Source organism: Gorilla gorilla, chromosome 9, assembly GCF_029281585.2.
Source record: "Gorilla gorilla gorilla isolate KB3781 chromosome 9, NHGRI_mGorGor1-v2.1_pri, whole genome shotgun sequence".
NCBI classification, from domain to species: domain Eukaryota; kingdom Metazoa; phylum Chordata; class Mammalia; order Primates; family Hominidae; genus Gorilla; species Gorilla gorilla.
In genome coordinates this window covers 6,777,151-6,899,046 of record NC_073233.2, presented here as the reverse complement: position 1 = coordinate 6,899,046, position 121,896 = coordinate 6,777,151, and the positions used below count along the sequence as shown (strand labels likewise).

At 57.8% G+C, this 121,896-nt stretch overlaps 4 protein-coding genes and 1 long non-coding RNA gene across 16 annotated transcripts; 2 read left to right on the top strand and 3 right to left on the bottom strand.

Annotated features, from left to right (window-relative positions):
- Positions 1-5,219: 5,219 nt before the first annotated feature.
- Positions 5,220-28,215, top strand: ANO9 (anoctamin 9). Of its 3 annotated transcripts, none has more exons than XM_055355699.2 (23): positions 5,220-5,451; positions 13,139-13,213; positions 13,300-13,422; positions 13,761-13,906; positions 15,147-15,196; positions 15,288-15,346; positions 15,427-15,500; positions 16,231-16,365; positions 16,455-16,551; positions 16,837-16,897; positions 17,003-17,085; positions 17,666-17,770; positions 17,853-18,017; positions 18,098-18,134; positions 18,293-18,404; positions 24,934-24,991; positions 25,090-25,187; positions 25,272-25,414; positions 25,518-25,670; positions 26,405-26,552; positions 27,145-27,246; positions 27,321-27,414; positions 27,545-28,215. In XM_055355699.2, exons 1-23 carry the CDS (start codon positions 5,284-5,286, stop codon positions 27,761-27,763), a joined length of 2,505 nt encoding a protein of 834 aa, XP_055211674.2. In that variant the 5' UTR covers positions 5,220-5,283; the 3' UTR covers positions 27,764-28,215. The 3 variants fall into 3 exon arrangements, with proteins under 3 accessions (XP_055211674.2, XP_055211672.2, XP_055211675.2); XM_055355697.2 differs by having other exon boundaries at positions 15,141-15,196; XM_055355700.2 differs by lacking the exon at positions 16,231-16,365 and having other exon boundaries at positions 15,141-15,196.
- Positions 7,509-11,533, bottom strand: LOC129525425 (uncharacterized). Its single transcript, XR_010135420.1, has 4 exons — positions 11,209-11,533; positions 10,733-10,846; positions 8,675-8,831; positions 7,509-7,862 (listed from the first exon to the last, which is right to left on the bottom strand). It is a non-coding gene; the product is annotated as an uncharacterized lncRNA (long non-coding RNA).
- Positions 28,216-28,620: 405 nt separating the features above from the next.
- On the top strand, positions 28,621-38,970 carry SIGIRR (single Ig and TIR domain containing). 4 transcript variants are annotated; one of them, XM_055355704.2, is made up of 10 exons: positions 28,621-28,791; positions 34,661-34,820; positions 35,795-35,993; positions 36,482-36,615; positions 36,731-36,871; positions 37,120-37,263; positions 37,524-37,626; positions 37,695-37,845; positions 38,150-38,339; positions 38,627-38,970. In XM_055355704.2, exons 2-10 carry the CDS (start codon positions 34,814-34,816, stop codon positions 38,788-38,790), a joined length of 1,233 nt encoding a protein of 410 aa, XP_055211679.2. In that variant the 5' UTR covers positions 28,621-28,791; positions 34,661-34,813; the 3' UTR covers positions 38,791-38,970. The 4 variants fall into 4 exon arrangements, with proteins under 4 accessions (XP_055211679.2, XP_055211678.2, XP_063566908.1 ...); XM_055355703.2 differs by having other exon boundaries at positions 28,718-28,822; XM_063710838.1 differs by lacking the exon at positions 28,621-28,791 and adding an exon at positions 28,851-29,353.
- An 805-nt stretch (positions 38,971-39,775) lies between these two features.
- On the bottom strand, positions 39,776-50,771 carry PKP3 (plakophilin 3). Of its 4 annotated transcripts, XM_055355693.2 has the most exons (14): positions 50,275-50,771; positions 48,440-48,635; positions 46,277-46,356; positions 45,530-46,161; positions 45,313-45,436; positions 43,932-44,136; positions 42,953-43,127; positions 42,642-42,759; positions 42,400-42,570; positions 41,411-41,596; positions 40,904-41,057; positions 40,540-40,732; positions 40,361-40,448; positions 39,776-40,150 (listed from the first exon to the last, which is right to left on the bottom strand). In XM_055355693.2, exons 1-14 carry the CDS (start codon positions 50,614-50,616, stop codon positions 40,115-40,117), a joined length of 2,700 nt encoding a protein of 899 aa, XP_055211668.2. In that variant the 5' UTR covers positions 50,617-50,771; the 3' UTR covers positions 39,776-40,114. The 4 variants fall into 4 exon arrangements, with proteins under 4 accessions (XP_055211668.2, XP_055211669.1, XP_055211670.1 ...); XM_055355694.2 differs by lacking the exon at positions 50,275-50,771 and having other exon boundaries at positions 48,440-49,542; XM_055355695.2 differs by lacking the exons at positions 48,440-48,635; positions 50,275-50,771 and adding an exon at positions 46,625-46,778.
- Positions 50,772-59,603: 8,832 nt separating this feature from the next.
- On the bottom strand, positions 59,604-71,987 carry B4GALNT4 (beta-1,4-N-acetyl-galactosaminyltransferase 4). Of its 4 annotated transcripts, none has more exons than XM_055355690.2 (20): positions 71,500-71,984; positions 69,300-69,403; positions 68,758-68,850; positions 68,566-68,661; positions 68,397-68,487; positions 68,222-68,322; positions 67,998-68,065; positions 67,686-67,764; positions 66,358-66,424; positions 66,112-66,246; positions 65,929-66,038; positions 65,705-65,805; positions 65,528-65,628; positions 64,552-65,458; positions 62,178-62,461; positions 61,857-62,010; positions 61,674-61,746; positions 61,431-61,584; positions 60,920-61,046; positions 59,604-60,042 (listed from the first exon to the last, which is right to left on the bottom strand). In XM_055355690.2, the coding sequence occupies exons 1-20, from the start codon at positions 71,648-71,650 to the stop codon at positions 59,919-59,921; spliced, it is 3,120 nt and encodes a 1,039-aa protein (XP_055211665.1). In that variant the 5' UTR covers positions 71,651-71,984; the 3' UTR covers positions 59,604-59,918. The 4 variants fall into 4 exon arrangements, 3 of the variants coding, with proteins under 3 accessions (XP_055211665.1, XP_055211666.1, XP_055211667.1); XM_055355692.2 differs by lacking the exon at positions 59,604-60,042 and adding an exon at positions 60,099-60,787 and having other exon boundaries at positions 71,500-71,985; XM_055355691.2 differs by lacking the exon at positions 68,566-68,661.
- Between the last annotated feature and the right edge of the window lie 49,909 nt (positions 71,988-121,896).

Sequence of the window (121,896 nt, the reverse complement as noted above, 5' to 3'; positions counted from 1 at the left end):
TGAGATCGCGCCACTGCACTCCAGCCTGGGTGACAGAGCAAGACTCCGTCTCAAAAAAAACAAAAGAAACAAACAAACAAAAAAAACTGAGGCAGAGAAAGGTTGGTGACAGCTATGCCCAGCTCTTTCCAGACCCCAGAGCCTCTACCCTGAACCCCTGCACTGTACAGGGAGCTCTCCACCTGCAGTTTTGCACCTGGTGTCTCATATCTGAGTCTCACATTACCCTGTCCCTGTCTTCACCCCAGCTGCAGAAGTGCACACCCCTCCCCACCCAGGCATGCGTGGACTGGCAGAGTCCATTGCAGGACGTGGGCCTGAGGGGCAGGGGTGAGGCCGGAGGTTTGTGGCTCAGGGAGCACCGTGGCTGGTGAGGAGGCAGTGGAGCAGCTTGGAGGACTTGGTTCTTTGAGGCCCCAGAGCAGCAGAACTGGGGGTCCCCCACCTGGGGAAGGGTGCACGGGACAGAAGCCTTCCTCAGCTGCAGAGATGCCTGCCAGAAGCCTCAGGGCGCTGGAACTTTTAAGAAAATGGTCAATTCCGGCCTTACCCAGGGACAGAGCTGGCCAGAGTCACATTTATGGTGGTAAATAGTGAATGTTGGCGAAATGCTTTCTAAAAATGCCCTTGCAAGGAAGGGAGAGGAAGCCTAGGAATTTGTAAAGTAACAAATGCCTGTTGTAATATTTCCCCTGGTGCGGTAAATCCGTAAAGGTGAGTGGATTACAGAAAAACTCACCGTGCCACACGCACACCTGTGTCCGGGAGTTCTCTCTGGCTTGTTGGAGGGAGCGTGGACAGCAGGACTGCTTCCCAAGTCAAGATGGTTAAGGCCTGGAGGTGTTGGGGAGGCAGCAAGGAGACAGAGTTGTCCCTGCAATGAGGACGGGAGGGGTTTGGGTCCCCACCCCGATGCCACCCTGGTGTGGCAGGCAAGGACGGCTTCAGGTGGACCTCAAGGGCAGAGGCCCAGCTGGGAGAGGGTCTCCCCTGCAGGGGCTTCAGGCTGGGGGTCGCCTGCCAAGCACTGTCAGCCAAGAGAGGCTGGAGCCAGCAGGGTGCCTGAGACCAGCCCAGAGAGAGTACAGGGGCAGGTTCTCAGAGGCACCGACTCCAGCTGACCCAGAGGGGCTGCCTCTGAGCAGTGCCTGGACGAGTCTGCTCGTCCAGACACTGTGTCTGTGTCTGTGGCCGCGCCCAGGAGGCTGTGGGGTGGGGGAGGACAGGTCTCTGAGGGGCCCAGGGCAAAGGTAATGACAATTGGTGCTCACACCTGCCTGTGGGATTTCACCTGGGCACTCCCTAGCTCTCGCTGGCTTTGTCACCCAGACCTCTCCACGGGTGGCTGCCATATCCCACAGTTAAAAGGAGGCTGCAGGGACGGAGGAGCTGCCTCTGCTGCACGTTGGGCCTCAGGAGGAGGCGGTCTGGTGGACGGGGTCTTCTGAAGTGGGAGGAGGAAAGACAGAGGAACAGGGTCCAGGGTCCACAGAGGAAGAGCAGGAGGCCCACGGGGAACCTCGACCAAAGTTCTCTGCCAAGGCAGGGCAGGGCCACCTGCCAGGACGTCCAGGCCAAACTCTTGCCTCTTCAGGAGCTGCATTCAAACCCGGAAGCCAAGAGTCAGGCTGAGTCTGGGGGAAATAAAGTTTATAATAATAGACTTGAATGTGGAAAAATAAAGCAAATTTAATAACACAGTTTATTAAAGTGTGATGTGTTTGTGTTAGAAAATTTGAAAACAAACATAATGAAGAAAAGCATAATACACCATCCTTAATTCACATTGTTAAGCAAATGTAAGTATCAAATATCAGTCTACTCTTCCCATATTTTAATGCCCCTTAGCTACGTTTACATAGACATTTTATACATGTTTGTGACAGGAGCATCAAACCACCATGGCACATGTTTACCTGTGTAACAAACCTGCACGTTTTGCACACGTATCCTGGAACTTAAAGTAAAAGAACATTAAAAAAAAAAAATTAATCTCCGCCAAGTGCAGTGGCTCATGCCTGTTATCCCAGCGCTTTGGGAGGCCGAGGCGGGCGGATCACCTGAGGCCAGGAGTTCAAGACTAGCCTGACCAACATGGTGAAACCCCGTCTCTACAAAAAATACCAAATTAGCCGGGCGTGGTGGTGCATGCCTGTAATCCCAGCTACTTGGGAGGCTGAGGCAGGAGAATCACTCGAACCCAGGAGGCGGAGGTTGCGGTGAGCCGAGATCCTGCCACTGCACTCCAGCCTGAGCAACAGAGCAAGACTCCGTCTCAAAAAATAAAAATAAAAAGAATAATAAATAAATAAATCTCTTTTAATCTAGAAAAAATTTTTATACGTTTGTAGTCTGTTTTTTTACTTAACAGTATAACATAAGCATTTTCCTATGTTCTCAAAAACTCTTTGAAAGTATAACTTCTAATGTCTGCTTAATCAGCATATAAATATGAATACCATGTTTTCGCTGATATTTTCCTATTGTTGAACATTGGTGGTTTACAATTTTTGCTGCAAATGACATATATACATATTTTCATTATTTTGCATTTTTTTAGAACAGTTTACAAAAAGTTAGATTAATGAACCAAAGTCTAAACAATTTTAAGGCTCTTAATACGTATTATAGCTGAATTGCTTTCTGAAAGGGCTGTACTGGTTTTCTGTCCAGATAGGACTGGGTGGGGTCCCCCTCCCTCTCCACCCTTCACTGAACGTAAGGGAACTTCCACGCTGGGTGAGGCCAGCGGCCAATGCAGCCGCCTCGCTGAGCTCTCTCCCCTGAGGCTGGACATGCTGGCTTTGCAGCCAGGACTCTGGAAGTGACTGAGGATTCCTCTGGTGACGCCCACGGAAGGTGTGGGGGGAGGAACAGTGTTTCTGCAACGCAACTGGGAATGCTGAAAAAGTCATCGAAAGAGAGCACAGCAGCTGTGTGGACACTTGAAGTGGCGCCTGAGTAACTCACATGACCTGCTAGCAGATTGTTTTAACACACTGACAACGTGGAGATTGTTTTATTTTATTATTTATTTATTTATTTATTTTGAGACGGAGTTTCACTCTGTCACCCAGGCTGGAGTGCAGTGGCACGATCTTGGCTCACTGCAACCTCCACCCTCCGGGTTCAAATGATTCTCCTTCCTCAGCCTCCTGAGTAGCTGGGATTACAGGCGCCTGCCACCATGCCCGGCTAATTTTTTGTATTTTTAGTAGAAATGGGGTTTCACCATCTTGGCCAGGCTGGTCTTGAACTCCTGACCTCGTGATCCACCCACCTCTGCCTCCCAAAGCTCTGGGATTACAGGCGTGAGCCACTGCACCCAGCCGAAGATTGTTTAACACCGTGAAAACATGAGCACAGAGACCCCTGAGCGGGCTGAGCTGGGGACTGGGGAGCGACACCCGTCACGGACAGTGCAGGGGCTGGGAACATGGATCTTGCGTGTGAGTTCCTCCCATACTCAACAAGCCTTGCACATTCTGTTTCTGAACTAGATCTAACTTGGCAGCTGTGACCCCCTGGTGAGACTGCCGGATGTTCCCTCTCCCGCTTACCCTGCTTTCTTCCATGGGAAAAGAGCTCACATGCCCCAGGCTTCCTTGCCATAGAGTGTGGTCACGTGACTAACCATGTGAAGGGTGAGGTTCCCTCCTTCACCCTTTCCTCTTCCCACTGGCTGGAACGTGGATGTGATGACTGGAGCCTGAGCAGTCATTTTGGACCAGGTGCTGGGACCATGTATTTAAGGTGGCAGAGCAACAAGCTGAAGGCATTCTGGGTCTCTGATGACTATAGTTCGGCCATACTAGTCCAGGACTAGCCAACTCCAGATTTTTGTTTTGTTTTGTTTTAAAGACAGAGTCTTACTCTGTCACCCAGGCTGGAGTGCAGTGGTGTGATCTCGGCTCACTGCAACCTCTGCCTCCCAAGTTCAAGCGATTCTCCTGCCTCAGCCTCCCAAGTAGCTGGGATTACAGGCGCGCACCACCATACCTGGCTAATTTTTGTATTTTTAGTAGAGACGGGGTCTCACCATGTTGGGCAGGCTGGTCTCAAACTCCTGACCTCAGGTGATCCACCCGCCTCGGCCTGCCAAAGTGCTGGGATTACAGGCATGAGCCACTGCGCCTGGCCAACTCCAGATTTCACTTATAGGAGAAATCACAGCTTGTTTAAGCCACCACCATTTTGCACACAGATCTGAATGTGTTCCATTTGGATTTGCCCCATCTGAGCTCACACGTCCTCGGCCACCACTTCACTCGCTTGTCTTTGCCAAAGTGGCAAAGCTGTGGTCTCTGCTGCCGTCCCAGCCTGCCAGGAGGTCCCCCAAGGAGAAACATGGGTGGGACCATGTTACCCCTGGGGGAAACCAGAGCCGACTGTCAGCCCTGGGCCTGGACCACAGCAGAGGGCTGCTGGGCTTGCCGGGGGGTGCTCTGGCCCCAGCGGGCCTGGTGCCGTTCCGTGTGACAGCGTCTGCCTGCGGAGCTCTGGCCCTGCCTCCCCAGCTTTGCAGCAGCTTTCAGAAGCGGACTCCTCGCCACACACGGGGCAGATAATGTATGCCAGCCCACGGCCTGGGCCCCCACTCCCCACAGCCCTTCCCTCCTCAGGGCACTCCACTGGACGGTCACTCTCAGGACACCCAGAGCCTGCCCAGCTGCCGCCCTCAGCCCGGGCTGCACAGAACGTGCTCAGGGACTGGGGATGCGGGGTGGAGGGCTCCTCCTCCGTTGTCTACACAGCCTGGGGCCAGCCACCTGTCCCCAGGACTCCAAGGATTCCCCAGTGGGGCCCAGAAAGCAGGGGCTTGGGTGGGAGCAGACAGTTTCTTTGGGAGTCTGTCTCGTCCTCAGTCCCCCTTGCCCCAGTTTCTCCTCTAAGGGAATCAGCACTGGACCTGTGGGGTTGGGGGGGGCGGTGGCCCGGGGTGGGGGGCGGTGGCCCGGGGTGGGGGAGGCCGTGGCCCGGGGTTGGGGGGGCCGTGGCCCGGGGTGGGGCGTGGCCCGGGGTGGGATGCTTTTGGAGGGAACATGGGGATGTGTGAGCGGGGGTGAGAGAGGCAAGGCAAGTGGGGGTGTTGGTGCCGGCTCTGTCAGGGGCTCTGTGCCATCCCGGTTCCCCCTAGGACCAGGTGTCATGAGACCCATCTCACAGTGGAAACCCCCTTCCCGGGAACTCCAGCCTAGGAATTCCCCTCTGGCCCCTGACCCGCCATCTGGGCTCCAGGAAGGTGTCCCAGGCTCCGGGGGCTGGGGTACTCTCCTGGCCTGGATGCTGGCTCCTCCCCGACTACACCCAGGCGCGGCAGCTGCAGGACGCTGGAGGAGGAGGAGGGAGGGGCGAGCCCCACGCGGAAGTCAGGTAGGAGCACCCGCCGCTGGCAGCCACTCTCCTGGCCGCCAAACCCCAGCCGGAACTCCGGCCACAGCCAGCATGCAGGTGAGTCCTGCGCTCAAAAGGGTCCACACCTTCAAGGCTCCCAGCCACGCCCACACCCGGGCCACCCGGCCCAGCCCCCCGCCAGCCCCACCTGGAAGGCGCCTGTGTGTGTGTGTCGGGGGGGGGGGTCCCTGCAGGCTGCCAGGTCAGGTGAGGGTGACCGCCCGGCTCAGCTAAGCTGCCTCCTGGACCCCTGGGACACGCTGGGGGTTGGAAGTGCTGGAGGAGGGTGGAGTTCCTCCCTCCAGCCCGGGATTCTGAGGACACCAGGGCTGGGCTCTTAGCAAGTGTGTGGGACCAGGAACCTTTACCAGAGTCCCGAATAAGAGATGGAGAGGGCCTGCCCACCGAGGCGGGGGCTGCTGCTGAGGACCCCAGACCTGGCAGCTTTGCCTTGCAGCTGGCCCCTAAGGGGGAGCGGGCTGTGGGCTCCAGGCAGGCTGCCCCGGGGTTGGGAGCTGCAGAGTGGCCGGCGGGCTGTGGGCTCTCTGCTCCCCAAGGACCCCGCCCAGCACAGGTTGGGGCCGACTGCTGCTGCTGGATTCCGATTCTGGGGGAGGAGTGCAGGTGAACACGCAGAAAGACATCCTTTCTCCCCTCTGCCAGTGAAGAGGTCACCTGGGGCCAGGGCCAACACCTGGGCAGGTCAGCACCTGGTAGGCCCAGGGAGGAGGCAGTGGTGAGGTGTGGAGTGAAACCAGCCTCCCTCTCGGCCTGCCAGGGCCTCCACGTGTGGGCTGCGCCGGCAGCCTCTTGCTCCATCTCCGCCCAGGGCTCTCCTCGGCCCTCCACATCCAGGTCTGACACCCTGGCTGCTCAGCCCAGCACCTGATGCCCCTTAGCCTGAGCTCAGGGTCCCCTCTGCCAGCCCCTTCCTCCCATGCTGGGGGTAGAGGAGAGACTTGGGGCTGGCCAGGGGTTGGGTTGGGAGAAGCAGCACCTGGTTTGTCGGAAGTGAGAGCATCAGTCCTTCAAAAAAGACAGTTGCAGCCGGGCCTGGTGGCACGTGCCTGCGGTCCCGGCTACTCCGGAAGCTGAGGCAAGAGGATTGCTTGAACCCGGGCGTCGTGGCATGCACCTGCAGTCTCAGCTACTCGGGAGGCTGAGGCAGGAGGATTGCTTGATCCTGGTCCTGGTGGCAGACGCCTGTGGTCCCAGCTACTCGGGAGGCTGAGGCAGGAGGATTGCTCAAACCCGGGCATGGTGGCATGAGCCTGCGGTCCCAGCTACTTCGGAGGCTGAGGCAGGAGGGTTGCTCGAGCCTGGGAGTTCTGGGCTGTAGTGTGTTAGGCTGACTGGCTGTCCGCACATCAATATGGTGACCTTCCAGGAGGAGCAGGGGACCACCAAGTTGCCTAAGGAGGGGTGAACCGGTCCAGGTCGGAAACGGAGCAGGTCAAAACTCCTGTGGTGATCAAAAAGGACAGTTGCAGACGTGGGGAGGACTTGGTAGTCCCAGCTCCAGGCTGGATCTGGGCGTGCCTTTCCTCTGCTCTAACCCCTTCCGTGGCTCCCCACTGCCCCCTGCTGAAGTCCAAGCTCTCCAGTTGGCCAAAAAGCCTAGCAGCCTCCCCTGATTGGCCTCTGCCAACCTCCAGCCTCCCCTTCTGGCAGCTCCCTTCTTGCCCTTTATGCTTCTGCAAAGCTGAAGTGCCAAGGACTGAGTCCCTGGACTCAGTTTCCATAGGTGCTGAGTGCTGAGTCACCAGGAGTAGTAGCTACCAAGTCCTCCTTGGAGGTGCTGAGTGCTGAGTCCCTGGGAGGTGCTGACTGCTGAGTCCCAGACACCAACTGCACCCTGATTCTCAGGGCGTGCCCACACATGTTCTTTCTCCCAGGAATGCTGCCCCCATTTTCTCACCTTTTGCCAACCTCTCGCCCTACAATGCCAAGCTCCATGCCTCCTCACCTGCCAAGTAGGCCCCTGCCCCTGAGTCCACGAACGCCACGCACTGCCTGGGAGGGCTGCACGCAGGTCGCTCCATCAGTGTCTGGGGATGGACGGGCACATGGATGGGTGAACTGACAGATGACAGACTGGACAGCTGGAGGGAGGGAGGGAGGGGGGGCAGACGACTGGCTTCAGGGGCTCCGAGGAGCAGAGCCAGCTGGGGAGGGTTTGCTCAGAGGATGCGTGGGCTGGGCAGAGGCGAGGCGCTGCGGCTCACAAGGTGGGCCTCTCCGTGCTCGGGACTGCGGTGGGGCAGAAGGGGACCCTCCGTGGATGACGAAACTGTAAAGTTCTCAAGGGCCAGATCCCAGAGGGCGCAGGGCACCGGCCAAGAGGCTTGACGTGACCTCAGGAGGAGATGAGGCCCAAACACCTTCCCATGCACAGCTGGGGGGATGTGCGTCGTGGGACCCCCTGGCCAGGCCTCTCAGGAGCAGGGTGGGGTCGTATCCATGCACACCTGGGGGGATGTGCGTCGTGGGACCCCCTGGCCAGGCCTGCTCCTTCTCATGCACAGCTGGGGGGATGTGCGTCGTGGGAACCCCTGGCCAGGCCTCTCAGGAGTGGGGTGGGGTCATATCTGCACAGCCACCTCCTCTGCCTGCCCCCAACCTGGAGGCTGGACTGGGAAGAGGACGGATGGGCAGGACCCCCAGCTCTGTCCTCACACTCCAGCCCTCGGGAGGGAGGGTCTCCTGTGGGCTACAGTGTCTCCAGAAGCTTCCTCACTGGGAACCAGGGGCTTGCCCGCTGGACGCTGGCCTATGCCCACAATGGGGGTGCCAGGAGCCCCCCACAAACTCCCTGGGGCCCTGGATTACTGGGTGTGTCACCTGTGAGGGCTGTGGGACAGGAAGGATGGGGGAGAACAGTGTGTGGTTCTGTCCACCTTCTTCCTGTGTCTGCACGTCACTGAGGTGACTCTGGGGGCCGGGGTGAGGACACCCTGTCGTACAGACGAGGAAACTGAGGCCTGGGGTGTTTTGGTGGCGTCAGAGCTAGGGCCTGGCCGGCTGTCCACCCAGAGCCGGCCTCCCTCTCTGGGTTTGCAGATGGCAAGGCTGGCTGAAGCTTCAGAGGCCCTGAGACTGAGTGTGTAGGGACAACCCCTGTCCCTACCCTGGGAGCTGGAAGCCTGTGGGCCCATACATAGCTTCCCGGAGGTGGGGCCCATGGACTGGGGACATGGGGGTCCCAGACATCTCACTGTGGATAAACTGAACAGTCTGCATGGCTGGAAGTGGAGGTGACTTCAGGTGGTCCAGCCCCCACCTGTGAAGACCCCGAGGGCGGTGCGGAGAAGCCAGGCTCCCGTGGTCCGTAAACACTGGCCCTGGAGACGGATGGACAGATGGATGGCCCGGTCCTGTAGGCTGGTGGCTGTGGCCCCGGGGATGGGCCGGTGGGTGTGGCTCCGGTAACACTGGCCCTGGAGACGGATGGACAGATGGACGGCCCAGTCCTGGAGGCTGGTGGGCCCAGTGTTCTGCAGCAGAGTCTTGGAGCCTGAGGCCTGTCTGGCTGTGTGTGTCGGGGGGGCTACACCTGCCTGGCTGTGTGTGTCGGGGGTTGGCTACACCTGTCTGGCTGTGTGTGTCAGGGGGGCTACACCTGTCTGGCTGTGTGTGTCGCGGGGGCTACACCTGCCTGGCTGTGTGTGTTGGGGGGTGGCTACACCTGTCTGGCTGTGTGTGTCAGGGGGGCTACACCTGTCTGGCTGTGTGTGTCGGGGGGGACTCCACCTGTCTGGCTGTGTGTGTCAGGGGGGCTACACCTGTCTGGCTGTGTGTGTCGGGGGGGCTACACCTGCCTGGCTGTGTGTGTCGGGGGGGCTACACCTGTCTGACTGTGTGTGTCGGGGGGGACTCCACCTGTCTGGCTGTGTGTGTCGGGGGGGCTACACCTGTCTGGCTGTGTCGGGGGGGACTCCACCTGTCTGGCTGTGTGTGTCGGGGGGGCTACACCTGTCTGGCTGTGTGTGTCAGGGGGGACTCCACCTGTCTGGCTGTGTGTGTCGGGGGGGCTATACCTGTCTGGCTGTGTGTGTCGGGGGGGGACTCCACCTGTCTGGCTGTGTGTGTCGGGGGGGACTCCACCTGTCTGGTTGTGTGTGTCGGGGGGGGGCTACACCTGCCTGGCTGTGTGTGTCGGGGGGGCTACACCTGTCTGGCTGTGTGTGTCGGGGGGGACTCCACCTGTCTGGCTGTGTGTGTCGGCGGGGGCTACACCTGGCAGCCCTAGTGCTTCTGCCTTGTCCAAGGGAGCAGCTAAGGGCAGCCAGGGGCTGGCACGCCCCAGGTGTGCATGTAGCTCTGCCCTGGGGGGAGGGCTTCCTGTCAGCCCACGTCAGTGATGGGGGCTTTGCACCCCATTCCCCAGGGGAGGCTGATCCTGCTGTTTGCAGAGGCGTGGGGTCATCACCCCAGTGCTGCACGGTGTCTTTGGTGGGGAGGGGGTTTCTGTGCCTCATTTCTGGGGTGAAGGATGGCTTCCCACCCCCATCTTTGAGAATGTTCCCCAGGGACAGTCCCCTCTCCCAGGCTTCTCCAAAAGTCCTGCCTGGTCTGGGGTCCCTGCCTCGTCCCTTCCTTCTCAGGGGTCTGGGCTTATCCTGCCAGCTTTCAACTTTCGGCCCAGGCTGATGTGAGGGGTTCTCTAATTTCAGCCTCTGCCAGAGGAGCTGGGGTTCTGGGCAGAGGAGGGACCCTCATCCTGGGTCTGATGCCAGGCATGTGAGGGGCCATTCCCCCATGAATCCCTCCAACACAACACTTCCCGGCCCCTATGGAGGCAAGCTGCAGAGCTGGAGCCGTGATGCCCACGTCCCCCAGACCACCAGTCCCCCCCAGGGAGGCTGCCCTCTGCGCTGAGACAGAGGTGCCTCTCCCGCCTGGGCAGGTGCCACGCCCCTTCCTGCATATCCGTCGGAGGATGAAGGTTTCTCCTCTAACCCAGGACGGGGGAGAAGTTTCAGTGTGGCATGCCACGCCTGAGTGCAGGTATCTGTCCGTGGGCTGTCGGGAAGGCCAAGGAGGGAGTCAGGGGAAGGGTTGATTGAGGCAGGAAGAACTGCTGGTCTAGGACGGGGCAGAAGGGCCAGGTGAGCCCCGTGGGCCAACTAGGGCAAGAACATCCCCCCCCAGGGAGGCTGCAGTGTGGCACTGCGTGCTGAGATGGTGTCTACCTGAGCCCATCTCCCTGTGACCGGGGCGTCGGATGCCTTAGTGCAGTGCTCCCCAGCCTTTTCAGCACCAGGGACTGGTTTCGCAGAAGACAATTTTTCCACAGCTGTGGGTGTGGTGGGATGGTTTTGGGATGAAATTGTCTCACCTCAGATCATCAGACATTAGATTCTCATAAGGAGCAGCCGAGATCCCTGCATGCGCAGTGCACAATGGGGTTCTTCCTCCTGAGGATCTAACGCCGCCGCTGATCTGACGGGACCTGGAGCCCAGGCGGGAACACTCACCCCCCGCTCACCCCCCCGCTCACCTCCCCGCTCACCCCCCCGCTCACCTCCCCGCTCACCCCCCCGCTCACCCCCCCGCTCACCCCCCCGCTCACCTCCCCACTCACCTCCCCGCTCACCCCCCCGCTCACCCCCCGCTCACCCCCCCGCTCACCCCCCGCTCACCCCCTCACCCCCTGCTCACCTCCTGCTTACCCCCGCTCACCCCCTTCTCACCCCCAGCTCACTCCCCGCTCACCCCCTGCTCACCCCCTGCTCACCCCCAGCTCACTCCCCGCTCACCCCCTGCTCACCCCCTGCTCACCTCCTGCTCACCCCCTGCTCACTCCCTGCTCACCCCTGCTCTGTGGCCCGGTTCCTAACTGGCCAAGGACTGGTACTAGCTGTGGACCAATCCCCTGCCTGAGAGCCTTCCGTTCTGTGGTTGGTTGGATGCATTTCCTGGCTTCTGTGGTTGAGACGGTAGAGAGAATAGGGAGATCTGTCCCAGAACCCGTAGCTCCTGGTGTGTGTGTGCGGGGTGAGGGCTGGAGGCCAGACCTGGACTAGGGTTGCAGACTTAGCAAAATAAAATAAGAAACAGGGCCGGGCGCGGTGGCTCACGCCTGTAATCCCAGCACTTTGGGAGGCCGAGGCGGGTGGATCACCTGAGGTCGGGAGTTCGAGACCAGCCTGCCCAACATGGAGAAACCCTGTCTCTACTAAAAATACAAAATCAGCTGGGTGTGGTGGCGTGTGTCTGTTAATCCCAGCTACTCAGGAGGCTGAGGCAGGAGAATCGCTTGAACCCGGGAGACGGAGGTTACAGTGAGCCGAGATTGTACCACTGCACTCCAGCCTGGGCATCACGAGGAAAACTCTGTCTCAAAAAAAAAAAAAAAAAGGAAAGAAAAGAAAAAAAAAGAAACAGACACCCAGTCAAGCTGAATGTCACAATGTCACATAAACAACATTTTTGGTGTAGGCATGTCCCATGCAATCACTGGGTATCTATGCTGTACTATGCTATACTAGACTAGACTAGACCATACTAGACCACACTAGACTAGGCTATACTAGATTATACCATATTATGCTATGCTATGCTATACTATGCTATCCTATGCTATACTAGACTAGACTAGACTAGACCATACTATACCATACTACCCTATGCTATGCTATGCTATGCTATGCTATCCTATGCTATACTAGACCAGACTAGACTATACCATACTATACCATACTACGCTATGCTATGCTATGCTATCCTATACTACACTACACTACACTACAATACTATATCCTTCCGTTGTTTATCTGGAAATCAGGTGTGACTGGGTGGCCTCTATTTTACCTGGCAGCCCTCAAGGGCCAACTGGCTCAAGCAGTCAAGTGAGACTTTCTGGAGGAGGCAGGTCTTGAGCTTGGCGAGGATGCGGCTGGCAGAGGGGAGGGACTCAGGTGCAGGGACCAGGTGTGACGCAGCCAGAGACAGCTTGGAGACTGCCTCAGTAATTAACAAATATCAGGGGATGCTCTGAGGCCCTGCAAATTCCCCTCCTCCGGAAGGTTCTGGCCCCAGACACTCGTGTCCCTGTGTCTGCTGGGATGGGCCTGCGGCCGTCACCCTGCAGGAGCCCCGTGCACTGTGCCCGCGGGCACTCACCTCGCCTGCTGCAGGACCCTCCCTGTGGGGGGGCGGCATGGTGCATGGTGTCCGTCTGCCCAGCCCCCAGGGACCTGATGTGAAATGGGGCCGCTGCGAGTGCCCTCGTCTGCACCTCCAGGGGTGGACGGGCTAGGCCAGGGGCTGGGAGCGTTCAGTTTTAAACACAGTCCAACAGGTTTCCAAACCCGTGCTCTGATACGCGCAGCACTGGGAGTGTGCAGGGGCGCCTGTGGCTTCTCCCGTGCATTGGTCTCCTGGTCCTCTGACCTGCGTTTCCTTGGGGGTTCTGGAGTTCCCGTCGCTTCCCCTGTCGGCTGCTCAGCGTGCTCCTCTTCCTCGCGATCCCGTCGGCCTCTGTGGGCTGCGTCTTCCCTTTTGCATTTGTAGGAGCCCCTCACGCGCTTCTGTTTCCACAGTCCTTTGTCGGTTGTTTGTAGCAGGCCCTGGCCCTCTGGCCTGTCACCCGCCTACAGCCATCTCCTCGGGACTCTTTGCTGTTCTCCTTGTGGGGAGGGACGGTGTGTGACCACGTGGTCCGCTGCAGGGACCCGCCAATGAGGGGCATCTCGCCCCCAATCACATCCTCCTATCCCTTTCTCTGCCCCCAAACCCCCAGGGCGAAGAGAGCCTCCGGATCCTGGTGGAGCCCGAAGGGGACAGCTTCCCGCTGATGGAGATCAGCACCTGTGAGGTGGGTGTCCGGGGGCCCCTCCCGGGCCCCGCCTGGCCCTGCCCTGCCCCTTCACCTGCGCCTGGCCCCATGCCTCCTCCCTGCAGGCCGAGGCTTCCGAGCAGTGGGACTATGTCCTCGTGGCCCAACGTCACACCCAGAGAGACCCCCGGCAGGCGCGGCAGCAACAGTTCCTGGAGGAGCTCAGGAGAAAGGGCTTCCACATTAAGGTGGGCGGGTGCCCAGCGAGGGGCAGGGCCGTAGGGCGGGGGCTGGTGCCCAGCGAGGGGCAGGGCCGTGGGGCTGGGGATGGTGCCCAGCGAGGGGCAGGACCGTGGGGCCGGGGCGGGTGCCCAGCGAGGGGCAGGGCTGTGGGGCCGGTCATGGCGGCACAGAGGGCCAGGCTTGGAGGCTCTCTCCTGGGCTGGAGGATTGGGGAGAAGCAGGGGTGTGAGGAGCAAGGCAGCTCCATGGCTCTGGGCCACAGCTGCAGATGAAGGGAGGGTTCTGAGGTGGAATAGAGGGGGGAGGGTTCTGAGGTGGGATAGAGGGTCCCATGTGCCCCCAGGTGATCCGGGACCAGAAACAGGTCTTCTTTGGGATCCGTGCTGACAACAGTGTCTTTGGCCTGTACCGCACTCTCCTCCTGGAGCCTGAGGGGCCTGCCCCCCACGCCGAGCTGGCCGCGCCTACCACCATCCCGGTCACCACGAGGTGAGAGGCTGCACCCAGAGCCGTGGCCAGGAGAACCCCTTGCCACCCATGTGTTTGGTCCAGACCGGGCAGGAGACAGTGCCAGGCTCTGGGCGTTGCCAAGGCAGGACAGCCGCGTGGTCTCAGGGCAGGGGCCACAGGTGTGAGACCCACTGGCTGTGTGAGCCTCAGCTTCCCCGTCCCAATAAAGGATCATGGTGGTTCTCAACCCTCAGAGCGTTCTGAGGGCTCCGTGTGGCTGCCTGCGTTCCTGGGGACACAGTCACAGCCAGCCTTAGGGGTTGGGCAGGATTTGCAGAGGCCCAGAGGCCCCTCCTGGACCAAGGCCAGTGTCTCTTGAAGACCCCTCCTCTCCAGGTCCGATGCCCCTTCCTGGACACCGTCCCTGGCCTCCCAGGCACAGACCCAGAGGCCCGGCACGGACACCCTCCTCACTCCCTAAGGCCCTGCTTCTCCCCAATCCTCCAGCCCAGGAGGGAGCCTCCAAGCCTGGCCCTCCATGCCCCCGTGACCTGCCCAGCCCCAGCCTGGCCCCGCAGGGCTCAGCCAGGGCCTGCTCGGTGGACCGGCCAAGGACACTCCTGGCATTGGTTACGAGGCAGTGGAGGGCACCCGTGAAGAGAGCTATGGGTCTCGGGGAGTCGCGAGGCGGCCTCAAAGGAGGGGAGGTGGCTTGAGGGGGCCGACGGGAGCAGGCTTGGGGGGCGCGTACCTGCGACGTGCCCTGGTAGGCACAGGGGGAGGCTCGGAGCCCGGCTCTGCCGTCGGAAGCTTGGCTGTGCTGCTTCGTGGCTGTGTGGCCTTGGGACGTTCCCTTTCCTGAGCCCCAGTCTCTGCACAGTGGAACAGAACAGCTCCCAGGGTATAAGGAGGGTGTGTGCGGATGCAGGCTGGGGTGTGCTCTGGGCACACGGGGCCCGCAGGTGGGAGGTGTGGTTGCAGGTGCAGGCTGTGGTCTGGGCTTCTGGGAGGGATGGGCTGGGAGGAGAGGGAGCCCCCAGCCCAGCCTCATCCTGGACGCCGTGGGGCAGGCCAGGCCCCGGGAGCACTTTAAGGAGGGTGCGGGCTGGGCTCCCGGGTGAGTTGTGGATTCTGGGCTCTGGTCAGGGCTGGCAGGCTGGGGGCTCTGCCAGGACAGGGAGGGGCCTGGGCCTGGCCAGACCAGAGGGCAGGTTGAGACCTGGAGGCAGGGTCCACTGTGGTCACACGGGGCCACCCTGCTCTGGCTCTTGAGTCTCAGAATCCGAATCGTGAACTTCGTTGTCATGAACAACAAGACCTCGGCTGGTGGTAAGGGCTGGGGTGGGGCACCGACAGGGGCGCTGCGGGCAGGGTTCTCCCAGCACCTCACCCCCCCGACTCATGAACCCCTGTGACCCAGAGACCTTCGAGGACCTGATGAAGGACGGGGTCTTCGAGGCCAGGTTCCCCCTGCACAAGGTGAGGGGTGGGCCGGCCTGGAGAGGGCCCTGGGGTGGGACCCTGGGATGGGGGCTCTCACTCTCTGTCACCCGAGCCAGGGGGAGGGACACCTGAAGAAGACGTGGGCGCGGTGGAGACACATGTTCCGGGAGCAGCCAGTTGACGAAATCAGGTAACGCTGCCCAAAGAGAGCACAGGAACCCCGCGGACGGCCCCGCCTCCTGCGGACGCCCCCACACCCCCGCGGACATCCACACACACCACCCGGAAGCCGCCACCTCCTGTAAACGCTCCCACACACCACCCAGAAGATGCTCCCACACTGCCTACACCCTCACAGATGCCCCCACGCCCACAGATGTGCTTCCCATTCAGACTCACTGATGCCACCAAAAGAGAGACCCCCCTCCCCCACCCGTCCCTCCCCTGCTGCCTCTCCCACCCCGTCCCTCCCCTGTCCCTCCCCTGCCGCCCCCTCCCACGCCCGTCCCTCCCCTGTCCCTCCCCCACCACCCCCTCCCACCCCTTTCCCTCCCCCACCACCCCCTCCCACCCTGTCCCTCCCCCGTCCCTCCCTGGCAGCCCCCTCCCACCCTGTCCCTCCCCCACTGCCCCCTCCCTCCCCATCCCTCCCCCGCCTCGCCCTCCCACCCCCATCCCTCCCCTGTCCCTCTCCTGTCCCTCCCCCGCTGCCCCCTCCCACCCCATCCCTCCCCCATCCCTCTCCCATCCCTCCCCTGCTGCCCCTTCCCACCCCCGTCCCTCCATCATCCCTCCCCCGCCACCCCTTCCCACCCCGTCCCTCCCCCATCCCTCCCCTGCTGCCCCCTCCCACCCCCATCCCTTTCCCATCCCTCCCCCACCGCCCCCTGACAGCTGGCCTTGACCCCTGCTGCCTGCAGGAACTACTTTGGGGAAAAGGTGGCCCTGTACTTTGTCTGGCTGGGCTGGTACACCTACATGCTGGTGCCGGCCGCCCTGACGGGCCTCTTAGTCTTTCTGAGCGGATTCTCGCTGTTTGAGGCCAGCCAGATCAGGTGGGCCGCAGCAGGGGCTGGGCATGGGGGGCCGGGGTGGGCCCTGCTGCCTGGAGGAGCCGACCCCAGCCTCATCCCTGCCCCTTCAGCAAGGAGATCTGTGAGGCCCACGACATCCTCATGTGTCCCCTCGGCGACCACAGCCGCAGGTACCAGCGGCTCTCAGAAACCTGCACTTTTGCCAAGGTTTGTCGCCTCCGGGTCCACCCCAGGGCCTGCGGAAGATGGGAACGGTGCACCCACCCGAAGAGGGGGAGGTCAAGGCCTGGAGCCCTGCAGAGCTGCTCAGCTTTCCCCACAGGGCTGACGGGGAGGCCCAGCCCCAGCCTACCCGCCCATTTCCTCAGCCCACCTGCCCCTCTCCCCGGCCCACCTGCCCCCTTCCCCGGCTCTCCTGCCTCCCTCCCTGGCTCACCTGCCCCCCTCCCCAGCTCACCCACCTCCTCTCCGGCCCACCCATCACCCCCCCAGCTCACCCACCTCTTTGACAATGATGGCACGGTGGTGTTCGCCATCTTCATGGCTCTCTGGGGTGAGTTGCTGCGGGACGCCTCTGTGGGGCCAGGGGAAGTGCCAGCCCAAGCTCCGAGGTCCACCTGGCGTAGTGCAGTGATGCCCCTCCTTGCCCCCGCCGCAGCCACAGTGTTCCTGGAGATCTGGAAGCGGCAGCGCGCCCGCGTGGTCCTGCACTGGGACCTGTACGTGTGGGATGAGGAACAGGTGAGGTGGAGCTGGCAGCGCAGCTGAGGCCGACCCGAGCAGGGGCTGTTGGCGCCCGATGCCCTGCACGGCCCACATATGCCTGCCGCGTCTGAGGCGTGTGTCCCGAGTCTGTCTCCCCACATGTGGGGCGTGTGTCCTGGTCTGTCCACCCGTGAGGCGTGTCCCATGTCTGTCTCCCCACGTGTGGGGTGCGTGTCCCGTGTCTGTCCACCCGTGACGCGTGTCCCTGCATCTGTCTCCCCACGTGTGGGGTGAGTGTCCCCTGTCTGTCCACCCGTGAGGCGTGTCCCTGCGTCTGTCTCCCCACGTGTGGGGTGAGTGTCCCGTGTCTGTCCACCCGTGAGGCGTGTCCCTGCGTCTGTCTCCCCGCATGTGGGGTGTGTGTCCCGTGTCTGTCCACCCGTGAGGCGTGTCCCTGCGTCTGTCTCCCCGCGTGTGGGGTGTGTGTCCCGTGTCTGTCCACCCGTGAGGCGTGTCCCTGTGTGTCTCCCCACGTGTGGGGTGCGTGTCCCGTGTCTGTCTCCCCACGTGTGGGGTGAGTGTCCCTTGTCTGAGGCTTGCCCGGTGCTCTCCCCAGGAGGAAATGGCACTTCAGCTCATTAACTGCCCCGACTACAAGCTCCGGCCATACCAGCACTCCTACCTACGCAGCACCGTCATCCTCGTCCTGACCCTGCTCATGGTAAGCAGGGGACACCGCGGTGGGGCTGGAGACCCGGGCTGCATGCCCTCCCTGGCCCCTGCCCACCACAGCTGTCCCGCAGATCTGCCTCATGATCGGCATGGCCCACATCCTGGTGGTCTACCGCGTCCTGGCCTCCGCGCTCTTCAGCAGCTCGGCCGTGCCCTTCCTGGAGGAGCAGGTGACCACGGCCGTGGTGGTGACCGGGGCTCTGGTGCACTATGTGACCATCGTCATCATGACCAAGGTGGGGCCGGGAGCAGGGCAGGCCCGAGCTGGGGGGTTCACCGGAGCCCCAGTGAGCCCATTCGGTGCCCTCCTCTGCAGATCAACAGGCGCGTGGCCCTGAAGCTCTGTGACTTCGGTGAGAGGACTACCCCAGACCCTCTTGGGGGGCCCGGCGGGAGGACTCAGGGCTGGGGCCTTGGGGCTGTGGTCAGAGAGCAGGGGAGGGGACCCTTCCTGCTGCCCCAGGGCCTCTCCTGTGAGCAGGGAGAGAGGTGAGGGCCGGTCCCATTCCAGAGATGCCCAGGACCTTCTCGGAGCGAGAGAGCAGGTTCACCATCCGCTTCTTCACGCTGCAGTTCTTCACCCATTTCTCGTCTCTCATCTACATCGCCTTCATCCTGGGCAGGTAGGGCCGGCGCCAGGCTCCCTCCAACCCAACTCATGAGGGCTTGTTCCACTGCCTTTAAAGTGGCAATGTCCATTCTTTTAATTTTAAAAGTAATTTCTGCTGAGAGCAAGTGGAAATCCAATCTAGAGACACGTGAGCAAAGCCTGCAGTGAGCCCAGCTCCTGAATCCCGGGCCCCGAGGTAGCATCAAGACAGTCTGGTGGCCTCCCAGGCTTTTTCATGCATTTGCAGGCACATGACAGCACTGGCAGAAATGGCTTTGTCCTGGGAATAACTGCACCTGCTCTTTATGCTGAAAATGCACTTGGTGTCTTCCTGGGTCTGCCTGCCCACACATCCTCGTACACATGTATATATGAGAGAGAGAGAGAGAGACAGGGTCTTGCTGTCGCCAGGCTGGTGTCCAGTGGCACAATGTTGGCTCACTGCAGTCTTGACCTCCTGGGTCTCCTGAGTAGCTGGGATTACAGGCGTGCACCACCACACCCAGCTAATTTTAATATTTTTTGTAGAAATGGGGTCTCACCGTGTTACCCAGGCTGGTCTCGAATTCCTGGGCTCGAGCGATCCTCCCGCCTCAGTTTCCCAAAGTGTTAGGATTTCAGGCGTGAGCCACTGCACCTGGCCAAAAAAAGGTGCATATCGATTGATGGAACCAGAAAGACTCATTTCACTAATTAGGAAGGCGAGGTGAGAGGGATGCTGGCTGCAGCTTTACTTTTTTTTTTTTTTTTTTTAGATGGAGTCTCGCTCTGTCGCCCAGGCTGGAGTGCAGTGGCATGATCTTGGCTCACTACAACCTCTGCTTCCTGGGTTCAAGCAATTCTCCTGCCTCAGCCTCCTGAGTGGCTGGGACCACAGGTGCGCACCACCACACCCAGCTAATTTTTGTATTTTTTGTAGAGACAGGGTTTCACCATGTTGGCCAGGCTGGTCTCGAGCTCCTGACCTCAGGTGATCCACCCACCTTGGCCTCCCTAAGTGCTGGGATGACAGGTGTGAGCCACCACGCCTGGCCCTGTAGATGCTGGTTCTTGACCCCCATCCGTCTTGGGAAAGGCGTGCACCATGGCTTGCTGTGGGCCACGTCTCTCCTGGTGGGACCTCTCACTCTGGAAGTTCCTGGGGGTGAACCCTGGTCTCCTGTCTGGAGGCAGAAGGACGCTGTCTATGTGCTGGGAGGCCAGCTGGGGTTGGGGAGGTCAGTGTGGGGCCTCAGTGTCAATCGGTCCAACCCTGTGTGCTGAGTCCCTGGTTGTTCAAACCCCTAGTGAGCTTCTAGTCCTCCTGAGGGGGTTTTGTGGTCAGGTAGGAGGCCCAGGGACCTTCCAGCTGGGCCTGCATTCCCCTAATCAGTGCCCCCAAGCCACCAGGGGTACCCAAGTCCTGAGGCTTCCTGGGGATCCTGGCAGGGCTGGGTTGCTTCCTGAGTGTCTCCCCCGAAAGCCTGATGTCTTGAGTGGACTGCAGGCCTCTCCAATTCCCTTCCACCTATAAGGTGATGCCTGGTAGTGGGTGTCAGCAGCCTGTCATTTTATTTTTATTTACTTACTTTTAGAGACAGTGTCTTGATCCATTGCCCCAGACTGGAGTACAGTGGTACAATCACAGCTCACTACAGCCTCAAACTCCTGGTTCCAGCAATCCTCCTGCCTCAGCCTCCTGAATAGCTGGGACTACAGGCATGTGCCAGCATGCCTGGCTAATTTTTTCTATTTTTTGTAGAGATGGGGTTTTGTCATGTTGCTCAGGCTGGTCTCGAACTCCTGGGCTCAAGCAATCCTCCTGCCTCGGCTTCCCAACGTGCTACGGGATGACAGGTGTGAGCTACCACGCCTGCAGTCTCAAGCAATCCTCCTGCCTTGGCGTCCCCATGTGCTGGGATGACAGGTGTGACTCACCACGCCTGCAGTCGCCATTTTAATTGTGACTTGGGAGTTTGCATTTACATTAACATAGATCCTGCTAAAGAGACCTCCAGAAAGGCTGTGTCAGTGACAAAGCTACCCACAGTGTGTGAAACCACACGTTCCATCTTGAGCTGACGGGCAAAGTCTTTTCATTTTTTAAAAGTGCCTTTAAAAAACTACTGGTGAGGGGCCGGGCAAGGTGGCTCACGCCTGAAATCTCAGCACTTTGGGAGGCCGAGGCGGGAGGATCACGAGGTCAAGAGATCAAGAGTATCCTGGCTAACACGGTGAAACCCCATCTCTACTAAAAAAAAATACAAAAAATTAGCCAGGCGTGGTGGCGGCCGCCTGTAGTCCCAACTACTGGGGAGGCTGAGGCAGGAGAATGGTGTGAACCCGGGAGGCAGAGCCTGCAGTGAGCCGAGATCGCGCCACTGCACTCCAGCCTGGGCAACAGAGCGAGACTCCGTCTCAAAAAAAAAAAACAAAAAACAAAAAACAAAAAACTATTGGTGAAGTCTAGCATCTTTCCAGATATTTACTGATCATTGTATTTTTTCCCTATGAATTGACTGTTCATATTATCTGAGCATTTTTGTTAGGTTATCGTAGCATGAAGGCCAGGCTTCTTTCTTGCTTGCTTTTTTTTTTTAACTGTCAGTTTCTTAAAATCATGGTATGTTTTACTTTGCATCATATTTATAACATTTATTGTACAGCTCTTTGTTTTTCCTGGAGTTTCTTTATCTTTTGTTGTTTTTGATTTTGTCTGCCTTCCAATCCATCTCCTGGGGTTTCTACTTGCCTCTTTTTCTTGAATGTCTTTATCAATTGTATCCAGCCTCTCTGTGGTACATCGTGTATTGCACGGAGTCCGTTTTCTTCCAGAGATCTTCCTTGGGAGCCTTTTCCTCCCGCGCGTCCCGTCTCTCCGCGCCGCCTTTTTCTCCCGCGCGTCCCGTCTCCGCGCCGCCTTTTCCTCCCGCGCGTCCCGTGTCCGCGCCGCCTTTTCCTCCCGCGCGTCCCGTGTCCATGTCTCCTCCTTGTAACATCTGGAGAGATTTCCTTCACTTTGTGCCTTTTTCTCCATCGATTGATTTCTTTGTTTTACGTTTAACAATTAAAGTCTTAATTTCTAAGAGTGTTTTGTTTCCTCTTTATTTTTTATTCACAGCATCCCTTCCGTGTTTTTATGTTCTTGAGGATTTCAATTAGGTTTTCCTTCTCCCTAAGTTCTCATCTGTTCCCTAATTATCTCTCGTTTCCTAAAGCGTCCATTTTTGTTTTTTAATCGTTATTCTCCTCTTACTCCTCTTGTGAGTAAATCTCTGTGGTTATTCATTCGTATTAAAGACCAAGGAACTGAATTGATTTTTCCTGATGGATGAGATGGGTCTGTATAATAGTAGCTACATCCATGGCCCACTCACACATTCTATCATTAACTGATTTAATCTGAACAGTAGCCCTATAGGGCAGAGCTTCTCTCATTGCCATTTTACAGAATAGATGACTGAGGACCAGAGAGGTTAAGAAACTATCTCCAGGACACACAGCCAGTGGGTGGCGGAACAGATAAAAACCACAAAGTCTGGCTCTAGAGCTTAGTTCTGTGCCTCTTTGCATGGGGAGGTCTCTCGGAAAACAGCGTGAAAAATCTACCTGGTTTCCCGTGTTACACTAGAGCAAATTTTCTTTTTGACAGTGTATTCCTTTATGGTTCTGTTTTTTCATGCCACTCCTCAAGATTACTAAATATGTTCAACTGTGGGCCAGGTGCAGTGGCTCACGCCTGAAATCCCAGCACTTTGGGAGGCTGAGGCAGGCAGATCACCTGAGGTCAGGAGTTCAAGACTAGACTGGCCAACATGAAGAAACCCCGTCTCTACTAAAAATACAAACATTAGCCAGGAGTGGTGGTGTGAGCCTGTAGTCCCAGCTACTCGGGAGGCTGAGGCACAAGAATCACTTGAACCCAGGAGGCAGAGGTTGCAGTGAACTGAAATCGCACCATTGGGCTCCAGCCTGGGTGACAGAGTGAGGCTCCATCTCAAATGTGTGTGTGTGTGTGTGTGTGTGTGTGTGTGTTCAACTGTGATTTCCTTTAGATGTTTATGATTTCAAAATATTAAACATTTGGCTGAGTGCAGTGGCTCATGCTTATAATCCCAGCATTTTGGGAGGCCAAGGTAGGAGGATTACTTGAGGCCGGGAGTTCAAGACCAGCCTGGGCAATGTAGTGAGACCCACTGCCCCCAAACCCCCCACCGCACGTCTCTACAAAAAATAGAAAATTAGTTGGGCATGGTGGTTTGGGCCTGTAGTCCTAGCTACTTGGAAGGCTGAGGTAGGAGGATCGCTGGAGCCTGGGAGGTGGAGGCTGTAGTGAGCCATAATCTCACCATTGCACTCCAGCCCGAGTGACAGAGATCCTGTCACAAAAACCCTTAAACCTTCAAATCCCTGACTTGTAAGGAATTTGTTTTGCTGCAAGGGGCAGAGGAAGGAAGCCTGTTTGTTTGTTTTCCAAATGGCACCCAGTTGTCCCCAAACCATTGATTGACTAACCATCCCCATCACCATTCTTAACTTGAAATGCCTTCTTCGTCATACACCAAATTCCATTCTTTGCTTATATATTGTCTTTTCATGGATTCTGACAATTCCAGGACCAGCCCCTTGCTGTGCTGGGTATTATTGCTTTATGCCTCACTGTAGGGTGGGGCTAGCTGCTGTCCATCACTCTTCTTTTCTACTTTTTTAATGGTTATTTACATATGTTTATTCTTTCAGATGAATGTCAGAATCATTTTGTCAAATTGCCAAAAATTCTGTGAGACTAGCTGGGTGCAGAGGCTCACGCCTGTAATCCCAGCACTTTGGGAGGCCGAGGTGGGTGGATCACGAGGTCAGGAGTTCGAGACCAGCCTGGCCAGCATGGTGAAACCCCGTCTTTACTAAATATACAAAACTTAGCCAGGCGTGGTGGCACGCACCTGTAATTCCAGCTACTCAGGAGGCTGAGGCAGGAGAATCACTTAAACCCAGAAGGTGGAGGTTGTAGTGAGCCAAGATCATGCCATTGCACTCCAGCCTGGGCGACAGAGCAAGACTCTGTCTGAAAAAAAAAAAAAAAATTCTGTGGGACTTGGCTTAAGATTGTATAAGTAAAATGATACATTATTTCCAAGAAAATCACCATAACAAATGACCACAGCTTAGTGGCTTCAAACAATCAAATTATTACCTCCCAGTTCTGCAGGCCACAAGTCCTAGATGAGTCCCACTAGGTGAAAACTAAGGGGTTAGCAGGGCTGGGCTCCTTCTGGAGGCTCCAGGGGATAATTCACTTTCAGCTTCTCCTTGGTGCACAGCTGCTCCTCCCCCTGCAGAGCTTGCAGCGTGGGGCTGAGTCCTTCTGAGTGAGTCCTGAGTCCTTCTGATTCCTTCTGAGTCAGGCCAGCTCCCAGATACTCCCTGTCCCCATAGAGGGACCCTTGTGATTACACCAGAAAAACCCAGATAACCCAAGATAATCTCCCCGTCTTAAAGTCAGCTGATTAGCAGCCTTAATACCATCTGCCTTGTGAGATAAAATTCCTTTGCCAGGTAAGAACGTGGTCACAGGCTCCAAGAATGAGCACGTGGATGTCTTTGCGGCCCATCGCTCTGACTACAAATACATCCTGCGTTTTCTTATGGGAGAACGAGGTTCTCCCTGCAAGTCTTTCATGCTCCTTGGTAGTTTTATAGTTTTCTTCATTTAGGCCCCACAGATGCCTTGTGAGTTTCAGTCTCGTTATGGTATAACTTGTGCTGGTGTCTGCGGGCGACCGATACTTTCTCATGCCATGTTTCCCCGCAGCTTTGCCGCACACGGAAAAGCCAGTTCTGCTGGATGCTCGTTTTGTATCCACTTGAGCACTCGATTGATTTATCCACCTAGCCTTTCAGTTGTTTTATTTTGATTTTCCAGGTATATAATCATGTTTTCTAAAAGAGTTATTTTTTTCTTTGCAAATGTATACTATTTATACTTCATATTTCTCTTGCTTATTTGCAAGGAATTCCAGAACCGTGTTAAATACCAGTTGTTGTGAGCTACAATAGGAATGCTTTTGGGATTTCACCACTGACCATGAGCCTGACTTTTGGTTTAAGATAGTTCATGTATTTCTCATATTATGGAAAGCGGGTGATTTTAAACACAAAATAACCCATCGTGCCGTTTCCTCGGGGAGAAACCGAGGCCACTCGTAACAGACACTGTCTGGAGCGTGTGTTGGAGCCTGTGGCCTCCCCTGTGTGTGTGTGTGCGCCCACGTGCAGGTGCGGTTCGTCTGGGAGGCTGTGGCCTCCCGTGTGTGTGTGTGTGTGTGGGTGTGCGCCCACGTGTGGGTGCGGTTCATCTGGGAGCCTCTGGCCTCCCCTGTGTGTGTGTGTGCGCGCCCACGTGCGGGTGCGGTTCGTCTGGGTGTGAGCACCTGTGCCCCGCTCACCTGCAGGGCCTGCCCTGCCTGTTCTGTGTCTTTCCTACTCGCTTCTGTCCTGCTGCACCCACCCTGTCAGAGGCAGGGCGCTGCCCGCAGTGCCCCAGACTTCCCCTTCCCCCCCAGGATCAACGGCCACCCCGGGAAGTCCACGCGCCTGGCGGGCTTGTGGAAGCTGGAAGAGGTCAGTCACCCCCAGGCTTCATGCCCTGTCCCTGAGCCACTGCTCCCCTGACCGTCCCCCAGGACCCCTCCCTGATCCCCTCCTGTCTGGCCCCGCAGTGCCACGCCAGCGGCTGCATGATGGACCTCTTCGTGCAGATGGCCATCATCATGGGCCTGAAGCAGACGCTCAGCAACTGCGTCGAGTACCTGGTCCCGTGAGTGCCGACCCCCGCCCAGCCCGGGAAGCCCCAGGCCCCTCCGCCCCCTGCGCCCTCCCTGCCACGCAGCTCTCCCCGCAGGTGGGTGACCCACAAGTGCCGCTCTCTGCGGGCCTCCGAGTCCGGGCACCTGCCCCGGGACCCCGAGCTCAGGGACTGGCGGCGCAACTACCTTCTGAACCCGGTCAACACCTTCAGCCTGTTCGACGAGTTCATGGAGATGAGTGCGTGGGCGCTGCGGGGCGGGGGTTCGCGGAGACGAATGCGGGGCGGGGGTCCACGGACATGAGTGCGGGGCGCCGGCGAGCCTGACCCCCCACCGCGCAGTGATCCAGTACGGCTTCACCACCATCTTCGTGGCCGCCTTCCCGCTGGCGCCGCTGCTCGCGCTCTTCAGCAACCTCGTGGAGATCCGCCTGGACGCCATCAAGATGGTCTGGTTGCAGCGGCGCCTGGTGCCGCGCAAGGCCAAGGACATCGGTCAGACAGGGCGGGCGCAGGATGGGCGGGAACTGGGCGGCCTCAGGCCTGTGGGCTTCCCGCTGGCCAGTCCGCCGCACCTGGAAAAAAATAATCTCTCGGATCTCACGCCACAGACAGCCCCTAGCCCTTCTCCGACGGCCTCGGATGCGGGTTGAGCCTGGGTGGGAGGGTCCCAGGAGTGGGCGGGGCCGAGCGCTTTGTAGGCTCCTCCCACAAACCGTCAGGATCTCAGAGGGGCTTGACGCCCCCAAGGGGGACCCAGGTTCTGCCAGTGGCTGGGGCAGGAACAGAGCAGCCGGCCTCTGTCCCAAGACTGGCCTCGCTGAGACGGACAGGCAGCAGGGGAGCGACGGGGGCTGGGGCGCTGGATGTGGGGAAAGGGAGAGAGGTGTTAGGGAGGCCCCCAGTCTGGGGCCCAGGTTACAAGGTCTTACCCTGGGGTGGGAACCCAGGAGGTGGAGTGGCTGGGGGGCGCAGCTGAGAAGTTCAGGAAGATGGGGGATGAGGATTCCCAGGTTCCTCCCTGTCCATGTCAGGGTGGGGTGCAGGAGCGCAGAGGCCATGTTCTGCCATGGCTGGGGACTTCCTTGTGAATACTGCAGCCCTAGGGCTGCAAGGGGACACCACGCACAGAGACACGGCAGGCCCCGTGTTGGCCGGGGGTGGAGGTGGGGGCAGAACCAGCCGAGGGACGCTGAGTCAGACCGCTTGCCCACTGCTCTGGTGTGCAGGGACCTGGCTGCAGGTGCTGGAGACCATCGGTGTGCTGGCGGTCATTGCCAACGGGATGGTCATTGCCTTCACATCTGAGTTCATCCCCCGAGTGGTCTACAAGTACCGCTATAGCCCATGCCTGAAAGAAGGCAACTCTACTGTCGAGTAAGGCCTCAGGGTGTCTGGAGACCCCTGGGAGAAACTGGCCCTACCACAGCCAAGCCCTGGGGGATCCAGACCCTTTCTCCTGGGAATGGCTGGACCTGTTGGTACCCCTGGGGCTTTAGTGAGGCTGGGGCCGGGGGGTGGCCCCTGCCCTGCGCCCACTGACAGCAGGCCCTGGGCTGGAGGTCAGGGATAACTGGCCAGGACCACAGTTGGGGGTGAAGTTCCCAGACCTGGCTGCCTCCTGAGTAGGCCCTGCCAGAACGGCTCCCTCCCGATGTGAGGTTCTGCATGTCCTCTTCTGATTTATCCAGCTCTCTGACCTCGAGGAGCCACCAAACTGCAGACTGGGTCCCCAGGGCCAGTCTCTGGCAGGGAAAGTGGCTGGTGATGCCCAGAGTCCCCACAGCCCCCCCAAGGCCCCCGGATGTGAAGATGTGCTTGGCCTGGGAGCCCCGTCCCACTGGAGGCAGTCTGTGCTGTGGCCCCTACCTCACTGTTTGCTCCATAACGCAGGCTAGAAGCACTCTGGGGCCTGAAGGGGCCGCCCTGGAAGCCCACCCCACCCCACACTCCTCTCCCCTCTCCCCAGCTGCCTCAAGGGCTATGTCAACCACAGCCTGTCCGTCTTCCACACCAAGGACTTCCAGGACCCTGATGGGATTGAGGGCTCAGAAAACGTGACTCTGTGCAGGTTTGGAACTCCCCATCCCCCAAGAATGCCCTCTGAACTCCTGACCCCTGACCTCAGGTACTTCCTTACCCCAGATACAGGGACTACCGCAATCCCCCCGATTACAACTTCTCCGAGCAGTTCTGGTTCCTCCTGGCCATCCGCCTGGCCTTCGTCATCCTCTTTGAGGTGAGCCAGAACCGGGAGAGGCCTCGGAGTGGGTCCGGGCAGTTCTCTCTCCAGTCCTTCTCCCTGGCCCTGAACCCCTAAATGCCAGCTGGCACCTGACCGTGCTGGGCCTCTCCTGTGCTGCCCGTAGCACGTGGCCTTGTGCATCAAGCTCATTGCCGCCTGGTTCGTGCCCGACATCCCTCAGTCGGTGAAGAACAAGGTTCTGGAGGTGAAGTACCAGAGGCTGCGTGAGAAGATGTGGCATGGAAGGCAGAGGCTGGGCGGGGTGGGGGCAGGCTCTCGGCCCCCGATGCCTGCCCATCCCACCCCAGCATCCATCTTCAGTGCCAGGAGCACAGACGTGTAGGGCCAGAGCCCGTCCAGAGGCCACCAGGAGCTGAGACAGTGCCACCACCAGCACCTCCCACAAGCCCCCCGCTGTGCGTGTTGAGGGGTGCCGTGAGAAGGCTGTGCCCATGTGGGGCCGCAGGAGTCCCCTGTATGTTCAGGGCTGTGAGCTGCCACCCTGTTGCGCCTGCTCCATCTTTGTGGGGGCTCTCAGGCTTGGCACAGCCCTGACTTGAACTCTGGGTGACCCCGGGCACCCACAGAACTGGGAGTGAGGGCTCCTCAGGCAGCCACAAGGCAGGAAAACTGGCGCAAGTTTCCTGGGCCTCCCTCTGACTTCTGGGCGCCAGATCCTGCCGTGCCCCCATCCTGGCTGTTGGGGGTGTCCTGAGCCCACCTCGCTGGCCTGTTCCCTTCAGCCAGCCCCAGTTTCTGTAATAAAATTAAACTTGTCTGTCTTGCTTTCCTGGCCTCGCTGGGTCCCGGGTGGATTATATCTGCCCTCAGGGCTAGATGGGAAACAGACCCGGAGTGTGGAAGGTCTGGAACCAGGTGAGGCCGCCTCAGGCCGCCTGTCCCTTCTCCAGTTTTCCATGGGCTTCCAAGGGAGGGGCGCCTATGGGGTCCTCTCGTCCCTGCACCTGGGGTGTTGAGGGAGGCAAGAGAAGACATCGGGGCCACTTGAGGGTGGGGTGGGGGTCAAGGCAGGCTTCCTGGAGGAAAGGGAAGAGGTAGGGGCGGACGCGCAAAACCCTGAGGGCGGTGGACGCTCCGAAGTGTCCCCAAGGCTCTGGGGCTCCGGGGCTCTGCGCGCTGGTTGGGCTGGTTTGGCCACTGGCCCCAGGCCCGTGCGGCAGCGGCTCCCGGGCAGCAGCGCAGCCTCCAGCGCCAGCCTTGGGCGCAGAGCGGGACGCTGGGGTCCGCCCCCGCCCTGACTGCGGGGCGGGGCCGCACCTGCTGCCGCTGCCGGGGCTGTTGCCGCTGCGCACCTGGCTCAGGTGAGCTGCCCCGCCCCCGCCCGGCGCGAGCCCCAGGTCCTGGCAGCAGGTGAGTGGCGGTCGCCATCAGACCCGCGAAGGTGAGTGGAGGTCGCAGTCCTCCCAGAGCCGCTGCAGGCCTGGAGTCGGGGCCCGGGGCGCTGCTTGTCCCTGGGCGCGGTCTCTCAGGAAATGGCTCGGGGCCGGGGAGGTTCCCGCGTCGCCCGGAAGCCCGAGCTCGCCCGCGTCCTGGCCCTTTCCAGGGCTGGGGGAAGGGAGGAAAGTGGGCGAAGGGGGCGGGGGCGACCCTTTCCTCTGCCCGACGTGGTCAGCGGCCTTTTGGTGACCCTCGGCGCAGAACAGAGCGGGGCGAGGAGCGCCGAGGCGCGCAGGGATCCCACCTCGGTCCCCCAAGCCTGGATCCCAGCTCGAGGCTTCCTGAGGCGCCGAGGGCGGACCAAGAGTCAGGCTGGGCCCGAGCTCTCCCGGCGCCGGGTGGAGCTTCCGCCATCCGCGCGCCTCTGCCCCGGCCGAGCGCCCCGAGCCGCACCCCCGTGCCCGCCTCCCGTGCCCGCCTCCCGCGCGCGTCCTCGTTCTCCGCCCTCCGCACTTGGAGGGCGCCCAGAGCGCAGGTGGGCGCGGGGTAGGGGAGCGAACCAGAGCCCCTCGGCCTGCGGGGCCGCAGCCTTTTACCCACGTTCCTGCTTCAGGACAGGCGCTGGGGGCCCAGCGCGCGCGGGGAGCGGAGGGGCGGCGCGTCCGAGCTGAGCGGGAGTCGCCCGCAGGGTGCTGGGTGCTGAGCGTCGAACCCACCGGGCAGGGGCGGCCGCGGACCGAGGACGCTGGCTGAGTCTGAGGGCGGGAGGAGCTGGCGCTTTCTAAGAACCTCAAGGTGCCCAGCAGAGTGCGGTGGGCAGTGCGAGGCGACCAGGGCCAGGGTTGGACTGAGATTCTGGGCGCCTCGGAAGAGCTATGCGGGCGAGGGTCGGAGACTTTGTGGATGTTCATGCTCACCCTGACGGTGGACTTGGGGGCTCGGGGGTGGAGGACGTTAGCAGAGAGAGGGAAGGAGGGGGTGCCAAGTCACGTCAAGCCAGCCCGGAGAGATGGTGACGCCGAGACCGGGTGCACAGAGCAGCCGCCGAGCCTGGGCTTCACAGTTGGCGGCTGACCCCAGGGCCTGTGCTGGAGGCCCTGCTCCTGCTTCCTGCGGGGTTGCCCTGGGCCCTGCTGTGCCTGCTTCCTGACCTGCAGTGTGAGGAGAACCTTCTTGAGGGGCTTCCAAGGGCCCACTTCAAGGAGGGGCTGGTATCAGGCTCTGTGGGGGAAGGGGTGCTGTCTTTGGGATCCTGAGCCCAAGGCCCACCATCACCCAAGGCTGAGTACCGGGACACAGGAAGGTCCTAGCAGGGCTGGGACTCAGTCAGACAAGTACGTGTAGAGAGCCTGCTGCTGAGAGGGTGCTCAGCCAGGGCCGGGAGGCTGGATGGCAGCCCTCCACAATGAAGCCCTGCCCCCATGTGGCTGAGGGCAGGGCCAGGGTCCAAAGGAGACCCTTGTCTGATTCTGTGGGCAATACCAGCCACCGGTCACTGGGTCCCCAGTCCCAGGTCAACCTGAGGGGTGTCAGTGTGGTGACAACATGAGATGCCGTCTGCCTGTCATCTGCTCTGAGCCAGGAGCCTCGGCCACCTGTGTTTGCTCCTTATTTGGAAAAGGGGGCACTGCCCTCCCACCCCAGCCTGAAGGGAAGGTCTACAAGATGCCATAGCCCCTTGTAACTGCTCACCCATCAGGGGAGCCATGTCTGGGAGAGGGACGGAGAGAGGGCGGAAGAGTTCTGCTGGAGCCCCATTGTTGACTGGGAGTTTCTGAAGGCCCTGTTCCCCAGGGTCAGAGGTCAGAGACACATGGGGGAGCAAACCGGCCCCTTGGCTCCTAAGTGTGAGCCCTAGTAGCGTCTGAGAGGCATGCCGCGCGGTCCCCGGTCCTTGTATGTGTGCAGGATGGCCCTGGCGGGGGTCTCCTGGCTGGAGGAGCCCCCACCCATTACCCCCGGAACCTGCCCCTTTGAGCACCCCCCGCCCCACAACACACATGCACACACACACACGCACACAAACACGCGCACACACACGCACATACTGCACACACGCACACATTGCACACATGCACACACACACACTGCACACACACACACATACTGCACACACGCACACATTGCACACATGCACACACACACACTGCACACACACACACATACTGCACACACGCACACATTGCACACATGCACACACACACACTGCACACACACACACGCTGCACAGAGGAAAGTGCCGTGCCTGGGTGGGTTGGGGCGGGCCCCAGAGGAAGGAGCCGCTTGACTCAGAGCTACAGGAAGAGCCCGGGCAGGCGGGGTGAGAACCACCAACTGCCCGTCCTCCCGCCCGCCTAGGGAAGGGGTGGGTGCCTGGGTGGGGTTTAGGGTTAGGAGAGGATGTGACTGCAAGGCCAGGAAGCTACAGGGAAAGTTCTGATCAAAGTACACAAAGACACAAGCCAGGTCCCCACCGCGCTTGGCGATGCATCCATAGCAGCCTTGGTGCTGTGGACACTCCCTGGGGCCCAGCGAAGGGGAGAGTTTGCTCCCAAAGGCACACCAATGACCAACATTTGCCCCCCGGAGGAAAGAACTGGAACCAGGTGACTGCCTTCCCTGCTGCTCTGAGTGAGCCTGTGTCAGGGCCTGGCTGAGAGGAGGCCCACGGCGCCCAAGACCCATATGCATGCATGTGTGTGCATGTGTGTGTGAGACAGAGCGAGGGGCAGCAGGAGGCTGTGTCGCATCAGTGGCCAAGGGTGGGTGTCAGGTGCAGTGCGTGTGCTGTGGGGTGCCTGTGGTCCTAGGCTCTGTGACAAGCGTTGCAATGGGTGTTGTATATACTCAACAGTTGTGTGAGGGGTCTGCAGCCTAAGCTGTGTGCAGTGGTAATGGGAGGTGTGTGTGGTAGGAAGTGTGCTGTGTAGGAGGTGCAAGTGTGCACACGGGCTGAGACTGAAGCTCTGTGCAGGTGCACATGGGCCAGAGGGCTGTGTGTATGTGATGTGTGCAGGGGAGGAGGGGCAGAGGAGAGGGTACAGGGGAAGTTAGGGAGGGGAGGGGGTACAAGGAAAGGTACGCAGGGAGGGTGCAGGGGAAGGTAGGCAGAGGAGAGGGTGCAGGGGAAGGTGTGCAGGGGAGAGGGTGCAGGGAAAGGTGGGGAGGGGAGAGGGTGCAGGGGAAGGTAGGCAGAAGAAAGGCAGGGAAAGGTAGGGAGGAGAGAAGGTGCAGGAGGCAGGCAGAAGAGAGGGTGCAGGGGAAGGTGGGGAGGGGAGAGGGTGCAGGGGAGAGGGTGCAGGGGGAGGCAGGCAGAGGAGAGGGTTCAGGGGAGAGGGTGCAGGGGAAGGTGGGCAGGGGAAGGTGGGGAGGGGTGAGCATGCAGGGGGAGGCAGGCAGAGGAGAGGGTGCAGGGGAAGGTGTGTAGGGGAGAGGGAGCAGGGGAGACGGTGCGGGAAGAGGGTGCAGGGGAGGGTTTGCAGGGAGAGGGTGCAGGGGAGAGGGTGCAAGGAGAGGCAGGCAGAGGAGAGGGTGCAGGGGAAGGTGGGCAGGGGAGAGGGTGCAGAGGAGGGTTTGCAGGGGAGGGCACCTGCTTTCTTGCTGTGCTCATATCCTGGCAGTCTGCCCTTGACTTCCAGAAGGCTCTGAGGCTGTTTTTGGAGGGAGGACTTTGAGGTCTGAGCTTGGGGCGGTCACGGAAGCACTGCAGGAGATGCCAGGGGTTCTGCTGGGCTGGGGGTGTGACCTCCCGGGCTTGCTGTGAGGGGTTGGTTTCCTGGGAAGTGTGTGCTTTAAGGACCCTTAGTGGGTGGTTCCCCTGGGTCAAGGACTTTCCTTGGAGTGTCCTCCACCGCAAAGGACTTCTTCAAGGACCCCCCTTGCCATCCCCCATGGGTGTGCGCCTCATGCTGTATCGGTTCCCGAGGAAACTGCCAAACAGTCAAACCTGGGGCCTCTGGCTGTGCTTCACCCATGGAGAGGGAATAGGTGGCAGGCTAAGAGGACTGTCCCTGCCACCACCTCTGGGGCCTTAGCGGGGAGGAATCCTGAGGGAGCTGGGGTGCAGAACCTTAGGCTTGATCCCTACATCCCCACTTCTACTGTGTCCCTGCAGCAGGGAGGGGAGTAGACAGTCAGTGCCTGTTGGATAAACAGGGTGACCCTGTGGCATCCAGTGAGGAGAGGCCCCCGGGGCCCTGGGCTGCCAAGGAAGAGGCTCTGGGCTTCTCCCTGCAGCCACCTCACTGAGGAGCTTTGGGAGACTTGAGGTGTGTGTGGCTGCTGCTACGGGCTGGGAAAGGACACAGGAACCGAGACCTCCATCCCCACCGGGCGCCGTTCACCCTCCGGCCTCACAACCGCAGGGCGAGGCTAAGCTGAGGGTTCCCGAGGTGTTTCCCGAGGTGTTTCGAGGTGTCTGTGCTCACGTGCACTCCTGACTGTAACCAGACGTGGGCCAGAGCTGGGCACCCCCCCCAACTGCATCCAGACATGGTCAGAGCTGGGCACCCCCCCCCCGACTGCATCCAGACGTGGGTCAGAGCTGGGCACCCCCCCCCCCGACTGCATCCAGACATGGTCAGAGCTAGGCACCCCCCCGACTGTATCCAGGCATGGTCAGAGCTGAGCACCTCCCCCCGACTGCATCCAGACATGGTCAGAGCTAAGCACCCCCCCCGACTGTATCCAGACATGGTCAGAGCTGGGCACCCCCTCCCGACTGTATCCAGACATGGTCAGAGCTGAGCCCCCCCCCCCCGACTGTATCCAGACATGGTCAGAGCTGGGCACCCCCCCCCGACTGTATCCAGACATGGTCAGAGCTGGGCACTCCCCCCCCGACTGCATCCAGACATGGTCAGAGCTGAGCACCACCACCCCCCGACTGCATCCAGACATGGTCAGAGCTGGGCACCACCACCCCCCGACTGCATCCAGACATGGTCAGAGCTGGGCACCACCACCCCCCGACTGCATCCAGACATGGTCAGAGCTGGGCACTCCCCCCCCGACTGCATCCAGACATGGTCAGAGCTGGGCACCCCCCCCCGACTGTATCCAGACATGGTCAGAGCTGGGCACCCCCACCCCCGACTGCATCCAGACATGGTCAGAGCTAAGCACCCCCCCCGACTGTATCCGGACATGGTCAGAGCTGGGCACCCCCCCCGACTATATCCAGACATGGTCAGAGCTAAGCACCCCCCCCGACTGTATCCAGACATGGTCAGAGCTGGGCACCACCCCCTCCGACTGCATCCAGACATGGTCAGAGCTGGGCACCCCCACCCCCGACTGCATCCAGACATGGTCAGAGCTAAGCACCCCCCCCGACTGTATCCGGACATGGTCAGAGCTGGGCACCCCCAACCCCGACTGCATCCAGACGTGGTCAGAGCTGGGCACCCCCCATGGTGTAGGGTACATCACTCACACCCCTGCCCCAAGGCCAGGCTGTGTCTCTGGCACTGCAGCACCCCCTGCAGTGGCAGCTCTGTTGAAGGGGACAGCCAGGAGTGAGGCCAACTGCCATCTCGGGAGACAGGGTCCCACCTGGTGTTCATCCACTGCACCCCGGGGCCATCATGGTGGCCCCAGGGCCGGTGGAGGCGATCCTGGACTTGATGACCCCTCCCCGTGGCCCTGGGCTGCGTGAAGTGGTGCCCATTCTGGCCACGTGTGAGGGGCTCAAAGAGACACCCTGCTGGCCTCCGAGAACTCTGCCAGCATCCATGCGGCTGCTCAGGGTGGCATCTGGTCAGGGCCAGTGCTGTCTGTGGCCGGCAGTTACTGGTTAACTCATCCTGTTCCTGTTTAACTTGTTCCCTGGGGATGGCGGCAGCCTCTGACCTGTCCAGGTGCCCTGTCCAGCTGACTGCAAGGACAGAGAGGAGTCCTGCCCAGCTCTTGGATCAGTCTGCTGGCCGAGGAGCCCGGTGGAGCCGGGGGTGACCCTGGAGCCCAGCCTGCCCCGAGGAGGCCCCGGCTCAGAGCCATGCCAGGTAGGCAGGTCAGAGAGGGACGGGCTTGAGTTCCCCACTCCCACCTCCTGCCCCTCAGGCTGGCTCCTCATTGTGCATCCTGCTCTTATCCCAGGCACTCTGCCTGGCCACATGCCGGGGATACAAAGGCCCCTGCTCACCCCTCCCCCTGGGCCCTTGGCCCTGAAACCAGGGCGAGTGGTGAGGATGAGCCCTGCACCCTCTCCTGCCCCAGACCAGGCTCATGAGGGTCAGTAAAGCCCAGGAATACTAGGAGTGGGCACTGCTGGGGCCCACAGCGGGGTGTGGCCGATGTGTGCTGGTAGGAGACCATACCCTACTGAGAAGATGGTGGTCTGACCTCCCGCTAGGGCTCATCACCCTGATGTAAAGATGAACAAGTTCAGGCCTCAGGTGGTGGGGAGGGCTTGCCTGTGGCCAGGAGCAGAGGGCCCCAAGACCCCCAAGGCAGGAATGAGGCCAGCTGCTCCAGGCACCCAGCTCTGCCCATCCAGGTGGAAGGTGCTGGCACACTGGGCATCTGGGTCCCCAAACCCACTGGTGCCCACACTCTCTGCGGATCCCCCAGCAGAGGCAGGCCAGGCTGAGGGGTGCAGTGCCCGGCCCCTCCTAAGAGACAGGCATCATGGTGTCACCAGGGGTGGGCAACAGGTGCATCTGGGAAATGGGGGGCTGGACTCACATCCTGGGTGGACAAGCAGCCAGATGGGGCTTGAGCGTGGGCCTGGGGCAGCTCAACTGTGGCCACTGCTCTCTGTCCCCTCAGCACAGGGTGGGCGGAACACCCAAAGCCTGGCCACTACTGGGGGAAGACGTGCCAAGTGCTAAGCCTGTCCCCATGGGACTCGTGGGCAGACATGGTGTGACTGCCAAGCCACACAGAGGCCTTATTTCTTCCTGCACCACGGACCACTGTGGAGGTGGTGGGGCCAGGCACCCCGGCACAGTTGACCCACTGTGTCCTCTCTCTTCAGGTGTCTGTGATAGGGCCCCTGACTTCCTCTCCCCGTCTGAAGACCAGGTGCTGAGGCCTGCCTTGGGCAGCTCAGTGGCTCTGAACTGCACGACTTGGGTAGTCTCTGGGCCCCACTGCTCCCTACCTTCAGTCCAGTGGCTGAAAGACGGGCTTCCATTGGGAAATGGGGGCCACTACAGCCTCTACGAGTACTCCTGGTAAGAGACCCGGGTATCCAGGGTCAGAGTGACCTCTCAGACATGCCAAGGGCAGTGGTCTCCCTGACCTATGCCTGGGTCTGTAACCACCTGGCCAGACATGACACGAGCAGAGTGCCTCTGTGGACCCAGACGGAGGGTCAGTAATGTCAGGGACAGACCCTCGGGTCTGCATGGCCCCTGTAGGCACACACCTCGTAACTGCCCAGGGCTACGGGTGTCAGCAAAGTCTAGGGTCTGAATGAACGCCGACCATCTGGCCAAGTCTGTGATCAAAGGACCTCCAGGCCCCAGACCCAGGACTGGGACGGCTGTTCTGAAACAAATCTGCACCCCCTCCAGGTTCAGGTCACTTCTCTTGGCTTAAGGCCCAAGAACCACCCAGGAGGCCCAATTCTGCAGCCTCCCTGGGTGAACCCAGACAGGTGGGGTTCGGGGGTGTCCACTGGTATCCCCAGTCGACCCTGACCCTGGCTTGGTATCCCCAGGGTCAAGGCCAACCTGTCAGAGGTGCTTGTGTCCAGTGTCCTGGGGGTCAACGTGACCAGCGCTGAAGTCTATGGGGCCTTCACCTGCTCCATCCAGAACATCAGCTTCTCCTCCTTCACTCTTCAGAGAGCTGGTGATGGGGGTTCCCCAAGGTGGAGGGTAGAAGGGGACCTAGACCTAGTGAGGCCCAGGGATCTTGAGGCTTGGGGGCTGCTGGAGGGGCAGCGGCTCAGGCAACCCATCCGCAGGCCCTACAAGCCACGTGGCTGCGGTGCTGGCCTCCCTCCTGGTCCTGCTGGCCCTGCTGCTGGCCGCCCTGCTCTATGTCAAGTGCCGTCTCAACGTGCTGCTCTGGTACCAGGACGCGTATGGGGAGGTGGAGATGAACGGTGCGTGGGGCCCGCGTGGGCGCGAGGAGGGGTCGCCACGGCCTCCCTGAGATTGCGCTGCTGAGCTCGGCTTTGGAGGCGTGGGGCGGGGAGGGGTTAGCCCCCGGGGGCTCTGTGCGGCCCGGCTGGGGTTAAAGTCCGGGGCGGGTCTGCCCCTGTGCACGTGGGAGATGGTTAGGGGTGTTGGGGACCCCGAAGGCTGGTGTGAGGCCTCGGGAGCCATCGGGGTGACTGGCCGCCGTCCGCAGACGGGAAGCTCTACGACGCCTACGTCTCCTACAGCGACTGCCCCGAGGACCGCAAGTTCGTGAACTTCATCCTAAAGCCGCAGCTGGAGCGGCGTCGGGGCTACAAGCTCTTCCTGGACGACCGCGACCTGCTGCCGCGCGCTGGTATCCCGGGCCCCGCCCCGTGCCCCGCCCACCCGGAGGGCCCGCCCCGCCCCGCCCCGCCCCGCCCCATGCTCCGTCCCACCCGGGGCCCCACCCCCACCGTCGAGCTCCGCCCCCATCCCCGCCCACCCCGAGGCCCCGCCTCAAAAACCCGCCCCTCCCTTAGAGCTCTGCGTCCGGCCCCGCCCCTGAGCCTCCGGCCCCGTCCCTCCCCCGCCCCCGCCCCCGCCCCTGCGCCGCCGACGCCCGCCCTCCCGCAGAGCCCTCCGCCGACCTCTTGGTGAACCTGAGCCGCTGCCGACGCCTCATCGTGGTGCTTTCGGACGCCTTCCTGAGCCGGGCCTGGTGCAGCCACAGCTTCCGGTGGGTCCCGCGCGGGGTTGGGTGGGCCCCAGCTTTGCACCCACCCCCCTGACGGTCCCGCCCCGCAGGGAGGGCCTGTGCCGGCTGCTGGAGCTCACCCGCAGACCCATCTTCATCACCTTCGAGGGCCAGAGGCGCGACCCCGCGCATCCGGCGCTCCGCCTGCTGCGCCAGCACCGCCACCTGGTGACCTTGCTGCTCTGGAGGCCCGGCTCCGTGGTGCGGAGCAGGCGCGGGAGGGTCCGGGGCTAACGGCGGGTTAGAGATGGGCGGTGCCCGGGCTCCAGGCTGGGACCCCTCCGTGGGGAGCTCTGCGGCACCACGCTTTGTGAATGGGCCCTGGGGGGAGGTTCCGCTGCCTGGGGCCCCGATGGGGGGAGCCGCCCTTGAGGCCCCCGGAGCCACGGAATAGCTGTCGCAGGGCGTGGAACCCGTGGGCGGCCGCAGGTGTGCTCTTGGGGGCCAGGACGCCAGGGGCTTCCGAGGTGTTCACACCTGCAAACCGCCCCGACCTGGCTCCCAGACTCCTTCCTCCGATTTTTGGAAAGAAATGCAGCTGGCGCTGCCGCGGAAGGTGCGGTACAGGCCGGTGGAAGGAGACCCCCAGACGCAGCTGCAGGACGACAAGGACCCCATGCTGATTCTTCGAGGCCGAGTCCCGGAGGGCCGGGCCCTGGACTCAGAGGTGGACCCGGACCCTGAGGGCGACCTGGGTATGCCCGCCCAGCCCCACTCCCCAACTGGAGAAGCTCAGCACAGGGCGGAGTGGGGGCAGGCACAGGGCAGGGCCTGGAGGGGCTCCAGGTGTTGAGGACTTCCTGGCACCGAGGGCCCCTGCACGGCCTCTCTGCCCTGGAGGTGCTCGGCCCTCGGTCTGCCTGGGAACTTCCTGGGCCTCACAGGCCATCACAGCAGGGGGTGAGCAGTGGCAGCCCCTGGCAGTGGGTCTGGGCCAAGGCTGTGGGTGGCCACCTCAGGCGTCTCGGTCTCCCCACCCCAGGTGTCCGGGGGCCTGTCTTTGGAGAGCCATCAGCTCCACCGCACACCAGTGGGGTCTCGCTGGGAGAGAGCCGGAGCAGCGAAGTGGACGTCTCGGATCTCGGCTCGCGAAACTACAGTGCCCGCACAGACTTCTACTGCCTGGTGTCCAAGGATGATATGTAGCTCCCACCCCAGAGTGCAGGATCATAGGGACAGCGGGGGCCAGGGCAGCGGCGTCGCTCCTCTGCTCAACAGGACCACAACCCCTGCCAGCAGCCCTGGGACCCTGCCAGCAGCCCTGGGAAAAGGCTGTGGCCTCAGGGCGCCTCCCAGTGCCAGAAAATAAAGTCCTTTTGGATTCTGCTGGGGCCTCAGTCTCCTCCCGTGCGGCGGAAGGTTTCGGATTCGGCTTCCCTCTGCGGCTCTCTCAGCCCTGCACCCCTCCTCTCTCATCCCCACCCCTCCCTCTCTCATCCCCACCCGCCAAACCACCAAATCTGCCCTCTCTCCATCCCCCTTCCTAAGCCAGCTCAGGCGTGTCCCGTGTTTACAGTAGCCTCCTTGGGCCTCCTTGCCTCGTCCCTGGTTGGGGACGTGACTCTTCCTAGACCCTTCCCATGCAGGCAGATCCTGGATGGGGCAGCCTCCTTAGAGACCTCAAGTTCTGAGCTTCACAGAAACTTTCTGTTTTAAGAATATCCACAGTAACTTCACAACTAAATGGCCTGGCTCTGGGTGAGATGGATGGGGGTGTCCGAGAGCCCACTGGACCCCAAACCTCAGGCAGCCAGTGTGAGAGCCCCTGGTCCAGGCAACTCCAGGCCCAGGGTGGGCGGAGGAGGAGTTGGGTTCATTTGCCGCATCAGTATAGCCCACAAGGCAGCCACCCTCTTCCCACTCCAGTCACCCCTCTACTATCGAGGCCCCCAGCTCTGCTCCATCTGTGCCTGTGGTGCACCTGCTGTCCACCCTGTCCCCTCTTGGCCCTGAGGTGCCAGCTGTCCCTCTGCTGGGCTCTCCATGTCCTATGTCCTCTGATCTTGGGAGGCTTGTGTGTGAGCCCAGGGGGTGGGTGTCCTCAGGGGCAGGGGGTGCCTGGGGACACCTCGAGTCCCAGGATCATGCTGCCAGCCACAGGGTCGGGCCAGCCATGGAAGGACACAGGGCAGTGACTGTTCATGGCCATCTTTATTCCCCGTGCTGGCTATCCCAAGATACTGCCAGGCCACAGCCAACCCCACCTCTGCCAATGTGACTGGGTCACCACCCCATACACCAGAGCAGCCTTGAGCCCTGCCCCACCCCCTGCCCTGCGGAAGCCAAGTCCCCAGCTATAAGACCCTGCCCCTCCTGGTGGCCCAGGACCCTCAAAGATGCACACAGGGGTCCCAGCGAGGGGCCCCTCCGTCATTAGCCTTCTCCTCCAGGCTGGGCTGCCAAGCAGCCCGGAGCTGAGTCTGTCCCTTGGACGCTGGGCCACGTCACCTTCTCCTCCGGAAGGCTTCACCTATGGGCCCAGGAAGTCCTCCTTCCGATAGCCCTTCTACAGTGGAGAGAGGCCCAAGATCAGGGTGCATGTCTGCCCATGTGGCCCTCTGCCCTCTGTCCCTCCTGCAGTGTGCTGGGTGTGGCCTGGACCCTTCCTCTCTGGGTCCTTGGTCTCCATCCTCCCATTGGCCTCTTCACTGACCCTCCCCCGGCGTCCCATGCCCTGCACCCGGGTCCCTGCTTGCCCTGGGCTCGGGAAACGTACCGCCCGGAAGTCACGGTGGAGCTTGTTGTACTGCCACAGGTTGGCCAGGAGGCTGGACGCTGCCCGGGAGGACTTCTCACTGTCGGGGCTGAGGGTGGAGGGCAGTCAGGAGGGGACACACAGCCAGAAAGCAGGGTGGACTGGGAGGGCCCCCGACCAGGCTGCTGCACGGCCCCTACCTGTCCTGCTTCTTCTTGATGAAGATGAGCTTTCGGAGCCCGTCAAAATACAGCAGGTCTCGGGCAGCGATGGGGCTGGCCACCACCAGGTTGTTGAGCACAGCTATGATGTTGACCAGCACCTCGGCTGGGGGCGACTTCTCACCCACGCTGCCCGGCAGCTTCTCGATCAGGTGGCTCACCACCTTCGTGGCTGCGGGAGGCCGGGGGTCAGTCTGCACCCCTACTCCTGGCCACCTGGGCACCTGGGGTCCCCTGCCTCCCCCAGGGAGCTGGACTGGCCCCAGTGGTCTGAAGCCCACACTTAAAGACAGAATTGACATGTGGGTCCAGCAGGGCGGGGATGAGGGGCTGTCCGACTCACACATCTCGTCCTTGTTCCTAGCGTTCCGAGACAGGTTTCGGATGAGGCCAGTCAGTGAGCGCAGCTGGTGGTGGTCGGCGGTCCTGACACGGTCTAGCAGGGGGTTCAGAATACGCTCCTGCTCCAGGGCTAGGCGGCTCAGCACCCCCGCCCACTGTGGGAAGGGAGGGTGTGAGCCGTGACCCGGAGGCCTCAGACCCTCACCTGAGGGGGTCCCGCGACAATGGGGTCGCTGCATCCTCTTGCCACCCTCAGGGGGGCCTCTGCTTCTGCCTTTGCCCCCCAGCCGGGGGCATCAGCCGCAGCCTGGATCAGGTGCCTCCCTTCAAACCCAGGGCAGAACTTCAATCCTCCCAAGGCCCAAGGCCTGCCCCACCGGGACGCTGACCTCAGAGGCTCCGCGGACCCTGGGCATCCCCTTCCTCCTCCCCTCCCTCTCCCTCCTCTGTCCCCCCCTCAACCGCATGAACCCCTGGGACCCCCTCGGGTCTGGGTTGGGTGCCCCACCCTGCGGTCGCCTGCTGTGATGTTCTGCAGTGCCCCGGCGGCCGCCTCTGTCGTGTGCCGGTTGAGCTCGCAGCGCTGCAGCAGCCGGTTGTACAGCCCCACGATCTGGGGGCTCCACAGCCACTCGAGGCCCTTGGGGTCCTTGGACACCTCCGCGAAGGTGAGCGCATCGGCGGCGAGGGGCAGCTGCGCAGGGCGGGGAGGAGTCGGCGGGGTCGGGGTGAGCGGGGCCGAGGTGAGCGGGGTCCGGGGTGAGCGGGACCAGGGTGAGCGGGGTCGGGGTGAGCGGGGCGGGGTGAGCGGGGCCGGGGTGAGCGGGGCGGGGTGAGCGAGGCGGGGTGAGCGGGCCGGGGGTCAGCGGGGCCCGGGGTGAGCGGGGCCGAGGTCAGTGGGGCCCGGGGTGAGCGGGGCCGGGGTGAGCGGGGCGGGGGTGAGCGGGGCCAGGGTGAGCGGGGCCCGGGGTGAGCGGGGCGGGGTGAGCGGGGCCCGGGGTGAGCGGGGCGGGGTGAGCGGGGCCGGGGTGAGCGGGGCGGGGGTGAGCGGGGGCCGGGGTGAGCGGGGGCCGGGGTGAGCGGGGCCGGGGTGAGCGGGGGCCTGGGTGAGCGGGGGCCGGGGTGAGCGGGGCCCGGGGTGAGCGGGGCCCGGGGTGAGCGGGGCCCGGGGTGAGCGGGGCGGGGTGAGCGGGGCGGGGTGAGCGGGGCCGGGGTGAGCGGGGCGGGGTGAGCGGGGGCCGGGGTGAGCGGGGGCCGGGGTGAGCGGGGCCCGGGGTGAGCGGGGCGGGGTGAGCGGGGTCCGGGGTGAGCGGGGCCGAGGTGAGCGGGGTCCGGGGTGAGCGGGACCGGGGTGAGCGGGGTCGGGGTGAGCGGGGCGGGGTGAGCGGGGCCGGGGTGAGCGGGGCGGGGTGAGCGGCGCCGGGGTCCGCGGAGGCCAGGGTCAGCGGGGCCGGGGTCGCAGCACCCACCCCACGCCCCGCTCAGGCTGGTGCCCACCTCGCGCAGCCGCCGGCTCTGCGGCGTGAAGCAGCCCACCACCTCTCCCGGCGGCGCCCCCGCCAGGTCCCTGCGGCCGCGACCCTCCAGCCGCTGCAGCGCGGACGGCGGCATCTCGTCGTAGAGGCGGTAGGACAGGTTCCGCAGCACGCACACCGCGTTCTCCACGCTCTGCGGGCAGGGGTGCGGGTCAGAGCGGCGGCCCGGGGGGCACGGCCCCTCCTCCACACCGCGCCCCTCACCTTGTCCTCGCATTTGCCCACGTCCAGGGCGTGGTTGATATAGGTGACCAGGGCGTCCACCAGCCCGTGGCACTCCCGCATCTTCTGGCGAGTGGCCTGAGAGGCTGAGCTGAGGTTCCTGGGGACCGAGGTGGATCAGAGCCCCCCAGGGACCCCCCATCCCAGGCCTTGCCCCAACCCATCCTGGGCCCTCGCACGCCCATCCCCAGCGCGAGGCGTGCGGTGTGTGGGGCTGTGAACGCCAGGCCAGGCGGAGTCCCTGCAGTGACCCGCGCCTGCAGTCCCCACCCCACTGCCCGAGGCTGGCGCACCTGAGGAAGCCGGTGGCGTTGTAGAAGATCTCCGCCTCCGAGGCGTTCTGCTGGATGAGGGGGGGACCCCCAGCCCCCGACAGGGGGCTCAACACCAGGTCTGTGAGCTGCTCCAGGGTGTCTCTGGCCAGGCGGTCCTTCAGGTGGTCGCTGGATGAAAGGTTCCACAGGATCCCTGGAGGACGGCGGAGGCTGCTCTCAGCGTCTGCCCTCCAACCTCCTCCGCTTTTCTGGGGATGGCGTGAAGAGGTCCTGCCTCTCCCCAGGGGCTGGCCTGGTGTTCTGTGCCTCACCCACGAGCCCCACTGGGGAGACCCTGGGGTGGCATTTGAGGTGATAGAGCTGGGACCAAGCAAGAGGGGACAAGATGTGGGGGTGGGGTGGTGAGCAGGCCTGGCAGTGCAGGCGGCTCCAAGGAGACAAAACCACAGGACAAGGTGGCCGGGGGTCCAGGAAAGAGGCGGGCAGTGGAGGCCCAAGTAGGAACACGGCCAGCAAAAGGGACAAAGGGACAGAGGGGAACCGAATGGGGTAGACGGGTCAGAACGGAGGAGAGAGGACAGGCAGAGGAGGGACAGGAGGAGGGGGACAGGCAGAAAAGGGGGACAGGTGGAGGGGGGGACAGGTGGGGGGATAGGCAGAGGGGGCAGGTGGAGGAGGGGGGGCCAGGTGGGGGGGGACACAGAGGGAGGACAGGAGGAGTAGCGGACAGGCAGAGGGGGCAGGTGGAGGAGGAGGCAGGTGGAGGAGGGGGCAGGTGGAGGAGTGGGGCAGATGGCAGGCAGGTGGAGGGGGTAAGGCAGAGGGGGGATAGGCAGAGGGGGGAGGAGGAGTAGGGGGGCAGGTGGCAGAGGGGGCAGGTGGAGAAGGGGGGCAGATGGTGGGCAGGTGGAGGGGGGCAGGTGGGGAGGAAGGCAGGGGGGATAGGCAGAGGGGCGCAGGTGGAGGAAGGACAGGTGGAGGAGGGGACAGGCAGCACCTGTGACATTTTTGCGAAGCTCATCATCCTGCTCCCGCAGTGTCCGCAGCAGCTCGAAGATCCCGTTCTCCTCCACCAGGGCCAGCTTGTTGTCAGCGTTGTCGTAGATGAGGTTGCGCATGGCACCTGTGGCATGGCGCTGCACTTCCTGGTTGGCGTGGTTGAAGAGCTTCACCAGCCTAGGCACGGCCTGAAGGCTGCGAGCCTGCGGGCACAGGCATATGGGGGTGCACAGACGCATGTGGATGGATGCAGACTATGCACCTGTGTGCAGCTGTGTCCAGGTGCGTAGATGTAGATATGCAGGGGATGCAGCTGTATAGGGAGGTGACGGAGGTGTGTGCGGGGGTACGGAGGTGATGCAGGTGTGTGCGGGGGTACGGAGGTGACACAGGTGTGTGCGGGGGTACGGAGGTGACACAGGTGTGTGCGGGGGTACGGAGGTGATGGAGGTGTGTGCGGGTGTATGGAGGTGAGGTATATGTGGGGTTATGGAGGTGACGCAGGTGTGTGCGGGGGTACGGAAGTGACGCAGGTGTGTGCGGGGGTACGGAGGTGACGGAGGTGTGTGCGGGTGTATGGAGGTGATGAGGTATATGTGGGGGTATGGAGGTGATGCAGGTCTGTGCGGGGGTACGGAGGTGACGCAGGTGTGTGCAGGGGTACGGAGGTGACGCAGGTGTGTGCAGGGGTATGGAGGTGACGCAGGTGTGTGCGGGTGTATGGAGGTGAGGTATATGTGGGGGTACGGAGGTGACGCAGGTGTGTGCGGGGATACGGAGGTGACGCAGGTGTGTGCAGGGGTATGGAGGTGACGGAGGTGTGTGCGGGTGTATGGAGGTGATGAGGTATATGTGGGGGTACGGAGGTGACACAGGTGTGTGCGGGGGTACGGAGGTGATGGAGGTGTGTGCGGGTGTATGGAGGTGATGAGGTATATGTGGGGGTATGGAGGTGACGCAGGTGTGTGCGGGGATACGGAGGTGACGGAGGTGTGTGCGGGTGTATGGAGGTGATGAGGTATATGTGGGGGTACGGAGGTGACGCAGGTGTGTGCGGGGGTACGGAGGTGATGCAGGTGTGTGCGGGGGTACAGAGGTGACGCAGGTGTGTGCGGGGGTATGGAGGTGACGGAGGTGTGTGCGGGTATATGGAGGTGATGAGGTATATGTGGGGGTACGGAGGTGATGCAGGTGATACTGGTGTATCCAAATTGTATCCTCCTGCTCTTCCTCTGCTGAGGGGGCTCCGGACAGAGTGGGGTCTACCCAGTCAGCTTGGGGATCATGAGGGGTGCTCAGTGAGCAGAGGCCAGTGGGAGGTGGTGGGGCCCACGAGGGAGGTCATCAGGGGGCAGTGAGTGGGTGGTCGGGGTGGTCACCTGCTTCTTGGCGGCTCCGTCGCTGTAGCACTTGTGCTGGATGTAGGCCGCTCCCAGCACCTGCAGGTTGGGGTCTGAAGCCATGAGGTACTTGACTGCTGAGGGCAGGTCAATGTCATCAAAACTGCGGAGCCAGGGGTCAGGGGTCAGGCTAACTTTGGGTTCAGGCTGGGCCCGTGGCAGAAGCCCCCTCCCTGAGCCGGGCCCAGCCGCTCACCCGCTGCTGAGTCTCTGCAGGGTTCGGTGGCTACCGTAGCTGTTGAACCCACGCACGTCCGGCAGGTGGCCCGAGTCAGCCAGGCTGAGGCTGAGGCTGCGCACAGATGGCGCTCGAGCCACAGGCTCCAGGACGCCCCCCGGCACTGCCCCGCCTACCCCGCGGCTCCGGTGGCTGCTCTGGAATCGCTGCAGGGTCCGCATGGCAGGGGCACGGATGGTCCGGCTTGGGGAAACCTCAGTGGCCTCGGGCCAGTCCAGCCCCCCTGCCCGGCTGGAGCTGGAGCTGGCCTGGCGCTCGTACGCAAAGGCCCTGTAGGTGGAGGCGGCCGCGGGCTCCAGCTGCTCAGACACCAGGCTGTAGCGGTCGTCCAGGCCCCCGGCCCCCAGCCGCAGCGAGCGCAGGGACAGCGTGTCATAGTCGGCCCGGCTTCCAACCCCACTGCGCTCATGGAAGGACACGGGCCTGGTGGGCATGGGAGGGGTGGGCTGGGCACCCCCGTACCCTGCGGCCCCAAAGGCGCTGCCCCCGTTGTGGGCGGAACTCAGCCTCCGACTGCAGCTCAGATCTACGGCAGAGCGGGAGGACCAGGAGGCTGGGCTGTAGGCCGGCTTGGCGATGGGCCGGAAGCCCTGTGGGTCGAGAGGGGGCGGTGAGGGCGTGCCTAGGCTCACCTGTGTCCAGAGAGTCCCACTCTCCAGACTGCAGAGCTCAGATCGTCCCCCTCGGGCTGGGCCCATCGCTCACCGAGGTCTTGTCCCCACTCAGGCCCTGAGAGCGAGAGCTGAAGCCAGCCTGCAGGGTGTGGTACTGCCCCCTGGATGTGCCTGTGGAGAGGGACGGTGGTAGCCCAGCTCTGCCACACAGCAAAGCACTGGCCTCCTGCCTCCTCTCCACCACTCCATCGCTATTGGCAATCCTAGGAGCAGCCTCCAATCCAGGGCAGGGAGGCCAGGGGGGCTCCAGGGCCAGTGCCTCCCCGTTCCTGCCATGGCCTGGTCTCCTCACATGTCAGCCCTGGTGGTCCACCTTCCACAGCCCACCCCCCAGCTGTGCCTCCTCTACCCGAGAGGGCAGATACGCTCACCCACTGACCTCCTGGTCGCCAGGAGGAATGTGCCAGGGACTCTGACATCAGTTCTCCAATCCCTGCCATGGTACAGTGCCCAGCCTCCTCCAGGAAGCCAGCCTGGCCTGCCCCGGCCCACACTGACTCCTTTTGAGCCCCTCCTGTGCCCAAACCTCATCTGTGCCCGGTCACAGGAGAGTGACACTGTCTCCCTGGACCAGTATGCCCTGTTGCAGTGCCCTCTCCCACCCGGCAGAGCCTGAGGCAGGGGCCACACCCACCCCGTCCAGCCACACACACGCCAACGGCAGCTGCGTCAGCCCGACTCCACAGGGAGTGGACAGACAGGTGGGTGGGCAGAGGGTGGAGGGCGGAGGGTGGATGGAGGGACAGGCAGGAGGAGGATGGGAGGGCTGCTGTGACTGTTGGAAGGATGGACAGAGTGGTGGATGGAGGGGTGGGAGAGCCGTCGACGACAGGGTCCCACGGTTGGATGGTGACTGGGCAGAGGGATGGACTCATGGATGGTGCAGAGAGGACGGGCTGACGGTGGAGGCATGAGAAGGCCCACCAGAGCGACCTGGCTGAGGGACTCAGGGTGGGGTGCAGGGAAAGGGGCCGTGGCCCTCCCACAACTCTGCCCAGAGCTGGATGCTCTGTGGGGGACACCCCCATGGCAGAGGCCCCAGGTTCACCCTGGTTAATGGGGCTTCTGGGCCGGGGCTATTAACCCTCTGACGCTCGTGAGGCCCAGCCCGGAGTGGGGGCACGCCCCAGCCTGGGGACCTCACCCCCACCCCCCAATTATAATCCACCTCCCTGTAATTGGCAGGGCAGCCAGGGTGTTAATTAACCCTTCCCTCACCGTCCTCCACCCCATGACCCCTGGGCACCCGACTTGGTCACCAGCAAGGCTGAGGTCCCTGGAGGGAGGACCCCACGGTCCAGGCCGCCGGACCGGCCCCTCCGCTGGGCGACCTTCACTTCCCCCTGGCCAGTGGCTGGAGGCCAGTCCTGGGGAGGGCCCCTCTAAACACCAAGTGGACCATGATGAACTGGCATCTGGGTCCCTGGCATTCTGGGAGGTCCATCTTACTGTCTAACCTTAATCCCTGTTGCTGTAGCCTGGGAAGGAGGAAATGACGTTCCTAGAACCACTGCCTTCAACTCACAGCGTCTGTGCTCCTGTCACTCACACTCACACGCATGCACACACACTCGCGTGAGTGGGGCCAGGATTCCGCCACAGGTGGGTCTGGCTGGCACCGAGGGGTGCTCCTCCACCTGCTGTTCCCACAGAGAAATCTAGGTCACTCCAGCCGGGCCCTCCCCTCTAATTCCTCAGGGAGCCCCTGGTCCAGACAGGCCTGGCTTTCCTCCAGGACTTCCAGCACCCCCACACCGCTCCCCGCTTTCCCGTTCTGCTCATTCCCGTGAGGTATGGGAGGAGCGTGGGTGTCTGGGTGTCCCTGAGACCCTATGTGAGCCTGTGCTACTGGGGCCAGGCGCGTGCATGTTCCGGGTTTGCCGACTGAGTGGCCTGGCCCGCCTGCCATGTGCCAACCTTCCCTGTCATCCCCCACAGGGAGGGCTCCAGGACTCCAGGCACAGGTGGGGCCAGGCCAGGCTCAGTCTCTGGAGGACCCCGGGGTCCCTGCTTGGATGGAGCAGCCCCACCCATGGCTTCTCCCCACGCCCGTTGGGGCAGGGTGTGTGACTCAGTGTGAGGCCTGGTGAGTCACGAGCCGGCCTCACTGCGGCCTCTGCCCTCACACTATCACGTCCGCCCGCAGCCACCTCTCCCCACCACCGCCGTCCCCGCTGCTGTCCCCACCGCCTACCTCTGGCAGTCTCGGCCTCAGGCTCGGGCTCAGCGGCCCCGTTGTGCCGCGGCTGCTGTCCCAGCTGCAAGAGGCGGGCACGGACCTGCTCCTGGACGCGGGCTGCCCGCAGCCGCTCGGCCTCCGGCCCCTCGGCGCCCCGGCGGTCCAGCTGCAGGTCAGAGGGCAGCGCCAGGGAGCACACGCCAGCCTCAGGCTGCAGGGCCGACAGCAGGAAGTTACCGTCCTGCATGGCGGCAGGTCCACCGGGCCTGGGCCTGGCGGCCGCCTCCAAACCCAACTGTCTTCACGTCCTGTCCCTCGAGGCCCTCTCCCTGAAGTCCCCGCCCCGCCAGCCTCACCCAGAGCCGCCTGAAGACAGACGCCTGCCCAGCCCTGAGCGCAGCTGGGGGCGGGGACACCTGGCCAGGTGGGAGGGAGGGGCCGCCGCCTGCTTAAGGTGGAATTTGGGCGGAAGAACAGGCCCTGCATGGCCCCAGGTCCCAGCCTGGCCTCCCGCCTCCTTTTCTCCCATCCCACGACAGGGCCACGGGGACCTGGGTCCTTCTTGTTCTCAGCCTGTAAAGGCCAGACCGGGCCCTTTGTCGTGGGGCTGGGACAGAGGGGCCCTCTGTGTCCTGAGTGTCAGGGAAGGGCAGGGGGCCTGCGAGGGGCCTATGTCCTGCCACCCCCAGCATGAAGGGGAGGGTGTCCCAGTCCCTGGGGGTCTAGGGCCCTAGGTAGCTCCAAGAATCAGCCAGCCTCCATGGTAGCCCAGCCTTCCTGGTGAGGTGGGGATGAGGCCTAGGAAGGGTTGGCAGGAGACACTGTCGGGAGTCAGGGGTCAGTCCCAGGGGTCAGTCCCAGGGGTCAGGACAAAGGCTGGAGGGACAGAGCTTTAGGGTCCAACGGGACTCCATGGAGGCCCTGGCCCTGGTCCTTGGAATCCAGCGAGCCCCCTCCGCACCAGGAAGCATGTGGATGGACCGGCCCTCCCCCGAAGCCTGCAGACCCTGGAACTCACCCCCAGGACCCCCTCACCCCCTACGGAGGCCTCCAAAACCCTCTCTGGCTTCTGGGACCCTGGCACCACTGCTCCTGCCCCCCAGGCCCTGGGGTGGGAGGCCGTTCCCAGCACATGAGTCAGGGTGCAGGGGGGCGGGGCCGCCCCAGGGGGTTGACTCAGAGGGCCTGCACTCCTGTCAGCGCATGTCAGGCTGGGGCAGGAGCGGGTGTGCGGGGAAGAACCAGGGGTCTGGGAGAGCAGAGGCCTGGATGGAGAGGGAGCGAGGGTGGGGGGGTTGGGGGGGGTCCCCTGGTGGGGGGTGGGGTAGTGGGGGGCCCCTGGTGGGGGGGCCCCGGACCAAGCAGGGCTTGTGCCCAGAAGGTCTCCTTCGAGCACCACAGCCAGCAAATGGGTTCTGAGGCCCTCTAGCCTCTGGGACAAGCCCCTGGTAGATGGGGGTGGGGATAAGCCTAGGAGGGCTGGGGGTGGGAGCGGAACATCTGTGACAACCTCTGGGCTTCTCTCACGAGCTCATCGGACAGCCTCTGCCTCTCCCTGGACCCTGGCTCTGGGCTCTCCTCCAGGGCAGACCCTTGCCCCCTAGCCCCGTCCCTGGAAGATTTTTGCCTTAATGGGGTTGGGGGCAGGGGTCTGGCGTGAGGGTCGGGTCAGGGTTAGGAGGCAGCATTAAGGGTGAGGTCAGTTCTGAGGGGAGGAAGCTGGAGAGTAGGAGTCGGAGGCCAGCGTGGGAGTTAAAGGGGGAGGGGAAGGTCCACTGAAAGGATGGGTGAGGCCCGGGCTGGGGCCACCAGGTGGGGTCGGGGTGGTGGGGAAGGGGTGGGAGACCTACCCGGCTCGTGGTCCGGATCCCGCCAGCCTCCCAGCTCATCCCAGAGGCCACTGCTGACGGCCGAGGTGTCCAGGGCTCCATCCCTGGCCCGGCGCGTGCGGGGCAGCCTCTGCGGCGGGGACAGGACTGTGGGGGCCTCGGAGGGCGGGGTGGGAACGCCCAGCTCATCGGACTGGCTGATTCCCTGGGAGACAGGTTTCGTGTGGAAAAATCCTGGGAGACAAGTTTGTGCGGCACAGAGCGGGCCTGGAGGTATGTGCCTGGCATGGGCTGGGTCCCGCCCTGCACCCAGGTCCACCCCAGGCCCACCTGGGGCCCTGCAGGGGCCAGGCTGGGCCGCATGACGGAGGAAGCCAGCCTGGAGGGCCTCTGCAGCCCGGTCAGGCCGAAGGGCTCACAAGAGGACTCAGTGAAGGGGCTTCCGTGCGGCTGGAGCTATGATGGGAACGCCGGTACCCGGCGGCCTGCAGGGCCCCCAGGGCCGGCTCTGCCCACCTTCCCTCCTCCCCTTGGCAGACAGGGCTGTGGGTGCCCCCCCCCCCAGAGCTGCGGCGCCTCCCTGAGAATGCGTGGTGCCCGCCAGGCACAGTTTTGGCAAAGCCAGGAATCTGGGGTGCACCTTCCCTCACTGCAGCCGGGCCAGACGGATGGCGATGCCTGCTAGGCCGCCGCCGCAGCTTCCAGCTCCAGGCTCGGCAGAGTCTTATCTGACCCCTGTGGCCAGCCCTGAGTGTCGCACTCTCCCTGGAGCCAGCTCCTGGTACAGGAGCCCTGGAGGGGGGCTTGACGGTGGGCTTCCTGGAGGAAGCGGTTGTCTGTGGGGCCCGGAATCTGCACGGAGCCTCGGGCCGCTTGGGTGCACGATCAGGTTGAGAGCCCGGAACCTGAGGGCCTCGAAGGGTGAGTGAGCGCTGCTCTTAGATGGGTCCTGGGTGGGGGGTGGCCTGTCAGTCACCTCCCAAGAGGCGGTGGGAGAGGGCGCAGGAGGGCTTCGGGGCACGGTGGGCTCAGCGTGGGGGGCACAGGAAGTGCTCACAGAGAAGGTGGGCTGGGCCCAGGTCGTGGGCAGAGCTGCCAGGTGCGTGCCCGGAGTTGTGGGAGGGCATAGAAGACAAACCTTCAGGGCAGAGCCTGCGTGGGTGGAGGGGGATGGGGTGGGCGTCTTAAGGAGCAGAAGGGGGAGGATCTGGGGAGAAAGGTGTGAGGACATTGGAAGCAAAATATAGTCAAAGCCGAATTCAGGAGTGAGCCGGTGCACAGAGGGGCTTGGGAGGCTGCCTCAGGTCCCACCGCCTGCAGGGGCGGGGTTCGGAGTGCATTAGGGGAGCCCCTTGGTGGTTGATGGACCCGGCGTGGGGGCACAGCTCACCCAGAGGCAAGCGTCCTGGCGCTTCCTGTTGGCGCCCACGCTTGCAAACCTTCCAACCTGGGCTCCAGCCAAGTCCAGCCCCTCCACGGAGCCTGCCCGGCTGCCCATGGGCACCACCCCTCACCCTGTGGAGTGTGGCCCCTGCCCCACGCCTGTGGCTGGGGCTGCTCTGAGGTCTCTGGCCTTGGTCCTTGGCATGGAAGGTAGCTGAGGGGTATGGCCCCTGTAGGCTCTTGGGGGGGACACCTTTCATCTGCACACACCCCGTCCACTGCCGGCCTGTTGGTCAGTCTGCCCGTCCATCCGTCCACTACTTGTTCATTCATCAGACGAGTCCCGGGCTCTTGCTATGCCCCCGGCGCTCCTCTGGGGAAGGGGGCGTATGTCTGAGGCAGGCGGGGCATCTCCCGGGGGTTCTCCTGGGGTCTGGCCTCAGGACGGTGTGTGGACCCATTCAGTTAGTCCCAAGTGTCCCTCACCAAATTGCAGCTACTAACAGGTGGCGGCAGCTCCTGTTGCTTTCCTGTTATAAACAGGTGGCGCTGTGGGGCCAGGTCCTCCTCAAACAAGGTGGAGGAGGGAAGTCCTGGGAATCGGGGGCCTGGCCTAAGAAGGTGCCTTCTGAAAGGAAAAAAAGCTGACCCCTCCATGGAGAGGTCCCTGTATTCACAAGACTGTGTTGATTCCTGACATGGTGGAGGAAGGAGGCCTGAGATGCCACTCACAGTTGTGCCAAGAGATGGGGAGGGGGGCCCAGATTGGAGAGGAGAACTCTGGAGTCCAGGAGGAGGTCCGTCCTCCTTCCCTTGACCCCTACAATCCCTGGGGTTCCTGGATGGCAATGGTGGTCTGGACGACTGTAGCTGGGGAGAGGAGCCTGGGGACCCATCAGTCCTGCTGCACCATTTGGGAGACCGGCCCCAGGTCCGGCAACCCACGTCTCCAGGCTCCAGGGATGGTCTGTCCTCCAGCAGTCCCCTGTGGGTGGAGGATGACCCAGATGCCGAGGCAAGAGACTGAAGGCACAAACTGTTTCAGTATAATAAAGAAAATAGTTAGAATAAGAATAGTCATAATACAAATTAGATATAGAGATGATCACGGACAATTATCAATCATTATTATAAACATTATTAATCATTAACTTTTAATATTACTCTTTGTTCCATTACTATATAACCTGGGAATAACCGGCGGTTGTAGGGTCAGGTGCTGAAGGGACTTTGTGAGAAGTGACCTAGAAGGCAAGAGGTGAGCCCTCTGTCACGCCGACATAAGGGCCGCTTGAGGGCTCCTTGGTCAAGCGGTAACGCCAGTGCCTGGGAAGGCACCCGTTACTTAGCAGACCGTGAAAGGGAGTCTCCTTTCCTTGGAGGAGTCAGGGAACACTCTGCTCCACCAGCTTCTTGTGGGAGGCTGGATATTCTCCAGGCCTGGCCTGCAGTCATCCGGAGGCCTAACCCCTCCCTGTGGTGCTTCAGTGATCACACTCCTTGTCCACTTTCATGCTCCTCCCGTACTCCTGGTTCCTCTTTGAAGTTCGTAGTAGATAGCGGTAGAAGAAATAGTGAAAGTCTTAAAGCCTTTGATCGTTCTTATAACTGCATAGAAGAAAACACTGATGTATGCTGCCTTTCCTCTCTACTTCAGCTACCTAAGAGGGAAGGGCCCCCTGTCCTATGATCACGTGACTTGCTTCACCTTATCACTTAGAAGATTCACCCTCCTTACGCTGCCCCCTTGTCTTGTATGCAATAAATATCAGCGCACCCAGGCGCTCAGGGCCACTACCGGTCTCCGCGTCTTGATGGTAGTGGTCCCCCAGGCCCAGCTGCTTTCTCTTTATCTCTTTGTCTTGTGCCTTTATTTATTACAATCTCTCGTCTCCGCACATGGGGAGAACACCCACTAAGCCCCATAGGGCTGGACCCTACAGTCCCCAAGGCAAACTGGACAGGGTCAAGGTGGCCTCCCTGCACTGTCTGGAAAGCCCCTCCTGAAGGACCCTCCTCCCTGCACTGTCTGGAAAGCCCCTCCTGAAGGACCCTCCTCCCTGCACTGTCTGGAAAGCCCCTCCTGAAGGACCCTCCTCCCTGCACTGTCTGGAAACCCTCCTGAAGGACCCTCCTCCCTGCACTGTCTGGAAACCCTCCTGTGGGGCCCTAGCCCAACACATTTGCAGCAGTCACAGGTGTATCCAGGGATTCTGGGGTCCATGAGCCCACAGGGCAGCTGTTAGAGCCTTTGCCTTTTTCCTGTATCTCCTCTCCCTTTTCTGGACTTCCTCCCGGTTCCCACTGGAAAAAACTGAGGTGGCCCCTCCCAGGATGCCCCCAAAGTACCATCTGGTCCCACAGCCCATTCCCGCATCCTCCTTCTGACATCAGGGGCTGCCTGTGCAATGAACTCATCTCGTCATCCCCTAGGACCAGCCGTTCATTGACTGAATCAGGAGACAGAGAGGCACACTTCACCAAGGCCCCTGCCATCCCCCAGGAAGGCAGTGGGGCCAATCCCTGCTCTACCATGGACAGCCCGGTGCAATCAAGAGGCCCAGCCCCTTTCCCTCACAAGCCCTCCAGTATCACATCTGAAAGTGTTTCATCCTCCATTCTCCCATTTTATCACTGGGGTCCCATTTAGGGTCCTCCAATGGTACTGCTATTCATCCAATTGGATAAAGCTTCTCCTCTTCCCTGGCCCTATATAAGATATACAGCTCATCCCCCAAATTCTCTGCCGCTTGCGGGGTGGCCTGCTTTTCAGCAGTCAGGGTTTGATTCAGAAGTAACATGACATCCTTCCAGGAGAGCTCAAATACTTGGGTTAAGTTCTGGAAAGCCTCCATATATCTGTCAGGGCTATCTGAAAACTTGCCAAGATCCCCCTTAGTTTGACTCAGAACGGCCTAAAATGAGGATTTCTAGGCTGGGGAAAGCTTGAGAGAGAACCTGAGTAGGGAGGAGTGAAGGGTTTGATTCCTCCACTGGAGGTGCCTCTGGGGTTTGCCCCTCTATTTCCCTGGGATTGCCTCTTGCAGCCTCTCCTGAGATGGCCACCAGGAGGGTTGGATCAATCCTACAATAGAGGCAAAGGTCCAAGTTACCCTGCAAGGCAAAGAAAGCCTGCACACACAAGGCCTCGGATCACTGGTCCTCACATTTACAGAAAAGCTTCCTCCCAAGACCATGCTTCCCTTCTGTGTCTTACGCTTACAGAAAAGCTTCCTTCCTGAGACCATGCTTCTCTTCTGGGTTTCACGTTTACAGAAAAGCTTCCTTCCTGAGACCATGCTTCTCTTCTGGGTTTCACGTTTACAGAAAAGCTTCCTTCCTGAGACCATGCTTCTCTTCTGGGTTTCACGTTTACAGAAAAGCTTCCTTCCTGAGACCATGCTTCTTTTCTGGGTCTCAAGGTGCTTGGCACCAAGTTGGCGGCCAAGGAAATGACAAGAACATTTTTGCCACAAATTTACATACAGATACCAAGGCACACTTTACTTCATCTGTGCTATTCTTAACCTTCCATTTTATAGTTTTGATGACTCAGTCAAATGCTCATTCTACCCAGTAATATTTCTGGTTTGCAACAACATCCTTAACATTTAACATTGTACATAAAGAAGAGATAGGAACCACGACAGCCACAAAAGAAAGAGAAAAGAATGATAGGAAAGAGTGGAGGTCCTTGTGCCAACACCCTCATGGGAGGCCGGGGACTGGAGTCAGTCCAGGGGCCTTTGGATAACACCAAGGGGTAACCTCAGCCAAATACCCGCAGTTGCTCTAGGACCTCCTTCTGGTCCCATGTGACAGCTAGACCTCCATGAAGGAAAACTGGGTTGGAACAAAGCCAACATTCCCAACACCTGAGGGTGATGGGGGCTTGACAGTGTCCTCCCCAGCAAGCCTGGCCTCCATGTGTTGAGTCTGGCGCTTGGAGACTAGTGGTCACTTTTAACTAATTGACAGAGGCCTGGTATTTTTCTTTCATTTTAGCTGTTGAGTTTAAGGACCACGAAGAAAGGACAAAAAGAGAAGATCCACTTTTACTTACCCTTCTGCAGATCCCAGACGAGCCGCCAGAAATGTTGTGGGATATTTGGGGTGTTGCTTTTCTGGCCAGAAACCTCTGTGGTCGGAAGCACCTTTGCCTGAGTTCTTGTCCTGTGTCCAGGAAGAATGAGGTACACAGACAAGTGGAGGGTGAGCAAGACGAAGAGGAGCTTTATTAAGTGTCAGAACAGCTCAGAGGCTCTCAGCAGAGAGGAGGCTGGGAGTGAGGGGCTCCTCTCTGCAGGAAGGTCATCCCAACGAGTGTTCAGCTCTCAGCAGAGAGGGCAGCTCTTCTCTGCAGTTGGTCAACCCAATGCCTGCAGCGCTCAGCAAAGAGGAGGCCCTAGAGAGGGTAGCTCCTTTCTGCAGCTGGTCATCGTGTCGTCTCTCTGTCCTCTTCTCCACTCTGGCTGAAGCCAGGGCTTTTATGGGCCTCAGAGGGGAGGAAATTCATGCCGACTGGTGCATGGGCAGCCATGGGTGGGCCTGGAAAAGGCACCACAAGTCCCCACGGTGGTCCTCGGGACTGTCAGCCTGGCCCCTAGCCTTCAGGCCCACCCTGGCTTGAAGGTGGAGCCTCACCAGGGACCTGCCCATTCCCTCCCAGGAGCCTGTCTGCCTCCCACTGCCGCCCATGGTGCCCAGGCCACTCGTGCCAAGGGGTGCCCACAGGCCAGCACTGAGCTGCCCCCAGCTCCATCTTGGCCTCCCTCCCACACTCATTGGTGCCCAAAGTCTGGAGGGGCTGAGGTGGCAGGGGACTGGCATCTCAGCACTGCTCTGAGGGTGCACACCCGGCTGGGCTGCAACAACACCCGGGCTTGGCCCCGACCCCTCTCCAAGATCAGAGTGGGTGCCAGGAGCAGGGACACCCCCAAGCCTGTGGTGTTAGGGGGTCCTCCCTGGCCCCCAAGACCACCAGGAGGCCTGGGTCCACAGCAGCAACCTGGATGGCTGCAGCTGCCCCTGTGGTGCTCCCACCCTGACAACACTGCACAAATAAACCCACTGCTCCCAGGGCTGGTTCCACGAGACCCGGCCGTGCCTTCAGCCGGGTGCTCACGGGCTCCCGGGACACGGCAGGAAGTGAGGTTGAGGTGGCTGCGGGGGTTCCAGGCCTGGGAGTGGGTCTTGCCCAGCTGTGTGAGGGTGGGGGTGGCACCATCGGCAGCCTTGGGGACATGGGGCACTGGGGACCTGCTGCCGCCACTGCTGCTCCTGCAGTCATCCTGCTCCCCTGTCCGCCTCCTTGCAGCCTGGGGTGAAGACTTTAGGCCCTCACAGAGCCCGGGTCGGCATCCGGGGCAGAGGGAGGCGATGTCACCACAAGATCCCCCTGCAGTTCCAACACTCAGGGGCAGCCTGGGGCCCCCCTCACCCGACTCGCAACCATGCTGGGAGACGCCTCTGGGAGCGGACTGTGGGCCCTGGCTCCAGCTACCGGAAGCACCAGGCTCTGCAGGGGCAGCAGGAGCAGGTACTTCTGAGCCTACAGGGGGCCGGGTGGGGGCCTTCCTGGGCCCCCAAGAGCACAGGAATGTTGAGGTGCACGCAAACGAACCCAGTGCCCGGGAGGGCCGAGCTCCTGCCTGCTCTGTGGAGTGGGAGGCCCTGCCATGCCTCTCCGCTGCGGCCAGCATCTTGGCAGTGTCCACTCTAGATGGGCTACCGCTGCCATCACTCCTGCCTCAGCCTCCCAAAGTGCTGAGATTACAGGTGTGAGCCACTATGCCCAGCCTTATCATTGATTTTTAAGAAATTTCCTCAAAGGCTGCCGCTGACCCCTGCCCTCCCCCGCCTGTGTCCTGGGCCGCCTTCACCTTCTCACGCTTGGTCTTTCTGAGCCCTCCCCCGCCTGCCTTCCCGGGCTTCCTTTCCCTCCGCTGCCCTTGCCGCCAGCTGGTATACCAGATGTGTTATTGATGGCGTCGTCGTGCCCTGCCACCCCCCCCGTATTAGAATGTAAGATCCTTGGGGGCAGCAGTTTTTGTCTGTTCCGTTCCCTGCCTTTTCCTCAGTGCGTGACATGTAGTGAGTGTGCAATGAATCATTGCTAAACGGATTAAATGATGGTGTGAATCGTCCAGATTACATGGAATTTTGACTTTTTTGTTTTCCAAGGTTAATTCTCTTTCTGATGTGCAGGCTTCCCCTGCCTGTGGTTTACATTTCTTCTATCCTTTTCTCATTTTCTTGGGGTAGCGTGGATCATTAAATCCAAGGCTAGTTCTTCTCTTGCTGGGAAACATCTGTGAGTGGGGACAAATCAATCTGAACTAGATACACAGGGATCAGCGGGCAGGACAGCTGGTCAGCACATGGCTTCTGGGCGTGTGTGTGGCCAGCCATGCCCCCTGCCCTGCGGGCACCTCTGTGGACCTGCACACCTGTGGACCAGCAGGACCTATGAAGCCCACGCCAGGTGACTGGATGCCGCCCTGGTCCACGGCAGGTCCCCCTGCTTCCTCCTTCGGCTCCACCGCCCAGCTGCCGTGAGTGCACGGTGAGCGGTGACCTCAGGACGCATCTGCAGAGGACAATTCTGGCTGCTGGTCGTAGGAGCTATTTTCCCACCCCGTGTGAACGAGGAGGTAGAAAGAAGAGTGACCGCTCAAGACGTGCCTGTCCTAGTCCCAGAACCTGTGACTGTTACCTTCATGGCAAAGGGGTTTTGCAGATGTGACTGAGTGAGGGACGTGATGGTTACGGTGGGTTTGCTGGGAGGGCCCAGTGTCATCGCAGGGGGCCTTATAAGAGAAGGCAGCAGGGTCAGAGTCACAGGAGGAGATGAGGGAGAGAGGGAGAGAGAGAGTGAGTGAGAGACGGGAAGAGGCCAAGCTGCTGAAATCCAGGTGGCCTTGAGAAGCTGGAGAAGGCACGGACGCAGACTCACACCTAAGTCTCCAGAAGGAACCAGCCCTGCTGACACCTTAATTTTAGCATTTTTTTTTTTTTCTGAGACAGGGCCTTGCTCTGTTTCCCAGGCTGGAGGGCAGTGATGCAACCACAGCTCACTGCAGCCCTGACCTCCCGGGCTCAGGTGATCCTCCTGCCTCAACCTTCCAAGTAGTTGGGACTACAGGTACACACCACCGTGTCTAGGGATCCGGCCGCTTCAGCCTCCCAAAGTACTGGGATTACAGGCGTGAGCCACTGTGCCGGGCTTAGTTCTAGGACTTTTTATCTCCAGAACTGTAAGATAATAATTTTTTTAAGCCACTACATTTGTGCCAATTCGCCACCGCAGCCACAGGGAACTCACACAATCACTCGCCGCCTGGCAGAGTACAGCCTCCCTCCCGTGACCCGGCCCAGGCCAGGACGGAGCTGGACCCACAGGCAGAGAGGAGACAAGGCAGGAGTGGGCTTCGACCAGCCTCTGAGTCTGTCCTTCTCTGGTGCCCTGCTGACCCTGACCTTGCGGGTTCCAAAGTCATACAGGCCCCCTGATTACGGCTTCACCGGCTTGAGTTGGGTTTCCGTTTCTGGCAACCCTGAGTTCTGCCTGATCACCCCCAACCCCAGCACACGACATGCCCCACCTGGGTGCAGCAGCTCCTCCACCCTAGAGGAGGCTGGGGTGGGACTGACACCCCGATTCTGTTTGCAGAATGAGGGGAACTGAGGTGGTGACTGCTCATTCCTCGCCCCAGTGTGGGAGGGCCCTGTGCTATCTATGTCTGTTATCAGCGGGCACAGACCCCATAGACACAGGGCGGGGGAAGTCGGAAGCCCCCTCCCCACAGGGCCCGGCACAGAACCTCACAGGCAGGAAGGGGAAAGTGGTCTTGGGGGTAGGAGAAGGAGGGGTCCGGAAGGGCTGCGGCTGGGAGTCAGGAGGTCGTGCTCAGGGTCCCCCAGGGGAGAGGACTCTACCTCTCAAGAGAACAGGCACAGAGGACAAGTCAGAACTAAAAAAAATATTTCATTTCATTCTGAATAAAAAACAGAACAGACAGAACTCTTGGAAATTCTGAAAACAATGTCATCGCTACAGCAAAATTTCACAGAAATCATCGCAGAGTGGGGACCAAGGCCAGGCCCTGACCCGCCGTGAAGGCTGCCTCTCCGGGGAGGGGCACGACGCAGGTGCCCAGTGGGCCAGATAGGGGCAGGCACAGGCAGTGGCTGTGCCCCTCTGACCAGCCGTGCCGGGTCTCTTGGGACCAAGCTCAAAGCCCAGCCCCCAGCAGCTGCCTCGGGACTCCCGCTGCCCGTCCTCAAGACGCCCCCGTGCGAGAGCCCTTCCTGCTGCGGACGCTCCACATGCCCCTCTTGGAGTGGTAGTGGTGATAGAAATTCCGCAGTCGGAGCCGCTCCACCTCCAGCCCTGCCTGCAGGACCCTGGGGCCGGGCACAGAGAGGTGGTCAGGACCCCGGGGCTGCGGACAGAGAGGTGGTCGGGACCCCGGGGCTGCGGACGGAGAGGTGGTCGGGACCCCGGGGCTGCGGACGGAGAGGTGGTCGGGACCCCGGGGCTGGGGACGGAGAGGTGGTCGGGACCCCGGGGCCCGGGGCGGAGAGGTGGTCGGGACCCCGGGGCTGCGGACGGAGAGGTGGTCGGGACCCCGGGGCCGGGGGCGGAGAGGTGGTCGGGACCCCGGGGCTGCGGACGGAGAGGTGGTCGGGACCCCGGGGCCGGGGGCGGAGAGGTGGTCGGGACCCCGGGGCTGCGGACGGAGAGGTGGTCGGGACCCCGGGGCCGGGGGCGGAGAGGTGGTCGGGACCCCGGGGCTGCGGACGGAGAGGTGGTCGGGACCCCGGGGCTGCGGACGGAGAGGTGGTCGGGACCCCGGGGCCGGGGGTGGAGAGGTGGTCGGGACCCCGGGGCCGGGGGCGGAGAGGTGGTCGGGACCCCCGGGCCGGGGGCGGAGAGGTGGTCGGGACCCTGGTCCAGGGGCTGGGGGTGTCAGGGCTGCCTCGAGCCTGCATGGCCCCAGGGGGATAATGAGGACTCAGGGCCACCCAGGGCCTATGGGATCGGGAGCAGAGCTGGTTCAGGGATGTCCCTGACCTTGCAGGACCCTGGGGGTGGGACAGGGTTTCAGAAGTGATGTGGGTGGAGGAGTCTCTCCGGGCCTACAGGATACTGGGAAGACGGGGAAGGGCAGAGTTCTCTCAGCATGTGGGCGCCGTGGGGGACATAAATCCCCCTTCCCCATTCAGAGGAGGAGGACGCAGGGGTCAGGGTGTCACCTCTGGGGGGTGGGGAGGTGGTCACCTGTCCAGGAGCTCCCAGTCTTCACCCCCCCACTGGTCTCGGAACTCCTCCGTGTTCATTCCTCCAACCCGGTCAAAGTCCGACTTGTAGATCCCAAAAAGGCCAAAGCCGTTCACCTCCCAGTAACCTGGGGCGGGAGGGTGAGGGGTGCTGCCCTTCAGACCAGGTCCTGCAAGGGTTCCCCCCCAGCAAAGCGCCGCTAGGAGACCTCGGGAGGGGTCAGGTGCCGGGTCCCATCACCACGGGGGCTTCCAGGAGTCGTCCGGTGGTACTGGGTCATGACCCTGGAGCGCGGTGCATAAACGCGGGATACCAGAGGAGGTTCCTGGGGCCCCTGGCATGGCCCTGGGTGTGCTGGTGCGGGGGGCGACTAGGGCTCTGGGCACTACGGGGAGCACTGATGGACTCCCAGGCCTCCCCTGGGGATTGAGAAAGGCCCCGGGTTCCTGGACTTTACCGCGGCGGTTGGTGGGAACCCTGGTATCACAGGGTGGGACGCTCGGGGCCTCACCGTGGGGGTCCCGGGGAGAGCTCCCGCAGCTCAGGCGCATGACCACGGGCGCGAAGGCCAGCCTGCCCTCCACGCAGTGCTTGCGGATGCCGTCCAGGATGTTGGGTGGGAAGTGGATGTGCAGGTCGCAGAGGAACACGATGCTGCTGGCGTCCTGGGGGGTGCGGGAGGTCTGAGCCCCGCCCTCCGCTCCTCCCCGGGCACGCCCCGTTTTGCTCCCCGACCCCCATGGGGCCCTCGGACCTCTACCGCGTCCACTCCCGCCTGCAGCCCGGCGGAGCGCTCGAAGTTCCCGGTTCGTCTCAGGTACTGGTACCTGGGGAGGGGGAGTCACAGGCACGATCTCTGGGGGTGGGGTCAGGAAAACCCACCTCCCGGGGAGGAAAGCTGCGCTGGGTCCGCCCAGGTGGAAGTAGGGGCCGTTACCGGGGCAGGTGCGCGGCGCGCAGGGCCCGCTCCACGTCCATATCCTCGCTCTCGAAATCCACCAGGACAACGCTGAAACGCGAGTCCCCGGTGCGCGCGTGCAGCGAAGCCATGTCCGCCAGGAACTGAGCCACCCACCGTGCCTGGTTTTTCACTGGAGGAGAAATGGGGGGGGGGGGGGCGCTGAGCCGACACTGACTCTACGGTGGGGCCTCCCAGCTCCGAAGAACTTCATCCCGGACACCCACACCCTTTCCTAGTCATTAGGGTCCGTGTTCCTTCCACGAGGTCTCCCGGACACCTCGAGCCCGCCCTGCGAACCTGGCACGATGAAGTGAACCATCACGTCCTGGCGCCAGGCCAGGCGCAGTGGCCGGCAGAGCTCCGGGCGGCCGTCGGGGCGCACGGAGGCGGCGGGAGCGGGCTCGGGACTTTCTCCGTCTGCATCCCCTACGCGGGCTCCCGGCAGCCGCAGGAAGACGTACTCGGACAGTCGCAGGCGGCCGCCCCCGCGCTCCTGCAGCTCCAGCTCCAGCAGGAAGCGACTCCCTCGCGCCGAGTCCCGGCGCTTCTCCACGTTCACGATGCGCAGAAGCGCGAAGCGCCTGCAAGGCTCTGTGGTCAGCCGGTATTGGGGCTTCCAGCCTGCACCGCGCCCGCAACCCTGGTCCGCCCTGGCCAGAGAAACTCAGCCGACTTGGAGTTGGCGGAGGCTGCGGGCTCCGCGGCACAGCTCCTGCCCCTCCAGGCAGGCCCAGCAGGCAGGTCCACCTTCCAGCCACCCCCTCCCGGGTCGGGGCAGGACTGGGGGCACACCAGCGAGCCCAGGCCCATCCTCACCTCCTCGCGGGCCTCCTGGCCACCACTCACGTCCCAGGTGACGTTTATGACATGCCCGCCTGTCCTGTTACCCCCTTGCTCAGAAACCTTCAGGAGTTAGCCACCGCCCATAGGACAAGGTTCCAAGGGGCTTTTGTGGCATTCTAGGACCTTAAGCAGTTTTGATTTTGTGGCCTTCAACCTTCCCCTCATACTGGGGTAGCAGACTCCTCCTCAGGCACAGCCACTGTCTCCTCTCCTTTGTCCTGAGGAGTCCCCTGCCTGGGATGTTTGCCCCAGTCCTCCCAGCCACTCCTCTTCCAGGCCCTGGGTCACCTCTTCTGAGAAGCCCCCAACCGTGCCTTCCCAACACCCCTTTCCCCCAGGCAGCAGTTCCGCTCCTGTCCTGATCCCTGAGTGGAGGAGGCTGCTTCAATGCTGGGAGCCCGTTCCTGGCCCCTTCCTCCTCATTTCGCTCGGCCAAGAACCTCAGTTTTCCTCCACTCTGCTCTCCTCATCTGGAGAAAACAGGACCCTGCCCTAGACGACGGTTTCTCTTCAGTCGGCCTCACGTCCTCCCTTGGCAGAGTCTGTGCCCTTCACTGGGGGACGCCCACCTGTGTGACAGCTGAGGGTCCGAGGCCTCCCTCCAACTCCTGTCCTTCCCCACCCCAAAGCCCTGAGTGTCAGGGACCTCCTGCCCCAAATGCTCTTGGTCTCTCTACACTGTTGCTCCTTGAGCCATACCCAGGTGGGCAATGGTGGGGCCACAACCATGATCTTCCCATGAGGCCCCCAAGGAATGACGAGCTGCTCTCAGGAAGCTTAGAGCCGGGGCAGGCGTGCCCTCTGAGCCACCTAGAATCCAGCATCCACCGCCCAGGGCTCCAGGGTGTCAGTCACCACCACCACCTTCCCTTCCCCTCCAGGCAGCGGCATACCTGTCTGCACCCAAACCGGTGGAATTCCTGCTCTGCTCGCAACCTTCCATCACGCACACAAGAAACAGTCGCATGCGGCTGTGCCTCCATCCTCTGCCCCTGCCTTTGCTCTGCTCGCAACCTTCCATCACACACACGAGAAACAGTCCTGGCCCTGTCTCCATCCTCTGCCCCTGCCTTTGCTCTGCTCACAACCTTCCATCACGCACAGGAGAAACAGTCCCGGTTCTGCCTCCATCCTCTGCCCCTGCCTCTGCGTGTCATCACTGTGCAACTCCTAACTCGCCTTCAAGGCTGGGCACAGCAGACACTGCCTCTTCTTAGAACTCCACAGGCCTCCCCAAGGCCAAATTAGACTCCCCACTCCTGCCCACCAGCCTGCAGGGAGGGCAGACAGCACTAGATTCCTGGGGCCTCAGGGAGACCAGAGGGGCCAATGGGGCAGAAGCCCTGCACCTTCCTCTGCAGTCAGGTCCTGACAGTCTGGGAACGCCCAGGGGCACTGCGAGGGGAGAGGAGGAGGGGCTCAGGGGTCTTGAGCTTTGCCCTAAGTGTCTCTGCCTGGCCCCGGAATGGGGCTGTCTGTGCCAGCAACTGGCTGCGACTGACGCTGACCTCTGCAGCTTGGACTCATCCCTGGGCCCAGGTCCAGGATGACAGAAGTGGGGTACACAGGTGCAAAGACGGGGCGCCAGCCCTGGGTGGGGCTCCAGGGAGGTCCCTGAGGCTGGACAAGTGCCCGGGCAGTCAGGACGCCAGGAAGGAAGGAGAGAAGCTGGGGCTTCCCTGGGGTGGGGCGTGGTGCCTCAGCCCCCAGGCCGGTACACCACTGGGCCCTGGGGAAGGTCTGAGGGGTCCACCAAGGCCAGGACCTCCTCTCCCCGGCTGTCCCTGCCTCCAAAACCGCCCTGGCGCGCGTTCGGCCGCCCCCATACCCGCCATGGCGCGCGTTCAGCCGCTCCATGTACTGGGCGGTCACGTCCACGGCCTCCGCCTCCGGCAGCTGCAGGTTTCCCGAAACGTTGCATCGCAGGTCGTTCCAGTCCGAGCGCAGCAGCTCGAAGTCCACGGCGCCCACGCTGAACGTGCGCTGCCAGTCGATGGCGTCCTCACGCCAGCGTCCGAGCGCCGGGCCCGCAGCCTCCTCGCTGTCCTCCGACGCGGCCTCGTCGCCGGGGGCCCCATCGTCCTCCCCTTCCTCCTCCTCTTCGCCCTCCCCGGGCAGCTGCGGCCCGGACACCTGGGACAAGCTCAGGAAGGAGGTCACGGGCCGCGCTTCGGAGGACAAGTTTGAGTCCACTGTGGGCGCCGCAGGTCCCAGCGTGCGCGCCTGGCCCTCCCGGCCCCCTTGGGTGGCCTGCGCCCGGGCTGGGGGCCTCGGCTGTGTGGCCTGGGGGCCGCCGGTCCTGCGGCCGTGGGGCCGGGGTGGGCGTGGGGGCGCACGCAGCTGCACTCTGGGCAGAGGCCTGGGGTGCAGGAAGACGCCAGGGAAGGGCGGCCAGGGCGCACGCGGCGCTGGGGCCCGGGGGGATGCCCGCTGTCCCGGCCGCACCCTGGTCACGTACACCTTTGGGGGCGGCTGCTCCACTGCAGGGCGCGGGGGCGGAGCTCGGCCCAAGAAGAGCGGCAAGGGGCGGGCGGCCCTGGCGGCCCAGCTCAGGGCCCGGGAGTGCCTGGGGGTCCCCTCGTCCCGGGCGCGGGGAGGGGTCGGCGGGGCGAGGGTGGCTCCGGGCTCGGCGGGGGCTGCTGGGGCGGGGGACTGGGGGCCGCTCCCGGGCGGGGCCGCCTCGGTGGGCTCCAGGCTGTCGAGCAGCTCCCCCTCGTCCTCGTCGTCCAGGAAGTCTGCGGGAAACGCGGGTTAGAAGCTCCCCGCGCAGGTGGGTGCGGGCCAGGGGCGCTGCGGACACTCACCGTCCGGGTTGAGGAAGAGGAAGGCTCGGCGCTGCACCTCGTCTTCTTCATCCTCATCCCCCTCCTCCTTGTCCATCTTCATGTATTTATAGAACCCAAACCTGGGGCGCGGCGGGGCATCAGAGCCGAGTCCCGCCCCGCCCGCCCCGCCCCGCACTAGCGCGGCCGCGCGCCCACCTCTCCAGATACAGCGGAGACTCGCGGTAGAAGCACTTGTTGTCCGTCTCCATGTGGGTGAGGCGAGTGTAGTCGTTGGGATAAACGAAGGACAGGTACACCTGGGGGGTGGGGGGGGGGGGGCGCAGGGCTCAGGGCGGGGACCTCCCGGGGCGGCCTCCCAAGGGGCTGGAGAAGGCTCCGCGGAGTCCCGGACGGGAGACGGGGTCTCCAGCCGCACTCACAAATTGCAGGCCCTGGTATCTGGCGATCGGGAAGTCCTTGACCACGTAGGTGGGGGCGTAGGCGCAGGGCTCCAGCACGTTCTCCAGGCTCGAAGATTCCATGCGTGGAGCTGCAGGAGGTGCGGTCACAGGGTGGCTGGGGCAGGCACCCCCGCCCTCGCCCCCGCGCGGGCCCCGTCTCACTGAGGAAAAAGGTATCCCTGGGATCTGGCCGCAGCATGTCTGCGCTGGTCTCCTCCTGCGGCGGACGCCCCCCCACGTGGCTGGCTGGAGACTGGGGGACGTGCGCCACGTGGTCCATCTTCAAGGCTGACTCATCTGGGGGCAGAAGAGTTCCAGGGAGTGCTCAGACCCCCTCCTCCACTCTTCCCACTCACACCCAGAGCCCATCCCGAGGAGCCCCACATCCCCAGAGGCGTCCGCTTGCACCTGTGTACAGGGAGATGTGAGCAGAGCTGATGACCTCGAACTTCAGGCCGGGCAGGAAAGCTCGCCACTGCGGGGCAGAGAGGGTGGGGGTCAGGGACAGGGCGGTGGCTGGGTCCAGGGAAGAAAGGGTCTACCCTGGCTCAGGGCTGGGGGACTAATAGGACCAATCCCTTAAAGGATGCAGGAGAGGAGATGGCAGAGGGGTCCGGGGCATTCCAAGAAGGGGAAGCAGGGAAGCTGGGGAAGGAAGCCCAGAAAGCTGAGGGACCCTGGGAGCAGGGCCAGACCCCACCATGCTCCCTTCCTCACCTTTCCTCCTCCCTCCCTTCCTCCTCCCATCCTTCTTTCCTCCCTCCCTCCCTCCCTTCCTCCTCCCTCCCTTCCTCCTCCCTCCCTTCCTCCTCCCTCCCTTCCTCCTCCCTCCCTTCCTCCTCCCTCCCTTCCTCCTCCCTCCCTTCCTCCCTCCCTCCCTGAGGCCCCCCCCCCCGCCCTCAGGTTAAGATTTCCAACCCCACCCAGTGAGGGGTCACTGCTGGCCCCCTAAGGGCCAGGCTGGATGCCCCCCCACTCTACCCCCACCAAGTTGGGGCTCCAGGGGCCATCTCAGGCCCTTCTGTTCCCACCTCATCCTGGGGCGTCCACAGACCACCCCAAACCCCTGTCTCCAGCCTGGGCCCTCTGCCCAGCTGAGCTGGGGTGAAACGTGCCCTCCACACACCAGACACAGGCACCATCGTGCTGCCCCCCACACCCACCAGGCTGCAGGCCCTCTGCCTTGCTGTATAACCCCTTCCCCCTTCCCCCATCCATCCCCACAGCCACCTCCCTGGGTTTGAGGACCAAAAGCCACAGTAAAAATCCTTCCCCCAGGCTCTCTCCGCTTTGTGGCCAGGGGTTTTTTCCTGGAATGCAAATCCAATGGCCTCATTCTCAGGACAAAGGCCTATCTGTCCAGAGTGCTGCTCAGGCCCCGCCTGATCTGGCCACCAGACCCCTCCTAGTCTCGAAGACCCGGTTCCTCTGCTGGGTCTGTTCCTTCGCTGTTCTTGTGGTGTGGAATTCATCCGCCGTACACCCCACCCCAAATTCTCTGCCCCCCACATCTCCCTACTGAAGGTCTCCAACCTCTCAAGACTCTACTCAAAGGTGACTCCTAGTGAAGCCTCACCGAGCCCCCCAGGAGGGCAGAGCAGACCCTCCTGACCTCAGGCCCATGGCCCTGACCATCTGCTTTGTCAACTTTGGGACAGGGACCCCATTGCGGTTGTCCTGCAGGGAGGTGGGGGGAGTGGAGTCTCCAGAAGCCCCGGGGGGAGGAAGGCACTCACGCCCACTTCCACGTGGTCTGAGCCGCGGTCGTCCTGCTTGTGCAGCAACTCAAAGTAGTACCTCCGGGAGGCCATGAGCCTGGGAACACGAGGAGCAAGGGTTGTGCCACGCAAAGGAAGCTCAAATAGTGGAGGCAGGGAAGGGGGCAGGTGGCTCCCACACCCCTCAGGGCTGGCCCTCAGGAGGATGGCAGCTTGGCCAGGCGGGTGCTCGTGCAGAGTGTGTGCAAGTGTGCATGGGATAAGGAGACAGCGCGTAGCCCCCTCCCACAAATACACAAGTGCGCGCACATGCACCCCACAGTCACTCACCGCCTGGGCTTGGACACCTGGGAGCTGAACTTGGTGAATTCTCCAGGCGCTGTCCACTCGGAGCCAGTCTGGGGGGTGATAGAGCAGGGGTGGTGGTGGTGGGGGGGTTCACTCTCTCCCTGGGGACACCAAACCCATCGGGTCCTCATTCCCAAGAGGCTGGTGGGCACAGGTGACTGCGCTGCAGGAGGCCCGGGAAGACACCAGGGCTGGGGTGGGGGTACCTTGCCCACAAAGGCCACAAGCTGGGCAGCAGCAGGGCTCTCGTCCAGACTCAGCCAGAACTCCGAGTTGTCGTCTGAGGCCACAGAAAACTGGACGTCTCCTAGTCCACAAGACTAGGCTCAGGGGGGTGGAGCCTCACGACACCCCTCCCCCGGGGCACCCTCACCCCCGTACCGTCCCTCGCCGGGTGGATGAAACCAAAAATACGGAGTCCATAGTTCTTCCACTTGGGGGACACGGCCAACTTCTTCACGGTGGTGCGTGTCTGGGGGGGCAGTGACTGTTGCTGTCGAAGCCCCCCGCGTGCCCTGCCCACCCGGCACCCCCCAACCCCGACACTCACGTGAGGGAACAGCGGGAAGTGCAGGTTCCTCCTCAGGTGGCCCACGGCGCCCCCACACCAGTCCTCAAACACGTGCAGGTTCACCTGCCCCTTGTACTGGGGATGGGGGGACCTTACCTTCTGCACGGCCCGCCGCCCCCCCCCCCAGCCCCCGCCCTGCCTCCCAGCCCATTACAGGCCGAGCTAGCTCACCTCCTCCCGCCATGGGGGTGTCTGATGGGTGAAGTTCAGTGGCAGCCTCCCAGCCCCCCTAGGAAACAGCATGTCTAGGTCCCGACCTTCGGGCTGCAGGAGAGAAAAGGCAACAGGGTCAGGGCTGGAAGGGCAGGGAGGAGGTCACACACACCAAGACAAACCTTCACAAAGACCCCTTCCAACGTGTATCCACACAGCCCTAAATGCCCGCGAGCCCCAGCCATGCAAACCCTGACCCATGGCACCCGGCACATACACTCAGACACCCTGGTCACTCTAGCCCAAGCAGGTGCTCGGCCACCCCACACACTGACCGGCTGGCACATTCATGCACCTGCTGCAGCCCCCAGACACAGAGCTCCAGACAGGATGGCTGGTGCTGGAGCTCACACAGACAAGCTGTGCCGTGCCCCACATGTCCTGTGTCTCATGCCCCCTGCTGCGTCCTCCAGAATGGACAGGTTCTCAAGACACCAACACACAAGTGGCTTCGGGGTCTCGTCTCCGTGCACACGTGTTCTCCCCAAGGCTCTGCTCACCGCTTGCTCCTCTTCACGGCTCTCACTGGAGTCCTCAGCCCTCTGTGTGGATGGCGCAGCGTGGACCCCCCGGCCGTCGGTCACACTGGTCAGCTTCTCACCATCTGCAGGTGGCAGGTGAGGCCTGTCTCGGGCCCAGGCTCTCTCCAAGGCCATTCTGCCTGCTGCTGGGTTCAGCTGGGCCAGGGACCCACATGGCCAGAGCAGGGCAGGGAGGCTGTGGTGTCTCTCGCTAAAGCCTCTCCTTCTCATCTGCTTCCTCTGCCACCAGATGCCCCTCCCCCCAGCGAGGCAACTTCTTCTACACCCCACCTCTGGTGGGGCAGCCCAGGCTGAGCCTTCCAGCAGGCTCTTCCCAACCTCCACAGGTGTGAGGGAGGAAAGCCGGGTGCGCCAGCTGGCGTGTGTAGGCACCCACATGCACCTCCATCTGGCCATTCTTGTTGAGTGGCTCTGCCTCCAGGAAGACCCCAGGACTGCCCTGTGCCCTGAGCACTTTCTCTGTGTGCTGGAGTGTTCCACGTCTGCCTCCCTTACCAGAACTGAGAACTCAGGGTTAGTGCCAGGGACTGTCTCTCCTGAAGGATTTGAGCTCTCAGAGTCTGGACTGAGGAACAGGCATGGATGCTGACACCCAGGCATGGCCCTGGAGCAGAGGGTGGCCCTGGATTGAGTGTCCTTGGGTAGGAGGACCAGGAGGGGCAGAATTGGGGTGAAGAGAAGCGTCCCTACAGATGCTCAGGTCCCAGGGCGTGGAACCCCCTGGGGCTGCAGTGGGGATGTCTAGGTCCTCAGCTTAGGGAGGTCCAGGAAGTGGAGAGGGCTGGGGTGCAGAGCTGGCCTGCCCAGGCTTGTGGGGAGGCAGTAGAGATGTCCACAGGCAGATCTGGGAAGGGTCCCCTGGGGCTCCCCTGACTTTGGCCCCAGGTCCCCCGACAGAACAGTCTGCTCACTCGCCCTCTCCCTGGGCAGCTGTTGGGCTCCTCTGGTCCTGGCCCTAGCCTCAGAGGTAGCAAGTGTACAGGTGCCCTGGGGCGGAGCTGGCTTAGCCTCAAGGGGTCCTTGGAAGAGGGGTCCCTATGCCTCCGCCCCCTCCTGGTTGGGCTTAGACCCCTGCGCTGCTCAGAAAACCACAGAGGAGCCTGCAGAGGGGGCTGGTTTTGTTCTGTGTCACTGGGCCAGCTGTGGATCCTGCCCCGTCTGCTGATAGCTGGGGTGGGGCTTTTTAGGGATTCAGCAGTATCGGGGGTCTCTTGAGGGTGTGGAAGCTGTGAGGTATGTGGGTTGGGACAAGCCCCAGACCCTTGGCCTCTGTGGGTCCAGGCGTCCCGGCACAGGAAGAGAAGACAGGGGCTTTGGCACGTGGAGTGGCCCAGGTGTCCCTAGCCAGTATCATTGTTCTGCCCCCTCAGGACACCTGGCTACCTGGAAAAGGCTCAGAGGCAGCCAGCTGGGGTCTCTCCTGGTCTGGGCATGGCACTAACCTCCCTCCTCCAGATGGGGCGTTCTGCCCCGCCTTCTCCCCCCACCCCACCGCCAGGCTTTCATCCGCGCCTTCCTGTCTGGAATGCTCTTTCCCCCAAAGGTGTATGTCAAAGATCACCATCTCCAGGAGGCCCTACCCCGGCTGGCTCACCGTGACCCCATCTGCTTTGTTTGTGGGTTGGGGTTGGGAGAGTTTGCGCCAGGCTCCCCAAGCTGGGCCCCATCCCTACGCATGGACCCCCACAACACTGGCACAGTTCACCGAGGGCGCCCCCGCCGGGAAGCGTCCCAGCTGCACCGGCCACTTCAGCAAGCCCCGGCCCGGGTCCCCAGCACACAGGGAAACTGAGGCCCTGCTAAGCGGGCAGGGGGTGGAGGCGAGGCCTGAGAAGGCCTCTTGGAAGCCTCAGCAGGGTCTAGGGGCAGAGACTTCCCCAGGAGCCCACCGTCAGCCCCTCACTACCGGATCCAGGCCAGATCCCAGAGTCAGGGACCCTCTCTGGGAGGGTCGCGCGCGTCACTGCCGACGTCATCGAGCGTCCGGGCCGAGCCGAACCGCGCCCCCTCCCCCCAAATCGCAGAGCGGAGAACAGCGGGCGGGGTCTCCGGGAGGGTCGGGCCCAGCCGAGACCCCCGTGCGGTGGGAGGCCCGGCCCGCTCCCCGGGGCCCCCGCCGCCCGCGCCCCCCGCGCCCCCCGCGCCCCCCGCTCCGTACCTCGCCCGTAGCCCAGGCGCTGGCGCAGCGCGCGTCCCTGGCGCACCAGGCCCAGGTGCACGTAGGTGAGCCACGCGGCGCAGCTCAGCAGCAGCAGCAGCAGCAGCAGCTTCATCTGCTTACGGATCTTCTTCACCGGGAGCCGCGGCATCGCGGCCGCCGCGCCCGCCCCAGGCCGCGCTCAGCGGCGCCGCTGCAGCCCCCGGCCCCCGCCCGCCCCGCGCCGCATCCCCGGCCCGCCCCGCCGCGCTCAGCGCCCGCGGCCCCGCATGGTCCTTTGTCCGCCGTGCGCGGCCGCCGGGTGCGGCCGCGACCCCCCCAGGCCGCCCTCGGCCGCGGGCCCGGGGTGGGCGGCGGGGGCGGCTCCTCGCGGTGCCCCCCGCCCGGCCGCTCCCGGCTCCGCGCTCCTGGGGCGGCGGCGGGACCGAACAGCATCCACTCCGCGGAGCTCCCACCGCGGATCGGGCCCCGGCCGCGCGCGCGGAACCAATCGGACCGAGCCAGGCCGCGGGGAGCCAATGGCGGCGCGCGGGGCGGGGTGCGGGGCGCGGGGAGGCGGGGCGGGGCGCGGGGTGCGGGGCGGAGGAGGCGGGGCGAGGGGAGGCAAGGCGGGGCGGAGGGTGCGGGGCGGAGGGTGCGGGGCGGAGGGTGCGGGGCGGGGGGTGAGGGGTGCGGGACGGACAGGGATGCGGGGCGCGGGATGCGGGGTGCGGGGCGCGGGGCGCGCGTCCACCTGGGCCACGGAGCGCGGGGGCGCGGCACACAGACGCGGGGCTGGGAAGCGCTGGGGCTCGGGGACCGTGGGGGGCGGCGGGGGATGGGCACAGCCTGACTGGGGGGCGGGGCAGCCTCCCGAGAACAGTGACCGAAGGACTGGAGCCACAAAACAAGGAGGAGGGAGGGGAGGGACCCGGGGTCCTGGGGGGCGGGGAATGGGGGTGGGGATGGGGGCGGGCGAGAGAGGCCGGGGGGGCCCCAAGCACCGGCTTCAGCCCAGGAGTGGGAGTCGTTGCGGGATCTCAGCCTGCAGGGCTGGGGCCGCAGGAGGCCGAGCCGTCTGGGCGGCAGGAGGGGCCCCAGCTGGTGGCCCCCGCCCCACCGAGCGCGGCCTGAGGCAGGTGACCGTGTCGTGCCTCTCACCGGGACCTTGTCCCACTTCGTGTCCTTTCTCACCTGGTCTGCACCAACCCCTGCCAGTCCCTCTGTCCCCCCAGTACTTCCCTTGTCCAGCTGCCAGCGTGACCCTACTCTTCTCTCTCTGTCTGCTCAGCTGTCTCTGGGTGTGTAGCAAACCACCCAGCTTCAGTGCTGTCCAACAGCAGCGTTCCTGTGTTCCTGTGTCCTGTGGGTCAGGAACTCAGGGCACTCGGGGACAGCTCCTCTCTGCTTCTCGAGGTGCTGGCCTCCGGTGGGAAGACGTGAGTGGTGGGGCCGGCTCCGCGGGACAGGCTGGAGCCATCCCGAGACTTCTGCCCCAAGCCAGTGCACCCTCGGCAGGAATGGCTGGGCTCACCCCGGGTGGTTGGCTAGAGCACCTGCAGGCTCAGCTGCCAGGGGCAGCCTCCCGGTCCAGCACACAGAGTGAAGCATCTTGGAGTCACCCCCCAGGTTTGCCACATGCCGCCACGGCCACCCAAGTTCGTGGGTTGTGGGGACGTGGACCCCACCTCACAATGGAAGATTGCCCAGAAGTTGCCTTCTTAAGACCTCAACTCCATCCCTCCTTCCCCTCCATCCTCCTCCCCTAACTTCTGAGCACAGAAGCAAGCTGGTTACATCCTGCTGTTCATACCGGCCCTTAAACAACACCCGGTCTCTCAAACCTTCCCCCACCCCATCAGCTCCTCATCTCCTGCCTCCTGCCGTCCACTTTTCATATTTCTGTTATCTGCGTATTCATTAAAATATAGTGCCCCGCCCCTTTTTGATACAGGTTCTCACTGTGTCTCTGAGGCTAGAGTGCAGTGGTGCAATCTCAGCTCACAGCAGCCTTGACCTCCTGGGCTCAAGCGATCCTCCCACTTCAGGTTTTTGAGGAGCTGGGACTACAGGCACATGCCACCATGCCAGACTAATTTTTTGTATGTTTTTTTAACAGATTCAGGGTCTCACCATGTGTCCCGGGCTGGCGTTGAACTCCTGGGCTCAAGCGATCCTCCCGCCTTGGCCTCCCAGAGTGCTGGGATTCCAGGCGTGAGCCACTGCGCCCGGCCGATGGTGCTCTTTTATGTGTCTCATTCTGTTTCTCCAAGCCCCATATTTTCTATGTGCATCTGTCTGGCTGTGCGTCTAATGCTTTCCCTCTTTCCACTGCATGGCACCCCATCCTAGGCACATTCATCCAGCCAGTGGACGCTACCTAGTATTCTAGTGTCCTGACGAGCCAGAGACTTAGGGGACACAGCAGTGAGCAAGACAGAAAAGGGCCCTCCTTTCATAGACGTTACATGCTACTAGGCAGGGACAGACCAGTGAACGTATAGTCACTTTGCCGGTGGTGAGTGACGTGAAGGAGATGAGATGGGTGATGGAGGGAGGCCGGCTCCAGCTCCAGAGTCGCTCTCTGGGGAGGCAATGGCTGGCCTGACCCGTAAACAGGTTCTTAGAAGGTAAGTGTTGGCAATGCCGGGAGAGACGTGTTTGGGACACTTGATGAGTCCACAGTCAGAGGGTGTCCTCTGTGGATCCAAAGCATAGTAGGTACAATTGAGGGGCGAGCTGGGATCTGCCGGACGCAGATGCTCCATATGCTACCACATCCGTCTCGGCCCCTTCTGGAGAAGAACGGCCACTGCCTCACTTCGGTGTGACCCAGCCACAGAGGAGAAGGTTCTGGGAAATGGGTCTCCAGCTTAGAATAAGAGAACAACCTGGCCGGGCACGGTGGCTCACGCCTGTAATCCCAGCACTTTGGGAGGCTGAGGCGGGCGGATCATGAGGTCAGGAGATCGAAACCATCCTGGCTAACATGGTGAAACCCTGTCTGTACTGAAAATACAAAAAATTAGCTGGGCGCGGTAGCTGGCACCTGTAGTCCCAGCTACTCGGGAGGCTGAGCCAGGAGAATGGCGTGAACCCGGGAGGCGGAGCTTGCAGTGAGCCAAGATCGCGCCACTGCACTCCAGCCTGGGCGACAGAGCGAGACTCGGTCTCAAAAAAAAAAAAGAGAGAACAACCTGGCAGGGTCCTCCTCTTGACAACTCAGCACACACGCACACTTCTTTTAAAAAACACATTTAACTTCCAAATAAAGCAAAAAACAAAGTCATGCTTCTACGTAACATGATGCAAATATTCCAACCAGAAGGGACTGAACAAAAGGTTCGTGTCACGTTATCCACATTTGAGAAGACGATCCTCGTTCTTCTAGTTTCTCTAACAGCGTTTAACACTTGACACTGCAAAGTGCATGTTGGGGGTTGGATGACACAAATACTGAGATGAAATGTAAAGTTAACTGTTGTTAACGCATTTTATGCAGCTAGGAGGGCAATGGAAGAGGAGAAAAGCAGGAAGAACGGATAATGTCAGTACAAGTGTGACTTGTGTGAGGATAAGAAGTACTCACTTCTACGGTCACCAGGTCGTGGCTGGTACAGTCTTTATGGCCACGCTCTTCCGTCACTCCTGCGTGGTCCCTTTGCCCTCTGCAAGCACCTCTGCTGGTCGTGGTTCACTGCCTGGTGAGGTGACCCAAACGTTCCTTCCCAAAAGGCCTATGCCGTTAGCAGTTTTGCCTTATGGGGTGGTTCTGGTTTTCCAGTGGTGTTTTCTACAAGGCTTAGGGGAGCTACGTGATATTACAGACGATCTCCTGCCTCCCAAATTTCTCCTCCTTAGCCGCATTCTGTGATCGGGTTCCAAGTTCCCCTTGTTGGGCTCAGTCAACCGGACCAGCACAGGGACCCTCTTCTTTGTTGACCCCCTGGTGTGAGGAACCGGCATCCAGGTGGGCAGTCTCAGCTTACTGCGTAACGTGTCCCCTGGTGGAAACACTCCAGGGCTTTCCCAGGACCGAGGGGATTCCTAGGACATGGAACTTTCCGTTTTAAACCTGGGAAAGTTGGCCAGGCGCGGTGGCTCACACCTGTAATCTCAGCACTTTGGGAGGCCGAGGCAGGCAGATCACCTGAGGTTGGGAGTTTGAGACCAGCCTGACCAACATGGAGAAACCCCGTCTCTACTAAAAATAAAAAATTAGCTGGGCATGGTGGTGCATGCCTGCAATCCCAGCTACTAGGAAGGCTGAGGCAGGAGAATTGCTTGAACCCAGGAGGCGGAGGTTGTGGTGAGCCGAGATTGTGCCATTGCACTCCAGCCTGGGCAACAAGAGCAAAACTGCGCCTAAAAAAATAAAAAATAAAAAAATAAAAATAAGCCCGGCAAAGTCTTAAGCAAACTGGGATGAGTTGGTCCCTGGGAATCTGAGGCCTCTAGAGCAACAGCGTGCAACACTGCAGGGGCAAAACTTTCACTTGTGGCTCACTGGGGATTCACGACAACGGGAAGAAGTTGGGGTTTCCACTCCTCCACGCCTGGACCAGTGAGCCCCGGCTTTGGGAAAAGCCAGAGATTAAGTGCTGATTCAGTGGATCCGCTGCGTCCAGAGGACCCCAGATCCACAGCATTGTCACTCAGCTGGTGCCAGAACTGAGCCTCCCAAAGGCCATTCCATCAGGAACACGGCGAGATCTGTGGGTTCCAGGAGCACCGGCTGGTTGCCGTCCCCAGGACGATGGCGATGCTGCCATGTGGAGCTCCCCGTGGGTGGACGAGGAGCTCTGAATGTGTGGGGTGGTGGTTTGGGCAGAGGCATTGAGGGCACTGAGCATCCACAGCTGGGGTGGGAGCCCATCCTGCTGGGACAAGCATCCTCCATGGTGGAGGAAGGGGCCGGTGTTGGTCTCCGCTGTTGGCTGCGCGGTGCCCAGGGTAATCCGCTTCCCACTGCTACAGCCACTTGGCCCGACTCAGGACAAGGGGAGCTGGGGAAAGAGGCTGCCTGATGTGCACCAATGGGTCATTTTGTCCGTCTGACTATTAGGGTCTTCCTCTGCTGACACAGGTCTTTGCACACAAATTCTTTATACTCTGCCCACCCCAAGAGGTCTGTCTACATACCTTCACCCCGATCGTTTCATCTCTAACTTTGTAATTGTGCCCCTCCAAGTGCCTGGCCATCAGCTAGACGGTCGGCCGTGGCCGGGGCGTCCGCGGAACTCTGCCTCCTCCTCCATCCTGCTTGCTGCTTGGCCCTGCGAGGACCTGCCTTTGCACCTGTCGTGCGGGCCTGGCCTCCCACACCCAGGTGGCGCTGCCGTGCTGGGGCGCCCACTTCGGGGTGGTGCCAGCTTATTAGGCAGAGCCATCTGTGACCAGGGCTGCATTGTGCTTTCTGAGTCATCTGGTCCGAGGGAACGCCTCACGACCCAGTGGTGTATTTCAGAGAGATGAGGCAGAGTGAGGGGAGCTGCGTGTTCATGCCTGTTCAGGACCCATCTCCTCCACTGGCTTCCCGGGGTCCCCAGGACCTGTTTGAGCTGACCATGTGTAGACCACTTCCGTCCGTGGCATCTGCTGTGCACACCCAGCCCTGAGGCTGGTGGGTCCGACCACACCCAGTGCACGATGGCAGCCCAGGCGTTAGAATGTGGCCTTTGGGGTTGGGCACGGCGGCTTATGCCTGTAATCTCAACACTTTGGGAGGTGGAGGTGGGAGAGGACGCTTGAGCACAGGAGTTCGAGACCAGCCTTGGCAACACAGGGAGACCCTATCTCTACAAAAAATACAAACATTTGCCAGGTGTGGTGCAAACCTGTAGTCTCAGCTGCTCGAGAGGCTGGGGTGGAAGGATTGCTGAGGCTTGGGAGGTCGAGGCTGCAGACCTGTGATTATGCCACCGCACTCCAGACGAGGCAACCAAGCAAGATCCTGTGCAAAAAAAAAAAAAAAAAAAAAAAAGGTGGCCGTTGGCCCTGCTCAGTATCTGGAGCCTGGTGGGGGCCGGGACACCTCTCCCCAGACGGTGGGGGCCGGGACACCTCTCTCCAGACGGTGGGGCCGGGACAGCTCTCCCCAGACGGTGGGGGCCGGGACACCTCTCTCCAGACGGTGGGGGCCGGGACACCTCTCCCCAGACGGTGGGGGCCGGGACAGCTCTCCCCAGACGGTGGGGACCGGGACACCTCTCCCCAGACGGTGGGGGCCGGGACACCTCTCTCCAGACGGTGGGGGCCGGGACACCTCTCACTCCAGACGGTGGGGGCCAGGACCCCTCTCTCCGGATGGCGTGGGCTGCAACAGCTATGTCCAGATGGTGGACCCTGGGACACCTGTCTCCAGATGGTGGCAATGCTTTGCTGAAAGTCAGTGCAGAGGCCAACCAGAGGTCCAGCCAGAAGCTCGACACAGTTCAAGCAGCACTGGATGTGCTTGGCCATGTGGCCCAAGTGGCCGAGCAGCCCATGTGGCACGTGGCCCCTCGCAGGCCTCCTCTGGTCTTGGGTTAAGGGGTTGGAGCAGCACTTCCAAATAGGGCAAAAGTTGCTTCCCAAATAGCATGGGACCTACAGCACTAGGCATCGTGCCTCTTTCTTCGTGGCGGAAGGGACTGAGGTAGCCACTTGCCTTGTGCTTGGGAAGGGATGGACCACTGGGTCCCTAGACGTGCCGGAGGCGTGGGCCCCAGGTGTTCAGCTCGCAGATGCTCTAGGGACGTGTTGAGGGCAGCGGCTACTTTCTGCTCAGCGAGTCCAGTCCACACGATGCCCCCCACAGAGCGGGTAGTGTGACGTCCCTGCAAGCGAGGCCAATGTGGTTCCCGTCACCACAGGATGACTCTGAGCTGGGAGGTGGCGTTCCTGGAGGGAGGGAAGTGAAGGTGAATTGTTGGCCTTGCCTGTTGAAGGCAAAGCATCCCGATGGTCTTCACCCACAGGTGTGGAGACAAAGGCCTTCCCTGATGAATAAGCTGCCCATTGTGGACGGCAAGCCACCCAGGCACCGAGGCAAGAGACTGAGGACACGAGCTGTTCCAGTATAATAAAATATAAAATAAAAGTAGTTATACCAGATATAGATCTTAGATATGATTACATATGAATATCTTTAATCATTAGTTTGTAGCAATTACTCTTTATTCCAATATTATAACAATCCTCGCTCTATAATCATAAACTAGGAAAAACCAGGCCATACAGAGATAGGAGCTGAGGGGACATACTGAGGTGTGACCAGAAGACAGGAGTGCGAGCCTTCTGTTATGCCCGGACAGGGCCACCAGAGGGCTCCTTGGTCTAGCGGTGACGCCAGCGTCTGGGAAGATGCCCGTTGCCAGGTGGACCGTGGTCTAGCAGTAGCGTAAGTGTCAAGGAACAACACCCGTTACTTAGCAGACCGGGAAAGGGAGTCTCCCTTGCCCCGGTGGAGTTTGGAGAAGACTCTGCTCCTCCACCTCTTGTGGAGGGCCTGACATGAGTCAGGCTCGCCCGCAGTTATCCGGAGGCCTAACCCTCTCCCTGTGATGCTGTGCCTCAGTGGTCATGCTCCTAGTCCTCCTTCATGTTCCATCCTGTACACCTGGCTCTGCCTTCTAGATAGCAGTAGCAAAATTAGTGAAAGTACTAAACGTCTCTGATATGCAGAAATAATGGTGTAAGCTGTCTTTCTCTTTGTCTCCTCTCTCTCTGCCTCGGCTGCCAGGCAGGGAAAGGCCCCCTGTCCAGTGGACACGTGACCCACGTGACCTTACCTATCATCGGAGATGACTCACACTCTTTACCCTGCCCCTTTTGCTTTGTATCCAATAAATAACAGCGCAGTCAGACATTCGGGGCCACTAGCGGTCTCCGCGCATTGGTGGTAGTGGTCCCCCTGGCCCAGCTGTCTTTTTTTTATCTCTTTGTCTTGTGTCTTTATTTCTACCCTCTCTCGTCTCCACACACAGGGAGAGACCCCCCGACCCTGTGGGGTTGGACCCTACACCCATGAGGTCGCAAGGGACGTGTGGATTTGCTGCTCAATGAAAGCCTGTCAGGAGCAGACGTTACGCTAATCACCATCTGATTATTTTTACAGCAATTCCCTGTCCTTCTTCCAGATCCACCTGCACAGGCCAAAGAAGGGAGGCAAACGGGGCTGTGGTGGAGTTTCCAGCCCCTGCATTGTCAGGTCCACGATGTGGCACCGATCTCTGCTGTCCCTCCAGGGAGGCGGGTCAGGTCCACAATGGTGGCACCGATCTCTGCTGTCCCTCCAGGGAGGCGGGTCAGGTCCACAATGGTGGCACCGATCTCTGCTGTTCCTCCAGGGAGGCGGGTCAGGTCCGCGATGGTGGCACCGATCTCTGCTGTCCCTCCAGGGAGGCGGGTCAGGTCCGCGATGGTGGCACCGATCTATGCTGTCCCTCCAGGGAGGCGGGTCAGGTCCGCGATGGTGGCACCGATCTCTGCTGTCCCTCCAGGGAGACAGGACTTATTTCGATTGACTGTTTTCCTGGGTAGAGGCAGCTCTATGGCCTCCATCTGGCCTTTTCCAACATGAGACCCCTCACCCCATGGGTCAGGGACCAATGTAGGATTCTGAGGATGTCTGTGCCACTGATGCATTCCAAAACCAGAGAGCAGGTCACTGGCCTCGCCGAGAGACAGATCTGAGCTAGAACTCACGGATCACCTGACGGCCACAAGCTGCTGCTCTGCCGGGCAGACCACCGTGGAATTAACGTCTGTGCACAGCCAGGTCCCTGAAAAGTCTGTATCTCTCGTTCCCTTCATAGCCAGCTGGTGCGTGGTTCTTAGGGGCCCACGGGAAGTCCAGGAAGGAGATTTACAGTAAAATCCTCGGCAGTGTCATTAGGTCCTTCCTCAGGGCCTGGCTCCGTGGACTGGCTTGGAATGGAAACTGGCAGAGGGGCCACAGCTCTGTTGTGAGGAACCCAGGCTTCTCACTGTGGACCGAACAAATCTGTATGTTGAAGCCCTAAGCCTGTGTGACGGCATTTGGAGGGGGCCCTTGGGAGGTGATTAGGGTCATATGAAGTCCTGAGGCTGGGCCCCCAGGATGGGGTTGATGCCCTGATAACAGGGGAGTCCAGAGCTCACGCACTGTCTCCCCACAAATTCTCTCTCTCTCTCCCCATGTCTCTCTCTCCCTCTCTCCTCCATCTATCTCCCTGTCTCTGTCTCTCCCCATCTCCCTCTCCGTCTCTCCCTCCCTCATGTCTCTCTCCCTCTCTGTCTCTCCCCTATCTCTCTCCCTCTGTCTCTCTCTCTCCCTATCTCTCCCCCATCTCTCTCTCCTGTCTCTGTCTCTCCCCCATCTCTTTCTCTCCTGTCTCTGTCTCTCCCCATCTCTCTCCCTCTGTCTGTCTCTCTCCCTCTCTGTCTCTATCTCTCCCCATCTCTCTCTCCCTCTCTGTCTCTGTCTCTCCCCCATCTCTCTCTCCCTCTGTCTCTCTCTCTCCATTTCTCTCTCTCTCCCTCTCTGTCTCTATCTCTCCCCCATCTCTCTCCCTCTGTCTCTCTCCCTCTCTATCTCTCCCCATCTCTCTCTCCCTCTCTGTCTCTGTCTCTCCCCCATCTCTCTCTCCCTCTGTCTCTCTCTCTCCATTTCTCTCACTCTCCCTCTCTGTCTCTATCTCTCCCCCATCTCTCTGTCCTGTCTCTGTCTCTCCCCCATCTCTCTTCCTCTCTGTCTCTGTCTCTCCCCCATCTCTCTCTCCCTCTGTCTCTTTCTCTCTCTCTTTCTGTCTGTTTCTCCCCCGACATGCACATGCTGAGGAAAGGCCCTGGGAGGACACAGTGAGATGGAGCTTCTGAACCTGACCACGCTGGCACCCTGATCTCAGGCTTCCAGCAGCCAGAAAGGTGAGAAAATACATTTCTGTTCTGAGGTGATTTGTAATGGCAGACTGAGCTGACTGACACACTTCTATCCACCACACCTAGAGTTTTACTGATGACACAGATCAAGTGAGGCTTCAGCGGGCAGCCCCCACGCCTAGGGGTGCCGTGATGGCTCAGCCGGCTCCAAGGGCTTCTGCAGGTGGAGCCATGCTGATCCCGCCTGGGCCACACCTCCTGTCTGTAGACATGAGGTGCCACCCCAGTCCTGCCATGCTGGGGCCAGCAGAGACCCCATTTCCAGGGCCCACTGCAACACCTAATTGTGCCTTTCACAGTTAGGGAGGAGGGGGCATGACAACATAGTTTCGCTTTTTTTTTTTTTTTTGAGAGGGAGTCTCGCTTTGTCGCCCAGGCCGGAGTGCGGTAGAGTGATCTCGGCTCACTGCAAGCTCCGCCTCCTGGGGTCAAGCAATTCTCCTGCCTCAGCCTCCTGAGTAGCTGGGAGTACAGGCGCCCGCCACCACACCCGGCTAATTTTTGCGTGTTTGGTAGAGATGGGATTTCACCAGGTTGGCCAGGATGGTCTCAAACTCTTGACTTCAGATGATCCACCTGCCTCGGCCTCCCGAAGTGCTGGGATTACAGGAATGAGCCACTGTGCCCGGCCCCAGTTTAGCATTTTTAAAAAACGAACGGACTTTATTTTTCGGAAGGGTTTGAGATATACAGAAATAACACAGACAGCGTCCCTGCCCCCCAGCCCCACCAACAGTTCCCCTCGTTTTTACCGTCTTGCTTAGTTCGGTGTATTTGTTATAATGAATGAACCAGTATTAATGCATTATTGACCAAATAAAGTCACAGTTGGTTCAGAGTCCCTCATTTGTTTTCCCTGACATCCTTTCTGTGTTCCAGGACCGCGTTCCTCAGCGTCTGTCTCCCGGGGCCTCTGGGCTGGGCCGTTTTGCTTTTGACGACCTGGACAGCTCAGAAGAGGCCGGGTGTGTTGGCGGGGTGCCCCTGCTGAGATTCGCCTGCTCTTTTTGTCATGATGAGGCTGGGGTTATAGGTTTCTTGGAAGGAGATTCCAGAGGTAAAGCAGCATCTGCATCCAACCTATCGGCGTAACATCGCCGGTGCGACTCATAACTCGACGCCTGCCTCGTCTTCTGCAGAGACAGAGCCCGTCAGGCTCCTCTGTGCAAACCACGATGGATCAGCTCCAACGGTTTCTGCAGGTGGAGCCGCGCGGAAGGAGCCCAGCCCATCCCACCCCGCGCTCTCTGGAAGGACCGCACTGCGCCAGCCCACGTCGAGGGGCTGGAAGGGGCTCTGCTCTTCCTTAGGGGCAGTGTCTACGCCATTGGTTTAGAATTCTTCTGCACGGGAGATTTGTCTCTTCTCCCCCATTTATAAATTTATATCGCTATGCACTTGTAGGTATTTACAGCACACTTTGGGTTAGGATGTAGAATGAGGTGTTGCTCAAATTGTGGGAGTTCACTCAGTTGGACGCTGGGTCCACGGGCATATTTACATTGTGTGTGTATGTGTGTGCATGTGTATGTGTATACGTGTGCATGTGTACGTGTGTGTGCATGTGTATGTGTTTAGTGTGTGTGTGTATGTGTATGTGGTGTATATGTGGGTATATGTGTGTATGCATGGTGTGTGTGTATGTGCGTGGTGCCTGTGTGTATGTTGTATGTGTGGTGTGTGTGTGCATTTGCGTGCATGGTGCATATTTGTGGTGTGTATGTGTATGTTGTCTCTGTGTGCATGGTGCATGTGTGGTATATGTGTGGTGTATATGTGTGGTGTGCGTGTGTGTATGTGTTTGTGGTGTATGTTGTGTGTGGTGTGGGTGTATGTACGGTGTGTGTGTAAAAGTATGTATGTATGCGTGTTTGTGGTGTGTGCATTGTGTGTATGTTTATGGTGTGTATGTGTGTGTTGTGTGCATGTTGTGTTTGTGGTGTGTATGTGTGTGTTGTGTGTATGTGTATGGTGTGTGTGTATGTATGTTTGTGGTGTGTATGTGCATGGTGCCTTTGTGTGTGGTGTGTGTATATGTGTGTGCATGGTGCGTGTATGTGTGTATGTATGTTTGTGGTGTGTGTGTACATGTATGCACATGGTGCGTGTGTGTGTATGTGTGTATGTATGTGTGCTGTGTATGTGTGTAATGTATGTAGGTTTGTGGTGCGTTTGTGGTGTGTGTATGTGTGTGTGGTATGTATGTATAGTGTGTGTGTAAAAGTGTCTATGTATGTATGTTTGTGATGTGTGCATGAGTTTGTGGTGTGTATGTGTGTGTTGTGTGTGTATGTGCATGGTGCTTGTGTGTGAGTGTATGTATGTTTGTGGTGTGTATGTGCATGGTGCCTGTGTGTGGTGTGTGTATATGTGTGTGCATGGTGCGTGTGTGTGAGTGTATATGTGTATGTATGTTTGTGGTGTGTGTGTACGTTCATGGTGTCCATGTGTGTGGTATGTGTGTATATGTGTGTGCATGATATGTGTGTATGTGTGTATGTGTGCTGTGTATGTGTGTGATGTGTGTGTGGTGTGTTTGTGGTGTGTGTATTGTGGTATGTGTGTATGTGCATGGTGCATGTGTGTATGTGTGTGTGCTGTGTGTATGTGTGTGGTGTGTATGTATGTGCACTGTGCCTGTGTATGTGTGTGTGACATGTATGTATGTGGTGGGTGTATATGTGTGTGCATGGTGCGTGTGTGTGTGGTATGTATGTGCATGGTGCATATGTATATGTGTGGGGTGTGTCCATGCATGATGTATGTGTGTGGTGTGTGTGTATATGTGTGTGCATGGTGCATGTGAGTGTATGTATGTGGTGTGTATGTGTGTGCATGGTGCGTGTGTTTGTGGTGTGTGCATGTTGCATGTGTGTGTGTCACATGTGTATGTGGTTTGTGTATATTTGTGTGCATGGTGCGTGTGTGTGTGGTGTGTGTGTATGTGCATGGTGTGTGTGATGTGTGTATGTGTGTGGTGTGTGTATGTATGTGCATGGTGTGTATGTGTGTGACATATGTATATATGTGGTGTGTGTATGTGTGTGCATGGTACGTGTGTGTGTGGCGTGTATGTTCATGGTGTGTGGGGGTGTGTGTCTGTGCATGGTGTGTGTATGTGTGTGGTGTGTGTGTATATGTGTGTGCATGGTGCATGTATGTATGTGTTGTGTATGTGTGCATGCATGGTGCATGTGTGTGTGGTGTATGTGTGTGCATGGTGCATGTATGTGCGTGTATGTGTGTGGTGTGCATGTGGTATGTGTGCCTGGTGCGTGTGTGTATGTGTGTGGTGTGTGTGTATGTGCATGGTGCATGTATGTGTGTTTGTGGTGTGCGTGTGTGTATGGTGCATGTGTGTGTGTGGTGTGTGTGCATCATGCCTGTATGTATGTGTGGTGTGTGCGTGTGTGGGCATAGTGTGTGTTTGTGGTGTGTGTGGTGTGTGTGAGTGTATGTGTGTACGTATGTGGTGTGTATGTGTGTGCACAGTGCCTGTGTGTGAGTGCATGGTGCGTGTGTGTGGTATGTGTGTGCATAGTGCCTGTATGTGTATGTGTGTGCGGTGTGTGCGTGTGTGGGCATTGTGTGTTTGCGGTGTATGTACGTGTGTTTGTGTGGTGTGTGTATGCATGGTGCGTGTGAGTGTGTGTATGTTTGTAGTATGAGTGTGTGTGCATAGTGCCTGTGTGTGAGTGCGTGGTGTGTGGTGTATGTGTGTTTGTGGTGTGTGTGTGCATGGTGCGTGTGGTGTGTGTGTATGTGCATGGTGCATGTGTGTAAGTGTATGTGTGTATGTATGTTTGTGGTGTGTATGTGTGTGTGCACGGTGTCGGTGTGTGAGTGCATGGTATGTGTGTGGTGTGTGTGTGGATATGTGTGTGCATGGTACATGTGGGTATGTTTGTGGTGTGTATGTGTGTGTGGTGCCTGTGCGTGTGGTGTGTGTGCCTGGTGCGTGTATGTGTGTGTGGTGTGTGTATGTGCATGGTGCATGTATGTTTGTGGTGTGTGCGTGTGTGTATGGTGCGTGTGTGTGTGGTGTGTGTGCATCATGCCTGTATGTATTTGTGTGTGGTGTGTGTGTGGGGGCATAGTGTGTGTTTGTGGTGTGTGTGAGTGTATGTGTGTATGTATATTTGTGGTGTGTATGTGTGTGCACGGTGCCTGTGTGTGAGTGCATGGTGTGTGTGTGTGGTATGTGTGTGCATAGTGCCTGTATGTGTATGTGTGTGTGGTGTGTGCATGTGTGGGCATCGTGTGTTTGTGGTGTACGTATGTGTGTTTGTGTGGTGTGTGTGCATGGTGCGTGTGTGTGAGTGTGTGTATGTTTGTAGTGTGTATGAGTGTGTGCATAGGGCCTGTGTGTGAGTGCGTGGTTGTGTGGTGTGTGTATGTGTGTTTGTGGTGTGTGTGCATGGTGCATGTGGTGTGTGTGTATGCATGGTGCATGTGTGTGAGTGTATGTGTGTATGTATGTTTGTGGTGTGTATGTGTGTGTGCATGGTGTCGGTGCGTGAGTGCGTGGTATGTGTGTGTGGTGTGTGTGGATATGTGTGTGCATGGTGCATGTGTGTGTGTATGTTTGTGGTGTGTGTGTGTGGTGCCTGTGCGTGTGGTGTGTGCCTGGTGCGTGTGTGTGTGTGTGGTGTATGTGCATGGTGCATGTATGTGTGTTTGTGGTGTGTGCGTGTGTGTATGGTGCATGTGTGTGTGTGGTGTGTGTGCATCGTGCCTGTATGTGTGTGTGTGGGCATAGTGTGTGTTTGTGGTGTGTGTGTGTATGGTGCATGTGAGTGTATGTGTGTATGTATGTGGTGTGTATGTGTGTGCACGGTGCCTGTGTGTGAGTGCATGGTGCATGTGTGTGATATGTGTGTGCATAGTGCATGTATGTGTGTGTGTGGTGTGTGCACGTGTGGGCATCGTGTTTGTGGTGTATGTATGTGTGTTTGTGTGGTGTGTGTGTGCATGGTGCGTGTGTATGTTTGTAGTATGAGTGTGTGTGCATAGTGCCTTGTGTGAGTGCGTGGTGTGTGTGGGGTGTGTGTATGTGTGTTTGTGGTGTGTGTGTGCATGGTGCGTGTGGTGTGTGTGTATGTGCATGTGTGTGAGTGTATGTGTGTATGTATGTTTGTGGTGTGTGTGTGCACGGTGTCAGTGTGTGAGTGCGTCGTATGTGTGTGTGGTGTGTGTGGATATGTGTGTGCATGCTGCGTGTGTGTGGTGTATGTATGTGTTTGTGGTGTGTGTGTGCATGGTGCATGTGGTGTGTGTGTAAATGTGTGTGCATGGTGCATGTGGTGTGTGTGTGTGTATGTATGTGGTGTTTATGTGTGTGTCTGCATGGTGCCTGTATGTGTATGTGTGTGTGCATGGTGCATGTGGGTGTTTGTGGTGTATGGATGTATGTGTGTTTGTGGTGTGTGCGTGTGTGCATGGCGCATGTGGTGTGTGTGTGTATGTGGTGTTTGTGTGTGTGTGTGTGTGCATGGCGCCTGTATGTGTATGTGTGTGTGTGTGTGTGCATGGTGCATGTGGGTGTTTGTGGTGTATGGATGTATGTTTGTGTGTGCGTGTGTGCATGGTGCGTGTGTGTGTGGTCTGTAGTCGTTTGTTTTTCTGAGCACTTCCTTCCTTTCTGGCACTGCAGGATGCTCCAGACCCACCTTATACTTTTCCTGTCCCAGTCCTAGAATCAGCCGCTTCCCCACGGAGCGCAGGTTCCTTTAGGACAGAACAGGACAGGAAACGAAGATCCGGGTGCCAGGTGTGTTCACTGATGGTCGGCTGTTACTTCCTTTATGTTCTCTTGCAGACGAAACCAATAAATACGTGTGTGTGCTAACAGGGATATGCACTCACCTGTACATATTTTTGTCTGTAGCCATCTGTGTCTATGTGAAGTTAAACAGGAACCCTCACAGATGCCTCCAATCCCGCCCGTCACCTCCAGGATCATTCAGCCGCCTCCCCTCCATGATCTGCAAACTCCCCTCTGAGAGCGAGGGACGGGGCTCCACCATCTGCCCTCTACTTATTTAGCTGCTCAATCCCAGTATACGTGTACGGTGATATCAGAATTGTCAACCTGTAGCCTTGTGGGAAGCAACTTCATCAACTAAAGCACATTGCAGATGCCAGTGCCTTTTGCCTTTAGTCTTACAGACTCCACTCATTTCCAGAATCACTGAGGTCAGCACCTTTCCCCTGCCCCCTTCAGCGAGGTGTTTCATACCTTTGTAACACGATCGCATTCTTTTGTCACCTTCTACATTCTTTCTTGGGATCTCCTGCCCTCGTAAATTATTATTTAAAATTTTTGAGGCTGGGTATGGTGGTTCATGCCTATAATCCCAGCACTTTGGGAGGCTGAGGCTGGAGAATCGCTTGAGCCAGGAGTTCAACACCAGCCTGGGCAGCATGATGAGATCCCACAAAAATTAGCCAGGTGTGGTGGTGTGCGCCTACAGTCTCTGCTACTGGGGAGTCTGAGGTGAGGAGATTGCTTGAGCTCAGGAGGTTAAGGCTGCAGTGAGCGGTGATCATGCCACCGCACTCCAGCCTGAGAGACAGAGCAAGACGTTGTCTCAAAAATAAAACACAAATTTCGTACATGAAGGTTCACTCGGTGTTGTCCAGTTTTAAGGTTTTGACTGTCATGTACCAACCATTACAGTATCATGCATAATAGTTTTACCATTCCAAGAAATTCCTCTGTCCTTCCCCTATTCATTTCATCCCCAGACCCCTGTGCCTCTGGTCCCTATAGTTTTACTTTCTCCAGAATGTCATACTGGAGTTGGAATTTTAGAGCATGCAGTCTTTTCTTTTCTTTTGAGACGGAGTCTCGCTCTGTCGCTCAGGCTGGAGTGCAGTGGCGCGATCTCGGCTCACTGCAGGCTCCGCCCCCGGGGTTCACGCCATTCTCCGGCCTCAGCCTCCCCAGCAGCTGGGACTACAGGCACCCACCACCACGCCCGGCTAATTTTTTGTAATTTTAGTAGAGACGGGGTTTCACCGTGCCAGCCAGGATGGTCTCGATCTCCTGACCTCGTGATCCGCCCGCCTCGGCCTCGCAAAGTGCTGGGATGACAGGCGTGAGCCACTGCACCCGGCCTACCAGCGCCATCTTGTCTGCTCTTTACTGTACTCGTGGCTGCCAAAGGGAAGGGAAGATGGAACTGCCATTTTGATCATGCCTAGTCCCAGGTAGCCTTTTCCTATTGGCACAGCTGTCGGCATTTACCTGTTCAAGCTTCCAGCTTGCTTGTCTATGTCTGCAGCTCGATTTAACCAGCTGCTCTTTGCTGGAAAAGAAAATGATTTCGGGGCTGCTTTTCATTAAAAGGAAAACCTTACCGAGGACTTCCTTACCCTCACTACCTGCCTAAATAATTTCTTTTTAACTCCTATATCATCACTCGGTCACCCAGGCTGGAGTGCAGTGGTGCCAACACAGCGCACTGCAGCCTCGACCTCCTGGGTTCAAGCAATTCTCCCATCTCAGCCTCCTGCGAAGCCACAGGGCCAGCCCTCCCAATGTGGAGCGGTTTCTGTGGCCCCCCATGCGGGCAGCCGAGCAGGTCAGGGTGACCCAACGGTGAGCGCGTCACCGCGGGCTCCCGGAGGGGAGCCTGTGTGTTTGCTGCGCGCCCTGAGCCCCCGCAGTGGCGGGAGGTTCCTCCAGACGCGGTGGCTCCCGGCACGGGAGGTCGGACATTCCCCTGGGCCAGACCCACTCCTGGGTCCCCACAACACCCCCCAGGCCTGGCCCTGACCCTCCCTCTAGTCCCTCCCTGGGGTGCACACCAGCCCCTCCTTACTCCTCTAGGCGCCCCCAGGGGCCTCCCCCTCTCCCCCAGGTGCCCCTGTCCTGCCGGGACTAGCCCAGTGCCTCCAGGCCTTTCCATTCCGAAGTCCTGTTGGCTTGTTTAGGGTTTGTGTTTTCCCTGAGGCACCTGAGGCTCCGCCAGGTCGTTCTTGCCCTGCGTGTCCTCCCAACCTCCTTTTCCAGGGGTGGGTGGGCTCGGGGGCTCCGGGGCCCACGCCGCCTTCGTGGCTCCAGCGCCCTGGGCACCGCCCTGCGCTCTGATGGAAGAACGAGACCGGGGCCCTGGGCTGCTGGGGTCCGATCCTGCGTCTCCGCGGGGTCCCCTCCATCCGTCCCGGGCGAACCAGGATAGCGCAGTGGAAACAGAAACTCCCGCTCGGGTCCTAATTTGGGCTTCGGTTTGATCAGAAATGCTCGGGGGACCATCAGGACCGGAATCCGTCGAAATCTGGGTTCAGCGTCCCGGACCCCGGCGTCCCGGGGGGCTAATGGTTGGGGGGCGAACGCCGCGGCGCCTCCTCGGGAGGGGCCCTCGCCCCGCGGGCCTCGTTCCGTCCCCTCCGTGCGGGCGCGTTTTCCCGGCAACGCCACAAGGTGGCGCCGCAGGGCCCCGAACGGCCGGGGAGGCGCGCGCGGGGCCGGGCTCGGGTTCTCTCGCCGGAGGGGCGGGGCCGGGGTCGGGGTCGGCTCCGAGCTGCTGGGGGGCGGGTCCGCTGGGGGCCGCGCTCGCCGGGGTGGGAAGGTCCCGGGGAGTCGGACGTGCCAGAGGCCCCAGGAAGTAGGGGGGCGGGGAGGGGAACCCGCAGCCCGCCCCCCGCCCCCTAGGCGCTTTCTCCGTTTCCCCGAAGTGACGCCCGCACCTCGGCCGGAAACGGGGAGGGGCCGCCTCGTGGGTGCGCGGACGGGCAGAGCCCTTTGTGTTCGGGACGGGGCGGGACGCGCTGGGTGCGGGGAGACCCCCTGCGCCCCGGCCCTGCTGTGGAGGAAGGGGCTCTAGACGGGGCGGGGCGCTCCTCCGCGTGCTGCGTGTCTGGGGGCCCGAAACGCAGACCCGCCCCCGAAACGCAGACCCGCCCCCCCACCGTTGGAACACGCCCCCCCCACCGTTAGAACGCGCCGCCTCCCCTTCCCCCGCTCCAGGCCGCTCCCTGGAGAGCAGCTGGGAAACGCCCCACCCCTATCCATTCCTGGCCGCGCTTTCAGGGTTGTTTTCCTCGGGCTGGGAAACGCCCCGCCCCGCTCCATTCCCGGCCGTCGGTTCGGGAATGTTTTCCTGGCGCACAGCCCTGGGAGGCCTCCCCGGGCGCCGAGGGCAGCGCTGGTCACCGTCCCGCGTGGCAGCCAGTGTCTGGGGGCAGAGTCCTTGTCCAGGAAGATGCGCCCCCGGGCTCGGGTCCTGCCGCCACTCACTGCGTGGCACGGGTCCCCGGGCCCCTCCAGGCCTTCTGCGGGAGCTGGGGCTTGGGAAGCCGCCGCAGAAGCGGTTCCCTTGGCCACCTCCCTGCCTGAGAAGTCAACCGTCCTTGCCTCTGACCCAGGGGCTCTGTCTTCTGTTGGCCTCCGGGGATCTGTGGCCGGTTCACCCCCTAGCTGGCGAAGCTAGGCGTTTGAACCAGAGCAATTCCATCTTGATTCGGAGCTGGGTAAAATGAGGCTGAAATCCACTGGGCTGCATTTCCAGACGGTGGGAGCTCAGACCCTGCCCGTTTGTGCACAGGAAGCACCCACCGGGCTCCTGAAGTCCACGCGAGCTCCCTTCCCTGAGCTCCAGGCCAAGCTTGGAGTTCCCTCCGCCCCTTAGACCTCAGGCCGACTCGGCTTCCAGAATGCCATCCTCCCTGGACTGCGGTTAAATTAACTTCCTGTGTTCTGAGCCATCTGTTCCCCTCCTACCCTGTTTTCCACCCCAAATTGTTCTTAACCCCATTATTCAGGGCATGTGACAGTGTGGGCGGAGGACTACCCAGGTGCGGAGGCAAAAGACTGAAGGCACATGGCGGGCGCCTGTAGTCCCTGCTACTCGGGAGGCTGAGGCAGGAGAATGGGGTGAACCCGGGAGGCGGAGCTTGCAGTGAGCCCGGATGCGTCACTGCACTCCAGCCTGGGCAACAGAGCGAGACTCTGCCTCAAAAAAAAAAAAAAAAAAAAAAAGGACAAGGCACAAACTTTCAGTATAATAAAGAAAATAGAATAAGAATAGTTATAATACAAATTAGAGATGATCATGGACATATCAATCATTAGTATAAACATTAATCATTAGCTTTTATCGTGGACATTATCAATCAGTATAAACATTATTAGTCATTAGCTTTTAATATTACTCTTTGTTGTATTACTAATATAACCTAGGAATAACCGGCGGGTGTAGGGTCAGGTGCTGAAGGGACGTTGTGAGAAGTGACCTAGAAGGCAAGAGGTGAGCCCTCTGTCACGCCAACATAAGGGCCGCTTGAGGGCTCCTTGGTCAAGCGGTAACGCCAGTGCCTGGGAAGGCACCCGTTACTTAGCAGACCGTGAAAGGGAGTCTCCTTTCCTTGGAGGAGTCAGGGAACACTCTGCTCCACCAGCTTCTTGTGGGAGGCTGGATATTCTCCAGGCCTGGCCTGCAGTCATCCGGAGGCCTAACCCCTCCCTGTGGTGCTTCAGTGATCACACTCCTTGTCCACTTTCATGCTCCTCCCGTACTCCTGGTTCCTCTTTGAAGTTCTTAGAAGATAGCGGTGGAAGAAATAAAGTCTTTGATCTTTCTTTCTTTCTTTCTTTCTTTCTTTTTTTTTGAGACAGAGTCTTGCTCTGTCGCCCAGGCTGGAGTGCAGTGGCGCGATCTCGGCTCACTGCAAGCTCCGCCTCCTGGGTTCACGCCATTCTCCTGCTTCAGCCTCCCAAGTAGCTGGGACTACAGGCGCCCACCACCACGCCTGGCTAACTTTTTGTATTTTTAGTAGAGACAGGGTTTCACCATGTTGGCCAGGCTGGTCTTGGCCTCGTGACCTCAACTGATCTGCCTGCCTCGGCTTCCCAAAGTGCTGGGATTACAGGCGTGAGCCACTGCACCCGGCCGTCTTTGATCTTTCTTAAAAGTGCATAGAAGAAAACGCTGAGGTATGCTGCCTTCCCTCTCTGCTCCCGCTACCTGTAAGGGAAGGGCCCCTGTCCCATGGTCACATGACTTGCTTGACCTTATCAATCACTTGGACCACTTACTGTTCTTACCCTGCCCCCTTGTCTTGTATGCAATAAATAACAGCATGCCCAGCCATTCGGGGCCACTACCGGTCTCTGCATCTTGGTGGTAGTGGTTCCCCGGGCCCAGCTGTTTTCTCTCTATCTCTTTGTCTTGTGTATTTATTTCTTACGGTCTCTCATCTCCACACACGGGGAGAACACCCGCCAAGCCCCGTAGGGCTGGACCCTACATGATAGAAGTCATGCTTTTAATCAAATGCAACCAATTCAGAATGGCAAATTAGGATATATACCCTTTCCCAAATCCAGTATCCCAGGAGAAATTACGGTACAGTAATTAATCCCCTCCTCCCGCCAAGCTAAACCTCGGAGAAGTTGAAGTTCTAAAGTTCAAGTCCAAAAATACTGGGAAGGGAAAAACAAACAAAAAAACCGAGGAAACAAACATCAGGGAAAAACCCAGAACCTCGTCATGAAAATAGTGTCCTGTCGCTCTGTTTCTGATTTGCAGCTCACAGTGTTTCACCCCAGCCTCTGGGGCCGGCTCTGTGCCCAGCCTGAGGCCGATTCACTGGCGCAGGCCTGGCTTCCTGCCCTGGAAACCAGTCGAGGGTTCTCCATAGGAACCTGCCGGGCAGACACAGGGATTTGCTGGTTCTCCAGCAGTAAGTCTGAGATGAAACTGGTGCCTATTCGCAGTCTGATACTTTGCTTTAACAAAAAAACAAAAAGCCAGAAAAACAAAAACAAAACTGGGCTTTGATTTGTTTAGAAAGAGATCTTTCTGAGCGTCTTCTGCTCTCATGGCCTGGGTGCCGCCCACCAATAGCAGCTCGGGCTGGGCCTTCGGCTCCCAGCTGGGGGGACCTTTCAGCCCCTCTAGAGGTAAAGTGACACACCCAAAGTCTCTCTTCTTTAAAAAGGGCTCAGAGTCACTGGGTGAATATGAATTTCATATCATTACCGGTTGAGGGTGCCCAGGTTCTTGGTTTCTTGAACAAAGAACTGGACAAAACCCACAAAGGAAGGAAGGAATGAAGAGATTTACTGAAAACGAAAGTACACGCCACAGCGTGGGAGCGGCCGGAGCATGAGGCTCAAGGGCCCCGTTACAGAATTTTGGGGAGTTTAAATACCTTCTAGAGGATTCCGTTGGTTACTTGGTGTACGCCCTATGTAAATGGAGAGGATGAAGTAAAGTTACAAAGTCATTTACTGGGTGCAGGCCCTATGGAGAGGATATTTCCTGTCATAGCTGAGGTGTGAATCGGTCTTATGTTCCCTGTCTCCAGGCCTTGTTTTCCTGCCTCACTAGCACCAGGCCCACAGTCACACAAGGTGGAAAATGGACTCCGTGTACCTCCAAGGTGAACACCCTGGCTCTCAGGTGCAGAGACCTAGTGGCATCCCAGGGAGAGTGGAGAGACAGGGAGAGAAATGTTCTGGCTGGTCCAGAGGGCGAAACAGCAGAGACTGTTCTGTCAGAGGCATGTGAACCATAGCAACTCCATCTTGATTAGGAGCTGGGTAAGATGAGGCTGAGAGCTGCTGGGCTGCATCCCCAGACGGTTAAGGCATTCTAAGTCACAGGATGACATAGGAGGTCGGCAATAGCTACAGGTCATAAAGACCTTGCTGATAAAACAGTTTGGAGTAAAGAAGCCGGACAAAGCCCTCCGAAACCAAGATGGTGACGAGAGTGACCTCTGGTCGTCCTCAGCGCTACACTCCCACCAAGGTCCTGAGAGTTTACAGATCCATGGCAAGGTCAGGAAGTTCCTCCACATGGTCTAAAAGGGGAGGCATGAATTATCCACCCCTCGTTTAGCATATCATCAAGAAATAACCGTAAAAATGGGCAGCCCGCAGCCCTCGGGGCCGCTCTGTCTATGGAGTAGCCATTCTTGATTCCTTTACTTTCCTAATAAACTAACTTGCTTTCTTTTTTTTTTTTTTGAGACGGAGTGTCGCTGTCGCCCAGGCTGGAGTGCAGTGGTGCGATCTCGGCTCACTGCAAGCTCCGCCCCCCGGAGTTCATGCCATTCTCCTGCCTCAGCCTCCCGTGTAGCTGGGACTACAGGCACCCGCCACCACGCCCAGCTAATTTTTTTTTTGTATTTTTAGTAGAGACGGGGTTTCACCGTGTTAGCCAGGATGGTCTCGATCTCCTGACCTCGTGATCCGCCCGCCTCGGCCTCCCAAAGTGCTGGGATTACAGGCGTGAGCCACCGCGCCCGGCCAACTTGCTTTCACTTTATGGACTCCCCCTGATTTCTTTCTTGCATGAGATCCAGGAACCCTCTCTTGGGGTCTGGATCGGGACCCCTTTCCGGTAACATCTTTCTGGCGACCACAGAAGAAAAACCGCAGACTCAAAACCTAGCATTGGGTAGGTGACATATCTCTGGTGACCTCAGGAGGGGCTCCAGTGCGGAAACCCCCGACCTAAAGGCTAACTTTGGGTAAGTGGTGGGGCCCAGTAACATCTTTCTGGCAAACCCTGAAGGGACAATACTGAGGAGGAGCCCCCGACCCAAAGGAAATAGACTCGTCCCTGATTGGACGATGCTGGGTAAGTGGTGGGGTAGCCGGCAAAGGACGGGATTGGGTGAGAGGCCCACTTAGGGGAGTTAGGGTCTGTCCTAAGACACAGAGGGTGAAAGCCCACTCTTAATACAAGGCAAGGATGCTTGACCCACCTTGGGTTAGAGACCCAACTTAGGAGGGTTGGTTAGGGTCCCTTTTAAGATTTAGGGGCTTAGAGGGTCCCCTCAGTAAAGTCCCTCTCAGAAAAGTCCCTCTCGGCTGAGAACGGGTTTGGCACAAGGGGATGTTAACGGCTATTCTCTTTGGGTTAATCTGCCTTGCACTCTTTGCTGACGGCTGTGGGTGACAGGATTAGGCATGTACAGGATCGTGGAACATGGGGAGCTTTCTCCTCCCCCAAAAGGGGAACCTGAGAGCTGATGGGACTGCCGGAAAAAGTCCCTTCCCAACAGCAGCCGCCTGAAGTCCTCAGGGTTCCTGCAATGGGCGGGTCTTTCTCTGGCCTCCCTGAGCATTTTGCCTTCCCCACCCTGCCTCAGGCGATGCTTTTCTCTCTCTCCTTTCCCTTTTTTATCTTTTCTGTCACTCGGGGCAACCGTCTTGCCCAGAGAACACATGTTGAAACTTGTGGTTGGAGGTTGGATTAACGATGACCGGAGCAAGTTTGAGCCTTGCCAGTGTGATGTTAGGTGCTAAGCAGAGTGACTGATGTCTCTGTTTTCTCACACGTATTTTGCCCTGGCCAGAACGGAAAGAGGTAACTTCCTTTGTGCTGCAGCTTGGCCCCCAGGGCTGTGGTACAGCCAGTCGTAAGGGAGGAGACCACCCCTCACATTGTCTTATGCCCAATTTCTGCCTCCAAAGAGAGAAGTTAAAAGGCAGAAATGAAATCCACAAGCAGACAGCCCAACGCCACACCCTGGGCCTGGTAGTTAAAGATCGACCGCTGATCTAATCGGTTATATTACCTATAGATTCCAGACACTGTATAGAAAAGCACTGTGAAAACCCCGTCCTGTTCCGTTCTGATTACCGGTGCATGCAGCCGCCCGTCACGTACCCCCTGCTTGCTCAATCGATCACGACCCTCTCACGTGGACCCTCTTAGAATTGTGAGCCCTGAAGAGGGACAGGAATTGCTCACTCGGGGAGCTCGGCTGTTCAAGATTTGACTCTTGCCAAAGCTCCCGGCCGAATAAAGCCCTTCTTTAACTCGGTGTCTCAGGGGTTTTGTCTGCAGCTTGTCCTACTACAGTTGGGTCACTAGGGCCCCCCCAGGAAAAGAAACCCAGAAATCTGTCATGCTGGCACAAGTGCAAGAATTGCTCACCAGTCAGACTTCTGTCTGTGTGTGTGTGTGTGTGGTGTGTGTGTGGGGGGGTGTGTGTGTGTGGAGTGTGTGTGTGGGGTGTGTGGGGGGTGTGTGTGGTGTGTGGGTGGGTGTGTGTGTATGGTGTGTGTGTGTGGGGTGTGTCTGTGGGTGTGTGTGTGGTGTGTGTGGTTTGTGTGTGGGGGTGTGTGTGGGTGTGTATGTGGTGTGTGTGGGTGTGTGTGTGGTGTGTGTGTGGTGTGTTTGTGGGGGTGTGTGTTGTGTGTGTGGGTGTGTGGTGTGTGTGTGTGGTGTTTGTGTGGTGTGTGTGTGTGAGGTGTGTGTGGTGTGTGTGGTGTGTGTGTGGTGTTTGTGTGGTGTGTGTGTGTGAGGTGTGTGTGGTGTGTGTGTGTGGGTGTGTGTTGTGTGTGTGGGGTGTGTGTGTGGTATGTGTGTGTGTGAGGTGTGTGTGTGCGTGTGGTGTGTGTGGTGTGTGTGTGTTGTGTGTGTGTTGTGTGTGGGGGTGTGTGTGGTGTGTGTGTTTTGTGTGTGTGGGGTGTGTGTGTGTGTAAACTGGACAAGGCTTCCCTCTGGTCCGTCATGTCCTTGGGAGCTTGGCCTTGTACCCACATGGCCGTACTTTCTCTTGGTCTCTGCCATCATAATGGCGGCCCGGGTTCAGGGTTCAATTCCCAGCTTAGGGGATGGGTCTTTATCTTCTATTTGTCTGTGTTTTTGTACATGTTGTGTGTGGAATATAAAAGAGCTTTAATTAATTGGTTTAATAATAAGAGCTTAAATAAAAAATTTTGTCAGAAAAGTTAAAAGTGCAATGCTTTTTAGTTCATGTGACTTAAATAATCTTTGGGAAATAAAGAGTTTTAAAGATTATTGGTAAAATAGAAATATCTTCAAAAATTTAAAAATTTGGTCCAAATAATGCATGTCAGATATTAAGTTCACTAAATGCAAACAACACAACTGATGAGACTAGAATTTAATAACACATGTACCATAGTTCTTGAAATATAACTTTTTTCTCTCTAGTTTCCTGTTTTTACTAAAGACAAATCATGGTATGACCAATTTGCTTTATTACACTTGGGCTGATTATTTGTATAAAGGGCAGCAAGAATAATTATTTTTTAGATAAGCTTTTTTTTTTAAATTGGCTTTGATGGAACTCTGTTCCATAGAAGGAATCTTAGATAAGACTTTTTTAGAGCTGAGCCCTGCCATGGATTTCTGCCCTCAAATATCTGTGAGTTGAGTAAATTCCTCTCCTCTTGGGGTCCCAAGATAACTTGGGACTCCTAGACCTTTTAGAAAGTGACATTCTTAGCCAGGTACTGTGGCTCACACCTGTAATCCAAGCACTTTGGGAGGCCGAGGTGGGCGGATCACTTGAGGTCAGGAGTTTGAGACCAGCCTGGCCAACATGGTGAAACCCCGTCTCTACTAAAAATACAAAAATTAGCCAAGCGTGATGGTGCATGCCTATAATCGCAGCTACTTGGGAGGCTGAGGCAAGAGAATCGCTTGAACAAGGGAGGCGGAGGTTGCAGTGAGCTGAGATTGCGCCACTGCACTCCAGCCTGGGCAACAGAGACTCCGTCTCCAAAAAAAAAAGAAAGAAAGTGACATTTCTTACTTATCACAGATCAGAAACCTTGTCCGGGGACTGAGCAGACAAGGTGTGAGGCTAGTTTCCCAAGGGCTTTTATTGACTTTACAAGTCAAATTTCATTCCTTAAAAGAAAGCACACCATTCCAGTCAAAGCCTTGGTAAAATAACCAATTTCTCCAATTGTGTCCTGTTGCAAAAGAAAATAGATTCTTATTGCACTTCTGCAAATAACTATAGTGCCATAAATTAAGAATATAAATAGTTTCCAAATCAGGCAGATAAAAACAGATATGCTCCGAATTTTGTTTACAGAAGTATAATTTACTCATTTGCTAAAAGCTGTAAATAGCTCAACAGAAAAATTTTCTTGACTCTGAAAAACAAAAGATCAGCAACCTTTTCAACAAGTTAAAAAGATTACTTCAGACTTCTTTTTTTTTTTTTTTTTTTGAGACGGAATCTCATTCTGTCTAGGCTGGAGTGCAGTGGTGCGATCTTGGCTCACCGCAACCTCCATCTCCCAGGTTCAAGCAATTCTCTTGCCTCAGCCTCCTGAGTAGCTGGGACTACAGGCGCCCACCACCACGCCCGGCTAATTTTTGTATTTTTAGTAGAGACGGGGTTTCACCATGTTGGCCAGGATGGTCTCGAACTCCTGACCTCATGATCTGCCTGCCTCGGCCTCCCAAAGTGCTGGGATTACAGGTGTGAGCCACTGCGCCTGGCCAGCTTCAGACTTCTTTAGTCTATGCAGTTAACTCCTGTTTGATATTCATGAACATTTTAGCTCTCCAAGAGAGTCCTAAAGTTTTTCCCTCTTTTCTAATGTCACAATCTCCAAAGTTATTAGAAACCTGCATTTGAGGGCTGGGCACGGTGGCTCACGTCTGTAATCCCAACACTTTGGGAAGCTGAGGCAGGTGAATCACCTGAGGTCAGGTGTTCGAAAACAGCCTGGCCAACATGGTGACATCCTGTCTCTACTAGTAACACACAAAAATTAGCCAGGTGTGGTGGTGCATGCCTGTAATCCCAGCTACTGGGGAGGCTGAGGCAGGAGAATCAGTTGAACCTGGGAGGCAGAGGTTGCAGTGAGCCAAAATTGTGCCACTGCACTTCAGTTTGGGTGACAGAGCAAGACGCTGTCAAAAAAAAAAAAAAACCCACCAAAACAAAGAAACCGGCATTTGAGTGCACCTGGTAAAGTTTTGTTTTGTTTTGTTTTTGTTTTTTTTGAGACGGAGTCTTGCTCTGTCACCCAGGCTGGAGTGCAGTGGGTCACTGCAAGCCCCGCCTCCCGGGTTCACGCCATTCTCCTGCCTCAGCCTCCCGAGTAGCTGGGACCACGGGCACCTGCCACCACGCCTGGCTAATTTTTTGTATTTTTAGTAGAAATGGGGTTTCACCATGTTAGCCAGGATGGTCTCGATCTCCTGACCTCGTGATCTGCCCACCTCGGCCTCCCAAAGTGCTGGGATTACAGGTGTGAGCCACCGCGCCAAACATCATTTCTGTGTTATTATTATTTTTGAGACAGGGTCTCTTTCAGTCACCCAAGCTGGAGGGCAATGGCATGATCATGGCTAACTGCAGCCTCCACCTGTTGGGCTCAAGTGATCCTCCTGCCTCAGCCTACTGAGTCGCTTGGACTACAGGCATGCACCACCACATTTGGCTATTTAAAAATTCTTTTGTAGAGATGGGGTCTTGCTATGTTGCCCAGGCTGGTCTTAAACTCCTGCGCTCAAGCGATTCTCTTGCCTCAGCCTCCCAAATTGTTGGGATTACAGGCATGAGCCACTGTGCCCAGCCCATTTCTGCAGTATTACTGCCAAAAAGGCATAACCTCGTTCCAAAATGGAAAATCATCAAACAAACACAAACTGAGTGATATTCTACAAGATAACTGGTGGATAGTCTATAAAAGTGTTCAGATCATGAAATACAAGGAAAAACTGAAGAAGAACTGTCCCAGGCTGCAGGAGGCTGGGAGAAGTAACAATGAAATGCAAAATGGAACAGAACAGAAGAGGACATTAGTGAAAAAACCGTGAAATTTGAATAAGGTCTTTATTGAACAGCACTGTGCCAATGTTAATTTCCCACTTTTGGTAATTATATTACAGTCATGTAAGATGCTGTCAGTGGTGGGAGCTGGGTGAGGGAGGTACAGAAGCTCTCTGTACTGTTCTTGCAACTTTTCAGTAAGTCCTAAATTGTTTCAAAATAAAAAGTTAGAGAAAAAATCAATATTAAGTACCTGGAAAGAAATAATACAAAAGGTGGACTAACAAAGTGGCAGATGACTGAGCGCAGGTCCTACAGCCGACCTTCCCGGCACAGATCGCTACCCTCTTGCTGCGTTTCAGCTGTGTGAGATCGGGCAGGTTGCCTAACCTCTCTCTGTGTCTCCATTTTGCCTTCTGAAAAATTGGGCCAATGACAGCACCTATGTCAGCAGGTTGTTACGAGTGTTCAATATACATATGTAAAGCGCTTAGTACCATGCTTGGTACAGGTTAAGCACTTAGAAAGCGATAGCTTTGGCCTGGCACGGTGGCTCACGCCTGTAATCCTAGCACTTTGGGAGGCGGAGGCAGGCAGATCACCTGAGATCAGGAGTTTGAGACCAGCCTGGCCAATATGGTGAAGCTCTGTCTCTAGTAAAAATACAAAAATTAGCCGGGCATGGTGGCGGGCGCCTGTAGTCCCAGCTACTTGGGAAGTTGAGGCAGGAGAATCGTTTGAACCTGGGAGGCGGAGCTTGCAGTGAGCGGAGATCACGCCACTGCACTCCAGCGTGGGTGACAGAGTGAGACTCCATCTCAAAAAAAAAAAAAAAAAAAGAAAGAAAGAAAGTGACAGCTTTTACCCCGCCGAACAGATCGTGATAGAAGCAGTGCTGGCTTTTATAGTATTATGACGGCCAGAATTATAAAAAGGCAACGGACCCAACTGAAGAGTGGACATTGCGTCGCCAGCTCTGTTGAGAGTGGTGCTAGGAATTATCGTGGAAGAATAAAGAAAGGGCACATGCAACACGGAGCTGAGAGGAGGGAAAGAGAGAGGGGTGCATACCTGTCACTATTCCATGTTCTAGAAGTGGGAGCCAAAAGCAGTGGGAGAAAGAAATACCTGAATAAATAATACAGCTAACATTCCCAGAATTGAGGAAAGATGAAGGGCTTCAGACCGAAAGGCTGCAAAGAGGTGAGATAAGAAATAACCTACATTTTCATGTACCACAGTGAAACTGAAGAGTATCAAAGAAAAAGTTCTGGAAAGAGAAAGTTCCAGAAAGAAAAAATAGGTCTCCTACAATGAAACAGGAATTAGATTGATGCCCGATTTCTCAGAAAATTATGTTGAAGTAATGAATTGGGAGGCCATTAGATTGAGGAGGCTCCCAGTGCCCTGAGTTCTTAGATAAGGTAACTGAAACCCAACTCAGCATGAATGGCTAGATCCTAACATGACTTCAAACTAGACACAATCGTTAGATACCATGAAAACGCAGCTTCAAACTAAGGACTTTGAAGCTACTGCTTTAATTTAACCAATCACTTTTTTGTTTGTTTGTTTGTTTGTTTGTTTGTTTGTTTGAGACAGAGTCTTGCTGTGTCACCCAGGCTGGAGTGCAGTGGCACGATCTTGGCTCACTGCAACCTCCGCCACCCGGGTTCAAACGATTCTCCTGCCTCAGCCTCCTGAGTAGCTGGGACTACAGGCGCCCGCCACCACACCTGGCTATTTTTTTTTTTGTATTTTTTGTAGAGACGGGGTTTCACCGTGTTAGCCAGGATGGTCTCGATCTCCTGACCTCGTGATCCGCCCGCCTCAACCTCCCAAAGTGCTGGGATTACAGGCATGAGCCCCTGCGCCCGGCCCAATTTTTTTAATAAATTTTGCTTCCATGTGCACCTTGTAAATGTTTTCCTGGAGCCCTGAATGACTTGCAGTTTGGAGCTGCCCAATTTATGAATTGCTGTTTGCTAAAATAGACCCTAAAATTTTTTAATGTGTCTGTTTATCTTTTTAGCAGTTCAGGTGTCAGAAGTGAGACCTGGAAGAGTCTCCTCCTGGCCATAAAGACACCTGGCAGCAATGAAGAATCCGGTGTGGACGCCCGTGGAGCCTCTGTACTCACTGCTTTCTTGCTGCTGATGTGGAATCCCCACCAGTAGATCCCTCCTGGATGCTGTTGCAGGAAATCGGGAAGCTGGAGAGATGGAACGGGGTGAAGGAGAGTTTATTTAAGGTGTACACTGGCTCAGCAGACATGCGTCCTGAAAGTCTGAGCACCAGACAAAGAAGGCAGTTGCCTTTTTTTTTTTTTTTGAGACGGAGTCTTACTCTGTCGCCCAGGCTGGAGTGCAGTGGTGCGATCTTGGCTCACTGCAACCTCTGCCTCCCGGGGTTCACGCCATTCTCCTTCCTCAGCCTCCCGAGTAGCTGGGACTACAGGCGCCCGCCACCACGCCCAGCTAATTTTTTTGTATTTTTAGTAGAGACGGGGTTTCACTGTGTTAGCCAGGATGTTCTCGATCTCCTGCCCGTCTTGGCCTCCCAAAGTGCTGGGATTACAGGCGTGAGCCACCGCGCCTGGCCTAATTCTTCTACTTCATGCAAGTTCCGCAACTTTCATCCTAAGATCTCCAACTTTATTTGAGCATTAAAAAAAAAAAAAATTCCAGGGCCAAGCACAGTGGCTCACGCCTGTAATTCCAGCACTTTGGGAGGCTGAGATGGGCAGATCACGAGGTCAGGAGTTCAAGACCAGCCTGGCCAAGATGGTGAAACCCTGTCTCTACTAAAACTACAAAAATTAGCCAGGTGTGGTGGCAGGTGCCTGTAATCCCAGCTGCTCGGGAGGCTGAGGCAGGAGAATCGCTTGAACTCGGGGGGCGGAGGTTGCAGTGAGCCGAGATCATGCCATTGCACTCCAGCCTGGGTGACAGAGTGAGACTCAGTCTCAAAAAAAAAAAAAAAATCCAGACTAGATCTAGCGTCAAACTGGATCTATCAGAAACTGAACTGGGCCTAGTAGGGGACCTACAGAAACTGGACTGGATCCAGTAGGCATCTTCACATAGGTAAGGGTTTGGGAAGACAGAATAATGAGTTTATCTGAATCCACAGAGTCTGAGATTCCTCCACCTGAGAACCAGTACTTGTCTAGAGAAACTGGTGAACTTTACCAAAGACACCTTAGAATTAAGTGGTGGCTGCAGTGGGTAAGTGATGACCTAGACAAAGCTGTTCATCTGTGGTGTCCACTGCAAAAGATGGGATCCAAAGCAACTAAGAGAAAATGGAATGCATTTTTTAATTCACATGTTGTTTTTGACACAGAGTCTCACTCTGTCACCCAGGCTGGAGTGCAGTAGCGTGATCTCGGCTCACTGCAACCTCCACCTCCTGGGTTCAAGTGATTCTCCTGCCTCAGCCTCCTGAGTAGCTGGGACTACAGGCATGCGCCACCAAGCCCGGCTAATTTTTTGTATTTTTAGTAGAGATGGGTTTTCGCCATGGTTCCCGGGCTGGTCTCGAACTCCTGAACTCAAGTGATCCATCTGCCTCAGCCTCCCAAAGTACTGGGATTACAGGCGAGAACCTCCATGCCCGGATGATTTTTTGATTGGCATGCACAGGCTGCTAAAAGACTAAATGAATCCGAAATTGTCTCTCTAAAAGACTCCATAGAAAAGGCAAATAGAAAACCAAAGCAGTTAATTGACAATGAAAAAGGGCGTGTCTACTGACTCAACACAGATGAGCCCTTCTCTCTTTCTCTCCATCTTGCTCTGCCAGATTGCTCTGAACTACTCACTTTTTTGCTCAGTAACTTTTATACCCCAGAGGCAAAAAGAAAGTTAGCCAAACTTTCATCGTGTTAGGCCTTTAGATCAACCAGGCCTTCCTTCTTTAACCACATTGACATCTTGATTAAAATCTGAGCTCAGAACAATAGTGAAAGGTTTCCCTGTCCCAGAAATTTGCTGATGATGTAGAATTATATCCTGGCCTATTCATGCTAACTCCAGGCATGGAAAATGCTTGCCAGTTCATCAGTAGGCTTCACCGTGAACTCAGTGATGGAGTTAAAAAGCATAAACTGGGCTGAGAAGCCTCTGATCTAGCCAACGTAGGCCCCAAATGTGCTACTCTGGCATAAAGATTATTTTGATCCAATTATTTTGAGACCCTTTGTAAGAAAAATTTAATTCTATAAAGGAGATAGAAGTGGTGGCTCATGCCTATAATGCCAGCACTTTGGGAGGCTGAGGGAGGAGGGTTGCTTGAGCCCAGGAGTTCAAGACCAGCCTGGGTGACATAGTAAGAGTCGGTGTATTAGTCCCTTCTCTCATTGCTATAAAGAACTATCTGAGTCTGGGTAATTTATACAGAAAAGAGGTTTAGGCTGGGTGTGGTGGCTCATGCCTGTAATCACAGCACTTTGGGAGGCTGAGGCAGGTTGAGGTCAGGAGTTTGAGACCAGCCTGGCCAACATGGTGAAACTCCATCTCTACTAAAAATACAAAAATTAGCCAGGTATGGTGGTGTGCCCCTGTAATCCCAGCTACTCAGCTGGCTAAGGCAAGACAATTGCTTCAGTCTGGGAGGTGGACGTTGTAGTGAGCTGAGATCGCGCCACTGCACTCCAGCCTGGGTGACACAGCGAGACTGTGTCTCAAAAAAAAAAAAAAGGCAAAAGAAAAGAGGACACATGGCTGGGGAGGCCTCAGGAAAGTTACAATCATGGCAGAAGGTGAAGAGGAAGGGGGCACGTCTTGCATGGCTGGAGCAGGAGGAAGAGACAGAAGGGGGAGGTGCCACACACTTTTAAACAACCAGATCTCATGAGAACTCACTATCCTGAGAACAGCAAGGGGTAAGTCTGCCCCCATGATCCAATCACCTCCCACCAGGCTCCTCCTCCAACACTGAGGATTACAATTTGACATGAGATTTGGGTGGGGACACAAATCCAAACTGTCTCACCCCATCTTTACAAAGAAATGTAACCAACAGTTTGAGGTTGCAGTGAGCTATGATCGCACCACTGCACTCCAGCCGGTTGTAAAATAAGACTCTGTCTCAAAACAAAACAAAGTAAACAACAAAAAAAAGAATGGAGAAAGCATTGATTTAAATCTACATCACAAACCTTACCTTCACTTAGGGTGCATTTTTGACCCCCATCTTGGCTTAATTAGCTCTTTGCTTGCTTTCTCTCTCTTTTTTCTTTTCTTTTCTTTCCTTTCCTTTTCCTTCCTTCCTTCTTTCTTTCTCTCTTTCTTTCTTTTTTCCTTCCGTCTTTCTCGTTCCTTCCTTCTTCCCTTCCCTTTCCTTTCTTCCTTCCCTCCTTCCTCCTCTTTCCTTTTCCTTCCTTCTTTTCTTTCTTTCCTTCCTTCCTTCCTTCTTTCCTTGTTCTTGCTTGCTTTTTTCTCTCTTCTTTCTTCCCTTCCCTTCCCTCCCTCCCTTCCCTCCTTCTTTCTTTCCTTGTTCTTGCTTGCTTGCTTGCTTCTTTCTTTTTTCTTTCCTTTCCTTCCCTTCCCATCCCTTCCCCTTCCTTCCTTCCTTCTTTCTCCTTCTCTTTTTTCTCTTCCTTTCTTTTCTCTTTCTCTTTCTTTTTTCTCTTCTTCAGATGGAGATATTTAAGGCTGAAGTCCAAGTTCTGTGCCTTTGAGATGTAAATTTTCTACTCTGCTCAAACACCTGAGGGTTATCTCTTTGATATGCAAATTTTGGGAAGATGTCTTATGAGAAAAGAAAAAAAAAGAGCTATATGGAAATTGGGCAAATGAAAAACCTTAAGTCTTTCCCGCAAATATTAATAAAAGCTTTAATCATCTGGCAAGTAATTTTGACTCGTTCCATGTGCCAGAAACAAGATTTGAAGCCTATTGTTCTTGTATTAAATAGTGTGTTTTGTATTACTGTGCCTGGCATGTGGCTAAAATTTTAGGATGAAGCTGTAACACTCTAGTGTCTGAAGAGTGTGAAAAAAAAAAGAAAGCTATATGATCTGCTTCTATCTGTATGTTTATGTATGTCTATGTATATATGTACACGTGACATTTTCCTACTCTAGATTGCGTTGCCAAAATTAATTTATAAAAAAGTGGTATTTAATTGGCTTAAAGAAAAATATGAGCTTATATAAGTTGAGTTATCCTTAAACTCTTAGAAATATAGAAACTAACCCAAATGTTTTTTAAATTTCATGTCATCTGAGATTATAGTTGGTAAATAAATGCTATTTAAACTTTTTTGGTTTAATGAAATATTTAGAGTTGTCAGCATTAAATAAAACGCGGACACACAACTTTGGTTTTACCTAGGTTTATTAGGCAAAAACTTATGTTATCTCTGTTACAAGAGTTGCCACCAAGAAAAGCAATTTGATGCTGTCTAGCTTTGTCTGCTGTTACAAAACATCTACTTAAAAGCAGCTTCCCGATTCTCTTTGGTAGCTTACACTGTTAGAGTTAAGTTAAATTAAATGATGGTTATTCATTGACTATCTAGAAAGATATTTTTTAAACCTTATTTTTTTCAAATAACATAAAATACTGAAACTTTGATTGCTAAACATAAGCTTGTCTACTTTTGGCTCCTTATTATAGAAGTATTAAACATACTTGTCTCTGCCAGCAAACATATCCTGTGCCATACTGAAAAATTGTATGATAAAGAAACACACACTTCTAGAAATTATGAAATGGTATAGTCACAGATTTGCCAATCTGCAGAATGTTGGTATGTATGCAAAAAGTTGACAAGTGTTTACTTGCTAGTTTTCACTAGAAACTAAGGTTAATAGCTGGTGTGGTGGCTCATGCTTGTAATCCCAACACTTTGGGAGGCTGAGGTGGGAGGATCACTTGAGCCAAGAGTTCCAGACCAGCCCATCTCTACCAAAAATAAAAATTAGCTGGGCTGGGTGCGGCAGCTCACGCCTGTAATCATAGCACTTTGGGAGGCTGAGGTGGGTGGATCACGAGGTCAAGAGATTGAGACAATCCTGGCCAACATGGTGAAACCCCATCTCTACTAAAAATACAAAAATTAGCTGGGCATGGTGGTGGACACCTGTAGTCCCAGCTACTCGGGAGGCTGAGGCAGGGGAATCACTTGAACCCGGGAGGCAGAGGTTGCAGTGAGCCAAGATCGCTTCACTGCACTCCAGCCTGGGTGACAGAATGAGACTCCTCTCAAAAAAAAAAAAAAAAAAAGCTGGGCACATGCCTGTGGTCCCAGCAACTTGGGAGACTAAGGTGGGAGGATCACTTGAGCCTGGGAGGTTGAGGCTGCAGTGAGCTGTGATAGCACCACTGCACTCCGGTCTGGGCAACAGAACAAGGCCCTGACTCAAAAAAAAAAAAAAAAAAAAAAAAAAAAAAGAAAAGCTTTTAAAGTTACTAAGTGTTTAGAATTCTAATTATATGGTAATTAAAATTACGAGAAATAATAAGGGAAACAGCTCTGTATGCAGAATATACAAACAAAGGAAGGCGAATTTTGGGTAAGGAAAGTTATAAGAGGCGGGTTGTGGTGGCTCAAGCCTGTCATCCCAGCACTTTGGGAGGCCGAGGCGGGCGGATCACCTGAGGTCAGGAGTTCGAGACCAGCCTGGCCAACATGGTGAAAGCCCATCCCTACTACAAATACAAAAATTAGCCGAACGTGGTGGTGCACGCCTGTAATCCCAGATACTTGGGAGGCTGAGGGGGAGGAATTGCTTGAACCCGGGAGGTGGAAGTTGCAGTGAGCAGAGATTGCAAGACTCAGTCTCAAAAAACAAAAAAAAAATTATAAGGTATGAAGGTGTGTTTTTTTTTTTTTTTTTGAGACAGAGTCTTGCTCTGTCACCCAGGCTGGAGTGCAGTGGCACGATCTCTGCTCACTGCAAGCTCTAAGTCCAATTAAACTCTTTCTTTTGTAAATTGCTCAGTCTTTACTGGCAGCATGAAAATGGACTAATACAGTATTGCAGGAAAAGTCTGATGGAATGGCATGGCTTTATTGCAGGAAAAGTCTGATGGAATGGCATGGCTTTCTAGGCTCAAGAGGTTTTCAAAGTCAAATCTGAAATTCTGTATTAAAAGTTCTAGTCGGGAGCAGTGGCTGACGCCTGTAATCCCAGCACTTTGGGAGGCCGAGACGGGCGGATCATCTGAGGTCAGGAGTTTGAGAACAGACTGGCCAACATGGCAAAACCCCGTCTCTACTAAAAATCCAAAAAAATTAGCCGGGCATGGTAGGTCATGCCTGTAGTCCCAGCTACTCGGGAGGCTGAGGCAGGAGAATCACTTGAACCCAGGAGGCAGAGATTGCAGTGAGCCAAGATCGCACCGCTGCATTCCAGCCTGGGCGATAGAGCAAGACTCCGTCTCGAAAAAGAAATTAAAAAGAGTTCTAAGGCTGGGCAACATGGCCAGACTCTTTCTACCAAAAAAAAAAAATATATATATATATATTAGCTAGTTGCGGTGATGCATGTTTGTGGCCCCAGCCACTTGGGAGGCCGAGGTGGGAGGATTGCTTGAACCCAGGTCAAGGCCGCTGTGAGCCATGATCATGCCGCTGCACTCCAGCCTGGGCAGCCGAGTAACACCCTGTCCCCTCACCCCCACCCCTCAAAATCGTTCTAGTGCCAGGTGTGATGGCTCATGCCTGCAATCCCAGCACTTCGGGAGACCGAGGTGGGAGGATTGCTTGAGGCCTGGAGTTTGAAACTCACCTGGTCAACACAGCAAAACCCCCTCTCTAAAAAAGAAAAAATTAGCAGGGTATGCTGGCACATCCCTGTAGTACCAGCTACTCAAAAGGGTGAGGTGGGAGAATCGCCTGAGCCCAGGAGTTTGAGGCTGCAGTGAGCTATGATTATGCTACTGCACTCTAGCCTGGGTGACAGAGTGAAACCTTATCTCAAAAAGAGAAAGGGTTGTAGACTTTTAAAAACCCGACGTGGCCGGGCGCGGTGGCTCACGCCTGTAATCCCAGCACTTTGGGAGGCTGAGGCGGGTGGAGCACGGGGTCAGGAGGTCGAGACCATCCTGGCTAACATGGTGAAACCCTTTCTCTACTAAAAATACAAAAAATTAGCCGGGCACGGTGGCGGGCGCCTGTAGTCCCAGCTGCTCAGGAGGCTGAGGCAGGAGAATGGTGGGAACTCGGGAGGTGGAGCTTGCAGTGAGCCGAGATCGCGCCACTGCACTCCAGCTTGGGCGACAGGGCGAGACTCTGCCTCAAAAAAAAAAAATTTTTTTTCATGATTTTATGCTTATATTTTAACACAAATAAGAAGATTATAGGGTGATACTTTACAGAATTGAAAGAAAAAATCTAGAATTTTATATGCAGCCAAATTGTTATTCAAATCTAAGAGCATAATAAAGATATTTCCAGAAAGCCTCAGAATGTGTCTCTCCCTCACATCTACATTGAAAACATTCTTGAAGAAGGAAGTCAGAAAAGAAAAAAATACAAAACACAAAAAACAGAAATCCAGGAAACGCTGCAGGCCACAGGGGAAGTCTGGGGACCAAATGTGTTTGTGAAATCTGTTATTAGGAACAAACCACTGCCAATAAAAAGGTAGATACAAAGGGCAAAGATGAAGGAAAATGCGGTTGTACAAAGCCTGAAGATCTGGGTAATGCCATCAGGAAGGGAGTGAGAGATCGAAGGGATATGGGAAGGTTTGCCAAAGGGTGCGTGGTACCAGGAGCTCCAGGTGTGCTAAGTCCAGGAAGTGAATGGGGCGAATGAACAGTGTGGGTCTTAAGATCCACCATCACAAGAGCGCACTAGGCCACACCGTGTGCCCACCACTGTAGGGGAGAAGATACAACGTTGTTCTTTCCCTCCTAGGTTCTTAGTTGAGACAGTCTCCTGAAAATAAAAGTCAGATTAACATGAGAAAAATCAACAGCAGTTTATTGATGCCTGCTGGACCCGTCTCATGGGAGAGGCCTCAGGTTAAAAGTATTTCTCTCTCTCTGCAATGGCTTAGGAGCCTTACTTAAATAGTATTTTAACATGAGCCGTAAATCCTATGGGAACAAGACAAAGGCAGGAAAATGTGGGGAGGAACCTTTACGGGAAGAGCAACATCTGCTCCTGGAATCTCTCTGTCTCTGAGCTGATACGCAAGTGTCTTCAGGTGCGAAAGGCAGAGAGGGGGCCAGGAAGACCTTAGTCTTTGTAACTTGCTGTCCTGCCATCAGGCAAGCAGAGAGAGGGACAGAGCATCGCCCTGTGTTTTAACTTTCGTCCTCTGAACAACCCCCAGTATTTTAGGGTGTTTTGGTTTGTTTCATCACGTGCAACAAGTCTTGGCACTGTAGGAGCAGAAAAGCCGTGAGACCTTTCTTCACCCATCACAGGGTCACAGTGACACTCGGAGCAGAAAAGCCGTGAGACCTCTCTTCACCCGTCACAGGGTCACAGTGACACTCGGAGCAGAAAAGCCGTGAGACCTTTCTTCACCCATCATAGGGTAACAGTGACACTCGGAGCAGAAAGCCGGGAGACCTTTCTTCACCCATCATAGGGTAACAGTGACACTCGGAGCAGAAAGCCGTGAGACCTTTCTTCACCCATCACAGGGTCACAGCGACACTTGGAGCAGAAAGCCGTGAGACCTCTCTTCACCCGTCACAGGGTCACAGTGACACTCGGAGCAGAAAGCCGGGAGACCTTTCTTCACCCATCATAGGGTAACAGTGACACTCGGAGCAGAAAAGCTGTGAGACCTTTCTTCACCCATCATAGGGTAACAGTGACACTCGGAGCAGAAAGCCAGGAGACCTTTCTTCACCCATCATAGGGTAACAGTGACACTCGGAGCAGAAAGCCGGGAGACCTTTCTTCACCCGTCACAGGGTCACAGCGACACTCGTCGACAACACACAGCTAACAAGAGGAAAGCAGAGCACATTTATTGAGTCCAAGTTGTGTGTGACACGGAAGACCCAGAGACCCAGGGAAGCTCTTTATGCTCAGATTAGATGAAGAATGTGCAGCTGTGCAGAAATGGGAACAAGCCAGCGGGAAGGCTGAGGGGGGACCCAGCAAGGCTGCCCAGAGCCTTCTCAGCCTCCCCTGCAAAGCCCCTTCCTCCCTCCCACACATGGGGGCAGGACCTCTTGGAAGGAAGGCCTCCAAGGGAAAGGGACAGAGTGACCTTCCAGGTTTTCGGCCTGCTTTGGGGGAGAGGAGTTCTATTTTCTATGACTCATCGTGGGGAAAAGGAATTCTGGTTTCTGTGATTCACACTGGGGAGAAAATGGGGCAGGAAATAGGAGGGAAGGAGAAGGTCAGAGAGGCTTTGCTTCTGAGGCCCTTAGTGCCCCCATACCCAAGTACTCAACATGCCAAAGGGCCGTATTTGAAGATCACATTTGGAGCCCCAACAACAAAAAGGAGGGACTCAATAAGTTTTGTTGTGCCAGGATGGTGGGAGGAGAGCCTGAGGCCAGGAGTTTGAGACCAGCCTAGGCAACAGCAAAACTCCATCTTAAGAAAAAAATGTGTGTGTGTGTGTGTGTATGTATTTGTTGAATGAATGAATAAATGTAAATTTTTAGAAAAGTTATGCCAAGCGCGGTGGCTCACACCTGTCATCCCAGCACTTTGGGAGGCCGAGGCGGGCGGATCACGAGGTCAGGAGATCGAGACCATCCTGGCTGACACGGTGAAACCCTGACTACTAAAAATACCGAAAATTAGCCGGGCTTGGTGGCGGGCGCCTGTGGTCCCAGCTACTCGGGAGGCTGAGGCAGGAGAATGGCGTGAACCCGGGAGGTGGAGGTTGCAGTGAGCCAAAATCGCGCCACTGCACTCCAGCCTGGGCGACAGAGCAAGACTCCATCTCAAAAAAAAAAAGAAAAGTTATAAAAGAAAAAATCTCTCATGATAATCACCAAAAGAAAAAAACCCCAAAAGTAGGGCAAATAGAAAATATAAAAACTATGGCAGAAATGTCCTTGTAGAAGAATTATTATAATAAATATGAATTAAAAGACAGATTTAATAAGAGATACATTTTAAGAAAAGACCCAGAAATATGGAAAAGTTCCCTGAAACTGAACTTGGGTGATTCCCGGTGCCTGACGGAATCAGCAGGCAATCCTCCCCTGATGGAGATAACACCCCAGGCCTGGAAGTCGCTCCGTGTCCAACAGTGAAGCATAAACAGGCACCGTGGAGAGAGAACACAGTGAGGGCGAGGGACAAGCAGGAGCCACAGGCAGCAAAAACTCCGGGTGCTGGAATTCCCAGACAATAAAGCAGCGGTGCTCGCTATGCTTTTGGAAACAAAAGGTAAACTTGAAGATTTTTTCAAGGAATGGGAAATGGATACGGTGATTCAGTAAGAAAAACCGGCTTGGCCTTCGTTCCCGGTTCTGCAGAGCCCCTAATGCCCTTGTGATTCCGAGGCGATGAGGAGTAAAGATAGAGCTCCTCTCAACCACACCTGCGTTTACGCTATGAGAGGCCTTTGGAAAGGGGCTCTGGTTGCCAGGCGATTCGAGGGCTGGAACTGTCGGCCCCACCCTCAGCCTGTGGGGAGGGGAGAGGGACTGGATTGAGTCAGTCCGTAGGGGAATGATTTAAGCAATCGTCCCTACATAATGAGGCCTCCATAGAAAACCCTAATCAGCAGAGGTCCAAGAACTTAGATGTTGGAAGCTCTAACACATCGTGTTTGGGTTTAACCAACACTCGATTAGGTTTGGTTTAACCCACACGTGGGTGTTAAAATCCTGACAAAAAGCAAGAATGTGTTCACCACAGAGTCCGGAGTGGTGGTCTTTGGGATGGGAGGGGTGGTTGTCAGGCCTCTGAGCCCAAGCTAAGCCACCGTATCCCCTGTGACCTGCACGCATGTATGCCCAGATGGCCTGAAGCAAGTGAAGAATCACAAAAGAAGTGAAAATGGCCTGTTCCTGCCTTAACTGATGACATTGTCTTGTGAAATTCCTTCTCTTGGCTCATGCTGGCTGGAAAAGCTCCCCCACTGAGCACCTTGTGACCCCCGCCCCTGCCCGCCAGAGAACAACCCCCTTTGACTGTAATTTTCCTTTACCCACCCAAATCCTATAAAACGGCCCCACCCCTATCTCCCTTCGCTGGCTCTGTTTTTGGACTCAGCCCGCCTGCGCCCAGGTGATTAAAAAGCTTTATTGCTGACACAAAGCCTGTTTGGTGGTCTCTTCACCTGGACGGACGCGAGTGAAAGTCGTGACTGGGCAGGGACAGGCAGGCATCTTCTCGGGGATGGGTAATGCACCATTTTTTGACTAGGGTGATAGTTTTTTACTTTCGTATTTTATACATTTTGCTGTAAATTTACTAAATTTCACAATAGGGAAACGTTAAAAATATATGCACCCATCAACACAGACTTTAAACACACCAGGCAACCACAAATACAAATGCTGGGAGAAGTGGGTTCAGCAGTAATCATATTTCTGAAGTCACCAAAATTCTGCCAGGAAAAGATCTGGAGCACCTGTGAGGCCAAGGCTAAGATCTCCAGTGAGGGTGAGACTAAGCTGAGGACCTGCAGATGACTGCTGCAATGGCCATCTGCATCAGCCAGGACAGGCTGTGTTAGGCTGCGTAACAAATGGCCCCACGTAATTATGTCCCGTGCACGCTCCACCCCCACTAAGGAGGACTCTGCTCCCCACCCTCATGCAGAGGCCCAGGCGAGGTCACACCTCGACATGCGTCTCTGTGGTCATTGAGGTGAAAGGAAGGAACTCCACCGGAAGACACAACCCTGCCATCTGCCCAGAGGACAGCCGAAGGTGTCTGATGAACAGCACTAATGGGCACCACATCCAGACACCTGCGAGGTACTCGGAAGACTGCCCTTCCTGCAGGCAAAATACACCTGCTTCCTCAAGGGCAACCCAGTGTCCTCCAGCTACATGAAGGTCAAAAGTACACAAGTTGCCGCATCCAGCCTAGCTGTGTCTCCTCCCAAGCTGGAGGGCCCTGAATTAAAAAGATGAAGAGTTTTCTGCCCACGCTCCCAGTATTCAACCAAGGAGCAGGGACAGGGGCTTCGACGGTTTGGAAGGGAAGAAGGCAGATCCCAGCAGTCATGCTCTGCAGCAACTCCAAAGTCCCAGGGGTGGCTGGGTGAGGACGCTGACGCCGGGGAGCAACTTCCTGGAAGAGATGAGGGCTGTGCTTGGTGGAGGGGACACTTCCCATCCCCACGGTCCTCCGTGGCCCCACAGGGTGGGTGCTGGAGAGTTGAGTGGCTTCCTCAGCTCCTTTCTTGCCTATAGAGACATGGGGGCCCAAGGGCTACTTTGAGTCTCGAGCTGTCACGATCTCTTTGGATCCAGCCTGTGTTTTTAGGACAGTGCAACTCTTTTAAATCTTTGATCAACTTTTTTTTCTTTTTCTTTTTTTTTTGAGGCAGGTGTCATGCGCATCCATGTGAAGAGACCATCAAACAGGCTTTGTGTGAGCAATAAAGCTTTTTTTTTTTGGAGACAGAGTCTCTCTCTGTCACCCAGGCTGGAGTGCAGTGGTGTGATCTCGGCTCACTGCAAGCTCCGCCTCCCGGGTTCACGCCATTCTCCTGCCTCAGCCTCCCGAGTAGCTGGGACTACAGGCACCTGCCACCACACCTGGCTTATTTTTTGTATTTTTAGTAGAGACGGGGTTTCACCATGTTAGCCAGGATGGTCTCGATCTCCTGACCTCGTGATCTGCCTGTCTCGGCCTCCCAATGTGCTGGGATGACAGGTGTGAGCCACCGTGCCCGGCCAGCAATAAAGCTTTTTAATCACCTGGGTGCAGGTGGTCAGCAAAGGGAGATGGGGTGGGGCCATTTTATAGGATTTGGGTGGGTAGCAGAAAATTACAGTCAAAGAGGGTTGTTCTCTGGCGGGCAGGGGCAGGGGTCACAGGGTGCTGGGTGGGGGAACTTCTGAGACTCACTGTCCAGGAGAAGGAATTTCATGAGGCAATGTCGTCAGTTAAGGCAGGAACTGGCCATTTTCACTTCTCTTGTGGTTCTTCAGTTGCCTCAGGCCATCTGGATGTACACGTCCAGGCTTGGGCTCGGAGGCCTGACAGCAGGGTCTGGCTCTGTCACCCAGGCTGGAGTGCAGCGACGAGACTGATCAACACTCAGTGCAGCCTTGACCTCCTGGGCTCAAGCGATCCTCCCACCTCAGTCTCCCGAGTGGGTGGGACCACAGGCATGCACCACCACCACTGGCTATTTTTTCATACTTTTTGTAGAGACAGGGTCTCACCATGTTGCCCAGGCTGGTTGTGAACTCCTGAGCTCAAGTGATCCGCCCGCCTCAACTTCCCAAAGTGCTGGGATTACAGGCGTGAGCCACAGCACCCGGCGTAAATCAGCTTTTTAAACTTCAGTCTGATTTAGTCAGGTCCCTGTGCCAGAGTCACACCTGCTCGTCCTCCCTGCCCTTGGCTTTGCTGCATTTCCTTCCTTGGCCGTCCTCAGCCCCCACTGCCCCCTCCCCCTAGAATCTCTCTGCACAAAATGTGGCATCAGGTCAGGCTTGAGACCATGAATCACACCCTTAGTCTCTTTTTCTTGGAGCATTTGGTGCAATAAAAGGGCTTTCCTGGGCCATTCCCTTGGCCGGACCCTACCTGGAGATTTGTCAGCGGTGGGTGCGGTGGCCTGCTCTTGATTCCATCCTAGCCGCAACCGCTGAGATCAACATTCGAGGGTCTCTGCAATCTTCCCTTCTGCTGGTCAGGATGGAAAGGCAGTTGCCTCTTTTAACCCACAAAGTCCCCCCTGGGTTTTCTCGGTTTCCTTTCACACCTGCTCACCCACCGGCCAGTTCTCTCCTGAACTCATGATGCCAAAACCCACATCCGGCCGCAGACAGCACCCGCAGAACATTCGCTGCCCGGCCTCAGTGTCCAGGGCTCACATTTATTAGGTTCTTGCTCCGCCTTCCAAACACCCCACCACGTCCTCCCTGCTCCTCCTGGCCCGGGCAGCACTGCCCCGAGTCAGCCAGGATGAGCCAGGCTGTGCGGTGGTAACGAACAGCCCGACCCTCAGCCGCTGACTCCCTCCAGTGTGGGCCTGCGGCGGGTGTGGGGTCTGCACCTCGTCCTCGCCCAGCCGCCCAGGTTGGGGAGCCCCCAGCGTGTGCTGCCAGGCCTCCGAGGTGGGAACGGGAGGTGGAGTCACGCCTGATCTCTTGGCACCACCTCTCATGCCCACAACATCTCACTGGCCACCTCAAGTGACAAGCTCATGCCAAGCTGCAAAGGGGTGGGGAAGAAAGATTCCAGGAAGAAAGCTGCAGGCTTGGGGAACAGCACTGATGGGCCTCCCCGTGCACCTTGGGCGCCTTGAGGCACCGCACGTGCTGTGGGGTGTGTGCCTGTGAAGAGGGCGGGGCCGCACTTGGGAGGGAGAGAAGGGGAGTCGCTGCCCCGGGGAACAGCAGCTGCATTAGAGCAAGAAGGTCAGGGCACCCCCATGGCGCTGTTCGACCGGAAGCTCGAGGAAGGGGCTTTTCACCCTCGTTCTGACCCAGAGCTTCTCTGAGTCTGTCCTGACCCTCTGCAGGCATTGGTGAAGCTGGCCCAGCAGCTCCTGGAAGGCACCCTCTAGCTGCAACTCCAAAGGGGCTTTTCCGCTGCAGCTCCCACCACGGCTGCTGAAGAAAGGGCTTTGGGAAGGAAGGAGCTGTGGCCATCCTGAGATGCAACCTCATTCTCCACACTGAGCCTGCAGAAAGACAGGGCGCCCACTTACAGAGACGATTTCAGATTGCTTTTGTGGAAGATGAATGCTCAGATGCTCTTTATTTCTCCGTGAATTAAAACCCTAATTTAAACATTAGCTGGGCATGCTAATGTGTGTGTTACTTGGGAGTTCTAGCTACTCGGGAGGCTGAGACAGGAGGATCGCTTGAGCCCATGAGGTGGTGTCTGCAGTGATCTGTGATGGTGCCACTGCACTTCAGCCTGGGTGACAGAGTGAGACACTGTTTCAAACAAAGAAACAAACGAAACCCACAAATCAAAACAAAACAAAACAAAAAAACTCTATTTATTCCTTACTCTATTTTTTGGCCATTAAGAGACCCCACGGAGACTTGCTTTTTCCTTAAACTGCTAAGTCACAAAATTCTAGAGCTTACTGTGAGAAACAAACTCACTCGTCCGAACCCAAAGAATGGATTTAGAAACCCGGAAAACAGCAAAAGTGAGACTTTTGATGACGGTCTTGCAAGATCAGGCATCTATCTGATGGGCAGGCGCACACAGCAGGGTCACAACCAGCGATTTATCCCCCAGTGCACAGGCCCCTCCCCCGCATCCTCATAGGCTGAGTACTGTGGGGTCACAGTCTTCCCACTGGTTGTTGGGCAGGAGATTTACGTGTCTTCTTTTGGGTTGTCCTGCTGCATTTTGTTGCAGCCCACAATGCATTGCAATCCCAGTCAGCCCAGGGGCTCTGTGTATTTGACTTATGAGCTAAGTAGCTGGGCAGGCTGATAAGGACAGACAAACCGAGCTATTTTGCAGGCTAGTAAACTTTTATCTTAGACTAAACTTCCCTGGTTTGGGTAAGGGCAACTAAGTGGAGGGAGAAGGGGAGGGAGAAGGCTGACAAGAAGGCATCAGCTATCCAAGCAGGGGCCTAGTATATCCTGTTTCTTCTGTAGTTTGCTGACCTAAGCTGATTTAAGGCACTTTGTCTTGGAAATGGACCACTGTATACATTATTTCCTTCACTTACTTAGGAAGAAGAAGACAGGCCGGGCGCGGTGGCTCACACCTGTAATCCCAGCACTTTGGGAGGCCGAGGAGGGCAGATCACAAGGTCAGGAGATCGAGACCATCCTGGCTAACACGGTGAAATTCTATCTGTACTAAAAATACAAAAAATTAGCCAGGCGTGGTGGCGGGCGCCTGTAGTCCCAGCTACTCAGAAGGCTGAGGCAGGAGAATGGTGTGAACCCGGGAGGCATAGCTTGCAGTGAGCTGAGATTGCGCCACTGCACTCCAGTCTGGACGACAGAGCGAGACTCCGTCTCAGGAAAAAAAAAAAAAAAAAAAAGAAGAAGATATATTTTTTTACAATCTAGATAAATTTTTTAAAAATCAGTTTTGTGGCTAGGCATGGTGGCACACACCTGTAATCCCAGCACTTTGGGAGGCTGAGACAGGCAGATCACCTGAGGTCGGGAGTTCGAGACCAGCCTGACCAACATGGAGAAATCCCGTCTCTACCAAAAGTACAAAATTAGCCGGGCATGGTGGCTCATGCCTGTAATCTCATCTACTCGGGAGGCTGAGCTGGGAATTGCTTGAACCCGGGAGGCAGAGGTTGCGGTGAGCCGAGATCACGCCATCGCACTCCAGCCTGGGCAACAAGGGTGAGATTCCATCTCGAAAAAAAAAAAAAAATTGGTTTTGATTGGGTGTTAATTTGAGTAGGTTCACAGAAATATCAACCTTATTTTCCTGTGCAGTGAGAACATTTTGTTTTCCTAATGATGACCAGGTTGTTCTCATCTCTCTGATTATTAGCCTGTCCTTGGAAACCATTAGAAAAAGTCTTAAGATCCCCAAGATGTCAGGTACAAATGCCACCTTCTGAAGTTATCGTGTTTGAACGGCAGTGGGGAAGCCACTTGAAGCACTCACACCAAGGCGGGGGTCAGGGACTGGCGGCAGCGAGCCCCCGCTGCCCACCGCCCAGAGGCCTGCCCCGTGCCATACGAGGCATATTTGGGGAAGGCTCCAAGCCTCAAAGATACAGCTCCTTCATGACCAGGAGACCGAGCTCTAAGTCAAGAAAGAAGTGAACCCCTGAGAGGAAGCCGGAGTCCTGGAGGACTTGCGGGAGCAGATCTCCAGGCCAGGACCTTCACTTCTGGATGCACGGCGGCTCCCCCCGCAATGCCGCCAGTGGAAGGGGCCAGTGACGTGAGCGAAGAGGGTGGGCCCTGCACACCCGATTCTAAATCTTCCAGTACCAACGTTTCTAAAAAAGCAAAAGTAAATGGGTGATATTTGTTTTAATAATCTATGTTTTTAAATTTTAATTAAAAAACATTTTTACTGATTTAATTTTAATTAATTGTTTTTAGAGGTGGGGTCTCTGTCATCCATGCTGGAGGGCAGTGGCACCATTACAGCTCACGGCAGCCTCAACCACCCGGCCTCAGGCGATCCTCCTGCCTTGGCCTCCCAGTGCTGGGATTATAGGAGTGAGCCACCACGCCTGGCCAGCAATCTACTTAAACAAACATATCCAAAATATTTTCTCAACATATCATCAACAAAATATACTATTGATGAAATATTGACATTTTACAAAGAAATTTTTTTTCTCACCAAATCTTCAAAATCCAGCATGAGCTTTGCACTCACAGCAGTTTGAGAATGGAACTGGCCACGTTCCAAGGGCTCGGTGGCCACAGGGAGCTCCTCAGGGTGCAGCCAGGCCAGAGGCTGCACCGAGGTGCAGAATCAGAGGAGGCCCAGGAGACCCCAGAGTCCAGTCCAAGACAGCACAGGGAGCAGGTCTCTGGTGGCCTTGACAAGCTCCAGGATAGGGTGGGGAGGGGACTGGACCCTGGGGACCTCAGAGCAGAGCAGGGGAAACAGGAGCCCCCACCTAGGGAGAGGGGGCCTCCTCTCCAGGAACCCCAATCAAGACGAGCCTCATGTGACTCCCGCTTCCTCTTGGAGGGTGCAGGGGCCTCTCCTGAGGTGAGTTTTGTTTCTGATTTTTTCAGGGGAAACTTCTCAGCACATTGCCCTTGGCCGGGTGCCACAGGAGCCGCTGACCCAGTGACCTCACCTCATTCTGCTCAGATTGCACCCCCTGTCCGTGGGGCACTGAGGCAGGAAGAGGAAACTGCTGTAATCTCAGGAAGCTTTTGGCCAGTGAGGCCCTAGAGCCCTGCCCAGGCCCTACTGGGTGTGGCCCCAAGTCCAGGAACCCCCCTCCCCCCCGCCCCTCATGTCCCCTCGACCTCTGTGGCATTTTATAAAACAAAGGGGCCCCGGAAGGAGGAAGGAGGGGGTCACACGTGTGAACCCTGAGCACCGAAGCTGCCCCCACAGGCCCTGGAATCCTCCCCGTGTCCCAAGACAGCCTCCTCTTCAGTCAGTGCTCCCTGTCGTCCCCGGTCCTGGGCCTGGAGGGCTGCTGTGGGGCAGGAACAGTGGCCACTGGGTCTCTGACCTGCACCAGGAGACATGGGGAGGCTTAGGCCTCTGAACCCACATAGAGCAGGACCGCAGCCCCAGAAAAGGGAAGATTTCAGCAGAGGAGGCCTGTGACAAGAGAGGTGAGGGCTTGAGGGGCTCCCTGTGGGGCCCGGAGTGTGGAAGCCCCATTGGGGCCTGGCAGGGACCTGTACCAAGACAGTGAGGTCCTGCAGCAGCTGGGGTGAGGAGAGGAGACTCCCAGGCCTGGTAAAGCGCACAGGGGCCTCTGGCACCCCTACAAGAGGAGGTTGGAGTCACCTGACGCTGTCCTGATGCGGCTCCTGCAGAGAAGGCTCCTTACTTAGCCCGCAGTGCGCCCACCCGCCCTGACACTGTCCTGATGCGGCTCCTGGAGAGAAGCCTCCTTATTTAGCCCACACTGTTTCCACCCGCCCTGACACCGTCCTGATGGGGTCCTGGAGAGAAGCCTCCTTAGCCCACACTGTTTCCACCCACCCTGACACTGTCCTGATGGGGTCCTGCAGAGAAGCCTCCTTAGCCTGCAGTGCGCCCACCCGCCCTGACACTGTCCTGATGGGGGTCCTGGAGAGAAGCCTCCTTAGCCCACACTGTTTCCACCCGCCCTGACACCGTCCTGATGGGGTCCTGGAGAGAAGCCTCCTTAGCCCACACTGTTTCCACCCACCCTGACACTGTCCTGATGGGGCTCCTGGAGAGAAGCCTCCTTAGCCTGCAGTGCGCCCACCCGCCCTGACACTGTCCTGATGGGGGTCCTGGAGAGAAGCCTCCTTAGCCCACACTGTTTCCACCCGCCCTGACACCGTCCTGATGGGGTCCTGGAGAGAAGCCTCCTTAGCCCACACTGTTTCCACCCACCCTGACACTGTCCTGATGGGCTCCTGCAGAGAACCCTCCTTAGCCCACAGTGCTTCTACCCGCCCTCAATGTATAACTTCACGTTCAGAAACGTGTTACCCCCCTCCTCAGACCTCACACAATTCACGAATTTCCAAACAGCAGGAAACAGAAACTTCTAAGAAAGTAGAACCCCTGAGTCCAGGTGGGAGAAGGTGCCTGAGAAAACAGCCCTGCCAGAGACAGTATCCCAGCATCCGGATGTTACTCCACAGATGGCCACGTAAGAGACCAGGAACCACCCTTCCCACCGTACCCCAGCGTCCGGACGCTACTCCACAGACGGACATGTGAGAGACCAGGAACCACACTTCCCAAGCCTTCTGCACTCCCAAAAACATCAGCTTCCCGGAAACCTGAGACATGCTCAAGGAAGAGCACGGTGTGAAGTCAGCTGTGGGTGGAGGGTGACCCAGGTGCCCAGGCGAGAGACTGAAGGCACAAACTGTTTCAGAATAATAAAGAAAATAGAATAAGAACAGTCATAGAGTCATAACACAAATTAGATATAGAGATGATCACGGACAATTATCAATCAGTATAAACATTATTAGTCATTAGCTTTTAATATTACTCTTTGTTCCATTACTATATAACCTGGGAATAACCGGCGGGTGTAGGGTCAGGTGCTGAAGGGACGTAGTGAGAAGTGACCTAGAAGGCAAGAGGTGAGCCCTCTGTCACGCCAACATAAGGGCCGCTTGAGGGCTCCTTGGTCAAGCGGTAACGCCAGTGCCTGGGAAGGCACCCGTTACTTAGCAGACCGTGAAAGGGAGTCTCCTTTCCTTGGAGGAGTCAGGGAACACTCTGCTCCACCAGCTTCTTGTGGGAGGCTGGATATTCTCCAGGCCTGGCCTGCAGTCA

What these genes read in the sequence shown, in the direction of transcription:
- ANO9 (XM_055355697.2), top strand. Translation starts at nt 5,284, where the DNA reads ATGCTGGCTCCTCCCCGACTACACCCAGGCGCGGCAGCTGCAGGACGC. An exon ending in GAAAGGGCTTCCACATTAAG is followed by an intron (nt 13,423 to 13,760) that starts GTGGGCGGGTGC and finishes ATGTGCCCCCAG; the next exon opens with GTGATCCGGGACCAGAAACA. An exon ending in CATCTTCATGGCTCTCTGGG is followed by an intron (nt 16,898 to 17,002) that starts GTGAGTTGCTGC and finishes CCCCCGCCGCAG; the next exon opens with CCACAGTGTTCCTGGAGATC.
- PKP3 (XM_055355693.2), bottom strand. Translation starts at nt 50,616, where the DNA reads ATGCGGCCCAGCCTGGCCCCTGCAGGGCCCCAGGTGGGCCTGGGGTGG. An exon ending in CTGCAGAGACTCAGCAGCGG is followed by an intron (nt 45,437 to 45,529) that starts GTGAGCGGCTGG and finishes CTGGCTCCGCAG; the next exon opens with TTTTGATGACATTGACCTGC. An exon ending in TCACAGCAGGCGACCGCAGG is followed by an intron (nt 41,058 to 41,410) that starts GTGGGGCACCCA and finishes CCCTTCCCACAG; the next exon opens with TGGGCGGGGGTGCTGAGCCG.
- SIGIRR (XM_055355704.2), top strand. An exon ending in TGGGGAGGTGGAGATGAACG is followed by an intron (nt 36,872 to 37,119) that starts GTGCGTGGGGCC and finishes CGCCGTCCGCAG; the next exon opens with ACGGGAAGCTCTACGACGCC. An exon ending in TCTGGAGGCCCGGCTCCGTG is followed by an intron (nt 37,846 to 38,149) that starts GTGCGGAGCAGG and finishes CCTGGCTCCCAG; the next exon opens with ACTCCTTCCTCCGATTTTTG.
- B4GALNT4 (XM_055355690.2), bottom strand. Translation starts at nt 71,650, where the DNA reads ATGCCGCGGCTCCCGGTGAAGAAGATCCGTAAGCAGATGAAGCTGCTG. An exon ending in ACTTCCCGCTGTTCCCTCAC is followed by an intron (nt 68,488 to 68,565) that starts GTGAGTGTCGGG and finishes CTGCCCCCCCAG; the next exon opens with ACACGCACCACCGTGAAGAA. An exon ending in GGTTCACTTCATCGTGCCAG is followed by an intron (nt 62,011 to 62,177) that starts GTTCGCAGGGCG and finishes TTTCTCCTCCAG; the next exon opens with TGAAAAACCAGGCACGGTGG.